The 108,865-nt window shown below is 41.3% G+C and overlaps 1 protein-coding gene across 5 annotated transcripts; it reads left to right on the top strand.

Moving 5' to 3' along the window:
• The first annotated feature begins 1,290 nt into the window (after positions 1–1,290).
• UIMC1 (ubiquitin interaction motif containing 1) lies at positions 1,291–104,876 on the top strand. 5 transcript variants are annotated; one of them, XM_030808469.1, is made up of 15 exons: positions 1,291–1,591; positions 19,499–19,653; positions 26,577–26,661; positions 34,848–34,972; positions 35,993–36,098; positions 36,408–37,144; positions 45,172–45,233; positions 47,287–47,363; positions 51,746–51,849; positions 65,890–66,031; positions 98,529–98,607; positions 101,240–101,411; positions 102,741–102,804; positions 103,870–103,906; positions 104,417–104,876. In XM_030808469.1, exons 2-15 carry the CDS (start codon positions 19,507–19,509, stop codon positions 104,625–104,627), a joined length of 2,148 nt encoding a protein of 715 aa, XP_030664329.1. In that variant the 5' UTR covers positions 1,291–1,591; positions 19,499–19,506; the 3' UTR covers positions 104,628–104,876. The 5 variants fall into 5 exon arrangements, with proteins under 5 accessions (XP_030664329.1, XP_030664325.1, XP_030664326.1 ...); XM_030808465.1 differs by lacking the exons at positions 35,993–36,098; positions 36,408–37,144 and having other exon boundaries at positions 1,297–1,591; XM_030808466.1 differs by lacking the exons at positions 35,993–36,098; positions 36,408–37,144 and having other exon boundaries at positions 1,297–1,480.
• The last annotated feature ends 3,989 nt before the right edge of the window (positions 104,877–108,865 follow it).

Below are 108,865 nucleotides of genomic sequence, written 5' to 3' on the forward strand. Positions count from 1 at the left end.
TTTAGGTCTCTCTCTCTCTCTCTCTTTTTTTTTTTTTTGAGACAGAGTCTCACTCTGTCACCCAGGCTGGAGTGCAGTGGTGTGATCTCAGCTCACTGCAACCTCTGCCTCCCAGGTTCAAGCGATTTTCCTGCCTCAGCCTCCCGAATAGCTGGCATTACAGGCATGTACCACCACGCCAAGCTAATTTTTGTATTTTTAGTGGAGATGGGGTTTCACCATGTTGGTCAGGCTGGTCTCTAACTCCTGACCTCAAGTGATCTGCCCGCCTCGGCCCCCCAAAGTGCTGGGATTACAGGCATGAGCCACCACGCCTGGCCAGGTCTTTCTTTTTAATAGAAATTATGACAGATCGATCTGAAGTCCTGTTTGCTTCTCCCCACATTTTCCCCTACTCCTTCTCTCACCCCTTTACCATTACCATGGTATCCATCTAGTTCATCTTATATGCTTTTACACACATAGATTTTCTATAAACAGTATATACTGTTCTAATTTACCTATTTTTAAATTTGTATAAATCATTTCACAGTGTACATATTTGTTGGCATATTGCTATTTCAATAACTTAAATAGTTGTGACCTAGCAATGTTGACACATATAGGATTCCTTTGTTTTATTTGTTGTAGTATATCACTGTAGGGACATTTGGTGTTTTATTTATGCGAGTCTTATTGGACATTTCTGCTGTTCACATTTTCTGCCAGGAAGCCGGCCTCCTTGAACATGTCTTGTGCACACCTGTAGGAGTGTCTGTATTTTTCTTTTCTTTCCCTTTTTTTTTTTTTTGAGACGGAGTCTCGCTCTGTTGCCCAGGCTGGAGGGCAGTGGCGTGACCTGGGTTCACTGCATCCTCCGCCTCCCGGATTCAAGCGATTCTCCTGCCTCAGGCTCCCGAGTAGCTGTTATTACAGGCACGCGCCACCACGCCTGGCTAATTTTTGTATTTTAGTACAGAAGGGGTTTCACTATGTTGACCAGGCTGGTCTCGAACTCCCGACCTCAGGTGATCCGCCCGCCTCGGCCTCCCAAAGCGCTGAGATTACAGGCGTGAGCCATCGCACCCGGCATTTCCGTATTTTTCTAGACGTGAAATTGCTGGTTCATAAAATGGACATTTTAAATTTCACCACACGAAATCGTCCTCAAAAGTGGCCGTTCTATACATTTTACCCCACAGCTATCTCTGAGTCTGTTGTTACTCCTTGCTTTCCCTCAAAGCGCAACCAACTGAGGCCGCGCAAGGCGCGAGCCGGGTCACGGGCGGTCAGCGCCTCCCGCGCAGTTGGTACGTCCCGGATGGCTCCCCAGCGGCGGGGGTTGGTTAAGTCTCCGCGCGCCGCGCCTGCGCCCGCCCGGAGAGCGCGTCTCCGGCATCGGACGCGCGCGCCCCTCCCCCTCCCCCCGCGCTCCCAACGTGTGGCGGCGCGCGACCCCCGGCAACCCGGAGAAGGTCAACAGAGCGGCCCGCGCCGGCGAGTGAGTACTTGCCGCCTGCGCACAACTCCGCCCGCCCCTCCCTGCCTCCTTCTCTTCCTCAGCGGGTCCGCGGCCCGCTCCTTTCCGGGAGGGGCGCTTCCCGACGCCGAGGTAGGCCTCTCCCGACGCCGGGGCGGCCCTTCCTGGTGCCGGGGTGTGTCCCTCGCGACGCGGGGGTGGGCTCCGGACGCCGGGGCGGGCCTTGCCGAAGTCGGGGGTGGGTCCCTCCGGACGCCGAAGTGGGCTCGGGATGCGGGGTTGGGACCCTCCCGATTCCGGGGGCGGATTCCGGACGCCGGGACCGGCCATTACTGGTGCCGGGTTGGGCTTCTCCAGGTGCCGGGGCTGGGTCCCTCCCGACGCTCGGGTGGGCTCTGGACGCGGGGTGAGTCCATCCCGACGTTGAGGTAGGCTCGGGACGCGGGTTGGGTCTCTCCTGACGCCACGCAGGGCCCCTCCGAACGCCAGGTTGGGCTTTGCACCCTCGGTTGCCGGGCGGGTCCCTTTCACACCTGGGGGGCGGCCTGCATCCTCCCGGGCGTCGGGCGAGCGCCGAGCTCCCTCAGCCGTGGTCCGCGCCGCCTCACGCCTCGGGGCGCCAGGCCTGCGCTCCTTCCCGCGCCGGGTTACTATTTTGTTGTGTGATCCTCGTTTTCTCTAATTATTTGCCCCGAAAAAAACCCCCAGCGCTGTCCTTGGAGATCCCTATCGTCGTAGACGCTTTCGTCCCCGCAGGGCCGGCGCGTTTCCAGGTGCTCTCAGGCAGCGCCGCAGACTTCCGAAGCGCCACAGCCGGCGGGCTGGTGCCCTGCCGCTCAGTTAACGGGGCGCGAGTGGAGCTGGATTTGAATCCCGGCAGCTGGACTCCAGTGTTCTTTCATTTAATCACTACATCGCACCGAGATATAGAAATGACACCTGGAAAAAGTGAAAAGTTTATGCTTCTATCTTTATTGTTTTCCTGTCAAGGGAGGCAGTGCCTTGTAGCCGAATGAAAGTGTGTTTTTGGAATCAGATACATTCAGCTTCAACTCTCAGCCCTTTACCAGCTTATCAGCTGTTTGCCTAAGTTTCCTCACGTGGAACATCGTGATGTGAATATCTACGACGTAGAGTTGTTGTGATAACTAGATACTAAAGTCGTGTTTGGATTGTATTGTTATACACTTGTCCTAAACTGTGGCTGAATATAAACTGAAAATAAAGTATCAGGGATGTATGCGTGTGTAGGTATGCATTTACCTTTTTACAAAAATTACAGAAATAAGTTCATTGTATTTAGTTATTACAGCGCTTGGTCGACGGGCGTGGTGGCTCACTCCTATACTCCCAGCACTTTGAGAGGCCGAGGCAGAAAAATCACTTGAGTCCAGGAGTATCAAGACCGGCCTGGGCAACATAGGAGACCCTGTCTCTACAAAAAATAAAAAAAATTATCAGAGTGTGGTGGCGCCTGCCTATAGTCTCAGCTACTCAGGTGGCTGAGGCAGGAGGATCCCGTGAGCTCAGGAGGTAGAGGCTGCAGGTGAGCTATGATCGTGCCACTGCCCTTCAGCATGGGCAAGAGAGTAAGACCCTGTCTCTTAAAACCCTCAAAAAAAAAAAAAAAATTAGCTGGGTGTGGTGGCGCGTGCCTGTGGTTCCCAGCTTCTCGGGAAACTGAGGTAGGAGGATTGCTTGACCTTTGGACCAGGTCGAGGCTGATTGCCCTACTGCACTCCAGCCTGGGTGACAGAGCAAGGCCTTGTCTCCAAATAAAGAAAGTGCTAGGTACCTATTTAGGGGTAAAAGTCAATCATTTATAAAGGATTGTTCTTAAGGTCCCTATGCCCCCAAGCTTTCAAAGCAATTTTGACAAGTTTGGTACCCAGACTGTCAAGATTTTAAATTACCTTGTCAGTGATTTTTCTTCAGATAGATCAAGACGATGGATGTGCTGAAAGAAAATGGCAAATAATATCTGAATTTGAGGATTTTCAAGGACACTGCCCAAAATGTTACCCGTGAAATAAATCTCATTACTGGGGCACCTGTACTGCTTCTGCATCTTTCTGGAGACATTTTGTTCCTTAATTGTCATTAAGAAGCTGCTGTTGGCATCCAGACTTGATTCCTCCTTCATTGGCAGTTAGTGGTAATTCATTTTAGCTTTAGTTCAATAAGCGAAGATAGACCATTATTTTAGTGAGTTCTTCATCTTGAAGGGTAGTAACTTAAAAAAAAATAGTAGTTGAACTATATACAGGCTTGCTTGTTTAAATGAACTGATCAGGGACCTTTCTTATTTACGTTTTTAGAATTACTGTGGAAAACAGTAGTGTGGCTAAATCTCATGAAGCACTGGAAATTTTGGAATTTGTATCTGTGGGGAGCCTCTACTTAATGCTTCTTATCGATCCTTCATCTGCTGTGATTCTTTGAAAACCCACCTTGAGCCTGCAGTGGTTCTATGCTGGGTTATTTATTTATATGCCTTTTAGAAGTTAGATATATTTTGTGGTGTAGGTTCCTTTGCTATCAAATTTGAGCATATTGGTTTAAATATATGGTACATGTAATCCCAGCACTTTGAGAGGCTGAGGTGGGCAATTGCTTGCTCCCAGGAGTTCAAGACCAGCTTGGGTAACGTGGTGAAACCCAGTCTCTACAAAAAGTACAAAAAATTAGCTGGGCTTGTTGGCACATGTCTGTAGTCCCAGCTGCCCAGGAGGCTCTGGTGGGAGAATTGCCTGATCCTGGGAAGTTGAGGCTGCAGTGAGCTATTATCATGCCACTGCACTCCATCACAGAGTGAGGCCTTGTCTCAGTAACAATATACCTGCACACACACGGTACAGGAAACATTTAAATAGGATGAAAACTGCTCTGTGTGAGAAGTTTTCCCAGTGCATTATGCTTCTCCAGTCTTCCCCCATACTCATCTCTGCTGCCAAGTGCTACTAATGCTATACTCTTAGATTTAAGGATTACCTTAAGTTTTTTTTTTGTTTGTTTGTTTTTGAGACAGAGTCTCGTTCTGTCGCCCAAGCTGGAGTGCAGTGGCGCAGTCTCGGCTCACTGCAATCTCTGCTTCCCAGGTTCAAGTGATTCTCCTGCCTCAGCTTCCTGAGTAGCTGGGATCACAGGCGCGCACCACCATGCCCAGGTGATTTTTGTATTTTTAGTAGAAATGGGGTTTCACCATGTTGGTCAGGCTGGTCTTGAACTCCTATCCTCGTGATCCGCCTGCCTTGGCCTCCCAGAGTGCTGGGATTACAGGTGTGAGCCGCCGCGCCTGGCCTACCTTAAGTTTTATATCCTCCATACAACTTTTTTCAGCCATATCCTTTTATATTACAATTACTACTCAAAGTATGTTTGAATTCTGTTGTTACACACCTGTCTCAAATTGAGACTGAGTATAAACTGGGAAATAAAATATCAAGGGTGTGTGTTTGTGTGTGTGTGTGTGTGTGTGTGTGTGTAGGTATGCATTTACCTATTTTTTAAAATTACAGAAATAAGCTTGTTGTAATTAGTTGATAAAGTGCTTGGTGGTACTTTAATTTTTTTTTACCTTTAATTTTATCCTGTGCATTAAATGCATATATAGCATTTAATAATTTAAATATACACTTTGTGCTCCTTATTCACTCAGCAAATATTTATAGGTGCATATCCTGTATCAAGCAGCAGTTTTAGTTAGAGGAGATATAAGTCATGGAAATTGGAGTCCAGTTTTCATGTCAGGAGACAAAAGTGCAAGTGCCTACTGTGTTTGGGCAAGTTACTTTTCTGAACCTGTGTTTCCTCATAATGATATATTCGGATTTCTTAGGATTTATTGAAATATTCACTCATCAAATATTTATTATTATTATTATTATTATTTTTGAGACGGAGTCTCGTTCTTTCCTGAGCTGGAGTGCAGTGGTGAGATCTCCGCTCACTGCAAGCTCCGCCTCCTGGGTTCACGCCATTCTCCTGCCCCAGCCTCTCAAGTAGCTGGGACTACAGGCGCGTGCCACTACGCCCGGCTAATTCTTTGTATTTTTAGTAGAGACGGGGTTTCACTGTGTTATCCAGGATGGTCTCGATCTCCTGACCTCGTGATCCACCCGCCTCGGCCTCCCAAAGTGCTGGGATTACAGGCGTGAGCCACCGTGCCCAGCCATATTTATTATTTTTAAAAACTTTTTATTAAGATATCATTTATATACAGTAGAGTGAACCAATCTTAATTGTACAGTTCAGTGTGTACACCTGTGTAAGTACCACCAAGGTATGGAACATTTTCAGAAGGCTCCCTTGTGTCTTTCCCAGTCAGTACCTTCCAGAGGTAACTGATGTTCTGACTTGGATCACCCTCTGGTTTTATTTTTTATTTTTTATTTTTATTTAATTGTTTTATTTAACAATTAAGGCTGAGGCAAGAGAATGGTGTGAACCCAGGAGGCGGAGCTTGCAGTGAGCTGAGATCGTGCCACTGCACTCCCGCCTGGGCGACAGAGCGAGACTCCATCTCAAAAAACAATTATTTTATTTAATTGTTTTGTTTTTTATTTTTATTTTTTGGGAAAAGGTCTCACTGTCACCAGTTTGGAGTGCAGTGGTGCAATCATAGCTCACCACAACCTCGAACTCCTGGGCTGGAGATCCCTTCTCCTCAGCCTCCTGAGTAGCTGGCACTACAGGCTCACACCACTATGCCCAGCTAATTTTTAAATTTTTTTGTAGAGTTTTTTTTGAGGCAGTCTCACTGTTGCTCAGGCTGGAATGCAGTGGTGCGATATTGGCTCACTGCAACCTCTCCCTTCTGGGTTCAAGTGATTCTCGTGCCTCAGCCACCCAAGTAGCTGGGATTACAGGTATGTGCCACCATGTCTGGCTGATTTTTTTTTTTTTTTGAGACGGAGTCTTGCTCTGTTGCCCAGGCTGGAGTGCAGTGGCGTGATATCAGCTCACTGCAAGCTCCGCCTCCCGGGTTCATGCTGTCTCCTGCCTCAGCCTCCCAAGTAGCTGGGACTGCAGGCGCCTGCTACCCCGCCCTGCTAATTTTTTGTATTTTTTTTTTTTTAGTAGAGATGAGTTTTCACCGTGTTAGCCAGGATGATCTCGATCTCCTGACCTTATGATCCACCCACCTCAGCCTCCCAAAATGCTGGGATTACAGGCATGAGCCACCGCGCCTGGCCCTCAGTTTATTCTTTGTCAAGATTGTTTAAACTGTTCTGGGGCCGATGCCTGTCTATATACATTTAGAATAAGCTTGTTTATGACTACTAAAAGTCTTAGTGGAATTTTTATAGGAATTGCATTAAACCTGAGATAATGTTCTGTGCTCCCAAAGGTTGAAGAAAAAAAACAACAACCTAGGATCAGTTTGGGGAGAATTGATAATGTTTACTATGTTGAAGCTTCCAACCCGAGGGCATGGTATGTCTCTACTTATTTAGGTCTTTGATTTCTTTCACTAGTTATTCAAAAAACAAAGCCCCATAAAACAACTTACGCATAAATCTATCCACACACCTGCAGTGAACTCATTTTCGACAAAGGTGCCAAGAACATACACTGGGGAAAAGACAGTCTCTTCGATAGTGCTTAGAAAACTGGATATCTATATGCAGAAGAATGAAACTAGGCCTCCATCTCTTGCCATATACAAAAATCAAATAAAAATGTATTAAATGTATTAAATCTAAGACCTCAAACTATGAAATTACTACAAGAAAACTTTGGGGAAACTCTCTAGGATATTGGTCTGGGCAAAAACTTCTTGAGTAATATCCCATAACCACAGGCAACCAAAGCAAAAATGGACAAATGGGATCACATGAAGTTAAAAAGCTTCTGCACAGCAAAGGAAACAATAAAGTGAAGAGACAACCCACAGGATAGGAGAAAATATTTGTAAACTACCCATCTGACAAAGGATTAATAACCACAATATATAAGGAACTCAACTCTATAGGAAAAAAATCTAATAATCCAATTTAAAAAATGGGCAAAAGATTTGAATAGACATTACTCCAAAGAAGACATGCAGGCCGAGCATGGTGGCTCAGGCTTGTAATCCCAGCACTTTGGGAGTCCGAGGCAGGTGGATCACCTGAGGTCGGGAGTTCGAGACCAGCCTGACCAACATAGAGAAACCCCATCTCTACTGAAAATACAAAATTAGCCGGGCATGGTGGTGCATGCCTGTAATCCCAGCTACTCAGGAGGCTGAGGCAGGAGAATCACTTGAACCTGGGAGGCAGAGGTTGCAGTGAGCCGAGATTGTGCCATTGCACTCCAGCCTGGGCAGTAAGAATGAAACTCCATCTCAAAAAAAAAAAAAAATAAAAAAAAAGACATGCAAGTGGAAAACAGGCATATGAAAAGGCATTCAACATCATTGGTCATCAGAGAAATGCAAATCACAACTACAGTGAAATATCTCACCCCAGTTAAAATGGGTTATATCCAAAAACACGTAATAGGAAATGCCGGCAAGGATATGGGGTAAAGGGAACCCTTGTACACTGCTGGTGGGAATGTAAACTAGTACCACCACTATGGAGAACAGTTTGGAGGCTCCTCAAAAAACTAAAAGTATGCCGGGCGTGGTGGCTCATGCCAGTAATCCCAGCACTTTGGGAGGCCGAGGCGGCAGATCACGAGGTCAGATTGAGACCATCCTGGCTAACATGGTGAAACCCCATCTCTACTAAAAATGTAAAAAAATTAGCCAGGCGTGGTGGCGGGCGCCTGTATCCCAGCTACTCAGGAGGCTGAGGCAAGAGAATGGTGTGAACCCAGGAGGCGGAGCTTGCAGTGAGCTGAGATCGTGCCACTGCACTCCTGCCTGGGCGACAGAGCAAGACTCCATCTCAAAAAACAAAACAAAAAACTAAAAGTAGAGCTATCGCATGATCCAGCAGTCCCACTGCTGGGTATGTATCCAAAAGAAAGGAAATCAGTATATTGAAGAGATATCTGCACTCCCAGGTTTGTTGTAGCACTATTTACAATAGCCAAGATATGGAATCAACCTAAGTGTCCATCAACAGATGAATGGATAAAGAAAATATGGTACTTATGCATAATGGAGTACTATTCAGCCATAAAAATGAATGAGATCCTGTCATTTGTAACAACATGGATGAAACCGAGGGTCATTATGTTAAGTGAAATAAGCCAGGCACAGAAAGACAAACATTGCATGTTCTCACTTATTTGTGGGATCTAAAAATCAAAACAGTTGAGCTAATGGAGATAGTGAGTAGAAGGATGGTTACTAAAGGTTGGGAAGGGTAGTGGGGGATGATGGGGAGGTGGAGACGGTTAGTGGGTACCAAAAAAAAAAAAATAGAATCAATAAGACCTAGTATTTGATAGCACAGTAGGGTGACTTATAGTCAATAATAATATAATTGTACATTTCAAAATAAAACAGTGTAATTGTATTGTTTGTAACACAAAGGATAAATGCTTGAGGGGATGGATACCCTATTTTTTATGATCTGATTATTACATATTGCGTACCTGTATCAAAGCATCTCATGTATCCCATAAATATATGCACCTATGTACCCACAAAAATTAAATTTAACAAAATGTATAAGATTTATATGCTAAAAACTAAAATGTATGTTAGAAAATTTAAAAATGCTGCAAGATTTTTTTGAGGATTATTATTATTATTTTTTCTGAGACAGGATCTCGCTCTGTCACTCAGTCTGGAGTGCAGTAGCACAATCACACTGCAGCCTTGATCTCCTGGGCACAAGTTATCTCCCACCTCAGCGTCCTGAGTAGCTGGGACTACAGGTATGCAACACCATGCCTGACTGATTTTTAATTTTTTTTTGTAGGGACGGGGTCTTGCTGTGTTGCCCAGGCTGGTCTCAAACCCCCTAGCTCAAACAGTCCTCCTGCCTTGGCCACCCAGAGTGCTGGAATTACAGGCGTGAGACACTGTACCCAGCCTGAGCATTATTTTTAAATTATAAAATGAGCACAGACTTGTAGGAATTTTGAATAAATGAGAAAAATACATATAAATTCACCACACTAAATTATTCTAAGGTTTGTATAATTAAGTTCTTTTTTGTTTTGTTTTTGTTTTTTTTTTGAGACGGAGTTTTGCTCTTGTTGCCCAGGCCAGAGTGCAATGGCATGATCTCGGCTACTGCAACCTCCGCCTCCCGGGTTCAAGCGATTTTCCTGCTTCAGCCTCCTGAGTAGCTGAGATTACAAGCATGCACCATCACGCCTGGCTAATTTTGTATTTTTAGTAGAGACAGGGTTTCTCCATATTGGTCAGGCTGGTCTCGAACTCCTGACCTTAGGTGATCCACCGGCCTTGGCCTCTCAAAGTGGTAGGATTACAGGCGTGAGCCACCGTACCCGGCATTTTTTTTTTTTTTTTTTTTTTTGAGACAGAGTCTTGCTCTGTCGTCCAGGCTGGAGTGCAGTGGTGGCACAATCTCAGTTTAGTGCAACCTCTGCCTCCTGGGTTCAAGTGATTCTTGTGCCTGAGCCACTCGAGGACCTGAGATTACAGACATGTGCCACCATGCCCAGCTAATTTTTGTCTTTTTAGTAGAGATGGGGGTTTCACCACGTTGACCAGGCTGGTCTCTAACTCCTGACCTCAGATGATCTGCTGAAAGTGCTGGGATTACAGGTGTGAACCGCCGCAAATAAGTATTTATTGATCCCCTGTCATTTGCCACGGCATTTGGTAGGTGCTGGGACTGTTTCTTCCTTGCCTTCCTTAAGGCTATAGCCCATTGAGAAAGACAGACATTTCCTTAAAAATCACGCAAATGAATGTATAATTAATAGGATGAATTGGATATGAAAAATGAGGGAAAGAGAGTTAAAGATAACATCTTGGTTCTGTACAGGGCTGGAAGGTGTGTACTAGCTTTCAAGTCTACCCCAACTCTTACTTTCCTCAGGGCTCTCAAATTTGTGTGTGTGTGTGGGTGGGCGCGCATGCACATAGATCCTGCTGAGCAGGGTTATGTAGGAAGCTTGGGCCTATTGTGGCCTCTGCTGTGCATTTGAACAGCCTCTGATCATTCTGGGATATTTTGAGAGTTTATGAATCCTCCTATGGCTGTCTTATTTCATGGAGCTTCCTGATAAATCTCTGACTCATCTTCTCATTTGTTGCTTGTCTCAGATAAGACCCAATGGCAGGCAGTTGGCCACTAAGATTGGAGTAACGATACTCCACATCTCATCTGTTCCCTCAGCTGTCGCAGTGCAGTGGTTTGTACTCATATTCTGTCCTTCCCTGGTTAAACTACTGGACTCATAGTTCAACCTGTGATTTGAACTGAGGAGTAGGGTACTGAATATGGGAGTTGATCCTAGGTGTGAATCACAGAGACTCATGGTATTCTTACCCAAAGTTCAGTCGTTTTCATGAGTAAACATTTCTTAGTTTGTTTTATGCTTTTGGTCAGTTTCCAAGTGCTGAAATGGTTGTTTTGATTGTTTCGTGTTAGTTTTATAGTTTTCTTGAGAAGAGACTTGTCAACCTCCTTACATTGTCATGATGGTAACCACAAGTCCTTTTTCAGTTTGTTTATTGACTTAACACCACTCAGTGACTATTTTTGAGTTTTCATCAAGGTATATAACTGTGTAATCACCTCCACAATCAAGATAGAGAACATTACCTCAAAAGTTACCCTCCTGCCCCTTACCAGTAATTTCTCTTCCTCTTCTGACCTGGCTCCAGGCAAATGCTGGTCTGTTTTCCTTTAACTGTTGATTAGTTTTTTTCTAGTTTCATACAGGTAGAATCATAGTTTGTAGTCTTTTAGACATTGCTTCTTTTGCTCACCATAATGTCTTTGAGATTCATCTGTGTCGTTGGATGCATCAGTAGTTTGTTCCTTTTTATTGTTGAGTAATTTTTCATTGTAGAGATATGTCTCAATTTGTTTATTCACATGTTGATGGATATTTGGGTTATTTCCAGTTTTTGTCTCTTATGACTAAGGCTGCTATGATGAACATTCACGTCTTTATTTCTCTTGAGTAAATACCTAGGAATGAAATGGCTAGGTCATGTAGTAGATACATGCTTTACTTTTTAAGAAACTCCCAAACTGTTTTCCAAAGTGGATGTACCACTTTATATTCTTTCCTTTTTTTTTTTTTTTTTGAGATGGAGTTTCACTCTTGTTGCCCAGGCTGGAGTGCAATGGCATGATCTCGGCTCACTGCAACCTCTGCCTCTGAGGTTCAAGCGATTGTCCTGCCTCAGCCTCCCAAGTAGCTGGGACTATGGGCTCCCGCCACCACGCCCGGCTAATTTTTTGTGTTTGTAGTAGAGATGGGGTTTCACTGTGTTAGCCAGGATGGTCTCGATCTTTTCACCTTGTGATCCGCCCGCCTTGGACTCCCAAAATGGTAGGATTACAGGCGTGAGCCACCGTGCCTGGCCTTTTTTTTTTTTTTTTTTTTTTTTTTTTTTTTGAGACAGAGTCTTTCTCTGTTGCCCAGTCTGGAGTGCAGTGGTATGATCTCGGCTTCTGAGTTCAAGCAATTCTCCTACCTCAGCCTCCTGAGTAACTGGGATTACAGGTGCATGTCACCACACCCAGCTAATTTTTGCATTTTTAGTACAGACGAGGTTTCACTGTGTTGGCCAGGCTGGTCTCAAATCCTTGTCCTCAAGCAATCTGCCTATCTTGACCTCCCAAAGTGCTGGGATTATAAGTGTGAGCCACCATGCCCAGCCCACAAGTTGTTGTTTCATCTGTTGATGGAATCTGTGTTGTCTTTGGTGTTTGACATTATGGAAAGAGCTGCTATGAACATACATATACAAGTTTTTGGATGGTAATGTTTTCATTTCTACTGGGTAATTAATAGTAGTGGAATTGAAGCAAAGTTAAAAAGAGAAAAACAAGTTTTCCTGTACTTGGCTGACTCACTCCAAGGCCAGCAATAGGCAGGGCCCTGGCAGAGCCTTGATAACACTATCTGAAAAGCCAGAGCCCAAAGGAATGAGCTCCAGAGACTCTCCCAGCACATTGCCCCCCACACCTCTGCCCCAGAGCGAGGATGAGAAAAGAAAAAAACAAATTCCTTTCTCATAACTATTTCTACAAATACCTGTGTTTCACAAGTTTTGTAAGTTCCTGTTTTCCCTACAGTGCAGCTGCAAGATCACAAGCTATGGCTGCGTTGCGAGACCTGTCGCAATTTAATTAACTGCCTTTGTTCTGCTTCTGTAAGCCTGTTTGCCTGCCCCATGAGTTTTGCACTGTCACATTCCCACCACACCATTCAAACTAGCCAACTCCCTTTCAGAAGTGTTTATAAAAGTCAAGCCCCGTCTTTGTTTAGGGCTCAGCCTTTGGATGTTAATCTGCTGGGCTGGTGGCCACCTAAAGAAAAATCCTCCTGTTCCACCTAGTTAGGTTCTAACTCCTTGAACCTAAGAGTTAGAGGTTGCAGCAAGCTATGATCATACACACTGCACTCAAGCCAAGGCAACAGAACAAGCCCCTATCTCAAAAAACAAAAACATAAATATAAAATCTATTTATATTAGAAATATGGCAACATTTGTACAAAGTTGCATTTGTGTTTTTTCCATTTCTGTTATAGTTTGGGGTTTAGAAAATTCACTTCTTGCGAATTAATATAAAAATTAATTTATTTTAGGAAGTACAAATATGTCATCTTATTTGTGTAATGGTAACTTGATAGGTTTTTAATCTTTTCCTGCTGCTATAACAGAATATCTTAGACTGAGTAATTTATAAACAATACAATTTTTTTTGTTCACAGTTCTGAAGTCTGGTAAATCTAAGATCAAGGTGCCTGATGAGGGCTTGCTTTCTGCTTAAAAGGTGGGACCTTCTTGCTGTGTCCTCACATGGCAGAAGGGTAAAAGGGGCAAACAAGTTCTCTTAGGCCTCTCTTATGAGGGCACTAGTCCCATTCATGAGTGCTGTCTCTTCATGACTTCCCTAAGGCCCCATTTCTTTCTTTTTTTTTTTTTTTTTTGTTACAGAGTCTTATTGTGTTGCCCAGGCTGGAGTGCAGTGGCTCGATCTCGGCTCACTGCAAGCTCTGCCTCCCGGGTTCACGCCGTTCTCCTGCCTCAGCCTCCTGAGTAGCTGGGATTGCAGGCGCCCGCCACCACGCCCGGCTAATTTTTTTGTATTTTTAGTAGAGACAGGGTTTCACAGTGTTAGCCAGGATGGTCTCGATCTCCTGACCTCATGATCCGCCCACCTCGGCCTCCCAGAGTGCTGGGATTACAGGTGTGAGCCACTGCTCCTGGCCCCAGGCCCCATTTCTTACCAACACATTGGGGATTAGATGACAGCATATGAATTTTGGAGGGACACAAATATTTAGACCATAGTGGATAGGTCATATCTAGTTATCTAGTGAGATGTTACTGCTTTAGTATGAATTTATATATACTTAAATAATAACTAGCTACCTCTGCATTGCATATGCAGTAAATATTCTGTTAACTATATTTAAATACAGAAGTTAAAAGTGTATATTTCTTTTTTTTTTTTTTCGAGACAGGGTCTTGATCGGTTGACTAGGCTGGAGTGCAGTGGTGTGATGTCGGTTCACTGCAACCTCCGTCTCCTGGGTTCAAGCAATCCTCCTGCCCCAGCCTCTCCAGTAGCTGGGTCTGTGGGCATGCACCACCACACCCAGCTAATTTTTGTATTTTTAATAGAGATGGGGTTTCACCATGTTGTCCAGGCTGGTCTCAAACTCTTGTCCTCAGATGATCCTCTCACCTTGGCCTCCCAAAGTGCTGGGATTACAGACTTAAGCCACTGCGCCTGGCTAATTTTTTTATCTTTGTAATTTCTTGTTCTTTAGTCATTAAAAATATGCATTAAACACACAAAAAGACGTTTGGGTGTCTAGTTTTATGATGGGGAATGATTTTGTAAATTGTAAGCATCTGGGTGTGTACGTTGTTACTATCCCTTAATTTAGAATTTTTTAATCCCTTAAGTGTTTTTTTAGAAAAACCTTAATGCTAGTATTGTACAGACTACTTCTAATAATAAGATGTAACAACTCCCTTAGGAGTAATTGAATGGTTTGAGAAGTTTGTAACAAAGTTAAGGTGGCTTTATTTAAATCTGTGATTGAGTCAGTGATTCTCTGCTCTGGCTGTAAAATAAAATCATCTGGGGCTCCCCTTTTTAAATAATTGAGGTAAATGGCCGGGTGCGGTGGCTCATGCCAGTAATCCCAGCACTTTGGGAGGCTGCGGCGGGTGGATCACGAGGTCAGGAGATCGAGACCATCCTGGCTAACATGGTGAAACCCCGTCTCTATTAAAAATATAAAAAATTAGCTGGGCATAGTGGCAGGCGCCTGTAGTCCCAGCTACTCAGGAGGCTGAGGCAGGAGAATGGCGTGAACCCAGGAGACGGAGCTTGCGGTGAACTGAGATAGTGCCACTGCACTCCGGCCTGGGCGAAAGAGCAAGACTCTGTCTCAAAAAAAAAAAATAAAAATAAAAAAAAATTGAGGTAAAATTCACCTGAACAGGCCGAGCGCGGTGGCTCACCCTGTAATCCCAGCACTTTGGGAGGCCAAGGTGGGTGGATCACGAGGTCAAGAGATGGAGACCATCTTGGCCAACATGGTGAAATCCCTATCTCTACTAAAAATACAAGAATTAGCCTGGCGTGGTGGTGCATGCCTGTAGCCCCAGCTACTTGGGAGGCTGAGGCAGGAGAATTGCTTGAACCCGGGAGGTGGAGGCTGCAGTGAGCAGAGATCGCGCCACTACACTCCAGCCTGGCAACAGAGTGAGACTCCATCTCAAAAAAAAAAAAAAAAAAATTCACCTAACAAAATCTACCATGTCAGTCATTTTAAGTGTACAATTTGGTGGCTTTTAATAAATTCACAGTGTTGTGCAATTACCACTTTCTAATTCCAGAACATTTCTATCATCCCCAAAATAAACCTTATATCCATTAAGCAGTCATTGTACATTTTCGCCTACGTCATCCTCCGGTAATCACTAATCTGCTTTCTGCCTATGGATTTGCCTATTCTGGATGTTTCTTATAAATAGAATCATACAATATGTGCCTTTTATGTCTGGCTTCTTTCGCTTGGCATGTTTTCAAGGTTCATCCATGTTGTAGCATATATTAATACTTCATTCCTTTTGTTTCCCCATAGTGGCTACACCATTTTACATTCCTATCAATAATACAGTGTACTAGAGTTCCAGTTTCTTCAGCATCCTCACCAACACTAGTTATTTTCCATTATTTAAAAAATAAACAGCCATCAGAGTGGGTATAAAGTGATATTTCATTGTGGTTTTGATTTGCGTTTCCCTCGTGACTAATAATTTCAGTATTTTTTTTTTTTTTTTGGACAGGGGCTTAGTCTGCCACCCAGGCTGGAGTGCTGTGGCACGGATGTTGGTTCACTGCAGCGTTGACCTCCTGGGCTCAACTGATCCTCCATCCTCCCACTTGAGCCTCCCAACTAGCTGGGACTACAAGCACACCACCACATCTGGCTACATTTCGTATTTTTTGTGTAGGGTTTTGCCATGTTTCCTGGGCTGGTCTCAAACTTCTGGGCTCAAGTGATCCACCAGTCTCGGCCTCTCAAGAGTGTTGGGATTACATCCCACTCTGCCGGGCTACTTTTACGTTTGATGTCTTTTTTTTTTTGTGAGACAGGGTCTTGCTCTGTTGCCCAGGCTGGAGCGCAGTGGTATGATCACAGTTTACTGCAGCCTTAACCTCCTGGGCTTAGGCGATCCCTCCTCCTTAGCCTGCCAAGTAGCTGGGACTACAGGCATTAGCTGCCATGCCTGGCTAATGTTTATTTTTATTTTATTTTATTTTTTTGAAACAGGGTCTCACTCTGTCACCCAGGCTGGAGGGCAGTGGTGTGATCTTGGCTCACTGCAACCTCTGCCCTGGGTTCAGGCAATACTCCTGCCTCAGCCTCCTGAGTAGCTGGGACTACCTGTGTGCACCACCATGCCTGGCTAATTTTTATTTTTTTATTTTTTGGTAGAGATGGGGTTTCACCATGTTGGCCAGGCTGGTCTTGAACTCCTCACCTGGAGTGATACACCAGCCTCAGCCTCCTAAAGTGCTGGGATTATAGACATGAGCCACTGCGCCCAGTCAGAAATATAATTTTTAAAATTTCAGTTTTGATTGTTTATGTCTAGCATATAGGAGTGCAATTGGTTTTTATATGTTGAATTGTTTCCTGCATTGATACAAGGCAAGATGAACCTTGATGAACTGTTGATTTTTTTTGTTGTTCTGAGATGGAATTTCGCTCGTCGCCCAGGCTGGAGTGCCAATGGTACGATCTTGGGTCATTGTAACCTCTGCCTCCCAGGTTCAAGTGATTCTCCTGCCTCAGCCTCCCAAGTAGCTGGGATTACAGGCGCCCGCCACCATGCCTGGCTAATTTTTGTATTTTTAGTGGAGACAGGGTTTCACCATATTGGCCAGGCTAGTCACAAACTCCTGACCTCAAGTAATCCGCCCGCCTCAGCCTCCCAAAGTGCTGGGATTACAAGTGTGAGTCACTGTACCTGGCCTATAATAGTTTTTTAATGTGTTTCTTAGTGTTTTTTTTTTTTTTTTTTTTTTTTTTTTTTAACCACAGGTCATGTCATCTGCAAATCATGATAGTTTTACTTCTAAGTTGAGTATCTTTTATTTCTCTTTGCTTAATTGTTCTGCCTAGAACCCTAAGTATAATGTTCAATGATTAAAGCAGACATTGTTTTTTTTGAGACAGAACCATGCCCTGTTGCCCAGGCTGCAGTAGCTGGGACCACAGGCATGCCACCATGCTGAGCTAATTTTTTAATTTTTTGTTGAGACAGGGTCTTGCTATGTTGATGAGGCTGGTCTCTTAACTTGTGGGCTCAAGCCATCCTCCTGCTTTGGCCTCCCAAAGTACTGGGATTATAGGTGTGAGCCATTGTGCCCAGCCTTTTTTTTTTTTTTTTTTTTTTTTTTTTTGAGACAGGGTCTTGCTCTGTCGCTCAGTTGCCTAGGCTGACGTTCATTGGCATGATCATAGCTCATGGCAGTCTCAAACACACTCAGGCTATCCTCCTGCCTCAGCCTCTTGAGTAGCTGGGACTGTAGGTGCTCACCACTGTGCCTTACTTTTTTTTTTTTTTTTTGAGATGAAGTCTCACTCTGGCACCCAGACTGGAGTGCAGTGGCACAATCTCAGCTCACTGCAATCTCCACCTCCCGAGTTCAAGTGATTCTCCTGCCTCACCTTCTGGAGTAGCTGGGATTACAGTTATGCGCCACCACGCCCAGCTAATTTTTGTATTTTTAGTGGAGATTGGGTTTTACCATGTTGGCCAGGCTGGTCTCGAACTCCTGACCTCAGGTGATCAGCCCACCTCGGGCTTCCATCCTGTAGAGACAGGATGCCATGTCTTGTCTCTACAAAAAAAAAAAAAAAAAATATGTTGCATAGGATGGTCTTAAATTCCTGACCTCAAGTGATCCTCCTGCCTTGGCCTCCCAAAGTGTTGGGATTACAGGGGTGAGCCACTGTGCCCAGCTGAAAGGAAACATTCTTGTCTTGCTCCTTGTCGAAAGGAGAAAGCATTCAGTCTTGTACCTTTAAATATGATGTTAGCTTATTAGTTATGGGATTTTTGTAGATGTCCTTTATCAGATTGAGGCATTTGGTATTTAAAAAATCTTAACCTAGGTAACATAGTGAGATCGTATCTTACAAGGAATAAAAAGTAAGTTAGCCAGGTGTGCTGGCACACTCCTGTGGTCCCAGCTGCACAGGAAGCTGGGGTGGGAGGGTTGTTTGAGCCAAGGAGGACGAGGCTATGGTGAGTACGATCATGCCACTGCACCCTAGCCTGGGTGACAGAGCGAGACCTTGTCTCAAAAAAGAAAAAAACTTGTAGGTAAATTATAATATGTAGTCAAGAAAAGCAGTTATCTAAATTGATGTTTAAAGAACTAGGATACATGACTATATTATTGATACTGAAATTTCACCATGGAGAATGAGATTTGTATATTTATATAGTTTTTTATTTTTGAGACAGAATTTCCCTCTTGTTGCCCAGGCTGGAATGCAGTGGCGCGATCTCTGCTCACTGCAACCTCCGCCTCCCGGGTTCAAGTGATTGTCCTGCCTCAGTCTCCTGAGTAGCTGGGATTACAGGCATGCGCTACCACGCCCAGCTAATTTTTGTATTTTTAGTAGAGACAGGGTTTCACCATGTTGGCCAGGTTAGTCTCCAACTCCTCACGTCAAATGATCCACCCGCCTCAGCTTCCCAAAGTGCTGGGATTACAGGCATGAGCCACTGTGCCCGGTCTATGTTTCTCTCTATAGAAAAAAAACCATTTTTTCCCCTATATTTTTCTAAAAAAATATTTCTCTATATTTTTAATGAGTAGTAGACAAGTTAAGAAATGCAGTTTTACTTTTGTTAGATAGGGTTATCTTTTTCTTTTACAAGATTAAATTGAGGCTGGGCATGGTGGCTCACTTCTGTAACCCCAACACTTTGGGAGGCCAAGGCGGGCAGATGACCTGAGGTCAGGAGTTCAATACCAGCCTCACCAACATGGTGAAACCCTGTCTCTACAAAAATACAAAAATTAGGCTGGATATGGTGGCTCATGTCTGTAATCCCAGCACTATGGGAGGCTGACGCGGGTGGATCACCTGAAGTCAGGAGTTTGAGACCAGCCTGGCCAACATGGTGAAACTGTCTGTACTAAAAATGCAAAAATTAGCCAGTGTGGTGGCGTGTGTCTGTAGTCCTAGCTACTTGGGAGGCTGAGGCAGGAGGTTTGCTTGAACCTGGGAGGCAGCGGTTGCAGTGAGCCAAGATCGTGCCATTGCACTCCAGCCTGGGCAACAAAGTGAGACCATCTCAAAAAAAGGCTAAGTTGAATAGCTTCTAGAAAACTTATACTTTAAGTGAATTGTAATCTTTTTATTCTAGACAAAATTATTGTCCTTTTATTCTAGACAAAAGGATGCCACGGAGAAAGAAAAAAGTTAAAGAAGTCTCTGAATCTCGGAACCTGGAGAAGAAGGATGTGGAAACTACCAGTTCTGTCAGTGTGAAGAGGAAGCGTAGACTTGAGGATGCATTCATTGTGATATCCGATAGTGATGGAGAGGTTAGTGAAGTAGAGCTGAAAAGTAGAGCTGTAGCTCTCAAACTATGCTTCTTTACCCATGGGAAGTTTGTTTTGTGACTGACTTCACCTTAATGCCAGCTCACCAAAACCATGAAATTTTTACTCAGCTTTGTTTTAATTTGTAAATGGAGTGAAGAATTACTTAAGGTAGTAATCCTGTTGCTTGGTTGAGGATGGATCATAGTTCTTCAGTTTTATAATATAATAATCTGAAGTGGCATTTTGGAACTATTTGAATCATCTAAATCAATTGTAAATCTTAGTTTTCATGTGTCTAGAAAGTGAGAGGAAAAACGTGAATGTTCTTAAGTCTCTTGATATGTTCTAGATATAATAGCACCTAGCCATCTGTAGCTGTTTAAAAATAACTAAAATTAAAAATCAACTTCTCTGTTGCACTAGTCACATTTCAAGTGATTAAAGACACATAAGGCTAGTGTCAGTTGTATTAGACAGCAGAGCTATACGACATTTTTATCATTTTAGAAAGCTTTATTCTCCAGAATAAAGATTGTAACCTTTTTCCTTTATCCTGTATTTCTGTTTGTTTGTTGGAGTTTTCTACCTGCCTGCAGGTCTCATCTCAAAGACAGTGAATTAAGTCATTGTTTTTTCCTCCAGATTTTCTTCTTTTTCTCCTATACTTTTTTTTTTTTTTTTTTCTAGAGCCAGGGTCTCCCTCTGTCACCTAGGCTAGAGTGCAGTGGTGTTAGCTCAGCTCACTCCACCTTCCTTCTCCTGGTCCCACCTCAGCCTCCCATGTAGCTGGGACTACAGGCTCGAGCCATTACGCCTGGCTAATTTTTGTATTTTTTTTTTGTAGAGATGGGGTTTCGCCATGTTGCCCAGGATGGTATCGAACTCTCAGCCTTAAGCAATCCTGCCTAGGCCTCCTGAGGTGCTGGGGTTACAGATGTGAGCCACTGCATCTGGCCAAAAAATGACATATTTTTGGTTAGCAAGATTGAGCATTTCTTTACATCTTTATTGGTTTTTAAGAAACGTTTCTTGGCCAGGCACGGCGGCTCACGCCTGTAATCCCAGCACTTTGGGAGGCCGAGGCGGGTGGATCACAAGGTCAGGAGATCGAGACCATCCTGGTTAACACGGTGAAACCCCGTCTCTACTAAAAATACAAAAAATTAGCTGGGTGTGGTGGCACGTGCCTGTAGTCCCAGCTACTTGGGAGGCTGAGTCAGGAGAATTGCTTGAACCCTGGAGGCGGAGCTTGCAGTGAGCCGAGATCGCACCACTGCGCTCTAGCCTGGGTGACAGAGGGAGACTCCGTCTCAAAAAAAAAAAAAAAAAAAAAAACCAATGAAACAAAAAGTTCTTTATAGTTCAGTTTTTAATTAGGACTTTTGTCTACATAGTTCATTTTAAAGGCCTAAGAGTATAGAGAGGAAAACAAGGGGTAGGTACATCCCTGGTGACTCATGCCTGTAATCCCAGTGTTTCGGAAAGCTTAGACAGGAGGATTGCTTGAGGCCAGGTGTTTGAGACCAGCCTGAGCAACATAGTAAGACCCTGTCTCTACAAAAAATACAAAACCTAGCTGGGCATGGTGGCATGTGCCCGTAGTCCCAGATACTTGGGAAGCTGAGGCAGGCGAGAGAATTGCTTGAGCCTAGGAGTTCAAGGAATTTGAGGCTGCAGTGAGCTATGATTGTACTACTGCACTCCATCTAAAAAAGAAAGAAAACAAAACAATTGTACTAATTGGATATCATCTTAATATTAACAAAAATAAAAATATTAAATACACAAATAGATACAGATATGTTAAAAAAAATTGTATACATGTGTTTAGAAAAAAACATCCAAGCCATAACAAAACAGTTTAGAAAGATATGAAATGAAAATGTACACTACATTTAACCATAAGCAGTAATTTATTTTTCATTTTTAAAATAATTTCTTGATGTCATCTGTGTGATCTGAAGGCAGTAATTTCTTCTGTGTCCTTGGAAAAAAATATTTTTGCATACATTATCAGTAGAGATTTTTACAGGAAAAGAATCATGCTGTGGAAACTGTTTTGCTTTTTTTCACTTAATGTCTGTGTTAGGTCCTCCAGAGACATAGAACCAACAGGATAGGCGGATGGATGGATGGATGGATGGGATGGATGGATGGATGGATGGATGGACGGACGGACGGACGGACGGACGGAAGGACGGATGGAATTTATTAGGGGAATTGGCTCATGTAATTATGGAGGTTGAAAAGTCCCCACAATAATCTATTTGCAAGCTGGTTACCCTGGGATGCCAGTAGTATGGCTCAGTGCAAGTCTGAAGGCCTGAGAACAAGGGGTAAGGGGTGTTGAGTGTAAGGCCTGAAATCCAAGGCCTGGAGAGCCTGGAATTCTGATGTCCAAGGGTAGAAGAAGAAGAATGTGTCCCAGCTCCAGGAGAGAGACAGATTTGCCTTTCTTATGTTTTTATTCTATTTAGCCCCCCAGCCAGTTGGATGGTGTTCACCCACATTGAGTGCAAATCTTACCCACTTAGTCACTCACACTCACACTCCAATCTCCTCTGCAAACACCCGCACAGACACACCAGAAAATAATACTTTACTAGTTCTCTGTGTATTTCTTACTCCAGTCAAACGGATACCTAAAATTAACTATTACAGTATTTCCTGCAGACCTTTCTAGAGCAGCACATACGTCATATGTCATATATGTTATACATACAGGAATGTGCATAAAATATAAATGCATGGTTTTAAAAATTAATGTGAACACTTGCAGTTACCACCTGAGAATCCCTCTTCTCTTAGTGTGTCCCTTCCCAATTGTATTCTTTCCCACCTTTCTTTTTTTTTTTTGAGATGGAGTCTCGCTCTGTTGCCTAGGCTGGAGTGTAGCGGTGCGATCTCGGCTCACTGCAACCTCTGCCTCCCAGGTTCAAGCGATTCTCCTGCCTCAGCCTCCTGAGTAGCTGGGATTACAGGCGCCACCACGCCTGGCTAACTTTTGTATTTTTAGTAGAGACGGGGTTTCACCATGTTGGCCAGGCTGATCCCAAACTCCTGACCTCAGGTGATCCGCCCCAAAGTGTTGGGATCGTGAGCCACCGCACCCAGCTCTTTTCCACCTTTCTATCTTCCCATGTTTCTCCTTACAGTTTTACCACATTTACATGTATCCCTAAACAGCATACGTATATTTTGAAAAACTAAGTATTGGTGATTAGACATATCTACCAACATTTTCCAATAATCTCTCCATTCCCCAGATATTTGAAATTTTACCTTTATCATAAACTAAAATCTTGTTTATAAATGGGTGTGTCTCTGGATTTTTGTCTTCCGTTAATCTGTCACATATTTTTATAATTGTTCAGTTGATTGTCTTGGGTATTTTAGGTAGGCATTTATCTCTGCTAATAACGATCATTTTTTTCTCTTACTTTCTAGCACTTACACCTTTTTTTGCTTGTTTTCATTGCATTGGCTGTAGCTTCCAGAATAATGTTGATTGATACTAGCAATAGAGCACATCTTTTACTTCTGATGTTTTGCTATTTCATATTTCTGTTTTTATGTTAAGGAGCTATCCTTTAATTGCTTATTTACTAGTAGTAGTTTTAGGAATTACGTTTAATCAAATGTCCTTTATTTAGCAAGACAATGGAGTAGTTTTTCTCCTTTAATCAACTAATATTATATATGGGATTAGTATTTTCTAATGTTGGAACATCTTTGCATTTCTGGAATATATCATACTTGGTCATGATGTGTTATATTAATATATTGATTTTTTTTCTCAATATATTATTTAGGAGTTTTGCATCTGTACTCCTAGTGCCATTGGCTTTATAAGGTTTTTTTGGGGGGGCGCTATGGCCTTCATCAGATGTTAGTATTAGGGTTGTGGTATAAAAGAGAAGGAAAGCTTTTTTTTTTTTTTATGTCCTACCACAATTTAAATAGTATAGGAATTATTTGTTTTATAGGGTTTCCTAAAAATCTCCCATAAAACTGGGCTACCAACTGATTTTTATTTTATTTATTTATTTTTGAGACGCAGTCTTGCTCTGTCGCCCAGGCTGGAGTGCAGTGGCGCCATCTCTGCTCACTGCAAGCTCTGCCTCCCGGGTTTACGCCATTCTCCTGCCTCAGCCTCCTGAGTAGCTGGGACTGCAGGTGCCCGCCACCAAGCCCAGCTAATTTTTTTTGTATTTTTAGTAGAGACGGGGTTTCACCGTGTTAGCCAGGATGGTCTGTATCTCCTGACCTTGTGATCCATCTGCCTCAGCCTCCCAAAGTGCTGGGATTACAGGCGTGAGCCACCGCACCTGGCCTACCAACTGATTTTTAATATGTATTTCATATTCTTGTAGTGTCTTGGTATTTTTGTATATGAAAAAACGTCTTTTTTTCTGCTTTAGAATAGAAAAAAGCAGTTGGAATCATCTTAGGAACACGTTTTTTTTTTGTTTGTTTTGTTATTATTTTTATTTTTTTATATGTATTTTTTTGAGATGGAGTCTCTCTCTGTTGCCCAAGCTGGAGCACAATGGCATGATATCAGCTCACTGCAACCTCCGCCTCCCAGGTTCAGGTGATTCTCCCTGCCTCACTCAGCCTGTGGAGTAGCTGGGATTACAGGTGCCTGCCACTATGCCTGCGCAATTTTTGTATTTTTAGTAGAGGGGGTTTTACCATGTTGGCCAGGCTGGTCTCAAACTCCTGACCTCAGGTGATCCACCCACCTTGGCCTCCTAAAGTGTTGGGATTACAGGCGTGAGCCACTGCACCTGGCCTGTTTTGTTTCTGTTTTTGCTTTTTTTTTTTTTTTTTTTTTGAGACGGAGTCTTGCTCTGTCGTCCATGCTGGAGTGCAGTGGCTCAGTGACGTGATCTCGGCTTACTGCAATCTCCATTAATAGTATGTGCTTTATGTGATTTGAATCATTTTTAAACTTAGTGAAACTTGTTTTATGGCCCAGAATATTCTGTGTGTACTTGAGAAGAATGCACGTTTTGGATAGTGATTTCTGTAAATGTCAATCTGACGAAGTTTGTTGATAGTGTTGTTCAAATCTGTATTTATTGGTTTTCTGTCTATTCTACAAATATTTTGAGGAGGCTATTGAAGTCTTTGACCATAGTCGTGGATTTGTCTTATTTCTCTCTTTTTTTTTTTTTTGAGACAGTCTTATTCTGTTGCCCCAGGCTGTAGTGCAGTGGCACGATCTTGGCTCACTGCAACCTCTGCTTCCTGGGCTCAAGTGATTCTCATGCCTCAGTCTCCTGAGTAGCTGCAATTACAGGCATATGCCACCACGCCTGGCAAATTTTTGTATTTTTAGTAGAGATTGGGTTTCACCATGTTGGCCAGGCTGGTCTCGAACTCCTGACCTCAGGTGATCTGCCCGCCTGGGCCTCCCAAAGTGCTGAGATTACAGGCGTGAGCCACTGCACCTGGACCACAGTTAATTTTAGAGCATTTTCTAACCTCCATGGCCACTGCCTTCATGAGCCTCACACCACACTATACTGTGCCAGTCTCCATGGCCCAGTAGCAGGGGCCTGGAACATTTTCATTACCCTCGGAAAAAACCGATTTTCATTAGCAGTTACTCTCCATTTTCCCCCAAACCCCTAGCCCTTGACAACCACTAATCTACTTTCTATATGGATTTGCCCATTCTGGGCATGTCTTATAGATGGAATTATACAATATATGTGGCCTTTTGTCTGGCTTCTTTCAGTTATGTATTTTCAAGGTACATTCATTTTGTAGTGTGTATCAGTACCTCACTTCTTTTTTTTCCACAGTGGCGGCACTGTTTTATATTCCCACTAACAGTGTACTAGGGTTTCAGTTTTTGTAATCCTTGCCAATGCTTATTTTCTGATTTGAAACAAAAATTATTTTAATTATCCTAGTGGGTGTGAAGTGATACCTTATTGTGGTTTTGACTTGTATTTCCCTGATGACTAATGATATTGGGCATCTTTTCATATACTTCTTGGACATTTCTATATCTTCATCTTCAGAGAAATTCTGTTCAAACCCTTTGCCCAGTTTTATTTTTATTTATTTATTTTTAGAGATGGGATGTTGCTTTGTCTCCCAGGCTGGAATACAGTGGTGCGATCTTAGCTTGCTGCAGCCTGGAAGTCTTGGGTTCAAGCGATCCATCTGCTCCAGCCTCCTGAGTAGCTAGGACCATGCCTGGCTAATTAAAGAAAAAAAATTCTTTTTAATTAAAAAAAAAATAAATTTTTTTTGTGGGGGGGTAAGGACAGGATCTGTCTACATTGCCCAGGCTGGTTTTGAACTGGCCTCAAGCGATTCTCCCACTTCAGCCTCCCAAAGTGCTGGGATTACAGGCATGAGCCACTGTGCCTGGCCTTTTATTTCTTCCTCTATTTTATTTTTTGTTTTCTTGATTATTTTATTTGTGTTTCTTATTAAATTTTAGGGTGGGGTGTAGGGTTGGTGTATTTGGTTCTCTTTTGCTTCTATAAGATTTTTCATTTACCCTCTTTTTCCTTTCCTTTACTATCCATTGTCCAAAGAGTGATTTAAAATAAATGAATACACACTGAGTTTAAACATTATTATTGTTTTTTCATGTCTTCAATCAAGCTACTCTGATCTTAGGTGATGCTTACTGGTATTTTAGAGATAGACTAGTTTTTGTGTGACTGTTTATATGGCAGATAATGCCAATATATCACGTTTTTATTCTTATGGTTTTTATTGGTTCTAGATCTTATGTTTTCCTTTTTGTACTGAAAAGGATCTTCTAATGTTTTATGTGCATATTTATAACAATCACCAATTCCTCAGAGGCCTCTCTTAGCCATAGGGGAGGTAGAAGAGAGAAATTACTACTTTTAGTGGCAGCTACACTGATCATATTTCTTGTTTTGCAACAGGAACCAAAGGAGGAAAATGAATTGCAGAAAATGAAGACAAAACAGTCGAATAGAGCAAAGTGTTTGGCCAAAAGAAAAATTGCACGTATGTTTTCATTTTGTTGAGAATGGTTTGGGAATTGTAATTGGGAATTGGGAATCAGTCATAGAACTGATACATTTTGGACTAGTTGATTATCTTGCATTCTTAGCTCTCTGATAGATTCAAGAAAAGTTGTGAATTTATCAGTTTTTGTTGCTATTGTTGTAAGGATTGGAACAATAACTTTTTTCAGTTTCCTGTATCTTTTTTTTTTAAATTTTTTTATTAATTTTTTTTGCACACAAAACAATAAACATTTTCTAAAAATACATACAAACAAAAAGATGTGTATCAAACATATTAGGAAGGTTGCAGATGGGAAGACGGGGAATAGAAATGGGGAGTGGGAATTAAAGAAAATGAATGAGAGAGGAACTTTGTATGGATCAATGATAATAACTCAATCCTCTATTTGACAAAGAAGAAGGAGAAGGAAGAGGAAGAAAAAGAAAGTGGGATAAAGGATCAGAAAGGGAGGAAAATAGGAAAAATTAGAGTATGACTCCAGGGTAGACCTGTTTTGTTGTCGCTGGGTTGGTTGGTTGGTTTGTCTGTTGTATTTTTCATATGTTTCGCCATGTTGGCCAGGCTGGTCTCGAACTCCTAGCCTGAAGTGATCAACCCGCCTCGGCCTCCCAGAGCGCCAGGACTACAGGCGTGAGCCACCACGTCCAGCCCCCACATTGCTTCTGGCCTCCGTGGTAGACCTCCCAGACGGGGCGGACGGGCAGAGGCGCTCCCCACATCCCAGATGGGGTGGACGGGCAGAGGCGCTCCCCACATCCCAGACGGGGCAGCCGGGCAGAGGCGCTCCTCACTTCCCAGACGGGGTGGCCGGGCAGAGGCGCTCCTCACTTCCCAGACGGGGCGGCCGGGTAGAGGCGCTCCTCACTTCTTCCCAGACGGGGGCGCCCAGGCAGAGGTGCTCCTCACTTCTTCCCAGATGGGGCGCCCGGGCAGAGGCGCTCCTCACTTCTTCCCAGACGGGGCGGCTGGGCAGAGGCACTCCTCACTTCCCGACGGGGCGGCCGGGCAGAGGTGCCCCTCACTTCCCAGACAATGGTTGGCCGGGCAGAGGCACCCCTCACTTCCCAGACGGGGCGGCCGGGCAGAGGCGCTCCTCACTTCCCAGACGGGGCGGCCGGGCAGAGGCGCTCCTCACTTCTTCCCAGACGAGGCGGCCGGGCAGAGGCGCTCCTCACTTCCCAGACGGGGCGGCCGGGCAGAGGCGCTCCTCACTTCCCAGACGATGGGTGGCCGGGCAGAGGCGCTCCTCACTTCCCAGACGGGGTGGCTGGGCAGAGGCGCTCCTCACTTTCCAGATGGGGCGGCCAGGCAGAGGCGCTCCTCACTTCCCAGACGATGAGTGGCCGGGCAGAGGCGCTCCTCACTTCCCAGACGATGGGTGGCCGGGCAGAGGCGCTCCTCACTTCCCAGACGGTGGGTGGCCGGGCAGAGGCGCTCCTCACTTCCCAGACGATGGGTGGCCGGGCAGAGGCGCTCCTCACTTCCCAGACGATGGGTGGCCGGGCAGAGGCGCTCCTCACTTCCCAGACGATGGGTGGCCGGGCAGAGGCGCTCCTCACTTCCCATACGGGGCGGCTGGGCAGAGGCGCTCCTCACTTTCCAGACGATGGGTGGCTGGGCAGAGGCGCTCCTCACTTCCCAGACGGGGCGGCCGGGCAGAGGCGCTCCTCACTTCCCAGACGGGGCGGCCGGGCAGAGGCGCTCCTCACTTCCCAGACGGGGCGGCCGGGCAGAGACGCTCCCCACCTCCCAGACGGGGCGGCGGCCAGGCAGGGGCTGCAATCCCAGCACCCTGGGAGGCCAAGGCAGGCGGTTGGGAGGCGGAGGCTGCAGCGAGCCAAGATCATGCCACCGCACTCCAGCCCGGGCAACACCGAGCACCGAGTGAGCGAGACTCCGTCTGCCGTCCAGGCACCTCGGGAGGCTGAGGCGGGCAGAGCACTCGGGGTCAGGAGCTGCAGACCAGCCTGGCCAACATGGCGAAACCGCGCCTCCAGCCAAAGGAGAAAAAGCAGGTGTCGGTGGTGGCGCACGCTGGCAATCCCAGGCAGCCCGCAGGCTGGGGCAGGAGAATTACGGGAGCCGGAGGCAGGGGGTCTGCAGTGAGCCGAGTAGATTCCAGGCTGGGCCACAGAGGGAAAAGGAAGGAAGGAAGGAAGGAAGGAGGGAGGGAGGGAGGGAGGGAGGGCGGGCGGGCGGGCGGGCAGGCAGGCAGGCAGGCAGTTTCCTGTATCTTAAGTGGAAGGAAGGAAGGAAGGAAGGAAGGAAGGCAGTTTCCTGTATCTTAAGTGGAAGGAAGGAAGGAAGGCAGTTTCCTGTATCTTAAGTGGAAGCCAGAAGTGGTCATTCTGAATCTTTAAAAAAATTTTTTTACATTTATTATTTTTTTACAGACAGGATCTCACTCTGTCACCCAGGCTTGAGTGTAGGGATATGGTATGATCATAGCTCACTGCAGACTTCAACTCATTGGCTCAAGTGATTCTCCTGCCTCAGCTTCCCAACTATGCCCCACGACGCCTGGCTAATTTTAATTTTTTTTTTTTAAACACAGGGTCCTGCTGTGTTGTCCAGGCTCATCTCAAACTCCTGGCCTCAAGCAGTCCTCCAGCTTGAGTCTCCCAGTGTTGGGATTACAGGTGCCAGCCACCAGTTAGCCCCCATTCTGAATCTTACAGAGCAGCAAAATCTGTTTTTATGATTCCTTTTTATTTTTTTTTGAGACGGAGCATCATGCTCTGTCGCCCAGGCTGAGTGCACTGGCGTGATGTTGGCTCACTGCAACCTCTGCCTCCCGGGTTCATAGCGATTCTCCCACCTCAGCTTCCTGAGTAGCTGGGCCTACAGGCACATGCCACTATGCTCTGCTAATGTTTGCCAGGCTAGTCTCCAGCTCCTGACCTCAAGTGATCCACCCGCCTCAGCCTTCCAAAGTGCTGGGATTATAGGCATGAACCACCACACCTGGCCAGAACAGAAGTTTTAAACTTTGATGTGGTCCATTTTTTTCTCTTTTATGGTTTTTTTCTTTCTATGTCCTAAGAAATCTTTGGCTATGCTAAGGTTATGAAGATTTCCACCTATTTTCTTCTGGAAATTTTATAGTTTTAGCTTTAGCGTTTAGATTTCTGATCTATTTTGAGTTTTTGTGTATGGTGCAAGGTAAGAGTTAAGGCTCATTTTTTTTCCATATGGATATCCAATCATTCTTGTACCATTTGCTGAAAAGACTGTCCTTTCCTTGTGTTGAAAATCAATGCATGGGTCTATTTCTGAATTTTCTGTTCTTTTCCATTTATTTATGTTTGTCATTATGCCATACCACACTGTCTTGATTACTGTAGCTTTATAATGTCTTAAAATCAGGTAGTATAATTCTTCCAACTTTATTTTAAAAATTGTTTTGATTAATTTGGGTCCTTTGCATTTCTATATAAATTTAATTTTATTATTTGTTTATTACTACTGTTTTTTGAGGCAGGGTCCCACTCTGTCGCCCAGGCTGGAATATAGTGGTGTGAGTGCAGCACTATAGCCTCAACCTCCTAGGCTCAAGTGATCCTCCAGCCTTAGCCTCCTGAGTAGCTGGGACTAACAGGCATGCATCACCATACCCAGCTAATTTTTTTTTCTTTCTTTTTGAGACAGGGTCTCCCTCTATTGCCCAGGTTGGAATGCAGTGGCTCACTACAACCTCTGCCTCCTGGGCTCAAGTGATCCTCCCATCTCAGCCTCCCAAGTAGCTAGGACCACAGGTGTATGCCACCACATCCAGCTAGTTTTTTATTATTTGTAGAGACAAGATCTCACTATGTTGCCCAGGCTAGTCTCGAACTGCTGGGCTCAAGTGATCCTCCCACCTCTGCCTCCTGAGTAGCTGGGACTATAGTTGTGCATCACTACACCCAGCTATTTTTTAAAATTTATTTTATTTTATTTATTTTTTTTGAGACAGAGTCTCACTTTGTCACTTATGCTGGAATGCATTGGTGTGATCTTGGCTCACTGCAGCCTCGACCACCTGGACTTGAGCAATTATAGGCATGAGCCACTGTACCTGGCCCTGTTTTTCATTGTTATTCTCCTCAGGTGCCTTTTTAGACTATTTTTCCCTCTAACCACTGCCATCCCCATGATATTTTAATACCACAGATATGCTATGTATTCTGTTTATGTACTGATTGTGTGTCTGTTTTTATATGTAAAAAGATTTTTTTTTTTTTTTTTTTGCCTCCAAGAACCAATTTTTGTCCACTTGGGGATGGTATCTCTCTTGTTGAGAATGCATGATAGAAGTTGCCAGACTTGGCTGTGCGTGGTGGCTCATGCCTGTGATCCCAGCACTTTGGGAGGCCGAGGCGGGTGGATCACCTGAGGTTAGAAGTTTGACACCAGCCTGGCCAACATGGTGAAACCCCGTCTCTACTAAAAATACAAAAATTATCCAGGCCTGGTGGCAGGCACCTATAATCCTAGCTACTTGGGAGGCTGAGGTAGGAGTATCGCTTGAACCTGGGAGGCGGAGGTTGCAGTGAGCCTAGATCACGCCACTGCACTCCAGCCTGGGCGACAGAGAGAGACACCATTTCAAAAAAAAAAGTTGCCAGACTTACTGGTATAAAATCGTTCATAGTATTCCCTTATTTATTCTTTTAATGACTGTAGAATTTATAATCTTGTTTCCTCTTTTATTCCCGGTATTGTTAATTGGTGTGTTTTTGTTCTTGAGCAGTTAAGAGGTTTATGCATTTTAATTTTTTAATTTTTTGAGATGGAGTCTTGTCTGTCGCCCAGGTTGGAGTGCAGTTGCTGATCTTGGCTCACTGCAACCTCCGCCTCCCGGATTCAAGCGATTCTCCTACCTTAACCTCCCGAGTAGCTGGGATTACAGGTGCCTGCCACCACGCCCAGCTAATTTTTGTATTTTTAGTACAGACGACGTTTCACCACGTTGGCCAGGCTGGTTTCAAACTCCTGACCTCAGATGATCTGCCTGGGTTGGCCTCCCAAAGTGCTGGGATTACAGGCATGAGTCACCGCTCCTGGCTGAGATTTATGCATTTTATTGACCTTTTCGTAGAATTGATTTTTTTTTTTTTTTTTTTGAGATGGAGTCTCGCTCTGTTGCCTAGGCTGGAGTGCAGTGGCGCATCTCTGCTCACTGCAAGCTCCGCCTCCAGGATTCACGCCGTTCTCTTGCCTCAGCCTTGCAAGTAGCTGGGACTATAGGCGCTCACCACCACGCCCAGCTGATTTTTTGTAATTTTTAGTAGAGACGGGGTTTCACCGTGTTAGCCAGGATGATCTCGATCTCCTCACCTCGTGATCCGCCCGCCTCGGCCTCCCAAAGTGCTGCGATTACAGGCGTGAGCCACTGCGCCCGGCCAGAATTGTTTTTTTGTTTAATTTCTTCTCTATTGTATGCCCATCTTTCATTTTATTGATTTCTTTCTGTTCTTTAAAGCTTACTTGGGTTAATTTTACTGTTTATATTCTCGCATTTTAAGGTGGGAAACTCGGATTACTGATTTTAAAATTTTGCCTTGTATTACGAGCATGGAAAACTATAAATTTCCCTGTGAATGTGGCTTTTGTTGCATCCTACAGACTCTGATATGTTTTCATTTTCATTAAGGTCATTTCAGATTCAGTTGGGTGCATTTTTTATGTTTGGATTCAATTTTAGTGATCCCCTGTGCTTGTTGATTTCATATTATTAAAAAATGTTTAAGATTTATGTGATTCTGTAAGTCAAAGTTATACAAAAAGGTATAGTCAAAGGAGTGTCATTTCCTCCCTTACCCTTTCACTGTGTTCTCAACCACTGGTAGGTAATCGTTTGCATTAGTTTCTGCTTTATCTTCCTTTCTTTTCTTTTTTTTTTTGTGAGACCAGAGAATCTCTCTGTCACTCAGGCTGGAGTACAGTGACGTGATCTTGGCTTGCCTCCTGGGTTCAAGGGATTCTCCTGTCTCAGTCCCCAGAGTAGCTGAGGCTACAAGCGCTTGCCACCATGCCCAGCTAATTTTTGTATTTTTAGCAGAGACAGGCTTTCGCCATGTTGTCCAGGCTGGTCTCGAACTCCTGACCTCAGGTGATGTGTGTGCTTCGATCTCCCAAAGTGCTGAGATTACAGGCGTGAGCCACCGTGCCCGGCCTATTTCTGTTTTATCTTTCTTATGTGACACTGTACAAATAAATAGGTGTATGTACATTTTCTTATTTCTCCTTTCTTATGTGAAAGGTAGCATATTATCCATAAATTCTTTTGTACTTTATTTTTTACTTAATAACATATCCTTGAAATCACATTATTCCCAGTCCATAGATATATTCCTTGTTCTTTTTTATATCTGTATGTGTGTGTACCACAGTTTGTGGTTATTAAATAGATTCCAGTGTTTGGCAAATTTGAACATTGCAGCAATGAAAAATGTGCATATATACTCCTTTTAATTGGAAGTGTATCTTTAGGGTAAGTTGCTAGAAGTGAGACTGCTAGGTTAAAGGGTAACTTTATGTAGTTTGTTAGACATTACCAAATCCCCCTCCATAAACATTATCCAAAATGGTCATATTCTAATTCTGTCATTTCTTTTACGTTTTTTAGCTGTAATAATTCTATAGGTTTTTTTTTTTTTTTTTTTTTTTTTAAGATGGAGTCTTGCTCTGTCGCCCAGGCTGGAGTGCAGTGGCACGACCTCGGCTCACTGCAAGCTCTGCCTCCCAGGTTCATGCCATTCTCCTGCCTCAGCCTCCCGAGTAGCTGGGACTACAGGCGCCTGCCATCACGCCCGGCTACTTTTTTGTATTTTTAGTAGAGACGGGGTTTCACCGTGTTAGCCAGGATGGTCTCGATCTCCTGACCTCGTGATCCGGCCGCCTTGGCCTCCCAAAGTGCTGGGATTACAGGCATGAGCCACCGCGCCTGGCCTGTAATAATTCTATAAAGAGGAGCTTTTAATCTGCTTGGTTACCCAGTAGTATAGCTTGTGTAGAAAAAGTAGGGTAAAAGCAATTCTATTATTTTATTTATCAGTTTTCAAATAGTTGATTCACTGACATTCTTCAACAGTGACTGATTAGTCTATGTATTTTTAAAAAAATATTAGTATGAACTTACAGTTGTTTTTGTTTTTGTTTGTTTTTGAGATGGAGTCTTGCTTTTGTCACCTAGAGTGGAGTGCAATGGCATGGTTTCAGCTCACTGCAACCTCCACCTCCCGGGTTCAAGTGATTCCTCTTCTTCAGCTTCCCAAGTAGCTGGGACTACAGGCGCCCACCACCATGCCTGGCTAATTTTTGTATTTTTAGTAGAGACAGGGTTTTACCATGTTGTCCGTTATGGTCTCGAATTCCCGACCTTGCATGATCCTCCCACCTTGGCATCCCACAGTGGTGGGATTACAGGCGTGAGCCACCACACCTGGCCTGAACTTACAGATTTAAATATATTTGATGTGATTTAATGCATTGCATTCATTATCTTTATTGATGCTCCGGTTCCATTTTTGGACTTTATTTAATTGGCTCCTAAGTTCTTTCGATATGACTCTAGTAGTGTCTAATAGATTCCTTGCTTACATCTGTGACAAATATTCTAGCTCATCTTGTTCATTTTATGCTTTGGACTTGGGACCAGCCATTTCTTCAGTGTACCCTGCTTCCTTTTAAATGGAAAATGGTGTCTGGAGACCACATTCTTGTCTCTAGGGATGTTCTTTTCTACTGGGTAAATCAAAGGATTCTGAAGAGTAAAATTATTCTGGCTAAATGTTGAGCATAAAGCATTGTGGTATTTAGCAAAAAGCTCTAGAGTGGGCATTAATTCCTCTGTTTATTCATTTAGCAAATATTTATTACGTACCATGTGCCCTGCACTTTTTTATGTGCTGGAGGTATAACAGTGAACAGTGTAGGTAAAAACTCTGCCTTCATGGGAGCTTACAGCCTAGTTAACCCAGGATTCTTGTTGTAACTGCTGCTAATTATCTTGGCCAACGCCTTACCTTTTGGGGTTTTCCTCATTTACAAGATTATAAAATTGTACTAAGTGGTCTGGTAGTGTCTTCAGTTGAAAAGTTTAATAATTCTCTTTCTTGCCTCCATGCTTATTCAGTGTTTGTGGTGTCCCTCCCTCTCTTTTCCCTGTCCTTTTACAGAGATGACAGAAGAAGAACAGTTTGCTCTGGCTCTCAAAATGAGTGAGCAGGAAGCTAGGGAGGTGAACAGCCAGGAGGAGGAAGAAGAGGAGCTCTTGAGGAAAGCCATTGCTGAAAGCCTGAATGTAAATACGCCATGTTGCAAAAGTTTGTGGAGATTGATCCGCAATATTTTTGACTTCTGTGGTGTTGCAGTTGCATTAGGAACTAGCTGTAGTCATTTATAGGGTTTTCACCTAACAAAAATTCCCATAGTAATTTTTTAAAGTCTGTGTTGAATTGTTGGTTAACCCAATTTGAAGTATTTTGTTAATTCTGTATGAAAGAGTTTTCTTCCACCCCATGGATTTTTCAGTTCGTGGTTGAAAGAATTATCATAAGTTGACAGCTTCTGAAAAGACTTACTGAATACCAAGAACCCAAAAGGCAGCAAGATAAGATGCTAACTTCTCTAGTTTTGTGGGAGAGCAAAAGGAATGAGAACTAGAGGTGGGTTATGGGAAGAAAGAATGGGCATTTGTTAAAAAATAATCAAATAAAGTTAAATTGTCATTTGAATATGCACAACTGAATTTTTTTTTGGAGATAGAGTCTCACTCTGTTGCCCCGGCTGGAGTGCAGTGGCACAATCTCGGCTCACTGCAGCCTCCGCCTCCTGGGTTCAAGCAGTTCTCCTGCCTTAGCCTCCCAAGTAGCTGGGATTATAAGTGCCCACCACCACACCCAGCTAATTTTTTGTATTTTCAATAGAGACAGGGTTTCACCATGTTGGCCAGGCTGGTCTGGAACTCCTGACCTCAGGTGATCCGCCTGCCTCGGCCTCCCAAAGTGCTGGGATTACAAGCATTAGCCACCTCGCCCAGCCTGAAATGATTTTAAATGTGAAGGATACTTGCCAATGGCAGGTCCTGGACCATCTTTTTATGCCATTTGCCTCCCTATTTTAAAAAAGGGTTTAGTATAGTGATCTAGTACAACTTTGCACATAGACATTCAGTATATGCTGTGAAATTAAATTGAGCCATTTACATTTTAGAAAGAGAAACTCTTACGAACGGTGGCCTCCCATTTTGGCCTTCCTGTGACCCTTCATATATAGTTATTTTAATAATAAACCTGGTCTGGTATGGGATCACTTGTTTCAGAGTTGCCGGCCTTCTGATGCTTCTGCTACCAGATCTCGACCTCTGGCCACTGGACCGTCTTCCCAGTCCCACCAAGAGAAAACCACAGACTCTGGGCTCACTGAAGGCATGTCTCCCTGTTCTGACTCCTTCCATTCATCAAGTATAACTGTACCACAGGGATCTCATGCTGAGAGTAGATATACAGAAATACCCCAGATCCTTTTGGTGATAATAAAGAAGTTAAATCAGGAAGTAGTTGAGATCATAAGAATATCCGGCATACTTTTATCTCCAAGGAAAAACCAACATTTGGTTAAACCCAAAGAAGAGCCTTTCTTACCCATATTATGTAATTCTTGATAAGTGATAGCTTACCAAGCTCTCTTAATAAAAAAGTTTGTCCTTAGCCCTACTTTTTCTCAAATACCTACAGGCATATGGCAGCTGGTACCTCCATCACTGTTTAAAGGCTCACATATCAGTCAGGGAAACGAGGCTGAGGAAAGAGAGGAGCCTTGGGACCACACTGAAAAAACTGAAGAGGAGCCGGTCTCTGGCAGCTCAGGAAGCTGGGACCAGTCAAGCCAGCCAGTGTTTGAGAATGTGAACGTTAAATCTTTTGACAGATGTACTGGCCACTTGGCTGAGCACACACAGTGTGGGAAGCCACAGGAAAGTACTGGGAGGGGTTCTGCTTTTCTCAAAGCTGCCCAGGGTAGCGGGGACACATCTAGGCACTGTCTACCTACCCTAGCAGATGCCAAAGGTCTCCAGGACACTGGGGGCACTGTGAACTACTTCTGGGGTATTCCATTCTGCCCTGATGGAGTAGACCCTAACCAGTATACCAAGGTCATTCTCTGCCAGTTGGAGGTTTATCAAAAGAGCCTGAAAATGGCTCAGAGGCAGCTCCTAAAAAAAAAAGGTTTTGGGGAACCAGTGTTACCTAGACCTCCTTCTCTGATCCAGAATGAATGTGGCCAAGGAGAGCAGGCTAGTGAAAAAAATGAATGCATCTCAGAAGATATGGGAGATGAAGACAAAGAGGAGAGGCAGGAGTCTAGGGCATCTGACTGGCACTCAAAAACCAAGGATTTCCAGGAAAGCTCAATTAAAAGCTTGAAAGAGAAACTTTTGTTGGAGGAAGAACCAACAACCAGTCATGGTCAGGTAAGGGTCAGTGATGCTGTAATTAAGGATGATTTATTCACAGATTAAAACAAGGATTATTTTAGCTGCCTGTTACTTTTGTGGTCTTCCCCTCCTTGATTATTAAAGTAATACATGTTCACTATAGAAAATTAGGAAAGTACAGGAGAGTATAAAGAAGAAAAAAACTACCTTTTTTTTTTTTTCTTTGAGTTGGAGTCTCGCTCTGTGGCTCAGGCTGGAGTGCAGTGGCGTGATCTTCGGCTCACTGCAACCTCCATCTCCCGGGTTCAAGCAGTTCTCCTGCCTCAGCCTCCCAAGTAGCTGGGATTACGGGTGCCTGCCATTACACCCTGCTAATTTTTGTATTTTTAGTAGAGACGGGGTTTTACCATGTTGGCTAGGCTGGTCTTGAACTCCTGACCTTGTGATCTGCACGCCTCGGCCTCCCAAAGTGTTGGGATTACAGGCGTGAGCCACCACACCTGGCCAATCATCATTTCTGTGCATACAAAAATACATGAAAAAATTTTTTGAACAAAATGAAGACTCTTGTGTTTTAAGTTTTGTTCCTCTCCCTACTTTATAGTTTATCTTAGATTATTTCTTAATGGATGATGTATTCTACCATAGATAAACCATAATTTATTTTTTGTTAAAAAAAATTTTTTTTTTTTTAAAGGCAAGGTCTCGCTCTGTCACCCAGGCTAGAGTGCACTGATGCCGTCTTGGGTCCCTGCAGCCTCCACCTCTGGGATCAAGCGATCCCCCAACCTCAGCCCCTCGCAATAGCTGGGACCATAGGTGCACGCTACCACGCCAAGCTAATTTTTGTATTTTTTGTAGAGGTTGAGTTTCACCTTGTTGCCCAGGCTGGTCTCGAACTCCTGTACTCAAGCCATCCACCTACCTTGGTCTCCTAAAGTGTTGGCAATATAGGCATGAGCCAACACGCCTGGTCTAAAAATTTTTATTATTTCTAAAAGGTTAAATTTTTGAATAGGTAACAATATTCACACGGCTCAAAATTCAAAAATATATAAGTAAAAAGTCTTAACTTTTCTCCCTATCACCCAGCCAGCCAGTTCCCCTCTCTGGACTCAATTTGTGTTACTAGTTCTAGCGTATCCTTCCAAGATACTTTATCTGGTACAAGCAGAATACATTTTCTTTTCCCTGCCTTCTTTTACACAAATGATTTACACATTATTTTCTACTTTTCTCGTTTAATATCCTAATGAGATCATTACATAACAGTATATAAAGAATTTCTTCATCTGTTTTTTTTTTTTTTTTGGGTGTGAAAAATACCATGTGTGGATTAGTCAGAGTTTACTATTACAGATAGTAAAATGTCCAGAAGACATTTCATCCACGTGGAAGATATTTGTATTATATGATAATTTTCTGTAGCTGTAATTGGCGGACCAAAAAATGTATTTATAATTTCATTAGCTGTTGCCAAATTGCCCTCCATAGAGATCATATACATTTACATTCTCACTGGGCAGTGTATGAATACTAGTTTCTGCATACCCACAGTAATGCAGTATTGTCAGACTTCTTGATCTTTGCCAGTCTGAGAGATGAAAAATGGCGTCTCAGTGTAGTCTTAATTTGCATATCTCTTACTATTTGTGAGGCTGAACTTTTTTCTCACATGTCTAAGACCCATTTGTATTTCCTTTTCTGTCTGTTAGATCTCATCATTTTTTTCTTTTGATAATCTGTTGGTTTGTGGATACCTTTTTTTTTTAAATTTTTATTATTATACTTTAGGCTTTAGGGTACATGTGCACAATGTGCAGGTTTGTTACATATGTATCCATGTGCCATGTTGGTTTGCTGCACCCACTAACTTGTCATTTAGCATTAGGTATTGTGGATACCTTTTATATAGTAGAGAAAGTAGTCCTTTGTGGTATGAAGTATGGATAGTTTCCCGGTTGTTTTTTCCCACTACATAATGGTGTATATTTATTATTTTGCTTGTAGTGGTTTTGAATAATTTATTGAAACCAATCTTCATTTTGGTACATTTAGTTTGCTTTTTCTGACGTAGCTAGATTATATTGTATATGAAAGTTTATATCTTCTTTTTCCCTTTGAATATTATAAAAGCAATAATATAAACTCTTTATATATAAATTGTAATTTTAAAGAGTATTCTGTTTTATGACTATACTGTTTTTTCTTGCTATTTCTGTTACCAGACTTTGACTTTTGGTTTTGTTTTACTATTACGTTATTCTATCTTTCTTGTGTTATGATAAAGGTTCAAGAAATGGTAACTTTGAGGAGCTTCATAGAATAGAGAACATGGATTTGGAGTTGAGTTCTGATTTTTGTGTTTAAGTAATTTGTGTGTTTTTGAGCAAGTCACTTAACCTCTTTGAATCCCAGTTTTACGTCTATACAGTGGGAATAACAATTCCTTTCAACAGTTATTTTAATGATTAAAGTGAATTTGTGTAAAACGTCTACTGCAATGCTTAGCATAGGCACTGAACAACTGGTAATTCTCTCTAAGGGATCAAAGGTCATTCACTGGGGAGATGCCTCTAGGAATCATTATTTCCTAGTAACCAACTTCATTCACATTCTGGAAAGATTGTTGTCTGGGAAGAGAAGGCATTTTTATTTAAAGAAATTTTTTTTTTCTGAAGGTATATCAGCAAAGAAGGCATTTTTAAGAAATAGTTATTTTAGTGACTGGTTTCTTTTCCAAAGGAAAGTTACATGATGCTTATGATAAATGTTTAGTTTGTTCTTTCCAATTCAGAGATGCTGCTTCTTAAAATAATACATTAACTCCAAAGAGTGACACTTAATGATTTATTGTAATTCAATAAATCATAGCTTGAAAGATCCCGGGGGCCAGAGCTCTAGATCATAGACTTGTGTCAAGTTCTGTGTTGTGTCAAGTTTGAAAGTACTGCCTTTGCAGCAGCCTGGAAGAAGTCAAAATCTAGTGGATGGTCTTAATTAGATTGAAGTTCTTGTATAATAATAATAAAAAAAATTAGATTGAAGTTCTTTGACTCTTAACTTCATGACCAGGCCACCAAATACTACAGGTAGTATTATCAGTTGGTACTATTTGCTACAGTAAACTGAATTAAGCTAGCTTAATTAAAAAGAGGACTTGGCTAGGCACAATGGCTAATGCCTATAAGCCCAGCATTTTGGGAAGCTGAGGCAGGAGAATTCATTTGAGCCTGGGAGTTTGAGACCAACCTAGGCAACATAGTGAGACCTTGTCTCTACTAAAATAAATAAATAAATACATAAAAATAAAAAAATTAAAAGAGGACTTTATAAGGAAACGAGGTATCTCAAAAGTTTTTTTTTTTTTTTTTTTTTTTTGAGATGGCATCTCACTCTTGCGCAGGCTGGAGTACAGTGGCGTAGTCTTGGCTCACTGCAAGCTCCACCTCTTGGGTTCACGCCATTCTCCTGCCTCAGCCTCCCGAGTAGCTGGGACTACAGGTGCCCACCATCACGCCCGGCTAATTTTTTATGTATTTTTAATGGAGACGGGGTTTCACCGTGTTAGCCAGGATGGTCTCGATCTCCTGACCTCGTGATCCGCCAGCCTTGGCCTCCCAAAGTGCTGGGATTACAGGCGTGATGAGCCACCGCGCCCGGCCTCAGAAGTTTTAAAATAGAACTATAACCAGGCCCAAAGAAGGTACTGGGCATCTGATTTTTCTGTATCTCATGGTTATATTGTGTCTGCTTCATTCTTCTCCCTGCAGACTTGGCATTCTTTGCTTTTGTTTTTCAGGTGTAGGTTGAAGACACTGATCCTATAGCTCTCAAACTTATTATGGGTTACAGGAGACTTAATCTCTCCCAATTCCAATTTTAAATTTTCAGGGAAAGGATTTATATCCCATTTGGTGTCGGTAGCCCAGTCAGCTGTGGTTTGACAGAGGTTACTTGTCAAATTGGCTGTGAGCCCACTGCTAATGGGAATGGGAGGGGTGAGGAACAGTCCTCAGTGAAAGCAGACAAGGCAGACAACCTAGTAAGATATAGACATTAACTTTAATTTTAGAAATCACTTGGAGATGTTAAAAAATGCTGGAAAGTTTAAAGAATATTACCTATTTTTTGTATGGTTCAGATCATATTATTTTTATATCTTTAACATGTAAACATTTTCTCATGTTAAATTATATATTTCACTTTTAATGGCTATATTATATTCCAGTTTGTGAATTTACCATAATATTTTAAACATTTTTCTATTGCTGGATATTTCAGTTGTCATATCTTTCTATATGAAACTTTTCTTTATTCCTGATCAGTGTACTTAGTCATGAGCCATAAAAATGATGGGTTAAAGAGTTATGAATATAAAGACTTGATATTTATTGCCAAATTGCTCGTCAGAAAGGCTTAAAATTTGTATTCTCTCCATTTGGCAATGTATGAGAATATCTAGTTCACTGCAGCCTTGCCAACAAATAGTTGTACCTTTAAAAAACAAACTTCAACTAATTTTGTAGGCAAATAATGAAAGTCCTATGATTGTAATTTTACCTCTCAATCTTTTGCTTTCAGGAAATGTGGGTAGAAAGAATTCGTTTGTTAAACATTCTCTATTGAACACAGCTTTGGTGGAGCTGCCTGTATTTGAGACTTCTTGGTTGGTAGAGATAGCAAGAGAGTCTCAAAAATAGAGACTCAGAAAAACATTCACTATGGGGCACATAACTTAGTCTGTAGTAAGGTTATTAAAGCTTTAGAATCAGATGATAACTGGTTTTTGGCATCACTGAGACAAGATAAAGTTGCTAATGAAGGCCCGTAGATCACCTTGAGAGCATTATGGCAAGGAGTTGGAAGGGGTAGTATGTTAATGTGGTTACTACTTTTCAGAATCTGATTCTTAATTTTTCAGTCCAGATGTTGCAATTTTTTTTTTTATCAGAAATGACCAGATTGCGTGGGGTTGTGAGAACTGACTGATTTGCCAAACTTCACGCTGATATATATATACAAAATGACAATTTATTAATTTATTATGGAATAGAGACATTTTCAGTGACCAGAATACTCAGACCTGTATCTACTGTCTTCTAGAATGACAGTGTCTGGAGGGTTGAAATAATCAGAAAATGGAATTTTTAAGGGATGGATCAACTAGTCTGTGGAAAAACCTAATAAACTACCACTGTCACACAATAGAGGACATTTCTATGATGACCACATGATTTATCTATTCATTTTCAATTTTTTTTTTCTTTTTTTTAAAGATGGAGTTTCACTCTGTCACCCAGGCTGGAGTGCAGTGACACGATCTCGGCTCACTGCAACCTCCACCTCCCGGGTTCAAGTGATTCTCCTGCCTTAGCCTCCCGAGTAGCTGGGGTCACAGGCACGCACCACCACGCCTGGCTAATTTTTGTATTTTTTGTAGAGATGGGGTTTCACCACGTTGGCCAGTCTGGTCTCGAACTCCTGGCCTCAAGGCATCCGCCCATCTTGGCCTCCCAAAGTTCTGGGGTTACAGACATGAGCCACTGTGCCCAGCCCCATTTTCACTTTTAAGTATTAGAAATTCCCTTTGATAATAATTCTTTGAATTTTTTTTTTTAAGATTCAATGCGGCCGGGTGCGGTGGCTCACTCTTGTAATCCCAGCACTTTGGGAGGCCGAGGCGGGCGGATCACGAGGTCAGGAGATCGAGACCACGATGAAACCCCGTCTCTACTAAAAATACAAAAAATTAGCCGGGCGTGGTGGCGGGCGCCTGTAGTCCCAGCTACTCGGAGAGGCTGAGGCAGGAGAATGGCGTGAACCCGGGAGGCGGAGCTTGCAGTGAGCCGAGATTGCGCCACTGCACTCCAGCCTGGGCGACAGAGTGAGACTCCGTCTCAAAAAAAAAAGATTCAATGCAAGTCATCCCTTCCTTATTAACATATTATTTCTCCAGGAAGAAGATGTCTTGATTAGGCCATAGCTTCCTTAAATTTTTATTTCTGCCGTGCTTTCCTGTTTACCTTGATTACATTTGGGTAGTCTAAATTTTATTTGCTTATTTTGCTATCCTATGTTCATATTCTGGAAGAACCTCACTTTATGTTCAGATTACTGCCATTGAGGTATAAATTTCTAAATTAAAACAATGTATTGAAATGAAGACGTTCTTGGGATTCTACATTGAAATGATTAGGAAGAGGATCATCTGAGTAAGCAATATAATAGTAGTTTTTAGCGTGTGGATTTTAGAGTCAGGCAAGTCTCAGCTCTACGATTTTGACCAACTATATGATTTGGGGCAAATTAACCTCTTGAAGTTTCACTTATTTTTAAAATAATTTAATGGTTTTTGCTTCTTAAGTTGCTTGTGAGAATTAAAGGAGATAAGGAATGTAAAGTGATTAGCACAGGCCTGGCACTGAATAGAAGCACAATGATTTTGTTTGTTTGAGACAGAGTTTCACTCTTGTCGCCCAGGCTGGAGTGTAATAGCGCGATCTCGGCTCACTGCAACCTCTACCTTCTGGGTTCAAGCGATTCTGCTGTCGCAGCCTCCCGAGTAGCTGGGATTAGAGGCGTGAGCCACCATGCCTGGCTAATTTTGTATTTTTAGTAGAGATAGGGTTTCTCCATGTTGGTCAGGCTGGTCTTGAACTCCCGACCTCAGGTGATCCGCCTGCCTCGGCCTCCCAAAGTGCTGGGATTACAGGCGTGAGCCATCGCGCCTGGCCAAAGCACAATAATTTTTTTAAACAATTACACTGAGAAGGTTTGAGATATGCTTTAGCCTAAGGCAGAGATGGAGATGCCTTATAACTAACTTACTAGTGCTTTGATTGCATCTAAAGACCAAGGCTAGTCATTATAAAATTATGTTAAATGGACACTAGGTGTCAGCATCCTCTCTCTCTCTCTCTCTCTCTCTCTCTCTCTCTCTCTCTCTCTCGTCTTTCTTTCTTTCTTTCTGAGAGTTCAATAAAAACTTTGTCACCCCTGGGTTCAAAGGAAGAGACAGGTTAAGTATTTATTGCTGTTGTATTTTAGTCCTTTGGTAATTTGGTTAAGTCTTATTTTTCATAATGACTATATTCCCTATTATTGTATAACTTTCCTTTTGACTGAAAACTCAACTATTCCTGATTTTTAAGTGTATTTCATCATTTACCTGAATGGTAGCGAGATTGATAAAGAGATGCCTAACTTGTTTAGGTTATTCATATCTAATTAGGAAACTTTGAAAACTTCAGCTGGTAGCTTTATGTCTAGTGGAAGAAGCCTCACAGTCCAGGCACTTCCTCAGAAGTCTGCCTAAGGCAGCAGTAGCTGCTTTTTCTGTGATCTTCTGTGCATGTATGTTTAATGAGTTGGTATTTGCACCAACTCTACCATTAATCAATGAAAATAATTTTTGAATCAATGAAAATGATCTTTCCTTATGTAGTCCCTATTCATTACATTTCTGAGAAGATAATCCTGTAGCCAGATATAAAAACCATAGTGGCAGATTTGTAGCAAAAAGAATCTTTGTAACCTTCCCTTTTGATGTCCTATGTTATGGCTTGGTTTTTCTCAGAGATCATAGATTGCAGTGTTTATCTCAACTCAGTATTTCCTTTGAAAATTGAACTTTTCTCTATATTTTCCTTTCCCCTTATGCAAACTTTTTGATTGTTTTTCTAAAATCATAATTCATTTGACTTATCAATTAATATTGATATAGGTCTTGCATGTTATGAAGTGCATTGCGTACAGTATCTTGTTTAATTTTCACAACACTCTGTGAGGCAATTGTTAATACCCATTTTAAGATGAGGAAAGAGATTCAGATGTCACTTACCCAATCACAAAGTTAGTAAGTGATTTAGTTCTGATTTAAATACCAGTCTTCTGACTTTACAGGATGTGCTTGTTTTAGTGAAACTTACTGGCTTATGGAAAATATTTTCTTCTTGTTAATTGTTGAGGGAGAACATTGAACAATTAAATTTTTTTAAAACAGGAAGAGAAGCCAGTTCACCTGTGCCTGTATATTTAAGATACTATGTATTTCTTTGCAGTCTTCCCAAAGGATTGTTGAAGAAACTTCTGAAGAGGGAAACTCTGTACCTGCTTCACAAAGGTGAGAGATCACATGTTTCTATGAATTCTCCTCTGATGGTTGCCAGCATAAGGGAGATGAACCACATGAGTGAGACTGTACGTGGACAGCTTGCCAGAGAACTTTCAGCTCTTTTATAAGTGAAGACTAGGAGAAATTTTATTATTATCTCTAAGTTCTCAGATGTGCCTCTCATAGAAGCTCAGAATATTAAGAGCTGGAAGAGATCCTAGAGGTCATTTTGTCCAGGCCAGCTATCTTGGCATAAATCTCATTTACATTATTTCTGAAAGGCGGTCACATCCTGCAATTCTCTTAACGAATTACACTAGTTTTCTATAACAATTTGAAGGCTGTAGACTGACTTCTTTATAGTCCTTCTATTCTTAGCCCCTTTCTCTTTTCCCCAACTCTGCTTATGCTTATTTTGTCTGTATATCTAAACCTTATACATCTTTTAAATTTACTCTTGAGACTTACATCCTATTCGAAGTCTTCATATTATTCAGTCCACACAGGGCCTGTGTCACTCTCACTGTCTGTCCTGTGCCACTTTTAATCCATTTGTGCCTCCTATCTCCTGTAAAGGATTGTGTTTGCATTACCTCCTCCATTGTTCTTGCTGATTGATTGATGGGCTTACCTTCTGAGTCTTCTTACTTTAATAATAGATAGCAGTTGATTAATTATAAACTGCACTATTAACTGGATCATGCTTCCAGTTACTTTCCACTTGCCCTTTTTATCTGGTAGTTGAGTTTTGAGACTTTCTCAAGAGCTTAATTTTGAACTGCATGACTGTGTTCTCCCATATGAGAGTTGAAGCCCAATTGCCATTTGCTGTAGTCAAGGTGGTGGTCTTTCTTAGGCTTCTGGTTGATAGTACTTGGTATTCCTTCCAGGGCTAAAGAATATGGCTTTGGTTTGATTTTCCTGCTGTTAAGACAGTTTTGGAAGTGGTTTTAACAGAGTAGGCCTTTACTCCCTGTAGGCCTCTCTGCTTTATTGTGGTGAGCCTTGTGCAGAGCAGATGTAGGTTTTAATAAATGATTATACACTTTGTCACCAGTAGAGAGTTGGAATCGCAGGCAATGTGGTTTGACTTCAAATTGATTAGCCCATTTTATAAATGTCAGAAAATTGTTTTGTGATGGACCCTTTGAATAGAGCACTAATGTTACATGCAGAGTAAACTCTGTCTGGCTGGGGTTTATAACAAATGCTATGAGATGTTTTATTTAGAGAGAAATCACTTGTGGTTTTCTGTCAGGATTTAGTTATTTATCATGAGTTCAGTTGTAGCTATTCTCTCTTCTCTGTGATTCTTGGTTGTTGTGAGGATTTTTGTTTTTAAGCATCCTCTTGCATACTTGATCAAACTAATCATAAAGCCCTGTGAAGCATGAGGGGGCTAGCTCAGATGCTCAGATCAGCTATGTGTTCCTATGTCAGGAAGAGATTGCACTCCATGAGCAGTCAGGGAAAATCGGAAGGTTGGATGAAGGAAGCCATTCATAATTAAGTTTTTGTTAGAAAAGAGATTCAATTTATGTGGGCAGATTTTTGCTGTAGGGCAGTTTGGAATTGTATTTTATTTTTGTTGCATGGAAAGCAACATCTTGAGATAAAGAGGAGATTTAACTGCAAAAGGAGGAGAAAGTATGTTGTCAGAAGAATCTCTGTGTCTTGGCAGTTTACAAATCTCTAGCCTTCAGAAGGCTGAGATGGAGGCTATAAAACACCTTTGACATCCTTATATTGGAGTGGAGTTTTTGTCTTCTGTGATATTCACAGACAGTTCTTACCCTTCAACCTTCCTTTGTGAAAACTCCAAAAGGGAATTTGTTTTCATTCAGTGATTTCACTGGAACTGAATTTGTAAGCGTATTTATTTTCCTTATTTCTGGCCTAGAGTTTTCAGTACTGATTCCTTGCTTTCCTGTTGTGCTTTTGTGGTATTAGGCAGCAAGTATCTGTGATTACCTGTGGCTTTGTGAGTGACTCACCATTGCTTTTGGCTCTGTGTTCTGATTTATTTTACTGGGAATTCATTTGGGATTTTGTTCTCTTTCAGTGTTGCTGCTTTGACCAGTAAGAGGAGCTTAGTCCTTATGCCAGAGAGTTCTGCAGAAGAAATCACTGTTTGTCCTGGTAAGTACCCCACTGTGATTTTACTGAATTTCTGATACCTATCTACCTTTTCTTGCCTATTAATTTTCCTCTGACTCTTCAGACCTGCTCTCTGGAGGTTTATATGTAATTGATACGTGTATGTACATGTCTCCACACTCGTATATGTATACACCTATAGTTGTTTTTATTGGCCATTGACTTTTATTCTCAATCTTTTCTCTCCTTAGGGGTAATTTAGTTTTGAAATTAACATGACTTTTTTGTCTCCTTGATTGTTTACAGGCCTCATCAGAGATGGCAGCAAAGCATCAGAAATAGCATTTACTTAACTGTACATTCAGAGCCTTTTGTTATTTAATTTGTTTAAATTATTTTAAATTGTTTTAAATTATTTTGTCACCCAGCCTGGAGTGCGGTGGTGTAATCATAGCTCACTGCAGCCTTGAACTTTGGGGCTTAAGTGATTCTCCCTCCTTGGCCTCCCAAAGTGCTGGGATTACAGATGTGAGCCACTGTGCCTGGACTTCACAGCCTTTTAGTAGTTAGTTTTTATATTGCCATTTGTTGGGGTCTTACTGCATAGGAGGTCCAGAAATTGAGTTTTGTGCATGTTCTGTCATTATTTTTAATCTTAGACCTAAGATGCTTAACCTCATTAAGTGCTTTAGTTTGCTTTTTGTTAATTGTAAAAATTAAAAGATATGTACTTTTAGGCAGAAGAGATGCTCATTCAAAGTTGCACATCGATAGATTTAGATATACAAAATAATGTAAAATGAACTAAGATACATACCATCTAAGAAACTCCTGAATCATTGTATAATATGAAGCGTTATTTTGTGATATGAACCACTACTTTCTAAGGAATTTGTTTTAGACTATATTTTCCTTTCTGGCTTTTCTGAAAAGATCATTAGCCTCATTCCTGTGAGATTGAGGGACTTCCTACTGATGTTTAACTTTGAACAGCAAGTATACAGATGTTGCCATAAGTCACATCTGGTTTTCCCTCAGGTCTCATATAGCCTATAAGGATTAGAGATAATCATAGTTTTCTTATTTTGGTTTCCTTCAATTTTTCCCGCAGAGACTCAAACTTAGTTTGCATGTAATCTAGGAAAGACCTATAAATATTTTTAAACATCTGGCAGTCTATCATAAAGGTCTTTATTTATTTTAAAAATTGAACTATGTTGGCTTTTTTCTTTTTTCTTTTTTTTTTTGTGAGACGGAGTTTTGCCCAGGCTGGAGTGCAGTGGCGCAGTCATGGCTCACTGACTGTAACCTTGAACTCCTTGGCTCAAATGATCCTCACTCCTCAGCCTCCCGAGTAGCTAGGACTACAGGCATGTGCCACCACACCTAATTTTAAAAATTATTATTATTATTATTTTTTAGTAGAGACGAGGTCTTGGTGTGTTTCCCAAGCTGACCTCAAACTCCTGAGCTCAAGTAATCCTCCCGCTTTGGCTTCCTAAAGTGCTGGGGATTATAAGCATGAACCATCGTGCTCAGCCTACGTTGGTTTTTATTGAAAGTGGCTCCTTAATTCATCTGAAATGTATTTGGATTACTGCCTAACAATACCCACTAAGAGACTACACTACCGAGTGCTCAGATTTTGGCAAGAGCACTCAAGAATGCTGTGCTACCTTTGTGAAAAGAAAGCTTTCCCCCTCTGTCTGGGACTACTGACTTCCTAGAAGGAAATCACTCAGTCTGTTTAGGATGATGGCGTGTGACATCACCATGGGATCTTGCAAGAGGAACCCACAAATATATTGATCTTGAAAGGCCTAATTAATGAGAGGGAAAAGCAGGCCTTTCATACTGAGGTTAGATAGCTTTTATGATCATGACTTGCTGTCATTAGCCTGCTAATTAAGTCCAACTGTTTGCTGACATAAACCACTTCTAAATGAGATTGCAAAAGGTATTCATTACATTAATGTTCCTTTTGCTAAGAAAATATAACTACTTCACCATGAAGCCAAACTCCTGGGTTTCTTTTTAAATATATAATTTAGAAGTTATATATATAAATTATCTGAAAAAATTTGTTCCAAATGGGTGAAACACATATTTAGTGTAGTAGTCTGTTACCTGTTTACTTTTGTTTCATATTTCTGACAGTTCAAGAGTCTAATATTTAAGATTACAATATCTTTTTAGTGTTACTCACTTAGTTGAAGAAGCAGGATTATAGCCTTGTGCCTACATTTTGCATGCTTCTAGCATTGCTTATTTCCAAGAAGCTAATGCCCTCTTAGTTGGACATTTCAGCCATTCCCAGAAAGCATAATTGAAGACTTTTTATTATTGCAGTAATCTAAGCAGTGAATGGTTCTTATTTTTAAATATACTGAATATCTTTTTGAAAATACCTTTAGGGAAAGTTGACAGAGAGGATTTTGAAGTTTATGTGCTGTAAGCCTTTTTCCAATAAGGTGGGGTGTGTGTGTGTCTGTGTGTGTGTGTGTCCAGTTTTCAAAAAAATTTGTGGTTTATTAAAATATAGTTAATTCTAGAAATGTATTTAATCCTTTCTTAATGATTCAGAAGATACATTAGAAACTTGCAGATGCTCTATTTGCCTGACATTGGCCATTTATTGTTTTGTGAAGCAAAGTGCTAGTTAGAGGTACAGCAGGTATAGTGTCAGATAACAGAGAACTTACTGGATTTGCATTCTGAAATAAATTTCTGGTTTTAGTTTGGGTTCCTGTAACAAAATACTCTAGAATGAGTGGGTTATAAGCAACATAAATTTATTTCTCACAGTTCTGGGGGCTGGAGAGTCTAAGATCAAGGAGTTGGCAGAATCAGTGTCTGGTGAGAGCCAGACAACTTCCCGTTGTGTCCTCACATGGTGGAAAGAGGGTGAGAGAGCTCTTTGGGGTCCCTTATAGAAGGGCACTAATCCCATTCTTTTCAGGGAAGGCCCTATGCTCATGACCTAATTACCTTCCAAAGGTCCCATTTCCTAATATTACCACATTAGGGGTTGGGATTTCAACATACGAAGTTTGGGAGGTACGCAAACATTCGTGTGTAATGTTTCTTTTCCAGATACATTGGTGGTTTTGAAAGATAATTACTATTTTTTGTTGTTGTTATATTAAGTGATGTGTTTACAGCAGAAGTTGGCAAACTTTTTTTTTTTTTTTTTGTTGGTGAGGCAGGGTCTCACTCTGTAACTCAGGTTGGAATGCAGTGGTGTGATCATATCTCATTACAACCTTGAACTGACCTCAAGTGATCCTCCCACCTCGTCTTCCCAAAGCATTGGGATTGCAGGCATGGGTGACTGTGCCCAGCCAAACTTTTTAAAAATAAAGACTAGATAGGAAATATTTTAGGCCCTGTGGGCCATATAGTCTATTGAGACTATTTGGTTCTGCCATTTTAGTGCAAAAACAGCCATAGACAGTACATAGATGAATGAGCATGACTGGGTTCCAATAAAATCTTACTTAGAAAAATAGGCAGCTGACAGGATTTGGCCCATGAGCTGTATCTAGTTTTCTGGCCCCTGAACTGACTACAAGGGACCCCATCTTACATTTTCATATTACTGATAGCGAGTATAATGCCTGGGACTTGATGTTCAAAATATTTGTTGAATTGATATGTGCTGCTTAAAGAATATATTAAAGAAAGGCGTATCTTTGTCTAGAATGTATATTCTATTTCTGGTCCCAGTTTCTGTTTTTGCTAATCATCTCTTTAACCTCAGCACTAACATTGGCAGGTTCTTGTTTTCTGTCAAATCAGTATACTTTAAAACTAGAATTACAGTGGAAATAAGCCAGTTGATCAGTTGGTCAATGAATAAACAAATTGTGATATATCTATACAATGGAATGCTACTCAGCAGCAAAAAGTATGAACTGTTGATATTACATGACAACATGGGTCCATCTCAGACACATTATACTAAGTAAAAGAAGCTGGACACAAAAGACATGTGATTCTATTTATATGACATTCTAGAAAAGACAAAATTATAGGAACATAAAGTAAACTGGTCATTGTAAAGAGTTCATTGCAGTGACCAAAGAGGTAGGAGATTGACTGCAGAGGGGTACAGAGAACTTTTTGGGGTGTTGGAAATGTTTTATATCTTGATTATGGTAGAGGTTACATGGTATAAATGGTAGTATATAAATGGTATACATTTGTCAAAACATATTAAACTGTATACTGAAAATTTATGAATTCTGTTATTTGTAAATTATGCCTCAGTAAAGCTTTAAGAAGAAACAAACTAGATCTAGTAATATATTGCCACCACAGTATTGTCATATCCTAAACTTTAGGGGAAAATAGACATGTTTGTTTTTTTCATTATGAAAACACAAAATGAAAATTAATGGGATTTTAACTTTTTTAAATTACAGAGACACAGCTAAGTTCCTCTGAAACTTTTGACCTTGAAAGAGAAGTCTCTCCAGGTAGCAGAGATATCTTGGATGGAGTCAGAATAATAATGGCAGATAAGGAGGTGAATATTTTGCTCTATATTTTTTCTCAGTGGTTTCTTTCTGTTGGTAGTCCTCTCTCTGATGCAACGTTGACATTGGCTGAAAAGATTTAGGTGGCAGGGGGTTTTAGTTTTGGGGGTCCTTATGTCAGGGAGAGATTTTTATAGTTAAGATTAGTTCAGCATTGTTTCTAAAAATAACAGTAGTTAGCATTTCTTGAGTACTTTTGTATGCATTATTATTTCTATTAGAGATGGGGAAACAGAGGCTTAGGATGTTTAATTTGCTCTAAATCATACTACTAATAATGGTAGAGATATAATTTGAACACGGGTTTGAATCCAAAGTTATAGGGCATTTTTTATTATGTACCAATAAGTAACAGACACAGTCTTGGAAAAAATTACTATATTTATATTATGATGTATACATAACTTTCAGCCCTAATTTGATCAGAAATGCAAAGTCAAGGTAGCTGTCTGATAAAATAAACGAATCTATTTGCATCATTACCTTTACTCACTTTACGTATCTGGCAGTAACCATAAAGCTGATTGATACAAGTTCATACTTCCGATTAAGATTCTCGGTGTGTATATTTTTCCTTTTCTTTTCTTTTTTTTTTTTTTCTTTTTTCTTTTTTTTTGGGATGGAGTTTCACTCTGTTGCCCAGGCTGGAGTGCAGTGGCATGATATCGGCTCACTGCAACCTCTACCTCCCCGGTCCAAGTGTTTCTCCTGCCTCAGCCACCCAAGTAGCTGAGATTACAGGCGCACGACACCACGCTCAGCTAATTTTTATATTTTTAGTAGAGACGGGGTTTCACCACGTTGGCCAGGCTGGTATTGAACTCCTGACCTCAAGTGATCTGTCTACCTTAGCCTCCCAAAGTGCTGAGATTACAGGCGTGAGCCACCGTGCCTGGTCCTCAGTGTGTATTTTTAATGTTGAGTCTAACAAAACAGTTTACCAGGAATTCCTTTAAAAATTTTAAAATCTTAAAAATCTGTTGCTGTCAGAAGCAACCTGAGAGTTAGCCAAATTCCTCAGTAGAAATAAAGATTTTGGTTACATCGGTGTATGCTTTCTTATCCTGCGCACCTTAAGAAAGGTTCCTTTTTGGCCAGGCGCAGTGGCTCATGCCTGTAATCTGAGCACTTTGGGAGGCTGAGGCAGGCGGATCACGAGGTCAAGAGATTGAGACCATCCTGGCCAACATGGTGAAACCCTGTCTCTACTAAAAATACAAAAATTAGCTGGGCGTGGTGGTGCGCATCTGTAGACTCAGCTATTTGGGAGGCTGAGGCAAGAGAATGGCTTGAACCTGGGAGTTGGAGGTTGCAGTGAGCCGAGATCGTGCCACTGCACTCCAGCCTGGCAACAGAGCAAGATTCCGTCTCAAAAAAAAAAAAAAAAAAAAAGAAAGGTTCCTTTTTATATTCTGGAATTTTTTTTTTTTTTCCTCCTCAAGACAAAGTCTTGCTCTTGTCTCCCAGGCTGGAGTGCAGTGGTGCGATCTTGGCTCACTGCAATCTCCGCCTCCCGAGTTTTTAGTGATTCTCATGCCTCAGCCTCCCGAGTAACTAGGATTACAGGTGCCCGCCACCATGCCCAGCTAATTTTTGTATTTTAGTAGAGATGGGGTTTTACCATGTTGGCCAGGCTGGTCTCAAACTCCTGACCTCAGGTGATCCACTAGGCCTCCCAAAGTGCTGGGATTACAGGCATCAGCCACTGTGCCTGGCCTGGGATTTTTAAAAAACAGTTTTTACAGTAGAAGTTAGATCCTCTCCCTGGTCTCTGCGCTGCAGGTAACTGGGTAAATATTCTGCCTTCTTGAATCATGCACACTGCCTGGTTCTCTGGAACCTGATCTGTCACAATTGACCAAGATTCCCTGATGCCAGTGGTGGTAGGAAAGACGATGACACTCCCTGCTGCAGATTGACTGATGACGGATCCTGCTCCATAATGTCAAAATGGCCTCTGGATTGTTTTCTCAGGAAGAAACAGAATCTTCTAAATGGGAATGAGGGAACAGAATATTATTACCATAGTCATCCTAACATACAGAAGACGCCCTTAGTTAAGGCTGATTTCATACCCATCCATGACTGCAGACGAGACTATTCTTTGTTTGGGTCAAAGCGCATGAACCCTGTTTAGAATTTATGGTGTACATGTCTGTGCTATATATCAAATAGATGGAATCGTAATAGCCTTTCTCATGTTGAATGTCCTCTTTTTGGTGTTGCTGTTTGCTGATATCTGTGGATGTCTCCAGTCTTAGAAGTTTCCATTAAAAGAAGTTAGATATACTGTAGATTTTAAATCATGTAGTAGTTACAAGTCACTTATTAGACAGAATGGAACATTTTATGTGCACAAAGATAGTATAAAGGATGTGGACTCTTGCCATTGGGATCGGTGTAGGTCATTTGTCCTAAAATTTCTTGTTTACTGGAAGGTGGTATGGTGTAGTACAAGGAGCTTGAGCATTGCAATTAGAAGACATGGCTTTAAATCCCAGCTCCACCATGTTTTGAATGTTGCGCAAATTAATCGCTTTATTCATTCACTAGGCAGCTATTTATAGTTTGTATACTTTGTGCCAGTCATTGTGTCAGACTCTTGGGATACAAAGATAAATAAGAAAAACAGTCCTTGCACTCAGAGGGTTCTGGTAAGAGAGGAGACAGACATATAAACAGATAATTATAATTATAATGTGGTCTGACAAAGGTAATGATGGATTCCTAGGGCATTAGGGAAGCACAGAAGAGAAATGCTTTTCTGAATTTGAGTTCTTCATATGTAAAATGGAGGCAGAAATATCTATTTTACTCGGTTGGTTTGCAGGTGAAATTAGATAAAGAATATAAAACACATAGCAGAGATTTGTCACAAGTAGAAGTATCATGTGGAAAGTCATATTATTTTACTACTTTGTAATATATTACTGTTTATTAGTTTACTAATGACAGAGAATTGCTTAATAGTATTTGAGGTATTTGGAAGTACCCATGGCACAACTGTATGTAGTCCCTCTTGATTTCTGACAATAGTAAGCTTTCTTCGGAAATAGTGTTTCTGAATATCTTGCCTGAGAGTTTCCCTTAGTTGGAGTCTTAGATAAATATCCTATTCTCCGAAGAGCTAATAGAAGTTATTCAGAGTCCTCCAGAGCTAGTTTAGTCAGTTAAGTTTTTAAGTAAACTATGTTAAGATTCGTGTGGTGAGAAGGGGAAGATCCAGAACAAGGAGGTTTCTAAGCTACACATAATTGGGTGGGGGAGGGATGGAGAATTTGGTGATTTGCAGGACATGCTTTTGTTTTCACTGGGTTCATTTCTCTTGAAGTGAGGTGTATTTTTTTTTTTTTTTAAGTCTGAAGTTAAGGACCAACAACCTTTAAGATGTCAAGATTCAGTATCTAAGTACCTCTTTTGAAAAATAGTTGTATAATTTTTTTTTTTTTTTTTTTTTGAGACGGAGTCTTGCCCTGTCGCCTGGGCTGGAGTGCAGTGGCTCAATCTCAGCTCTGCAAGCTCCGCCTCCCGGGTTCACACCATTCTCCTGCCTCAGCCTCCCGAGTAGCTGGGATTACAGGCGCCTGCCACCACACCTGGCTAATTTTTTGTGTTTTTAGTAGAGTCAGGGTTTCACCGTGTTAGCCAGTATGGTCTCCATCTGCTGACCTCATGATCCACCCACCTCGGCCTCCCAAAGTGCTGGGAGTACAGGCATGAGCTATGGCGCCTGGCTGAAAAATAGTTGTATAATATTTTAAAAGAAGTAGAAGGGGAGGGGGGAGGGATAGCATTAGGAGATATACCTAATGTAAATGACGAGTTAATGGGTGCAGCACACCAACATGGCACGTGTATACATATGTAACAAACCAGCACGTTGTGCACATGTACCGTAGAACTTAAAAAAAAAAAAAAAAAAAAAAGTAGAAGCAACTCTGCAAAGAAATCCCTGACTGCATGGTCCTAATACAAGCTACTTTGCTTGCCTTTTTGCCCCTTGAGGTTCTTCCATAGTAGTTAATACTTAAATAGACTTTTTAAATGATGCTGGGAAAAAATACCTTATTTTAACATAAAAATGTTCTGAAACCTTCAGGGTTGCCTATGAACAGTGGTTGGAAGTGGGCTTATATTCATAATAAGACAATTGACTACTCCCTCTTGAATACATTAATAGTTAAAGGTACAGTCTCTGCATTGTATAGAGCTGTGATGAATACAAAGGAGTATAATGCTCAATGTGAGCACCAGTGACACATTTGCGTCATATAACATTTGTGTGCTTAGTGAACTTTAGAAGGCCAAGTAACTGCCCATTCACCACTAACTTTAAGTAATTCAAGACTACTTGCAAATTTTAGGGTATATTGATCCCCTTTACCCCCCTGCCATCCTTCTGCTCAAACAGCTTTGCTATTTTTCTCTTTTCTTTTCTTTTCTTTTTTCTTTTCTTTTCTTTTCTTTTTTTTCTTTTCTTTTCTTTTCTTTTTTGAGACCGGGTCTCCCTCTGTTGCCTAGGCTGGAGTGCAGTGGTAGGATCTCGGCTCACTGAAACCTCCGCCTCCTGGGTTCAAGCGATTCTCCTGCCTCAACCACCTGAGTAGCTGGGACTACAGACATACACCACCACCCCTGGCTAATTTTTGTATTTTCAGTAGAGACAGGGTTTTGCCAAATGAGCCAGGCTGGTCTCAAACTCTTGGCCTCAAGTGATCCATTCAGCTTGGCCTCCCAAAGTGCTGGGGATTATAAGCGTGAGCCATCGCACCCGGCAATTTTTCTTTTGTTTTCATTCTTTCTTTTTTTGGAGGCAGAGTTTTGCTCTGTCACCCAGGCTGGAGTGCAGTGGTGCGATCTCGGCTCACTGCAGCCTCCGCCTCCCAGGTTTAAGCAATTCTCCTGCCTCAGCCTCCTGAATAGCTGGGATTATAGGTGTGTGCCACCACGCCCAGCTAATTTTTGTATTTTCAGTAGAGATGGGGTTTCACTGTGTTGGCCAGGGTGGTTTTGAACTGGCCTCCTGTGATCTGCTTGCCTTTATTGTGGGATCTGGCCAGCAGCCCACAATGCAACGGGGCTCTGTCTTTGTTCCTAGGCGGATTGGCAGGTTGAGAAATAATAGACACACACAAGATAGTGAAAGCTGGGTCCAGGGGAGTCACCGCCTTCTGGTCCCGCAGTGCCAACAATGCACTGGATATACCAGCACTTATTATTAAGTTTAGTGAGGGCAGGGGTAGGTTAGTGAGGGATTTAGGGTCATTTGATTATGAGGTGAGATGGTCACATGGGGGATGAAGTAATTCTTTAACATAACATTTGTATGTAGAAGTACAGTACATTTCTGTGTAGAAGTATAGTATACAGAGATAAGAATTTACAATATAGTATGTGCCTCAGTAATTTCTAACAGAGCCTTAAAACAGAGACACAATCTTTCCATAACCTGTGATTAGCAAGATAATAATCAGCAGTAACAATTGCAACAAAAGCTGGTTACAAACAATCCATGGAAACAAGAGGTGAAGCTAGACAACCAGTTAGACCAGAAATTCTCAGAAGGGAGTATGCCTTAACCCTAAAGAGGACTAGAAGAGCTTTGGCAAGATGAGGGCGTTTATAGCCCTATCTTATCCATATGGACAGATGCCCCCCACCCCCATGCATCCGTTTATAGGCTTTCCACAAGGGCCACATTCCATTCCCAGAGCTATGAACATCTGCTTTTCTGGGATAGGAATCTTGGTGATGTGAAACCTCCCTGACTGCACGTCCATTCATAGGCTCTCTGCAGGGGGAAGCACATCACGTGCTGTTGGCTCGTTCTGGCAGTCCAACCTGGCATTGTCTTTACACAATCCTGCATGCAATAATCAGGAGCATTTCATCTTTTATTCCATAGCAATAGTTTCAGGGGGTCTCCCTACATCTCCCCCTTTTCTCTGATTTAAATGAACCATAGCAATCATAGCTTGGCACTGATCATGATTGGATTGAAGAATATTTTTTCCAATTTTACACATGAACAATAAACCAGCAGCACAAATTATACACAGAACAAAATTAATGATAGTGGACCCTCCCAAAGATTTTACCCATTGAATGGGGTTGAGATTAGATAATCCCTCAGAGATACCATCTAAAACTTCAGCACCGGGTAAAGCAGTTAAGTGTGCTTGAGAGACCTCAAAAATCTGTTCTTTTAGCTTGCTTATGTCTAAACTTAAATTATCTTCACTTCCTTGTAAATGGCATTTTACTGATTCCCAATTGTGAACAGATTCATTATATTGAAACGGAGTTATACAAAAATCAGAAGTATTCCAATCACATTGCATTTGTAATCTGTGTCCTAAACTCATAATTTTATCTCCCATCCATGTAACAGTTTGTCTTAGATCATTAATTTGATTAGCCAATTTTTGATCAATACCTGAGAATTCCACATCCGAGTAGAATTTTTTTTGCCATTTATCCACAAAATGAACAGTTTGAATAGATTGATGTAATGCAATTCCAGCAGCAGCAGCAGTCGCAGTAACAGCAATCAAGCCCATTATTATTGCAATTAATGTAAAAATAAATCGTTTACTCCTTTTAAGAATTTTCTGTAGAATATTGTTAATAACATGGATAGAGGGGGAAGATTCCCAAGGCCTATGTAAGGCTACGGGGAGCCAAATACCTTCTCTGGCTCTGACTATTAAAATACTATGATATTGATTAAAGGATGAGTCAATACAAGTATACAAGTAACAATTAACACAGGTAATTATGTTAGTTTTTGAACCAATACGCATCTTTCCTACTAATAACATATATGGTGGTTTAACACAACTTTTAAGTGGTATAGTTTTGTTGGACTCCATATAGATAGTATACATATTTTGAGGTGACAAGGTGGATTTACTAATAACACTTTCTCCAGCCCAAACTCTCATACCAGTCTTAGCTATTGTTAATCTCCATAATTCTGAATGTTCAGGTCCTAAGTGGGGAACAATGAGCCTTGACTTTGGAGGGGCAACCCTTGCACCTTTCCACTTAGGAGGAAAAAAGGAGTTAAATCTACGATATAATAGGGGAGGGTTGTCACTACTTTTTTGATAAGTAATATTATAGAGAAAATGTTGACAATCTCTGTGACCTTGGAGCAATCATTGGTAATATGACCTTTGGGAGCCCAGTCAACAATGGTGCAGTGAGAAGAATTAAATAACACAGTTCCTTCTGAGCTAACACGATCTTTCCATATTAATTTGTCAGCATTTGAAGACAAGTTGAGAGGACACGCAGGTCCTAAAGGCTTATATTGGGATGTATGAATATAATCAGTGATTTCTGTTTTGATTTGCCTTAGAGGTTTTAATGAGAGCCCTGATACCAAGTGTCCTAAAGGAGGGATAGAGTGACCAGACGGTAGTGTAACAGCCTAAGTTTGAATATCTAATGAGAGACATCCATTAGTGGGTCCCAGGCACAAAGGTGGATACCTAAAACCTAAAGTGATACTGAAAGGGGTTCCTTCTCTTGAAGGTTGGGCAGGACAGTGATCATCTACAGAACCAGGCATCCAAATACTGTTATTAACATAGACCTCGATAGGAGCGTCCATCCATGTCATGGCTCGAATAAGAGGAGGAAAAGGAATATAGGCCCAATATGTATAGTTTTTAACAGTCTGTGGAGTGACAGAGGGTAGAAGCATCAGTGTTATCAGGAGGAGGCAGAGGTTGAGCCGGATCTGGATCACTGGAGACAAGTTGTTCAGGATGTCTGACTGGATTGTCTGTTGTAAAGGAGTTAGCGTGGTCGTTTTCTTCTTTTTGATGATTGGATGTGTTGTTTCTTGCTGTGGCGCTTTTTCAGCAAATTTCTCTGTCTCGTTGTTGCATGTATTTTCAGGACACAATTTTAGGTGTCTAGCAGGAATCCAAACAGGAGATTGATGTTCACCTGGGGAGACACAAGCATAATCTCTTCCCCATGTTAAAATAGAACCTTTTGACCATATATTAGATTGAACACCTTTCCACCATACTTCTCTTCCTTGGTTTACCGTAGGACGGTTACCAGAGAAATGTTTTTCGGCAGCAGTAACAGAACTAGATTTAGGAATATTAAGAAAATTTAATGTGAGCAACGCCAAGTTTAGTTGTATGTGAGGGATAGACAACTCCTTATGCCCCTCTTTTTGTTTAAGTAATTGTAATTTTTAAAGTTCTGTTGCTTTTTTTTTTAACAGTAGCTTGGCCTTGTGGGTTATAAGGAATACCAGTAATATGTTTAATATGCCACTGATCAAGAAAATTTTTAAAAGCTTTACTACAATAGGCTGGACCATCGTCTGTTTTGAGCTCACTAGGAATTCCCATAACCGCAAAACATGAAAACATATGTTTTTTAACTTGAGACGTGGCTTCTCCGGTTTGACAGGTAGCCCAGATGAAATTGGAAAAAGTGTCAACTGTGACGTGTACATAAGCTAATTTTCCAAAAGGAGGAACATGAGTAACATCCATTTGCCAGATAACATTAGGAGAAAGGCCTCGGGGATTAACTCCGGGAGATTGTGTGGGTAAGACAAGAACCTGACATTGAGAACAGTGTTGTACAATTTGTTTAGCTTGTTTCCAACTGAGAGAATATTTATGTTTAAGACATGAGGCATTAGTATGAGTGAGTTGATGAAATTGTTCTGCATCTGTAATGGCTAGAGAAACTAGAGTATCAACTTTATGATTACCACTGGCTAAAGGTCTAGGCAAGTTTGTATGAGAACGAATGTGAGTGATGAAAAAAGGGTGGTTTCGGTTTCTGACAGTTTTCTGTAACAAAGAGAACAAGGAAAACAGATTAGTGTCAGCAATATTTTTGATGGTAGCTGTTTCTATTGCCGTAGTGGCATGGACTACATATGCTGAGTCAGAAACAATATTACAAGGCTGATCAAAATCCTGTAATGCAGAGATAACAGCAAACAACTCAGCTTTTTGAGCAGAAATGTATGGAGTAGAATTGACTTTATCTTTTGGTCCTACATACCCTGCCTTTCCATTACTGGATCCGTCAGTAAAAATGGTAACTGCTGTCTCTAGTGGTGATGAATGAGTAAGTTTTGGTAGAATCCAGAAAGTATTTCTTAGAAATTGAAAGAATTTTGATTTAGGCAGATGATTATCAATAGTGCCAATGAAGTCAGCCAGATTTAGTCTGCCAGCACAAAGATGTAGAAAAGGCATTTTTAACTTTATTTTTTGACAAAGGGATCACAATAATGTTTGGATCAAAGCCAGAAATTTTAATGATACGTTGACGTCCTAACCCAATTAAAGTGGCTATTTGATCAAGATATATTGAAAGTTTTAGAGGCTGAATTAGGAAGAAATACCCATTCAACTAGAGAATCATTTTGTACTATAAGTCCCGTAGGAGAGTGGATGGAAGGGAAAACTAAAAATTGTAAAGGCAAATTTGGGTCAATACGAGAGACTTGTGCCTCTCTCACTCTTTGTTTTACAAATGACAACTCTTGTTTTGCTGGCTCAGAGAGCGAGGACTGTTTAAATTTGTATCTCCTGATAAAGTGGCAAATAGATGAGATAATGCATAAGTAGGGATGCCTAGGGTTGGTCTGAGATAATTGATGTCACCCAGTAATTTTTGAAAATCATTTAAGGTGTTTAAATTGTCAGTACGAAGTTGGACTTTTTGGGGCTTAATGGAGCGAGCTTCTAGCTGCATTCCTAAGTACAGAACAGGAGTGGCTTGTTGAATTTTATCAGGAGCAATGTGGAGTCCTGCATTGGCAACAGCTAATTTTAAAGAGGTAAAACATTGAATTAATTCATCTTTAGTGGAGGCAACAATCAGTATATCATCCATATAATGAAGAATGTAATTATTTTTAAAAGTCTGTCAGATAGGTTGTAACACAGTACCGACAAACAACTGAGAAATAGTAGGACTGTTAATCATTCTTTGAGGTAAAACTTTCCATTGATATCTAGCTGCGGGAGCTGAATTGTTAATGGAAGGTATAGTGAAAGCAAATTTTTCACAGTCTGACTTGTCTAAAGGAATATGAAAAAAGCAATCTTTAAGGTCAATGATAATTAAAGGCCATTCCTTAGGAATCACGGAGCGGGGAGGGCATACCGGGTTGTAATGCCCTCATAGGTTTAATAACTGCATTAACAGCTCTTAAGTCTGTTACCATTCTCCATTTTCCTGACTTTTTTTGTACAACGAACACAGGCGAGTTCCATGGAGACAAGGAGGGCTCAATAGTGTTTGCTTGTAGTAAATCATTAACAATTTTAATTAAAGCCTCCAACTGTGTTTGGACAGCGGCCACTGCTCTACCCAAACAGGTGACTCACACATCTATTGTGAAAGGGCAGAGGAAAAGAGAGAAAGAGAGTGAGGGCACCGGGACGTAGACTAGGGGGAAGCAGGATTCCAAACCTCTGAAAGAAGGGGTCCTGGAGTGTCAAAAGAAACAGTGGGCTTATAAGAGGGGAGAGGTCCAAAAGGAGAAACAGGCCATTCAGATGAATGCTACATGTCCTCCTCTGGCAGAGGGGGCAATGGCTTAGTAGAAGAAGAGTTAACATATACAGGTTTCAAGATAGGAGGTGGAGGGAGGGGATCATCACCATGTTCCTCCTCTTGGGGAGAAAACAAGGAGAGATCGAATTCTTTTTTATCATCAGAAAGAGGACTAGTAGGGGGGTCAGCTACCCGAGGTAAAGGGGGCGGTTCACCATCCGCGTTAACTTCTGGCAGTTGAAGAGGATCACCAGAACGAAAAGGAAGTAAAGCAACACGAATAAGAGCCCAGTCAGTCCAAACAGAAATAGGAAGTAAAACACCATCTCTCATGAGTTGCTGGAAAGTGGCACCAACTCTATCCCAGCCTAACAGGTCTATAGAACTTTTGTCAGGGAACCAAGGACAATGTTTTTCAATAGTCTGAAATAAGAGAATAAGGTTATTGGAATCAGCCTTGATTCCACCCTGTTTAAGAAGAAGTTTAATAAAAGACAAGACTGGTGTTTAAACTGCGATTGTCCCATGATAACCCTGGAATATTACCGGTCGACAAACCCGAAAAGGGGGGAGAGTCAGAAACAGCGTACCCAGAGACCTTACCGTTGAGACTGAAGACTAGTCGTCACGAACCGCACTCGGAGTGCACTGAACCAAGGAACAAAGGAGGCCACATTGGGCACCAGATATTGCAGGATCTGGCCAGCAGCCCACAATGCAACGGGGCTCTCTCTTTGTTCCTAGGCGGATCGGCAGGTCGAGAAATAATAGACACACACAAGATAGTGAAAGCTGGGTCCAGGGGGATCACCGCCTTCTGGTCCCACGGTGCCAACAATGCACTGGGTATACCAGCATTTATTATTAAGTTTAGTGAGGGCAGGGGTAGGTTAGTGAGAGATTTAGGGTCATTTGATTATGAGGTGAGATGGTCACATGGGGATGAAGTAATTCTTTAACATAACATTTGTATGTAGAAGTACAGTACATTTCTATGTAGAAGTATAGTATACAGAGATAAGAATTTGCAATATAGTATGTGCCTCAGTAATTTCTAACAGAGCCTTAAAACAGAAACACAATCTTTCCATAACCTATGATTAGCAAGATATTAATCAGCAGTAACAATTGCAACAAAAGCTGGTTACAAACAATCCATGGAAACAGGAGGTGAAGCTAGACAACCGGTTAGACCAGAAATTCTCAGAAGGGAGTATGCCTTAACCCTAAAGAGGACTAGAAGAGCTTTGGCAAGATGAGGGCGTTTATAGCCCTATCTTATCCATATGGACAGACGCCCCCGCCATGCATCCGTTTATAGGCTCTCCACAAGGGTCGCATTCCATTCCCAGAGCTATGAACATCTGCTTTTCTGGGATAGGAATCTTGGTGATGTGAAACCTCCCTGACTGCACGTCCATTCATAGGCTCTCTGCAGAGGGAAGCACATCACGTGCTGTTGGCTCATTCTGGCAGTCCAACCTGGCATTGTCTTTACACAATCCTGCATGCAATTTTGTATTTACAATAATCAGGGGCATTTCATCTTTTATTCCATAGCAATAGTTTCAGGGGGTCTCCCTACATGCCGTGGCCTCCAAAGTGCTGGGATTACTGGAGTGAGCCACCGTGCCTGGCCAGCTTTGCAATTTTTCAAGCTTTACAACTTTTCCTTTTAAGATTTATGAACAGAGGAACCTGGATTTGTGAGAAGCTTAGTGATTAAATTTGGAAAACATAGCACCTAGAACTTCCAGACCCACTTGACTTTCCCCACCTTGGAGAGAAGAATAATAAATAGAACCTGATAGTTTCTTAATTCCTTGCAGGATCCGCTTCCAGAAACAAAGTAGAATGGAAGGGAGGCTTTTTATTTCTGCCACAATATGATAGAAGGGAATTACCGAAGGTTTTGATGCCAAGTGGGCCTGGGTTTGTTCACTTAGTAACTTTGTGACCAGCAGGTTACTTTGCTTTTCCAAGCCTCAGTTTCCCCTTCTGTAATAGCAGAGCTAGTGATACTTCTGTCAAGTGGCTTGTTGGGAGGGATGGTTATGGAAAATGACTGGTGGAGCCTGCATAGTGTAAGAACTCAACCACTGTTAGTCCCTTTCTCATCTTTTAGGTTTTACGCCTTTAGAGTATGTCTTTTAATGAAAGGCAGGTGGTGTTGAAAACAGCACATTTTCTGGCAGTTTGACTTGGTATTTAGATGGCCTGTTTTCATCTCTGCTGGATCACACTCATAAGCATTAGGTTTTAGAGACAGCCCCAACCCCTTACCCCAAAAGACCCAGTTGACTCAGAAGTCAAATTTTCTATGCATTGAAGTTTTGGTCGTGTTTTGTTCTTGTATCAGAAGACATTTTATTTGTTTTCGTCATGTAGTAAGGTGTAATGACAGCCCGGGTGTCCCTTGCTTTAAAGGTAAGCAGTAGTTATGCAGGACGTTTTCACATTGATTGGATATGACATGCTGTCCTTTGAAGCAAGTGTTAGGCAGTAGTGCTGCAGTGCTCACACACATTGTGAATTAATCACTGCAGAGTTCTTGGCTCTGATCAACCTGTGTAGGTAAAATAAAACTGCCTTTAAGAGATACCAGCAACTGTAGGAGAAATGATGACTACAAAACAGAGAGGAATAAGAGATAGGTTTAAGAGTGGCTTTGGCAGAATTGATTATTTTAACTAATGAATTCTTTGGTGCTTCTTAAGTATGTAGATCTTAGTTTCTTCTTTCAATCCAGAAAGTCACAAATAAAACACAGGTCTTAGGTCTTATGGGTCTAAGTACAGACTTATGTTCTTAACTTAAATCCTAGTTGTGCTGTTTTTGGCTTAGAGCTCTTTTGTTTTCCAACTCCTTATGTCTTAAAGTCACTTACAGTAATAACAGTCCTTTTGTGAAATTGAAAATGTGTCCTTAAGATGCTGTTGATATGCAAAATGTGAAACCCAGCAGGCACAGCACACTGATGCAGTGAGGATTGTGCCTTACAATGTGGTAGAGATCAGTGCCCTCAAGTTTTTGAGGCAGATACTAGTCCTTCGTTTGAATCTCAACACTCCCACTTACTTGCTGTGACTTTGCAAATTGCTTTACTGTTTTATACAAGTACTTTTCTCACGTGTAAAAAAGGAGTGTGCTAATAACTTTGTACGATTGAGTAATACATATAGAGTGTTTAAATACATAGTTGTCAGTGTAAGTATACCTATATATAAATGAGTAATATATAAACTTACATATAAATGAGTAATACATGTAGAGTGTTTAATACATAGTTGGCAGTATAAGGCACTGAATAAGTATTAACTCTATCAGTAGTATCTCTCAGTCTTTACTCCTGAATTTGATAAGCTGTTGTTGTCTCTTTCAAAGTAAGTGAAATATGGGGTGGAGTCTCTTGCAGTTCGTTGTAGGGAATGATATGAACTAAAGCTGTTATAATTGCTGTTTGTCATGTTCTTCAGGTTGATGCTGAGAAGGAAATAGCTATTTCTACCTTCTCATCCAGTAACGAGGTATCCTGCCCGCTATGTGACCAATGCTTTCCACCCACAAAGATTGAACGACATGCCATGTACTGCAATGGTCTGATGGGGGAAGATACAGGTAAAGACCCACCAGGACAGCCAAACTCTTACTTTTTTGTGTGGTGGTTTTATAATCCTATACATTACAATGCAGGGAAAAAACAGATAGCTGTTCTTCAAAGTTGAAGTTGTTATTGGTCTTGGGTTTTTTCTATCTAGTTATTTTTCTAGTACTTTTATGTTCATCATTACTTTTAGCAGGTATTTTGTCTTGTTACACATACCTCAGGAGAACTGGAAGGGAAAAGTCTTTCATTTTTTAATGTTTTTGTTTGTTTGTTTGTTCCGTTTGTTTGTTTGTTTTTTGAGCCAGAGTCTCTCTCTGTCGCCCATGCTGGATTGCAGTGGCACAATCTTGGCTTTCTGCAACCTCCGCCTCCCAGGTTCAAACGATTCTCTTGCCTTAGCCTCCCAAGTAGCTGGGACTACAGGCTTGCGCCACCATGCCTGGCTAATTTTTTTTGTACTTTTTTTCAGTAGAGACAGGGTTTTGCCATGTTGGCCAGGCTGCTCTTGAACTCGTGACCGCAAGTGATCCTCCTGCCTTGGCCTCCCAAAGTGCTGGGATTACAGGTGTGACCCACTGCACCTGGCCCAACCTTTTTTTTTTTTTTTTTTTTTTTTGAGATGGAGTCTTGCTCTGTCGCCCAGGCTGGAGTGCAGTGGTGCGATCTTGGCTCACTGTAAGCTCCGCCTCCTGGGTTCACACCATTCTCCTGCCTCAGCCTCCCGAGTAGCTGGGACTACAGGTGCCTGCCACCATGCCCAGCTAATTTTCGTTATTTTTTTTTTTTTTAGTAGAGATGGGGTTTCACTGTATTAGCCATGATGGTCTCCATCTCCTGACCTCGTGATCTGCCCGCCTCGGCCTCCCAAAGTGTTGGGATTACAGGTGTGAGCTACTGTGCCCAGCCTGCACCTGGCCCATCTTCTAACATATTAACTTATTCTTTTACACAGGTAGGCTAAAAATCAGTGCAGTGCAGTGGACCTTGCATTTCAACCTATGTATTCAAATATTGAGATTCCTGTGGAACTTGAGGAACTAAGTTCTAGAGTTGCCCATTTTTCATTCAAAATAAATCCCTTGTAGGTTTTTTTCCTCTTTTGTAGTTTAATAGAAATTCTACCTAGAGTCAGCAGCTGAAAAGTATCACTAATTTACATTCATGTCCTACATATCATATCTCTGCTGAGTTACTGAGGAGCTGTTGGTTTATCTCTTTAAGAGTGTAGCAAAGGCCAGGCGTGGTGGTTCATGCCTGTAATCCCAACACTTTGGGAGGCTGAGGCGGGTGGGTCACCTGAGGTCGGGAGTTCGAGACCAGCCTGGCCAACATGGTGAACCCCTGTTTCTACTAAAAATACAAAAAATTAACCAGGCGTGGTGCTGGGCTCCTGTAATCCCAGCTACTCAGGAGGCTGAGTCAGGAGAATTGCTTGAACCTGGGAGGCAGAGGTTGCAATGAGCTGAGATCGTGCCATTGCACTCCAGCCTGGACAACAAGAGTGAAACTTCATCTCAAAAAAAAAAAAAAAGTCTGTACCAAAATCCCTAGTTTTCAGACAGCACAAGACATTGATCAAGAAAATCTTGTTAATCACAGCCCTTGAAATACCACCTCTGATTTGGCCTGTTTATGATTTTAAACTCTAAATATAGTCACGTCAGCACAGCTCTCTGTGGTCTAACATGCTGAATGTAAACCTAGGTAATTGGAAGTGTTGCAGTGTTCTTCTCAGTGCTACTTGATTCCTGTAACTTAGGTGTATTTAAATGTGACATTGTATAATTGTGAAGTGTTTTTTAAATTAAGATTGCCAGAGAGGCAAGGCACGTGTTATTTACTTTTCTTGAAGTAATATACTTTTTAGTTATTAAATGAGGAAGTACATAAACACTTAATTTAATAAATTTGTTGATTTTTCTGATTATAAAGTAGTACATGTTCATTGTAATAATAATGGCTTACATTTATTGAATACTTAAAATTATAGGCACTATTTACATAAATGGGACCATGCTATATATAGCTCTCTCTCTATATTATTCTGCAACTTGTCTTTTTTATTTAGCAGTAAATTTAGCTCTTTCCATGTGCAGATAAATTTTTGACATAGTTGAGGTTTGACTGTATGTAAAATTTTATATTCTGCTTTTTCTGTTTAATAGCATAAATATTTCATCATGTCACAAAGTTATTTATAAAAATATTTTTAATGCCTACATAATATTTGGTAACCTGGATTGCTGTCATTTACTTAATTATTACATATTTGAAATGCTTCAAGTTACTGTGTTATAATCACACGGTACTGAGCCTCTTAGCCTAAAATTGTCACTGTATTTTGGGATTATTTCCTAGGGATATGTTCCCATATAGGGTGACAGTAAGGTAGGCTCTGGAGGGCCAGTCAGTTTGAGCTTGAGTCCCACCTCTGTTACTGACTTACTAGTGTGTGACCCTGTGCTAATTTCCAAGCTTCCCTTTATGCATCTGTGAAATAATAATAATTACCTTGTTCAGTTTTTGTGAGGTTAAATGAGATATTTTAAGGAAAGTACTTAACACAGTACCAAGCACATAGTAAATACGTAAGAACTATTAGCTGTTGTTACTATTCCCAGTAGTGAAATTACTATGTCAGAGATTTTTTTTTAAGGGTCTCTATGCATAGCATTGTAGTCCCTGAAAACAATGAAAGTTGAGGACCTAAATCTGGCTATCAACCACTTTTAGTGGGAGAGCACTGAAGGACTACAATCTAGATGCAGTTTTAATTTGACAAAACTCTTTAGTCTGATTTTTTTTTTTTTTTAGCTGAGCGTTCCAGTGACTAAAAGAATTCTGGGGCTGAGCATTTCGAAGGAAAGAGACTATCTTGTCTGTCTTACAAAAGCACTTACACAGCTGGTATTGGGTATCTGAGTCAATGACTTATTGAACACAATATCAAGGTTCAGAAATAAATGAGTTTGAGAAACTGAATGCCCCATTGAGCTGTAGGAATAGATGACCTCCTTCAGGTCAGAATGATCAGGTAAGGAGTAGTATAGGATAGCTTCTACTGACATCTCCCATACTGAATGCCACTAGTTGGTGCTAAAATAGGAAGCTTTGGCATTTATGACTGTCAGATATCTTTTAATTACAAGATAATTGCTGTTAAGCCTATTCTTCCTTACTGGAGTGTGGTGAGAGAACTCAAACTCACATCCCCAAATCCTTGTGGTTGAAATTGATTCAGGCTTGTTCCTGAATTTTCTCAAACCAATTTTCAGACTTATGCCACTAGAACCAGGCCATTTAGGTGGGCAAAGTAGACTGAGTCTTATCATCATCATCATCCATTCAGGGAGGACATTTCAGGTTCTCCTTGTTCTGCTGGGTCTAGGATCAGTGACCCTGTCTAATGCTGTTCAATTGGATTTACATTCTGGATATCGCAGACTTTCAGACATGATAGATGTAAATGTGTTTTTTGATACAATAGAAAGTCCGTATATTCTCGGCATCATATGTCTTTATAGCTTTGATGCGACTACCCCAGACCTCCATGTGAAGATGTCTGCTATATCCTGAATGACAGTCACACTTTCTTTTTCATAGGGAAATTTGTTATAAAAACTAGTTTAGAAGACAAATCTAGAATATAGTCATGTGTTGCTCAATGATGGGGATGTGTTCTGAGAAATGTGTCATTAAGTGATTTTGTTGTGCAAACATCATAGAGTGAGTGTACTTACACGAACCTTGATGGTGTAGTCTACTACACACCTAGGCTATAAGGTATAGCCTATTGATCTTGGGCTACAAACCTGTACAGTGTGTTACTGTACCGAACACTGTAGTCACTTGTAACACAATGGTATTTGTGTATCTAAACACATCTAAACACAGAAAAGGTATAGTAAAAATATGGTATTATAATTTTATGGCACCCCCATCGTATAGATGGTCCGTTGTTGGCTGAAATGTCTTTTTGTGGCACATGACTGTACTACATCCTTCTTTTCAATGCCAATGTGTCTACCTAGAGTCAGAAGTTTTCTTCTCTTCTATCACCTATTACTTCATATTTACCTTTAATTCATCCAGATATTTTGGAGCTTTTTTTTTTGAGACGGGGTCTCACTCTGTCACCCAGGCTGGATTACAGTGGTACAATTACAGCTCATTGCAACCTCTGCCTCCTGGGCTCCAGTGATTCTCCAACCTCAGCCTCATGAGTAGCTGGGACTTTGGGCACACACTACCCCACCTGGCTAGTTTTTTATATCTTCTTTTGTAGAGACGGGATCTCACCATGTTGCCCAGGCTGGTCTTGAACTCCTGGGCTCAAGCAGGCATCCCGCTTTGGTGTCCTAAAGTGTTGGGATTACAGGCGTGAGCCACCTTGCCTGGCATTGCACTTTTTTTTTTTTTCTTTTATGGTGCTAGGTCTTCTGAAGCTTACTAAAGAAGTTTTAAGATATCTGTCTTCAAGGAGCTTGCATTATCAATGGTGAAATAAGCATTTCCCCAAGAAATTAATTACAAGATGACACAAGTGAATAATTGTGTACCCAAGTAAATGTCCCTGACAATGGGAGAGAGGAGAGCTGCAGTGAATAAGGATGAGATCCCAGAAAGAGTGGGCTTAGCCTTGGCTTTGCAGGTTGGTTAGGTCTGGATAAACCCATAGCAAGGTAGAGGGCCCTTTCCCCTCCTGTGGGTTTAGATAAGATAAGAAGCAAGGGAAATGGCCACTAAACATCTTAATCTTCCTAAGAGAGCTCTCTGTTGATTTTTCAGGCCCTATGAGAGGGAGCAGGGTGCCCTCACTGGAACCATTCTACACTCTGCATGTTCCCCTACTTTCCTGGGAACAGAGCTTGGGGATGTAGGTGGGTTGGGGAAGTAGAGGAATTATGCAGAGCACCTGCTAGTGTACGTGGTGTACAATAGGTACTCAGTACGTTTGATCTCTTTACTTGATTTCCCCACCAGCTTGCCTGCCCCGTCTTCCTTGCCAGAGACAGAAGTTAGTGATTGTGCTGGTTCCTCTTAGCTTTATATGACTGGAGACAGAGGCCAGGCTCCCAACCTAGTTTTTAAATCTTTTGTAAAAGGAAGCCTTTTTTTACTGTGAAAGGAAAGGAGTAATTTTCCCTTTTTTTTTTTTTTTTTGAGACAGGATCTTACTCTGTAGCCCAGGCTGGAGTGCAGTGGTGGAATCATGGCTCCCTGCAGCCTCAACCTCCCAGGCTCAAGTGATCCTTCTGCCTCAGCCTCCCAAGTAGCTGGGACCACAGGTGCATGCCATCACGCCTGGCTAATTTTTTGTTTTTTGTAGAGATGGAGTCTTTTTATGCTGCTTAGGCTGGTCTTGAACTCCTGGGCTCAAGTGATTCTCCTGCATTGGCCTCCCAAAGTGCTGGGATTATAGGCCTAGGCCAACATGCCAGGCAAGTTACTTTTCTTGAAGACACATAAGCCAAGTTGGGAGACCATTAGCCCAATGTCTAAGGGGCAGAATAAGAGAGGACTTAACCTCCCAGTATTAAGTATCTAGCTTTTCACTCCTTCCTGTCTTCCCCTGAAGCGGATCCTAGACGTGCTTGGTTTGGCTGTGTAAAAGAAATAGCAATTAGAATCATTTACATAAAGTGTCTACTATTTATGCCTACTTACCGTGCAGCACAGTAACAATTATGCATATCATTAAATATATGTCTGACTAACTTTGCTATAAGTTTTGATTATAATACTACACACTGGTTAAGTTGGCTCAGTCTACTCAGTTTTTTGCTCAATGACGTTGTCTATTCAGAACTACGAAAAATTAGAGGGAATGCTTTTGTTTTTTTTTTGGGATGGAGTCTCGCTCTGTTGCCCAGGCTGGAGTGCAGTGGCACGATCTCGGCTCCAGCAAGCTCTGCCTCCCAGGTTCACACCATTCTCCTGCATCAGCCTCCCGAGTAGCTGGAACTACAGGCGCCCGCCACCATACTCGGCTAATTTTTTGTATTTTTAGTAGAGACAGGGTTTCACCGTGTTAGCCAGGATGGTCTGGATCTCCTGACCTCATGATCTGCCCACCTCGGCCTCCCTAAGTGCTGAGATTACAGGCATGAGCCACCACACCCGGCCAAGGGAATGCTCTTTAAAGGTAATGTTTGAGGGGAGAAGACTGACTACGTTGATCTAGACTAGAACAAATGCACATTGCCTTTGCATTTACTTTCTGGAAAATGTATCTAAGGCCAATTGTGTTAAACACCTAGGGAGAATAAAAGCCCCCATTTACTCATTCAATACATATTTATTGTATACCTACTATATAACAGATACAGTGAGCAGAATATACAATTAACAGAATATAAGCCCCTGTTCTCATGGAGCTTATTTTCTAGTAGTGGGAGGCAGACAAGAAAACAGTAAATATACAGTATTTCAAGTGGTGATAAGTACTTTAGAGAAAAAAGTAAAGCAAAGGGAGAGGGGAATAGGGAATACTGAGGTCTCAGGAGGTAGCAATATAAAATAGGTGATCAGGGAAGGTCTCCTTGAGAAGATGACATTTGAACAGGGACCTAGAGTAAGTGAGGGAATAAGCTAAGAAGACTGTGAGGTGGGGAGAGTGCTACAGGTAGAAGGAACAATAAATGCAAAAACCCTGAGGTGTGAACAGGTTGAATGTGGCTGGATTAGAGTAAGTAAAGGAGAGATAAACAGTGAAACCAGAGAGGTAACAGGGGAGGAGTGCAGGATCACAGGGTTCTTAGGCCATAAGGGCTTTGGCTTTTCCTTGAGCAAGGGAGGAACCACTGGAGGGACTTGAGCAAAGAATTAATATTTAAGCAAAGGATCACTCCACTCTGGCTGCTACTATGTGGACAGTAGATATTGGGTTGTGGGACAAGGGTGGAAGCTGGGAAAATAGAGTCATTATTTTGTTTTTGGCACTATGATAAAGTAGAAGAAATGCTGGTTTTAGAACTAGGCAGCTCAGCTGTAATATTTCCTAACTGGCTAATATTTGACTAGTTACCTCTTTCAGGATCAGGTTCCTCGTTTGTAAAATTAGTATGAGGATTGCCATGAGAATCACAGACACTTTGTAAAGTACCAGGCATTGTGACTAGCATGTAATAGGTATGCAATAAACGGTGGCTGCTATTATTATTGACTGTGCTTTCCTGTCTGTGTAGTCTTTCTGAGGTCTGTGTTTCTGTGTGATGATGAGACATAAAAGATAAGCTACTAGTTGGGTAGAACTAAGGGAAAGAAGAAAGGCAAGGCATAAGAGTCAAAGGGGTAAGAATAAGTTAGGGAGAAATAGATGATAGGAGAGTTAGGGAAGCTGAAGGCATTAACTATATACACTTTGAATCTAGATAGAGGGTGTGGTTTAGAGTCAGAATACTGCTAGGAGTGGCCTTTCTCTTCAGGGATATCTCCTGGAAAAATAATGGTGGATGGGTGGGTAGGTAGGAGGAGTTAGGAATTCTTATTATAGATATGCCTGAGAGTTAACAGAGAAGGACCAAGGCCTAAAATAGGCTTGACTTGTGACTAAGCAAAAATGTGTAAGACCTCAGTATCTCTAAGTAAAACTTATTTCTTAAATTAGACAAAGTTGGGACTTGTTCTGTTCTATATATGCCTACCTAAATGTAATTTGTACCCTGTCCAGTCTTCTCACTTATATTAATAATGGCCTTTGTAGTACCCAGGATAATTAAATATATTGCTATATTGCTACTGGTACCTAGCTACTGAGATATTGACAATTGTGAAATAGCCTAGGTTTTATAGAAGTAATACGGATTTTGGGGACAGACTGACCTGTGGGGATATATACAAATCAAATAGGGGCCCTGATCTCACTGACATTTCAGTTCAATTAGGTAGATAAGACATGCACATGCATAACTGTAATGCAAGGTCAGAACTACTAAGGGACATACAAATAAAAATACTGTAGTGTTTCAGAGGAAATACAGTTAGAGATTGAGAGGGAAGAATATTAATGTAAGAGAACGGTAGGCTAAAATCACATAAATAGAAAAATGTGAAGAGTGTGTAGGAAAGAACAAGCAATTCAGTGTAGTTGTAGTGTGGGCATTATGAAAGGAAATGGTAGGCAGTTGGAGAATGACAAATGTAACTTGAATCATGTGGGCTAACATTTGTGTGAATTATGTGGGTCAACATTATGGAACAGCATTTTTTTCAACTCTAAAAGAATTATTGGTATGTATTACTAAAATAATTATTTGTGTGTTTACCCCCGTTGTAGTATATAGGACTCTTGGATGCAGGTGTTGGAAATATGATTTCAGTAACCTTAAGCAAAAAAACCAAGTTAATGTGTGTAATAATTGGCAAGTCTGGTTAGGGCTTAGGTTGAGCTGGATCTGGGAGCTCAGATAATGTCTCTCCATCTTTGAATCCAGTGGTCTCCATTCAACAGATGGCCTCTTCTTAAGGAACAAGCAAAATGGCTGCCAGCAGCCATAGCTTTTAATGGAAAGAAAGAATTTTTTTTTTCCCTCAGACCATAGGTTAGTCTAGAGGAAGACTCTGATAGGCCTTTCTTGATTGAAGTGTCCACTTATGGTGTAGTCACTGTAACCAGGTAGATGGGTATGTATTATTTACAAGTCAGAACAAGTAAAGGAAAATCCTTTTACTAACTATGAGAAATTCTGTTAGTATCTGTCAGAAAATTCGGTAAGTCACAATAACAGAAAACATCATTAACAGTGGGTTTAACACGTGGGATTTCTATCTCCTCGCATCCCAAGTCCAGAGTGAGGCAGTGGCTCATTGACATAGTTGAGGATCAGGCTTTTGCCTTTGGCGCTACAGTAATAAACTTGTGGCTTGATTCACGGTTTCAAGATACCCATTGCATCTCTAGGCTTCTCGTATGTTTGAGGCAGGAAGACGGAGAAAAGGTAAAGGGACATGACTGCTTACTCTGACTCCTTTGATCTAATACTCATTCCTGCATTCTCATGGAATTTGAGCTTATTCTAAATTATGGTTGATTTAAGGCAGTTCTAAATTTAGTGTTTGTTCATACCTCTTAAGTGTTTATATGTCTTTTTGTGTATAAAATTATTTTATCTCTAAAGTCATTGATTAATTGCTTTTTATAGTGGTTCATCTTAACATTTTTTCATATCCTGCTGTTAGTGAAATATTGTGCTGGATGCTGAGGGTGAGGAGGAGGGGCCTAAAAAAAGGTGGTAAGGGATATAATACAGAGCTGAATAGGATCTCAAATTTATACTCAGAGAGTTTACAGTCCAGCAAGGGAAACAGACTTGGGTATGACTATGTATGGTACAACTCAGTCGAAGTGCTAAAATGTAAGCACTAACCACCCACAAAGGAAGGTATTAAATCTGACTGGTGATTGGTGGAATAAGGGAGGGCTTCTTACTTAATTGTTCCCCTAATATTGGGCATGACTTTTTTTTAACCTATTTTTTTTTCTGTTAAAGATAAACATCCAGGGCCAGTCATGGTAGTTCAAACCTGTAATCCAAGCACATTGGGACGCTGAGGTGGGAGGATCAGTTAAAGCCAGGAGTTAAAAGACCAGCCTGAGCAACATAGGAAGACTCTATCTCTGCAAAAATTAAAAAATTAGCTTTGTGTGATAGTACATGCCTGTAGTCCCAGTTACTTCGGAGGCTGAGGTGGGAAGATCTCTTGAGCCCAGGAGTTGGAGGCTGCAGTGAGCTGTGATTGCACGACACCACTCCAGCCTGAGTGACTGAACAAGATCCTGTCTCAAAAAAAGAAAAAAAAAAAAATCTAAACTAGCAATGAGCCTTGTAAAGTAGTTCTTTAATCTGGATTACTAAAAGTGTAATTACTAGATTATATGTATAGAGTTACCAGTAGCTTATGAGAGCATTCCTTTTGCCTCCAAATACTGAGGGATATTCTTTTAAAAAATATATGGCATAGTAATAGATAGTAACCAATGGCATTTCATTGTACTTTCTGTTTCTTTGATTAGTAGTGAAGTTGACATTTTTTGTTTTTTAAAAAGTCAATTTGTATTTCTTCTTTGAAGAAGAATTCTCTGAAGTTTGCCTCAGTGTCTGTTGGGATCTCAGTATTGTTCTTATAGTTTATACAAGTTCTTTATAAATGATTTACTTTTTGCCTCGAAGGTGCTTTCCAGGGTTTGTTTCACTCACCCATCAGTTCTCACAAAATTTCCAGATTTATGCATCCTGGGCCATCAGCCCCCTTCTTGTGTGAACACTGCCAAAGCTTTTACTTCTTGAAGTAGCAGCAGTGCTGATCCTGCAGAAAGATCTAATCGGTGTGAACAGAAGTGGCACTGATGTAGGGAAAAGAGTATTCAAATCCATGTAGAATTAAGAGGGTGGGTGGGCAGCAAGTAGAAAGGATAAAGAATCCATTGCCTCCATGGTGTTCCATTCCTGTAAAAAAAAAAAAAAAAAAAAAAAAAAAGAATTCATTGCTATTGCTGACTGGATGAAGAAGCTAGAGACAGAATGAAGAGGAGGTGGGGCCTGGTCACCGGGGGTCAGCAGGGGCTGGATGCCCAAAGTGTTACGTTTAAAGGAACTGGGTTGTATCTCCAGAGCAACTGGGAATTTAAAAACGTACCTTCTTCCACTGAATAGAAAAGTAATAGAAATGAAACCAACGAGTGAAATACATATATTTTGCTATATTTATTCTTTCTGGTAGGTTGCAAGAGCAAGCACTTTCCCTCCCAGTATTAGGATTCGGCTGATACATATCTGGGATTCTGCTGATTGTCTGTCTGTCTGTCTGTCTGTCTGTCTGTCTGTCTGTCTATCTGTCTATCTATCTATCTATCTATCTATCTATATCTGTCCTCTGTTTTTTTTTTTTTTTTTTTTTTTTTTTGAGACGGAGTCTCGCTCTGTCGCCCAGGCTGGAGTGCAGTGGCGCAATCTCGGCTCACTGCAAGCTCCATCTCCCGGGTTCACGCCATTCTCCTGCCTCAGCCTCTCCGAGTAGCTGGGACTACAGGCGCCCGCCACCACGCCCGGCTAATTTTTTTGTATTTTTAGTAGAGACGGGGTTTCACCGTGGTCTCGATCTCCTGACCTCGTGATCCACCCGCCTCGGCCTCCCAAAGTGCTGGGATTACAAGCGTGAGCCACCGCGCCCGGCCTGTCCTCTGTTTTTATATTTGCCGCTCCCCCAGTATTACATCATAAATGTCATCTAACATGCCGTTTGAAATTATTTATATTCATGACATTGCTTATAGTTTTTAACTTTCACAAATAATACAAAATGTACTTAATTCTTTTTCCTTGTTGTGGGAATATTTTTTGACAGAGGAAACCAAAGTGACAGGAGCAGCTTATAAAACAAAACGCACAGACATTTAAGAAAGGATGTTTTGGAACAGAGCCTGGGCACTAGGTCTTATCAGCTATAAAGTAGATTCTTCTTTAGTCGGCTTCACCCTAGAACTGTTCAGTGTTTTCTGGAGAGGACATTATCTTATTTGAATTTCCACAGTACTGACATACACATACTCTTAGCTACTGGATGAACTTGTAGACCAGTGTTTCCACCCCAGACTTTATGTTACACTGCATGCATTTTACTCCTCTGGGATTAGTAACGTAGGAGCTCCTCTCTGCAACCCCCGTGGTCTCAGTTGTCTTCTTCTTTTTTTTTTTTTTTGAGATGGATTCTCGCTCTGTCGCCCAGGCTGGAGTGCAGTGGCACGATCTCGGCTCACTGCAACCTCTGCCTCCTCGGTTTAAGCAGTCTCTCCCTCAGCCTCCCAAGTAGCTGGGATTACAGGCAGGTGCCACCACGCCTGTATTTTTAGTAGAGGCGGGGTTTCGCTATCTTGGCCAGGCTGGTCTTGAACTCCTGACTTCGTGATCCACCTGCCTCGGCCTCCTGAAGTGCTGGGATTACAGGCGTGAGCCACCGCACCCGGCCTTGAATTGTCTTCTAACAACTTTTGTTCAACTTTTCTGTGGAACATTTCCTCATGTCAGCTCCACTAGGTTGCATTGATAAAGTTGCTGTATGATGTGGCATATGAAATGGCAGCCTGACTGCAGTGTAGGTCTGCATGAATTCTCAGTGCTTTTACTCTTCCCATCTTGTTCCTCTCTTAATATTGACTTTGCCTTCACTTCAGTTATCCCTATTCATTGTACTTTCATGCTAAGGAGCCCCCCGCCCCAGGATTTCTCTTAGCAGTTTTCTTCTGCCAGATGTGCTTATTCCTTCCTTGAAAAATAAAATAGCTCTTTTTAACACCTGAGTTAATACCCAAAGCATTATGTGTTAAAGGAATATTAACAGCAAAAACCATTTTAGAGAAGTTCTTCACTTCGTGATCTAGTCACACTTTTAAATTCAGGCATCTAGAGCATTTCGAGAAGGATAAAAGTTCAAGGAATTAATATTAGATCAGTGATCTCCATTAGAACTATCTTAGAGCCACAATCAGGACTATAATTATCTATTAATATAAGGATAAGTTTTTGTTATTTCCATTTTACTGATGATGAAACTAATATTAGAGAACTTTAGTACTTGCATTGTCGGGCAGTAAGCAGCAGAGCCAAGGCCCAGAGCTAGCATTCATTACTGTGTTCTTTCTGCCTTCCATGTGTAGAGCTGGGACACACAGGGGAATGTTTGAGAAGACCGTGGAAGCCTCAGTCGGTTTCAGGAAAGCAGAATGCTATAGTCTTTTACCTCTGAGTGCAAACATGAATCTTCATCTCATCAGAATTGACCTTGTCAGCTTTTCAATTACCTAGAATAAATGGTTTGATGGATTAGACTGTTTCCTGGTGAACAGCGTCCATGTGACATAGTTGCCTCTGTAAACCTGTGAGTGCAAAGTCAAAAAAAGATCAGATGAACATTCTTCTTTCTAGTGGTAGCTGTGGAGATTGACCATGCATAGACTGATCTCTTACTAAGGAGTTTTCTAACGGCCTTATATAAAGGAAATGCTTGATAACAAGATAATATTTTCTGTTAAGTAAAAGGATTTAATTTGCCCCGTCTTTATAAGCCATGCTTAACATTAAGCAACATTAGCTACCATTTATGAGCACCTGCTGTATACCAGTAACAGTGCTTTTTGTATATTGTTTTAATCCTCATAACAGTCTTTTGAAACAGGTGTTATTTCACTTGTAAAAGAGGAAGCTGAACTTGACAGGGAAATAATTTCCCCAAGATCACATACCTAGAAAGTGACAAGAGCTGGGGCACACCAAGTTTAACTCAAAAGCTAGTACTCTGTGCTCTATACAATCTTCCGTGAATGTTCAGATTTTTTTGAAAAAGTTAAGTTTCAGGATACTAAATCCAATATGGTGGTCAATATATTGTTTAAGAATTTGTGGTAAAACTGTGTGTTTGTATAAAAAGAAAGTAAAGGTAATATAATTTTGAGAATAAAGGCCACCTCTGGCATGGGGGATGGGGTGGAGGCAGAGAGTTGGAATCCGGAAGAAGCATACAGTTGGCTAATCAGTTTTGGCAATATTCTAGTTCTTAAGTTGGGTAATGGGTTCACATATATATTCTTTTGTACATATTACATTATAAAACCTTTTAAAGAATTGTATGTTTCTTTTATGCACCACTGTCATCCATTACATTTTCAGAAGAACCTTGGTAAACATTTACTAGTGAAGTTCGGATAAATTCAGTCTTTTCTCCATATGAAACTTATTTACTATTATCTTTATTTAGGCTCTGATGACAATATCCAGTGTGATTTGACTGCCATTGATGATTCTTTAGAAGGAGGGCTCTTGTGGTTTTTTCCTAGATCCTTATCTTTGTCACCTGATTTTCATACCACTTCTTCAAAAGACAGTGGCTAGTTTATCTTTGGTATTTGTCTTGCAAAAGGACTTTGTGTGTGTGTGTTTTACTTTTAATTACCAAAAATTTCAAACTTAAAAATTGAGAGGATAGTAGTACCCTGAACCCCTATATTCTACCTAGTCATTCATCAACTCGTGGCCACTGTTGTTTCATATTTAGTCTATCCATAACCCCTATCCTGGATTATTTCAGATTATATCTCAGATAACATTTTTTTTTTTTGGAGACGGAGTCTCACTCTCTCGCCCAGGCTGGAGTGCAGTGGCACGATCTCGGCTCACTGCAACCTCTGCCTCCGGAGTTCACGCCATTCTCCTGCCTCAGCCTCCCAAGTAGCTGGGACTACAGGCGCCCGCCACCACGCCTGGCTAATTTTTTTGTATTTTTTTTTAGTAGAGATGGGGTTTCACCGTGTTAGCCAGGATAGTCTCGATCTCCTGACCTTGTGATCCACCTGCCTTGGCCTCCCAAAGTGCTGGGATTACAGGCATAAGCCACCGTGCCCGGCCCCAGATATCATTTTATAATTTTACTGTGAATTGCTGAAAGATCTCTTTTTTTAGAAAATAAAAAAAAACCATAATACTGTCACTATACCTAAAGAATTAATGATAATTTTTTTTGTTTTGTTTTGTTTTGGAGATGGAGTCTCGCTCTGTCGCCCAGGCTGGAGTGCAGTTGTGTGATCTCGGCTCACTGCAAGCTCCACCTCCCGGATTCATACCATTCTCCTGCCTCAGCCTCCCAAGTAGCTGGGACTACAGGCGCCGGCCACCATGCCTGGCTAATTTTTTGTGTTTTTAGTAGAGACAGGGTTTCACCATGTTAGCCAGGATGGTCTCGATCTCCTGACCTCATGATCCTCCCACCTCAGCCTCCCAAAGTGCTGGGATTACAGGCACGAGCCACCGCACCCAGTCAATTAATGATATATATATATATATTTTTCGAGATGGAGTCTCGTTTTGTTACCCAGGCTGGAATGCAGTGGCGTGATCTCGGCTCACTGCAACCTCTGCCTCCTGGGTTCAAGCGATTGTCCTGCCTCAGCCTCCCGAGTAGCTGGGACTACAGGTGCGTGCCACCACCCCTGGCTAATTTTTTTGTATTATTAGTAGAGATGGGGTTTCACCATATTGGCCAGGCTGGTCTAGAACTCCTGACCTCGTAATCTACCCGCCTTGGCCTCCAAAAGTGCTGGGATTACAGGTGTAAGCCACCGCGCCCGGCCAATTAATAGTTTTTTCTTTTTTTTTTTAAAGACGTAGTCTCACTCTGTTGCCCAGGTTGGAGTGCAGTGGCGCGCTCTCCGCTCACTGCAAGCTCCACCTCCCGGGTTCACACCATTCTCCTGCCTCAGCCTCCCGAGTAGCTGGGACTACAGGTGCCCACCACCACGCCCAGCTAATTTTTTGTATTTTTAGTAGAGATGTGGTTTCACCATGTTAGCCAGGATGGTCTCGATCTCCTGACCTAGTGATCCGCCTGCCTCAGCCTCCCAAAGTGCTGGGATTACAGGCGTGGGCCACTGCGCTCAGCCGATAATTTTTAATACCACCAAGTATCTGGTTTGTTCAACTCTCCTTGAGTCCAATAATTATTTTTTTGTTTACAGTTGGTTTGTTGAAAACAGGATCCAAACAAGTTTTACACATTGCAAAAAGCTTTTGTTGCTGATATCTCGGGCTCTTTTAATTTACAGAAGTTTCAAACCTCAGGAAGTTCTTTTTAAAGACTGAATCATTCATGAATTACACATAAACTTAATGTTGTTAACAGTTACTGTGTCATAGTCCTTTTTATTCCCTCCGTAGTATCTCACATAGTATTGTGCAGGTAGGCCCTCAGAAAATGTACTCTTAAAAGTAAAGTCTAGCAAACTTTTTCTGAAAGGAACAGATAGTAAATATTTTAGGCTTTGCAGGCTGTTTGGTCTCTGTCGCAACTACTCAAGTCTTTGTCACTGCTACTCAACTCTGCTGTTAAAGCACTAAAGCAGCCATAGACAATTTGTAAATGAATCAGGCGGCTGTGTTGCAGTAAAAGTTTATTTATAAAAAAAAGCTAGGCTGAGCGCGGTAGCTCAAGCCTATAATCCTAGCACTTTCAGAGGCTGAGGTGGACAGATGACTTGAGGTCAAGAGTTCGAGACCAGCCTGGCCAACATGGTGAAACCCGATCTCTACTAAAAATCAGCCGGGCATGGTGGCGCCTGCCTGTAATCCCAGCTACTCGGGAGGCTGAGGCAGGAGAATCACGTGAACCCAGGAGTCAGAGGTTGCAGTGAGCCAAGATTGCACCATTTCACTCCAGCCTGGGCGACAAGAGCGAAACTCTGTCTCAAAAAAAAAAAAAAAAAAAAAAAAAAAAAAGCTGGCTGGCCATCCCATGGTTTGCCAGTCCCTGTTCTAGAGAACTGGTTTGTTTTTTTTTTTTTTTTTTTTTTTTGAAACAGGCCACACCTGGCTGAGAACTGGTTTTTCAGAATGTCCTCTGTAGGTAACTAGGGTTCTGTAAAGGTGTGGGAAGGGCAGAATGAATATTGGTAACACTCCAACTTTACCACTCACCTCATCATTTATGTATTTTACATATCAGGTTTCATGTGAAATTTTATTTGAAAATAGGATTCTTTCTTTTTTTTTTAATTGAAATTTGGCTGGGCGTGGTGGTGGCTCACGTCTGTAATCCCAGCACTTTGGGAGGTTGAGGTGGGTGAATCACTTGAGGTCAGGAGTTCGAAGCCAGCCTGGCCAACGTGGTGAAACACCATCTCTACTAAAAATACAAAAAATAGCCAGGCGTGGTGCTGCACACCTGTAATCTCAGCTACTCTGGAGGCTGAGGCAGGAGAATTGCTTGAACCCAGGAGGTGGAGGTTGCAGTGAGCTGAGATTGCATCATTGCACTCCAGCCTGGGCAACAGAGTGAGACTCCATCTCCAAAAAAAATAAGGAAATTCATGGGTCTGTGACACATTACTGGTCTTTTTTTTTTTTTTCTTTTTTAAAGAAATGGTGTCTTATTATGTTGCCCAGGCTGTTCTTGAACTCCTGGGCTCAAGTGATTTTCCTGCTTTGGCCTCCCAAAGTGTTGGGATTATAAGCATAAGCCAACCATACCTGACCACTACTGGTCTTTGTAATAACAGTGACTGCTATTACTACTATTTTGTGCAAGTCACTATGCACTTATGCACTTAACTCTTATTTTACCTGATCTTTGCAGGAACCTTACAGGTTAGGCTTTGTCATCTTAGGGAGAAGTAACTTGCTCAAAATTATTAAGCTAGTAATTGGTAGTGTGGGAATTGAGACTTAGACCTGTTTATTTCAGGGCCTATTCTTTTTTTCCTCTCTATTTTGAAAATTTCAAATTTCAGAAGTACGAGATACAAAAATAGTGTACTTTCTTTATCCCTCCTATTTCTCTTCTTTTTCTTTCTCATATGTATATTTTTACATATATGGACTTTTCCCTGGCCATTTGAGAGTTAGTTGCATAAATCATGACACTTTACCTCTACATACTTTAATTAGTATGCATCTCTTGTTGTTGTTGTTGTTGTTGTTGTTGTTGTTGTTGTTGTTTGAGACAGGGTCTTGCTTTGTCACCCAGGCTGAAGTGCACTGGAATGATCATAGCTTACTGTAACCTTGAACTCCTGGGCTCCAGCAGTCCTCCCACCTCAGCCTTCCTAGTAGCTAGGACTACAAGCACTCACCACCACACCCAGCTAATTTTAATTTTAATTTTAATTTTGTAGTGATGGGGGTCTTGCTATGTTGCCCAAACTGGTCTCAGACTCTTGACCTCAAGAGATCCTTCTCTCTTGGCCTCCCCAAGTGCTGGAATTGAGCCACTGAGCTTGATCAGTGTGTATCTCTTAAGAACAAGATCATTCTCCTACAAAATTATAACACCATTATTATACTCAAGAAATTTAACATTAATGCCAATACTATTATCTAGTATACAATCCACATTCACATTTCCTCAGTTGTTCCAGTAGTATCCTTTGTATCTCTTTTTTTGGGGTAAAGGATCCAATTAAGCATAATACATTGCATCTAGTCATATCTCTTTATTCATCTTTAATTTAGAGGGTTTCCCCAGTCTTTTTCCCCCCGTTATTTTATTATGAAAATTTTGAATACACAACAAAGTTAGAAGAATCTTACTACTTAGATTCCATTAATATCTTACTATGTTTTATTACAAATCTATGTATCTCTCTAGCCATCCTTTAATCCATGTTATGTTTTTGATGTTTTGCAAAGTAAGTTGCAAATATTGGTTCATTTTCCCTGAAATACTTAAGCATGCAAATCATGAACTTCAAGTTCCAATATTTGTGTGAAATGCACAAATATTAAGTGTAAATTTGCAGAGTCTGGGCATATGCATATACCTATCAAGACACGGAGCATTAATATCACCCTGGAAGATTCCCTCATATCTCTTCTTCACCCCTCCCCCTAAACGCAACCACTGTGTATTTCTGTAAAATTCTGCTTATATGATATTCTACAATTTGATATTAGTAGAATCATACCAGTATATTTTTGTGTAATCTTTCTCTCAGCATAGTGTTTTTGAGATTGATCCATGTTATATTCCTTTTTATTACTGAGTAGTGTTCTAGCATATGAATATACCAGTTTCTTTATACAGTTCTTCTCTTGGTGTATTTTTCACTATTATAAAGAAAGCTACTGTGAACATTCTTGTACAGGTTGTATAGTGAGCATAAGATTTCACATCTTTTGAATAAATAGCTAGGAATGGAATTGCTAGATTATAAAGAAACTGCCAAACCTTTTTCCAAAGTAGTTGTACCATTTTAATTCCCACTAGCAGTTTATGCACATTCTAGTTATTTTACTTGTTTTACATCTTTGCTACCATTTGATATTGTTTTGCCCCCTTAATTTTAGCCACTCTGGTAGTCATTTAATGATTCTAATTGCATTCCCTTATGGCTAATGATGTTGAGCACTTTTTTTCACATGATTGTTGTCTAATTTTGTATCTTCTGTAAAGTGTTCAAATGTTTTGTCCATTTTAAAATTGGATTATGTGGCTTTTTATTATTGAGATAGGAGTTCTTTGTATGTCCTGAATACCAGTTGTTTGTCAAATATATGTTCTACAAATATTTTCTAGCGTGTGCTTGCCTATTCATTTTCTTTTTCTTTTTCTTTCTTTTCTTTTCTTTTTTTCTTTTTTTTTTTTGAGGCAAAGTCTTGCTCTGTCGTCCAGGCTAGAGTGCAGTGGTGCGATCTCAGCTCATTGCAGCCTCTGCCTCTCAGGTTCAAGCGATTCTCCTGCCTCAGCCTCCTGAGTAGCTGGGACTACAGGTGTGCACCCAGCTAGTTTTTGTATTTTTAGTAGAGTTGGGGTTTCACCATGTTGGCCAGGATGGTCTTGATCTCCTGACCTCGTGATCTGCCCGTCTCAGCCTCCCAAAGTGCTGGGATTACAGATGTGAGCCACTGTGCCTGGCTGTCTATTCATTTTCTTAATGGTATCTTGCTGTGAAGAAGATTTAAGATGGTCTGATTTTCAATTTTTTCCTTTATGGTTATTATTTTCTATTTAGGTGTATGGTACATCTTGAATTGATTTTTGTGTATGGTGTGAGTTAGGGGATGAGGTTTATTTCTTCTATATAGATAATCTAGTTTTTCTAACTCAGTTCATTTAAAAGACTTCTTTTTCTCAATGGGTTGCTTTGGTGGCTTTGAAAATCAACTTACTGTATAAGTGAGAGTTTATGTCTGGCTTCTCTTTTTTATTTAATTGATCTGTTTGTTCTTATGCCAGTACAAGTGTCTTGATTATAGTAGCTTCATAGCGAGTCTTAAAGTCAGGTAGCATAATTTCTCATTTGTTCTTTTTCAAGATTGTGGTAGATATTCTTTTTTTTTTTTTGAGACGAATTCTCACTCTTGTCCCCCAGGCTGGAGTGCAGTGGCACGATCTTGGCTCACTGCAACCTTCGTCTCCCAGGTTCAAGCGATTCTTCTGCCTCAGCTTCCTGAATAGCTGGGATTACAGGCACCTGCCACCACGCCTGGCTCATTTTTGTATTTTTAGTAGAGATGGGGTTTCACCATGTTGGCCTGGCTGGTCTTGAATTCCTGAACTCAGGTGATCTGCCTGCCTCGGCCTCCCAGAGTGCTGGGATTACAGGCGTGAGCCACCGTGCCCGGCCAGATTGTGGTAGATATTCTAGTCTTTCACGGTTTCATATAAATTATTGAGCCAACATGTACATATACTATGTAATTTCCAGTTTTATCTCTGATAGTGTGTGTGTGTGTGTGTATATATATATGTATATATATATGTATGTATATATATGTATATATATATGTATGTATATATATATATATATATATTTTTTTTTTTTTGAGACAGAGTCTTGCTCTGTTGCCCAGGCTGGAGTGCAGTGGCACAATCTCGGCTCACTGCAACCTCTGTCTCCTGGGTTCAAGCGATTCTCTTGCCTCAGCCTCCTGAGTAGCTGGGATTATAGGCACCCGCCACCATGGCCTGCTAATTTTCATATTTTTAGTAGAGACAGAGTTTTACCAAGTTGGCCAGGCTGGTCTCAAACTGCTGACCTCAAGTGATCTGCCCGCCTCAGCCTCCCAAAGTGCTGGGATTACAGGTGTGAGCCACCTTGCCCGGCCTTCTTTTCTTTATTTTTATTTTTTGCTTTTGATACAGAGTCTCACTGTGTTGCCCAGGCTGGAGTGCAGTGGCACCGTCTCAGCTCACTGCAGCCTGTGCCTCCCAGGTTCAAGGGATTCTTGTACCTCAGCCTTCCAAGTAGCTGGGATTACAAGCATGTGCCATGACGCCCAGCTAATTATTTCTTGAAGTGTATTTTATCTGATAGAACTACTAGATATGGTTCTAGTCATTTCAGTCTTATTCCTGCTGTTTGCGTGATACATCTTTTTCCATTCGTTTACTTTTAACTGTTTTTATTTTTAAAATGTGTCTGCTGTAGACAGCATACCGTTGGATCATGCTTTTATCCATTCTGACAATCTCTTGTTCTCTCAGGTACTAGACTTGATCTTACTCTAATAGACATAGCTTCTAACTCAAACATCTTACGTGATTATGTTGGTAGTTCCTAAATAGAAATCTTTACAACCCTAAAAAGATAAGCATTGCTGGGTCCATTTACAGATGAGCAAACAAAGGCTTAGAGGCTTTAAGCCTATAAATACCTGCTCTGGGCATAGGATTCAAAGGCAGTTAGACTCCAAAGACAGTACTGCAATGCCAAACTGCCTTCTTTGCTGCAAAAAAGCCACAGAGGTCCCCTTCCTACTCAAAATGTAGCAATTTTCTTTCAAGCTTAGAGATAAGCCTGTTCTCTTAAGAGGTGCACTTTTACTGATCTATTTCCTACTAGTACTTGTCTATAATATTTATAGCTTAATCTTTTTCTTTAACAGCTGAAATTGTTGTTTAAGCAATTTGATAATATATATGTAGAACTTAAAAGTAATTCATATCTTCTGACCCATGAATTAAAGTTTGAAAATCTACTCTAAAAACATCATCAGAATTTAGATGAAATTGTATAGACAAAGATGGTTTATCAAAGCATTATTTATAACAATGAACAACTTAACCCAATGTTCAAAAACAAGATGAAGTATTATGTAAGGATTCAAAATAAAGACTGAAAGAAAATACAGTATACTGAAATATTAACCATAATTTGGAGGAGACTAAAAGCAGAGAGACAGACGTTAAAGCAGTGTTAGTAGAAGTGGACAGACTTGAGAATCTTTTGGTGAGAGAAGCAAACCTGGTGACTGGTCAAGATGAGAGAAGGCAATCTTAACTCAGGTTTCTGGCTAAACCAATTGTAGGGTACTCAACTTAGAAAGCCCCTCTGAGTAATTCACAAGATCACTGTGTTGTGTTTAACTATTACTTGTACTTCTTTACTGACAACCCAATTGGTATTTATTTAGCAGCAACTATAACGCAGATACTGTTCTGCAAGCTGAGGGTACAGTACTAAACACAAGAGAAGTCAGTGTTCTTATAAAGCTTACCTTTTTGTGAGGGAAACAGATAATAAATACAATTTAAGAAAAACAAGGCAAGAAGAGGGGATGGAGAATGACTAGAACAGAGGAAAAAGGGGGCTCGATTAAAGGGAAAGATCAAGGGAGACTTCTTGAGGTGATATTTGAATAGAGTCATTCTAGGTCAGGGAGTAAATATAAAGGCCCTAAAGCAAGAGTGTGTTTGGCATGTTTCTTAGAGCTGCAGGAAAGACACAATGACTGAATTAGATTGAGCGACAGGGGGAAAGGAGAGAAGAAGTAAACAGTGGTCAGATCATGTGAGGTGAGGTTTTTGTACTTTATTCTAAATATGATGAAAAGCCATAGAGGGGTTGAGAACGAGGGAATGATGTAATCTAACTCTGGCTACAATGTGGAAAATAATCTATAGAGGGATAGGGGCAAAAATGGAATTGAGGAGACTAAGCAGGGGTGGAGGGGAATGGCTGTTGCATTATTCCAGGGAAGATCTGATGTTTGCTTTGACCATAGAGGTAGCTGTGAGGTAAAGAAGTTGTCAGATTTGGGAACGTTTTGAAGATTGAACCTACAGGATTTGTTGGAGTGTGAGAGAACAAGAAAGACTAAGGTGAAATCAAGGTTTTGCCCCAAGCAACTGGGTTAATGATGACTTCGTTGTTTGAGAGCGGGAACACTGGGGCAGGAACAGGTTTGGAGGAAAAAATTAAGAATTTGGTTTTGTACATAATTTTAAGATGCCCAGTGAATAACCAAATGAAGATGTTGAGCAGACAGTAGGATATACAAGTCTAGAAATAACCTTATGGGAAATATTGCTGCATATTTGTATGCTGATGGAATGATCTAAAAAAAGAGGGAAAAATTGATGTTTCAGGAGAGATGACGGCAGGAGGGGAATCCTTAATTAAGCAAGAAGCGTTCAGATTCAGGGTCAAGTGGAAAAGTTAGCCTTAGATAGCCATGTGGGCAATTCATTCTGTGCAATAGGAGGGAAGGCAGAGGATATGGGTACAGATGCAGATAGACTAATACTTTTGGTGGTGGAAGAGTGTAGAAGTTCTCTCAAGTACTACTTTTTTCTCATCAAAGTCTGAAAGGTTGGTTTAACATTAGAAAATCAGTTAATATACTATATCATAGAACAAAGGACAAAAACCACACGATATCTAAATGGACACAGAAAAAGCATTTGAGAGAATTCAATACTTCTTCATCACAATAAAATACTCAGCAAACTAGGAATAGACAGGAACTTCCTCAGCCTGATAGAGGGCATCTATGAAAAACTCACAGCTAATATCATACTTAATGGTGGAAGACTGAAAGCTTTCCCCAAAATCAGAAACAAGACAAGGGTGTTCATTCTTGCCACTTCCATTCAACATGGTAAAGGAGGTTCTAGCCAGGACAGTTAGGAAAGAAATGAAATAAAAGCCATTCAGGTTGGAAAGGAAGAAGTAAACTACTCTATCAGATGACATCTTTTAAATAGAAAATCCTAGAGAATCCACTGAAATAAAACAAGCCTTTAGAACTAATAAACGAGTTTAGCAAGTTTGCAGGATACAAGGTCAATATAGAAAATGAACTGTATTTTTGTACACTAGCAGTGAACAATCTGAAAATGGATTTAAGAAAACAGTTACATTTAATGTAGTATCAAAAATAATAAAATACTTAGGAATATGTTTGACAAAAGAAATAAAAAACTTCTCTGAGAATTATAAAACATTGTTGAAAGAAATTAAATAAGACCTGAATAAATGGAATGGTATTTCATGTTCATGGTTTAGAATACTTAATGTTGTTAAGATGGCAGTATTCACCAAGTTGATCTACAGATTTCAAATCCTTCTCAAAATCCCAGCTAGGCTGGGCATGGTGGCTCACACCTGTAATCCCAGCACTTTGGGAGGCTGAGGTGGGCGGATCACCTGAGGTCAGGAGTTCGAGACCAGCCGTTCGAGACCAGCCGTACCAATGTGGAGAAACCCCATCTCTACTAAAAATACAAAAAAAAAATTAGCCAGGCATGATGATGCATGCCTGTAATCCCAGCTACTCAGGAGGCTGAGGCAGGAGAATCACTTGAACCCAGGAGGCGGAGGTTGTGGCGTGCCAAGGTCGCATCATTGCACTCCAGCCTGGGCAACAAGAGCGAAACTCCGCCTCAAAAAAACAAACAAGAAAACCCCACAAAAATCCCAGCTAACTTTTTTGTATAAATTGACAAGTTGGTCCCAAAATTCATACCAAAATACAAGAGACACAGAATAGAACAGTCTTGAAAAAGAACGAAGTTAAGGGTTCATACTTTCCAATTTTACAACTTACTAATTAAGGCATAAAGATAGGCATTACAGTTCAGTGGAATAGAATTGAGGGTCCAGAAGTAAAACCATACATTTGTGGGCAATTGATTTTTGACAAGAATGTCAAGACAATTCAGTGGGGGAAAACAAATGCAGTCTTCTCGATATGTAGTGCTGGGACAACTGAATATCCACTTGCAAAACCATGAAGTTGGACCACTTGTTTATACTGCGTATGAAAATAGATCAAAGACTTAAATGTAAGTCATAAAGCTTTTATAGGCAGCTACAGTGGTACACATTGGTAAGTCCCATCTACTTGGGAGGCTGAGGCAGGAGGATCCTTAGAGTCCCACCTGGGCAACATAGTTGAGACCTTTTCTCAGCGAGTCAGGGGAACTATCTTAGGGATAAAACTTCACAACCTTAGATTTGGCAGTGGATTCCTAGATATAATACCACAAGCACAAACAACAAAAGAAAAAAAAAAGATTGGACTTTATCAAAATTTAAAACTTCTGTGCATCAAAGGACACTATCAAGAAAGTGAAAAGACAACCTACAGAATAGGAGAAAATATTTGCAAATCATATGTATGTTAAGGGTTTAGTATCCAGAATATATAAAGAACTCTCTTTCTGTTGCCCAGGCTGGAGTGCAGTAGTGGAATCTTGGCTCGCTGCAACCTCTGCCTCTCCAGCTCAAGCAATCCTCCCACCTCAGCCTCCCAAGTACTTGCCATTGAATCATAGACCTTAAATGGGTGGATTATATGGTACATGAATATATCTCAGTAAAGTTATATTTAAATAAAAAAGAATAGTGATACAGAAATCAGAATGGATATTAGAGGTTTGGGAATAGCAGAGAAGATGTGAAATAGTACCTGGGAGGATGGAAGAATGAACCGACTAGGAAAATATGTCAAGATTGCTAGGCAGTAGTGAGGGACCACTTAAGATTTTGATCTTAAATGAAAAGTGAGCCCAGTCAGCACTGTTGTATGTGTTTTTGTTCCTGTCACATTCGGCAGATAGAGACACGTAATAAGTAGGAGGGCTGTATTTAACCAAAGTTGGATTGTGCAAGTAAGTACAGTAGAAAGAAGTTGAGGGAATATTCAAGGGGAGTGTTAATATGATAACTATGTAAACTAAGGCAAGAAGGAATGTGAGGATACGACAGGGTAATAGACAGTGAAAAGATGATAGTACAGGATTAGATGTCCTAGTGGGGCTGAAGGGTGATTGGTGTAAGAAAATTAAAGAGGGTGAGTTGGGAAAGATAGGTGATGGTGATCAGAGAATGGACACCTGAAATTGAGCTCATCATTAATGATAGGCTCAGCTAGAGTTCTTCATTGGAACCATAGAAGTCAGAAAATGAATTGATTGTTTGCTTACTTCTCCCAGTTGTGATAACATAGCTGGTACCATTTTAGATGCAGGGGACAGAAATTGATTTATAACATTTGGTGGGTGCCTTAGGGCATTAGGCTTACTCCTCTCTTGGAACCCCGCTGGAGAAAGGCTGAGATGGTAGGAGCCATAGGAATTAATAAACAAGAGATCAGGGAACTGAGAGGCTGGAGTACTGGATGGATCATATCTTGGGTTGAAGTTACAAAAACTGCAGCTTCATATGGTTCAGTCTAATATGTAGATATTGAAATCACCAAGAATGGTGTCAAATGGGGATGAGAATCCAGTTGAAGAGGTATGCCAGAGAAGGCTTGGATTTCTGTTGGTGCTCAAGGTAAACAGAATTGAGGCATAATAGGATTGGTCCTGGTTAATCTCTTGAAAGAACAGCACTATCCAATGGGAACTTGTGCAATGATAGAAATGTTCTATGTCTGTGCTGTCAAATATGGTAGCCACATGTGGCTATTGAGCGTTTGAAATGTGGCTCATGGGACTGAGGAATTCAATTTTTTTATTATTTTTTGAGACAGAGTTTTGCTCTTGTTGCCCAGACTGGAGTGCAATGACATGATCTCAGCTTACTACTACCTCTGCCTTCCAGGTTCAAGCGATTCTCCTGCCTCAGCCCCCCAAGTAGCTGAGATTATAGGCGTGTGCCACCATACCCAGCTAATTTTGTATTTTTACTAGAGACGGGGTTTCACCACATTGGTCAGGCTGGTCACGAACTCCTGACCTCAGGTGATCCACCCACCTCAGCCTCCCGAACTGCTGGGATTATAGGCGTGAGCCACCGCACCTGGCCCAATTTTAAATTATATTTAATTCTAATTAAGATTTAAATTTAAGTAGCCACGTCTCAGAGACTGATAGATAATTTTGTTTTTGTTTTTGTTTTGTTTGAGACAGAGTCTCATTCTGTCGCCCAGGCTGGAGTGCGGTGGTGTAATCTCGGCTCACTGCAACCTCCATCTCCCGGGTTCAAGCAGTTCTCCTGCCTCAACCTCCCAAGAAGCTGGGATTACAGGCACTCACCACCAAGCCCGGCTAAATTGTCTATTTTCAGTAGAGACAGCGTTTTGTCGTGTTGGCCAGGCTGGTCTGGAACTCCTGACCCCAAGTGATCCGCCTGCCTTGGCCTCCCAAAGTGCTGGGATTACAGGCGTGAGCCACCTTACCCAGCCAATAATTTGTTCTAATAATAGCCTTTAATTGAGACTAGTCTCTGAGGTCATTGGTTGTAGGGAGGCAGGCAGCATGGCTGCCTCACTGTGTGCAGGTGGAGCTCGTCTTCCCTTCTTTTCCTTATATCCCACTGAAGAAGTGCTAGGCTGAAAGAGGGGTGATCTTAGCAGGAAAAGACACAACTCTGTGGCTTCCCATTATTTTCTACTGAGCTGGTTTTGAGGTTGAGGGAGACAAACTGAGAAGACTTCAACCACTTGTCATTCTGTCAAAACTCCCTTCTTTGTGTATATAATTTCTGGTCTCCTCAAGGAATCATTGTCTTTACAATTTATAGTACTAGGCCATATGTTTTTTATTTTTGATTGCTCCTCTTCTTTGAATTTTGGAAACAAATGTGTTGATGTTTATATAGTATTGATAATTGTTCTATAATGCCTAGGCTATTTACTTGTCCATTTTATTTGTAAAATTTAGTATGGAAACCACTTAAGACTAAGATCTAACCCAAATTGTAGGCTAGCTAGTGGTCACTGGTTCCACGGATGAGTTTAAGTCTTTGGATAAGGCTAAGAAATAAATCTGGAAGAAGAATAATGAAAATTATATAAACAAATAGTAAATGAATAAAACTAATGTTTACTGAGTGCTTTCTGTGGGCTGGATACTCTTACAGTATCTGATATGATTGTTACCAAAACCCATTAAGGTTAAATGCAGTTATCTCATTCAACAGGTAAGGAAATTGTTACTCAGGTTACAGAACTTGCCTAAGGCCACACAGCTAGTAGAGGCCCCACCTGGACACCTACTGTCCAACTCTAAAGCCAGTGAGTGCCCTTCACCACAAGGCAATACTGATTATTTGTATCTTAACAGTGCCAAGCCACAGTTCTAAGTACAACTCCTTAAAGCAGTTCCCATGCAGTGGAATATAAGCAGCTGAAGTAATGGTCATATGTTTATTGTCATCTCTCTCAGCTTTCAGTGATGCCTGTTCTCTTCTACCTTTCCCTGGTAGTTGTACTCAGACCCCATTGTTCTTTTTTGAAATCTGTGGCTGCTGTCATCGGCAGTTTGATTTTTGGATATATGTTTCGTAATGAATTCTCTGCCTGCAGCTAGTTTAAATAGCTATCTCAACCCTCATAAACCACAAGTACTCCTTCAGAGCAACCTACATACATTTCTCCGCTCTTTTGTAGGGGCAGTAGGTTTCAAAGGAAAAACAGCGGCAAGCCCCAGTCCAGTCCATTGTGATCATAACATTTAATAGAATTACTGTATAGTCCTAACCATCTATCAATATCAAGTCTCTCCCTTCAAATTCTCTTCTACCTGCCCACTCATTTACCACTTACCACTTTTTCTCTTCCCATTCTTTAGCTTCTTATTTTCCAGGAGAGGCAGCCTGCTCTTGTAGAAGAACATATGCTTCTGTAAAGTTAGATTTGTATTGCATTCCTTGTACTTTTTTTTTTTTTTTTTTGCTTTGTGACCTTGATCAGGTTACTTAATATTTCATTTACAGTCAGGCGCAATGGCTCACGCCTATAATCCCAGCACTTTGGGAGGCCGAGGTGGGTGGATCACAAGGTCAGGAGTTCAAGACCAGCCTGCCCAAGATGGTGAAACCCCATCTCTACTAAAAATACAAAAATTAGCTGGGTGTGGTGGCAGGCGCCTGTAATCCCAGCTACTCGGGGGGCTGAGGCAGGAGAATCGCTTGAACCTGGGAGGCAGAGGTTGCCGTGAGCCGATATCACACCACTGCACTCCAGCCTGGGTGATAGAGTGAGACTGTGTCTCAAAAAAAAAAAAAAAAATTATTTACTATAAAATAGAAATAATGATATATTCTTTGTAGGGTTGTTGCAAAGATAGAGATATTTCTAAAGTCTCTGGCACAAAGTAGGTCCTCATAAAACAACAGCTCTTTTTTCCCCTAGAATCTATTGATACAATTTAATTCAGCAAGTATTTATTAGCATTTAATCTGTCCTAGACTCTGCTGAGGATGCTGAAGAGAAAAAAAAAAAAAAGAAACAAAATAAAACCCAGAGTCTCTGAATTCAGAAAGTTGCATGGTGTAGAAGGAAGACTGACATATAAATGAATAGGAACAGAAATGTGCTAAATGCAGTAGTGGTATACGGACAGTACTAGAATCAATTAATTCTTTTTCCAACCCTATCTGTGGAGTGGTTTCCAAGTATCTCTTTTGGAAAAATACGTGATAGTCAAGATGGGGGACAAGTAGAGAAAGAAAAATAAAAAATAGAACTCCTAAAGGATTCTGTAATCTTTGAGGTGCCAGCCTTTTAAGAATGGATTTTAGCAAGGCACTTGAAAAATCTCTCATGAAGTCCTTGTATGTAAGATAGAGAGAAGTATGGGCTGGTTGATAGAATAGGAGGTGGATTTGAGGCTGGTTCTGTCCTGGATGTTTTTCTCCTGCAGTACTTTAATTTTACTTATAAAATCTCTGCATTGGAAGGAACCTTAGATCATTTAATCTGTGCCTGACTCTATATAATCTGATTCCCCCCTTCTAATTTTTAATTTGATTTACAGAAAAGTATACTGTGAGAAGTATGCCTCCTTCCTCTTCCAGTCTTCAAGTATTCCTGTCATCCTCCCCAGAGGCAAACACTATTATTAGTTGCTTGTGTGTGATCTTGTTTTATTACGCATATCTCTTTACACCTTGGGTTGTAGTTATTTGAGTGTGTATGCTGTCTCCATTAGTAAACTGCACTCTCAAGAGTAAGGACAGTGCGTCATAATTTCCTGTATCTCCCCAAATTACTTGCACATTGAAGATTGTCAATAAATGTTTGCTTGATGAATTATTTAAAGGAAAGTTGGACCAGAGAGAAGACAGGCTTCTCTGGTAACATGTCACAGTTTTGTCCTTGGCCATATCCTTTACAACCATTTTTCCTTAGTGACTTGGATGAAGATGTAGAAAGTATGGTTGTCATATATGCAGAGGACACACAGCTGAGAAAGAGAGCTAATACCATCAGATGACAGTCAAGACTGCAGATGATCTCAATAAATAGGAATGTTCAGCTGAAAAGAACAGGGACAAATACAAAATCCTGTGTTTAAGGGGAGAAAAAAAAATACCCAGCAACTTAGTTACCAAAGTACAGAATTAAGATACTTGTCTTGGTAACATTGTATGGTATGGTATGGTATGGTAATTTTTTGAGACAGTCTAGCTCTATCACCTAGGCTAGAGTGCAGTGGCGCTATCTCAGCTCACTGCAGCCTCAACCCTCCTGGCTCAGGCGATCCTCCCACCTCAGCTTCCTGAGTAGCTGGGACTACAGGCAAGCACCACCATGCTGGCTAACTTTTATATTTTTTGTAGAGACGGGGGTTTCACCCTGTTTCCCAGGCTGTTCTCGAACTCCTGGTCTCAAGTGATCTGCCCGCCTCAGCCTCCTAAAGTGTTGGGATTACAGGCGTGAGCCACTGCACCCAGTGATAACATTTTATTTGAAGATAATTTGGGAGGGTAGGGGATGGATCTTAATTTCCTTTAAGTTCAGTTTAAGCCAGTAGTATACCAGGATTGTCAATAAAGCAAACACAGCCTTGACTGAGTCAGTAGAATATGAGTCCACATGGGGTAGCTCATGGTTCTTCTGTTCTTTTTACTAGTTGGATTGTTTCTTGAATATTGGATTCTGTTTGGGGTGCTACACATATTAAGGAAAACTGACAAATTGGATTATATATCTAAAAGAGGTTAATTAGGAAGGTAAAATGTAAGTATAGGAATCAGATCTAGATTCTGTCCTGGGTTTTACTATTTAGTAGTTTTGATAGCATGGTGAAGTCAATTCCTCTTAGTTTATTTCCATACCATTAAGACCAGGGAAAAGTAATAATACCAATCTGGAGGGTCATCATAAGGATTAGAGCTAACCTAGGCACTCAAAGGTTTGTCAATCCAAATCTTAATAGGATAGCCGTAGTAACTAGGTATAGTTCTTCCTTTGATGATGGTTGCATTTTAGTGAGGCAGAAAACCAAGTAAATCCAAGATTTTGTAATGCAGCTTGTTAAGTGTTCAAAGAGCTGACTTGTGGAAAGGCTGGGTAAATGTATTCATATAGTCCCCAGTAAATGCAGATTGAGGCAGATTGCAATAGAGTGGATTTCCCTAGGGGGAAGTGAATTTCCCTCAGTGAAAAGATACAGCCAAGTTGGCCGGGCGCGGTGGCTCACGCCTGTAATCCCAGCACTTTGGGAGGCCAAGGCAGGTGGATCGCATGAGGTCAGGAGTTTGAGACCAGCCTGGCTAACATTGTGAAACCCCGTCTCTAATAAAAATACAAAAAATTAGCTGGGCGTGGTGATGCGCGCCTGTAATCCCAGCTACTCAGGAGGCTGAGGCAGAAGAATCACTTGAACTCGGGAGGCGGAGGTTGCGGTGAGCCGAGATCGCGCCATTGCACTCCAGCCTGAGCAAGAAGAGTGAGACTCCGTCTCAAAAAAAAAAAAAAAAAAAAAAATACAGTCAAGACCATATGATTACTTGTCAGGGATGTTTATAGAAGGCATTTTTGTATGAGTAGGAGATTGATCTAGAAAGGTTAGGCAAACGGTGGCCAGCCATGGGTCAAATCTAGCCAGATACCTGTTATTGTAGATAAAGTTTTATTGGAACATACTCATTTGTTTATGTATAGCCTGTGACTGCTTTGCTGCTAACAGTGCAGAGTTGAGTAGTTGTGACAGAGACCATATGTCCTACCAAGACTAAAATATTTACTCTCTGTCTCCACAGATAAAGTTTGCTGACCCCTGGACTAGATAAATGCTTCACAACCTAGGTTACTCATAACCCTGCTAAATTATCTGTTGTGGGGATTTCACGCGTTAGGAGGAAAGAAGGCAGAATTTGAAGTGAAATTGTCGTAGTTTTTCTTGTTATGCAAGGAATGAACTGGAAAACACTTGATTTAAATAACCTCCAAGATCCTTTAAGAGACTGATTTTATAAACAGATGTCTTTTGGTGTGAGACACAATGTATTTGTGTATCATTTGGGCTAAAGCCATTTATACCCTTTAGAATTGGGAGGTGGTACTAGTGTAGTGAGGAAAGACTGGTTGTATTAACTGTTCTGAGCCACAGTTTTCTCACTGCAGAACTTTTCGGAGTTTTGTAAAGATTGGAGCTCATGTAGGCACTCGGATGGCTATCATTACTATATTTCATAGAGGACCTCACTTGAGTGTGTGTCATACCAGATAGAATTTTGCTTGGGAAAGTGTAAATCCCTCCCTTGAGTGCTGCAAGCTGGGATAGTACACAAAAACCTTTTCTTGGTGTGGAGTAGATCTTTAGATCCATGGCTTAGCATACAGTGGAATATCTTGTGGCGGACAGAATATTGTCAAAACATTTATTTTGGTGTAAATGTTACAATCGCTATTCTCAATGCTAGAAAGATTGAGACTTCCCAAACAATGTACTTCTTCCAGTGGGATAAGGTTTTAAACTTTGCTTCTTCCTGTGCATTTTGTCTTTTATATTCAGAGTCTACTGGCAGCTAACTATGTGTATATATATATTTTTTTATATTTAAAGTATTGACTCGGAGACAAAAAGAGGCCAAGACCAAGAGTGACAGTGGGGCAGCTGCCCAGACTTCTCTAGACATTGACAAGTAAGTAGGTATGCTGCATTCACGGTGTGTATGCAACGTATAACATACCATCGTTTGGACTGACTAAAAAGACCAGTTCCTGTCTTACCCTGTATTTCTTTGGCCTGCCAATTGCTTCATTGCTTGGATGCCTGAATTTTCTTTTTTCTTTTCTTTTCTTCTCTTTTTTCTTTTCTTTTTTTTTTTTCCTTTTCTTTTCTTCTCTCTCTCTCTCTTTCTTTTTTTTTTTTTTTTTTAGACGAAGTTTCACTCTTGTTGCCCAGGCTGGAGTGCAATGGCATGATCTTGGCTCACCATAACCTCTGCCACCTGGGTTCAAGCGATTCTCCTGCCTCAGCCTCCCAAGTAGCTGGGATTACAGGCATGTACTACCACGCCCAGCTAATTTTGTATTTTTAGTAGAGACGGGGTTTCTCCATGTTAGGCTGTCTCGAACTCCTGACCTCAGGTGATTGGCCTGCCTCGGCCTGCCAAAGTGCTGGGATTACAGGCGTGAGCCACCATGCCCAGCCCTGAATTTCTTTTTCTTATTCCTAGTCTCTATCAGTGTAGGTGGCCTTTGTATCCCTTTTTAATACACTAAAAGCAATCCTGCCACCCACTCCACTTCCACATTGCTCTTAGGTTTCTGTTTTCTTTAATTTGCTTATTGGTATTTGGTGCTCTTTGGGAAGCATTGAACATTTTATATAATAGCACAGAAGTTGAATTGCAAAAGGTTGGGCAATATAGAAGACTTTTTGGTTGTGTGTTGCAGCTTGACTGAGAAAGCTCATTCTGAGGAAGGGGTCAGAATCACAATTCTCAATTAATTATTCAGCCCCATTAGCAAGTAACTAGTCTGACTATGGTCTTATAGGTAATAATTGTCAGAAACTAGATTTGCCTGACTCACAAGATCCCCTTGGTTTTAAGAAGCTAAAAAAAATTTTCCAAAGCATGCTATCTTGGACATCAAAGATAGCACAAAGGTGCTGCCTCCTGAAAGTAATGGCATTACCAACAGTAGATTAGAGCAGTTACTAAGCAGAAACTTTTATCTTTGAAACACAGATCTTAGACCCTGAGTTTCAGGGCTGTCTTCCCTAATTTAGCTGAGCAGAGGTGATACTTTGCAATCTTACTGTAGTGTAGACATTCGTCTAGGAATTCCTCACATTGTACTGCAGTAATTTTGTTTTTAAAAAAGAACATTTTTGTATTCCTGGTTAGTCTGAGTTTTTTGAGAGAGATACTTGCCTTTATTCATGTTTATATCCCCAGCTTCTAATAAAATGTATCTGAGACAGCAATAACAATAATAGCTGTTTGTTTAGTGCCTAATATTATGTGCCAATCATTGTGCTAGGTGCTTTGTTTGTAACTCTCACTGTAGTTGATTTAAGGTAGTTATTCTTTCGTTTTTTAAATAAGGAAACTAAAGAGAAATTATATGTAGCTGGTTAAGATCACTGCAGCTAGAAGTGATAAAGTCTGTCCGACTCGAAAACTCCTGCCTCTTATGCAGTACTTCTGTCTCTCATGTAGTAGAGAATTAATGTTTTTTTGCATTAATTGATAAACCTTGAAAGGTATACTGGTCTAGCTTTTCTCTTAAGGCAGCATTTTGCTTGCATTCTTCTGGATAATTAAGTATTTGAGACACTTATTTCTCCTATTTTAAACATCTTCAGAAAAAGTCTTCCTTATAGCTAATCCAAGTCTGCCTTGCTGTAGTTACTGAATAATAATGGCCAGAAAGAGATGTCCAAGATAGCATGCTTTGGAAAATTTTTTTTAGCTTCTTAAAACCAAGGTGATCTTATGAGTCAGGCAAATCTAGTTTCTGACGATTATTACCTATAAGGCCATGGTTAGACTAGTTCCTTCCTAATGGAGCTGAATAATTTATTGAGAATTGTGATTAAAGGGCCTTACACAGGTTCTCACCACAGAGAAAATACTTAATAAATATTCATTTTTTTCTTTTACCCCCAGTGATTCCATTTTTACTGATGCCCAGTACACTTTACCTCAAGGACCTACTTTTCCTCTCTTTACCCAAACTCTACTCTTCTAAAAAGATAAAGATAGCTATGCATATAAAATTACGCAAAAGCCTCTGGCAGAACCACATGGCTTTTAGTAACTTCTTAGTTGGTGTTGCAGATTGTAGAATTAAGGAAGTCGGCATATAGACAGGCTTGATTTACTAATCAGACAAGTTCATCCACCCTGGTAAAAATGTCAACTTAATTTAATGCTCTTGGTGCTCCCTTTTCTGTTGAAATTTTAACTTCTCTTTGAAAAAACTATTACACTTAATTTTGGAAGAGTTTGACAGAATATTTTATGTCTGAAGAGCAATCAGCATTGTTTGAGATAGTTTGAAGAGCTGATTTCATTACCATCCCACTGCTGCAACAGCAGGGTACAGAGAAACAGCCCGGGAAAACTGCTAATCACTCAGTCCTTTTGATTGGCATTGGGTTAGTTTTATTGGTGATCCTGCTGAGTGAATCTGCATTGGTTGATATGTCTCCTCCACAGAATAACTTTGGGATGTAAAAACACAATTTGAGACATATCCAGGGGCCCAGAGGCAAAAGCGCGTCTTAAAACTCTGTTTTCTTCCTTTTTTCTTATTGGCTAGGAATGAGAAGTGTTATCTCTGTAAATCCCTGGTCCCATTTAGAGAGTATCAGTGTCATGTGGACTCCTGTCTCCAGCTTGCAAAGGCTGACCAAGGAGATGGACCTGAAGGGAGTGGAAGAGCATGTTCAACTGTGGAGGGGAAGCGGCAACAGAGGCTGAGGAACCCAAAGGTATGTGTAGAGTGTTTTGGGAAACACCCTCCTAGTTGTCAGTTGTAAGAGGCCACAGTTTTGTTCTGGCTTTTCCCTCTTCTGCCTCCCCTCTTCCCTCTTTATCTTGAAACAAGATTTGTGCTTTTTTAAATTATTTTTCTTTTTGATTGAAAAAGTAATACATGTTCATTGTAGAAAATATGGAAAGTTCAAAAAAATATAAATAATCAGGGGAAATCATCACCCATAATTTAGCTACTCAAAGATGATAACCTTTAATGTATTGGCCTATTTTCTTCTGGTCTTTTTTTCTATGCATTGTTAATGTAATTAACACTATTCTCCCTTTCCCCCCTTCTCTCTCTCAATATATATACAATAAGCACACACACAACATACTGTGTATCTAGTACTATATGTATACTATATTCTGCATAGTACTCGATATGTAGTTTTCTCACTTGCATTTATGAAAACTTAAGGTGTAGTGTAAACATCATTTTGGGTTTTATTTTTTAAAATTACTGTTAATGTTTATATCACACAGATGTTCATTTAACCATACACCTATTATTGGACATTTTGGTTCTTTAGTGTTATAAGATTGTATTTAAAACATTAATCAGTCTTTGTACCACTGATTATTGCCTTAGAATACCTTTTCTGATATGGAACTATTAGGTCAGTGGATGTACAAATTTTAAAGTGTCTTGAAACCTGCCAAATTGCTTTCCAGAAAGGATATCCAATTTATAATCCCACTGCCAAGAACATATGTGAGATCAACTCTGTCGAACTCCTTAGGAAGCTGCCGGGTCTGGGCCCTGGTTACTGGGAAGGATGGATGTACTTTCTGGGCCTTGTAATTAGAGATCAGGAAGAGCAAGTCTTGGCTTAGAGATGAAAGATAAAGCAGCAGCTCCATATTCTAGGGTTACCGACAAAGGAGTCACTGTACACACTAAAATGGGGAAGCCATTGTCTGTCATGCCAGAAGAAAGAGACCTCTCTCTGTGAATGGGGTGATTTTGAGGCGGAGATTTGGAGTTATGGTTTATAGGTAAGCACTTATACAGCCAGTTTATTCTGGCATCACTGCCTGTAGACACTACCTTAAAATTTATTTTCTGTTTTAAATCCATGATACTCTGGGCATAGCGATGTATTCTCTTCATTATAGTTTGCTTTTTTTTGTGAAACCCTCATTTATTAGAAAGCAAAAGACTTCCCTAGAGCTGTGGCCCCCACACCTTTTCTCTTCTGTGAACACATGTGATCTGGGCTGTGGAAGTTGTATTTTAGACTCTGCCATGAAGTAACCCTTTCATCTATTTTTCTCTGTTACAGGAAAAAGGCCACAGTGAAGGCCGACTCCTTAGTTTCTTGGAACAGTCTGAGCACAAGACTTCAGGTGAGGACCCCAGGACCAGTTTTCTGGGCTTCTGCCTAAGGCCTTTCAGTGAAGATAGCCATTGCCAGCCCCCTGACTATTTGCTGGGGTTATCTGGGTACACACGTGATCCAGTCAGCCAGCCTTTGAGACTCAATCTAGGTCATCTCTCCTTAAGGAAGGTAGGGCAATATGCTGTCTTATTCATCCTGTGTTTCATTTCAGGCTTTATAAATCCTTGGATCAGGACAGCCTGTTGAACTCAGAAAAAACACTGTCAAAACAGGAGAATACGACAAGCCCCAAGTATTCCTTCTAAAGGAGCAGGCACAGAAAACTATATATGCAGACATTATTGCTTCCTCCTATTGTTTTGTGCATCATTCATATGTTGCCTTTAGCTTAGTGTTGCAACCTGTGATCCTGAGGGTTTGTGCGTAGTATTTAGGGAGCAGTAGAGTGGATTGATTAAGACCATTGCAGGGAGTTAGTAATGCCAAACCTCATAGATTGCAAGAGTTGTATCTGGTAAAGCTCCAAACATATTCCCTGGCATAAGTAGGCTCTTGATAAATGTTAGCTGCTATTATTACTGTTGTTATTAGTCGCTATTGTTAAAATTCACCAGATGTGGATGGAAGAGGAGCTTTTGCTTAAGCCTGGTGAGATGTGCTTACCATCTAGTTCTAATAGTTCATTCCCACCAAGCAAATCTGTTGTGCCTTCTGATGACTATAAAAAGGCAGCCTCTCCCAGCCTCATATCCTGCTGTCTCTAGATCACCAGTTTGTGAATCTCTGCAGGTGGCAGATTTCCCTTGGCAACTTCCTTGTTCCTCAAGTCCAGAATTGAAGTAGATTTATTCAGAGGTTGTTCATTCAAAAGTGTTCATCTGAGTGCCCCTGCAGCTGAGTCTGTTGGACACTAATGCTCACATTCGGTGGGTTTAGGGGATTGGGGATCTGTGCTACCTGGATAGGCCTGATGAGAAGCAGTGCCTAGAGCACAGGAAGCAAAAGATCAGTGAGAAGTGGTATGATTACCAACACTACTACCAACATTATTATTTTTTCTCTTATATCGCAGATGCAGACATCAAGTCTTCAGAAACAGGAGCCTTCAGGTGAATTGGATTGTGCACTGAATTGTGGCTGTCAGCATTTCTGAAAAGTGCAGGCCTTGTCCTGTGTTCTGTGTGTAGTGTGATACTCAAACTGTTAAAGTAGAAATCACTGTGGAACTATTATTACCTCTCTCTCAGTATGACTCTGTGCTCCCCATTTAGCTAAAGATTGGATAGCTCAATTCATTAATTGTGTTGAAACAAGCAGAGTGAAAGTTATGTCTTATTCTTCTCTACCTCTCTATCCCCATCCAACCCTGGTTTTCTGACCTGGATTCTCAAGCAGCTTGGGAATTTGGATCTGAATTCTCATTCTCTCAATGGCCAACTTTAAGTAGTATATGATTTACCTCATCTGTGAAAACAGAGTGATGATATGTGGTGGGATTATTACAAAGATTATTTGTACTAATAATCCCCTGATATGTAAAATCTCCCGATGCAGTGCATAGCATATCCTTGATGCTTAGTAGGTGTATATTGAATCTGAATTTTTTTCCTTCTCTCTAGGGTGCCCTCACCAGGGATGGAAGAGGCAGGCTGCAGCAGAGAGATGCAGAGTTCTTTCACACGTCGTGACTTAAATGAATCTCCCGTCAAGTCTTTTGTTTCCATTTCAGAAGCCACAGATTGCTTAGTGGACTTTAAAAAGCAAGTTACTGTCCAGCCAGGTAGTCGGAAACGGACCAAAGCTGGCAGAGGAAGGAGGAGAAAATTCTGAATTTCTAGGGTCCGAAAGTTGACAAAACCATTAGTAGGAGGGGTGGGCCATGTTCATTAAGCCATAGTGGTCGCTAGTTCATTGTTGAGCAAGTTTTAGCCCTGCAGTTTTCACCACCAGCACCCACTCAGCATTCTGGTTTTTATGTTTTTTATGATCTATGCAGACAACTGTGTATTCTGTTTTATAACAGTTTGTTTGAATTTACTTACAGTTAAAAAATTTAAATATATTTATGTTTGTACGAAATCTTATTTCAATAGATGGAAATTTTAATTTGTTTTTCCTTCATGTTGCAGGGTTTGGGGTGGGGATAGTTTCATTGTAGAGGTAGTTTATTAGACTCATAAATCACATGCTGAATGAATGCCATTACTGATCCTTGACATACCACGTATATATTCACTTAATGTGTACTGCACAATTCCGAACACTGGTTACTCCCTTGACTGTTTCTGACATAATTTTGGGAGGTGCCAGGGGCATTGACTCCCACTATCTATTCTGCTATCCCTACCATTCAGTGACCTGTCCCTTCATCTTGTACTCACACAGTGGAATTCTCAGCCTGAGCATAGAACATTTGAAGGATGTGTCCTGCCATTCTTCCCAGGAATGTGTAAGTGAACACTCTGTTATTAGATGCCTATGCAATTATTTTTTCTATTTATAGATTAACCAGTGGGGATGCCAGGCATATTCATCTGTTCAAATCAAGATTGGTTCTCTTGATGCCAGAGGTTAGCAGCAACAGGACATGGCTTCTGTTTTGGTAACATTACTAACATAGTGCACATTCCTCACCGTGTTGCCTAGGAGCTTCCAGTGCAGAACAGAGATGTGGTCTGTTCTCGGTGCATGCCATGCGCAGACTCCAAAGATGAGAAGATGTCAATTGGCAGAAGCAGCTACCTGAAGGAGACGACCAAACAAGGATGTGAAGAATGCTAGTTTTGGCCAAAACTGATTTGAAGATGTAATGAAAAACTGGGGGAGGTGGCTGTTGACCAGGAAAGGATCTTGGGACAGGATAAACAGGCGCACTGAAGACTCTCCTAACTTCTGATTTTGTCCAAAGTTTTCTTTTAACATGAACATGAGGTATGTGTTAGACTGGGGAGTTAGCAGATAGCTGGAATGGAAGACACAGCACAAACATTAAGGCCTTGTTCCTGCCTAGGTCCCTTTGCACACAACCTTTTGAGTTAGAAGGCAGCAAGATGGCAGTCTTACTGTCTTTTCCTTCCATAGATAATGTCTTGCTGTTGGATGGCACTGACCTAGTGGCTAGCATCATATAAGAAATAGCTGTTATTTTTTGAGCAACTACTACGGTCCAGGCAATGTATGTGGCCTTCATTTAATTCTCATAGCAACCCTAGGGGGTGTAGGTATTATCATCTCAATTTCCAGATGAGGAAACAAAGGCTTAGAGGAACAAGTAAGCCACTTTTTGTCCCTGGCAGTGGAACCACAGTGCCCCTACTCTTCATTCCTGAAGAAAATGCTATATTTTGACTCCAGTATTGATTATTTTCCTGTTTTTCTTCTAGTGAAAAGTAGTTTATCAGTTATGTCTCATAAGCTTAACTCTCGCTTGTTTTCTCTCTCATTAAATGGCAATTTATTGGAGGTAGCGCTCTATAAACAGGGGACAGTGCGTGTATCTGTTTGCCTGAAGATAAGAAAAGGGAAAGGGTACTTCTGGAAAGTGAATTATTTAGCTTAAAATTGAGCAGTTTCCCTAAAACATGAGTCAGCAGCAGGAGGGTATGAATCAGCCAGACCAGGAACCACAGGCTTAATTATTAGCTAATGGGGAGTCAAGGGAAGAACAGCTACCTGCTTCCCCCATCGCCTCCCCACAACCGTCTTGTTTGCCCACAGTCTTATTCTCCCCATGCTGTGATCCTGTGAGAGGAGCATTAGTGAAAGAGTGAAGAGACAAAGTAGAAAGTGTGTGAGATCAGCCTACATCTGCACCCTGCTTCTGATAAAAGTTAACCTCTCTGAGACCTGGCTTCCTTGTCCATAAAATGGGAAAAAATCATACAGGGTTCTAAGGATTACCATAATGTGGATAAAGCTTTGTTCCAGCACAATGTTGTCACATAGAAGAATGAGTTAGTGGCAGCAGGTATTAATGTGATGCTAGTCTATGTGTCACAAATGATGTTGCACTAAGGGGTGGAGGGATGGGGGGCGGGGGTGCAGATGCAAGAGGAGATAGTTTTCAGAGGAGTGTGTACTCAGGAGGGACTACTCGGGCTCCATCAACCATCAGGCTTCCACAGGAAACTTGGGTCCTGGGCATCTAGAGCTCTCCTAGGGCCCCTGGATTTCTTTTACTTCTGAAAGATGAGAAACAGCTGTTCTGCTGATGCTGCCAACTCACAGAGAGCTGGGAAGCTCCATGAACCTCACAAGCTATTGCCATAAATTAGAAGAGATAGAGGGGGACTTCTCTTTGTTAGGCACTGTAGTTGTGCTTTTCAATTTAGTCCTTACAGCAGCCCCAGCAGAGGTTGTGCCTCGCCCATTTCCCCCAGGCATTTGCCATTCTGCTGTATACCCAGCGTCCTGTTGCAAGTACCTGAGACTCTGAGGACTTCTCTTGGTTTGTGTTGACACAAGCGGAGAGTACCAGGGAGTTAGTGCCCCTGGGACAGCTCTCAGTCAGTGGAAGTGGGAGGATAAATACCCCAGCTTCATCACTCAGTGAGGGACAACTCTAAGGCACATTCTATCTATTTCTCAGGGTTCCCTGTGGGAGTGAACCTCTCTAAGCTCCCAGTAACAACTTAATTATGTACACTTCGTTGGCTTCTTTCTCTTCCTACCTGGCTTCCAGCTCCTCTTTTGTATTTTCCTGATCAGGACTGGGACTAGGGTGATGAGCCTTTATTCTTGGGTTCATCTAAGTGCAAGGTTGGCACCCATATGAACCTGAGAGGGTCTCCTTACATTCTGTAACCTAGGCATATCATTTGCATTGCCCTAATTCTGGCTCTGTCCTGGATCACTTCCCAAATAAAGTTATTTGCATTCAAATTAGGTCTGCCTCTGGGTTTACCTAACCTAAAGCAAATCCTATGAAGACATCAGTCTCCAAGTTTTATACAAGGAAAACCGAGGCTCAGAGGAATAAGAAATTCGTCTAAGGTCATTCAGTTGGTAATGGGATGGGATTTTGAACCCAGGTCTGCCCGACCCCAGAGCTGAAGCTTTCTGTACTATACCACACTACTTCCTACTTCCCATTTCAGTCACAAAACTAATGGCTCAAGGGAAATTTCAGGTTTGGATGAGCTCATTTTTGCCTGTGAATCAGGGTAGCTTTGGCCTTAGGTTGTTAGCAGATGGGAATTTGGGGAGGGGAAGGCAGGTAGTAAGTGGATGAGAGGGTTGTAGTTGTCAGTGGAAAGATGGACTAGTGGAAAGACTGCTGAAACCATATGCACCAGGAAGACAGTAAGAGCGTACTTGTTTCCTCTCAGTTTCAAAAGCCCTGGATTTTTTTTTTTTTTTTTTGACAGTCTTGCTGTGTCACCCAGGCTGGAGTACAGTGGCGTGATCTCGGCTCACTGCAACTTACCCTGCCTCCCAGGTTCAAGCGATTCTCCTGCCTCAGCCTCCCGAGTAGCTGGGATTACAGGTGCACACCACCACACCCGGCTAATTTTTTTAACTTTTAGTAGAGACAGGGTTTCACCATGTTGGCCAGGCTGATCATGAACTCCTGACCTCAAGTGATCCATCCACCTCGGCTTCCCAAAGTGTTGGGATTACAGGCGTGAGCCACACCATGCCTGGCCAGCCCTGGACTATTGAGGTTGTGGGAGGGCTCTTCAATGTAACAAAAATTAATTGATACTTGTTCCTTACCAGATACAGAACTGAGGTCTGAGGCTGCACTGGTGAATACGAAACATTCTCTGGGAGCCCATAGTACAATGGGGAAGAAGAACACATAAACAGATGCCTTTAATAGACAGATATACATGCAGTGATACAAGAACATCCATCATAATACGGAACCAATAAGCAGACCACACGCAGCTGGGGTCAGGGCCAGGAGGAGCTTTTCAGAGAAGGGCTTCTCACTGTCGTTAATGATTGTAATTTAAGGGATGAGGAAAAATGAGGTGAAAAGGTGGGAAAGGCCAAAGGGAGGGTCATTCCAGACAAGTCAGTGCAAACAAAGACACAACAGAAGTAGCTTGATGTGTGTAGGAGAG

Source organism: Nomascus leucogenys, unplaced genomic scaffold (assembly GCF_006542625.1).
Source record: "Nomascus leucogenys isolate Asia unplaced genomic scaffold, Asia_NLE_v1 Super-Scaffold_3019, whole genome shotgun sequence".
Classification (NCBI taxonomy): Eukaryota; Metazoa; Chordata; class Mammalia; order Primates; family Hylobatidae; genus Nomascus; species Nomascus leucogenys.

Coding starts and splice junctions, on each gene's coding strand:
- UIMC1 (XM_030808469.1), top strand. CDS start 19,507: ATGCCACGGAGAAAGAAAAAAGTTAAAGAAGTCTCTGAATCTCGGAAC. Junction 37,145..45,171: donor CAACAACCAGTCATGGTCAG/GTAAGGGTCAGT, acceptor ATTTCTTTGCAG/TCTTCCCAAAGGATTGTTGA. Junction 101,412..102,740: donor AGAGGCTGAGGAACCCAAAG/GTATGTGTAGAG, acceptor TCTCTGTTACAG/GAAAAAGGCCACAGTGAAGG.